The 144179-nt window shown below is 39.5% G+C and overlaps 3 protein-coding genes and 2 long non-coding RNA genes across 17 annotated transcripts in view; 3 read left to right on the top strand and 2 right to left on the bottom strand.

The window, feature by feature from the left end:
• heix (UbiA prenyltransferase domain-containing heix) overlaps nt 1-11415 on the bottom strand; it is a 16820-nt gene extending 5405 nt beyond the window's left edge. The window contains exons 1-3 of the mRNA XM_072306356.1: nt 11387-11415; nt 11002-11123; nt 8918-9070 (exon numbers count right to left, since the gene is read on the bottom strand). The gene's annotated coding sequence lies outside the window, so the exon portion shown is untranslated. The remainder of the gene's footprint in view (nt 1-8917; nt 9071-11001; nt 11124-11386) is intronic.
• Nucleotides 11416-37406: 25991 nt separating this feature from the next.
• Nucleotides 37407-112214, top strand: LOC109041386 (mitochondrial protein C2orf69 homolog). Of its 13 annotated transcripts, none has more exons than XM_072306348.1 (10): nt 37407-37468; nt 37921-38023; nt 41254-41337; nt 63424-63517; nt 70388-70568; nt 73686-73833; nt 74252-74379; nt 79661-79847; nt 94092-94338; nt 102570-112214. In XM_072306348.1, exons 6-10 carry the CDS (start codon nt 73687-73689, stop codon nt 102809-102811), a joined length of 951 nt encoding a protein of 316 aa, XP_072162449.1. In that variant the 5' UTR covers nt 37407-37468; nt 37921-38023; nt 41254-41337; nt 63424-63517; nt 70388-70568; nt 73686; the 3' UTR covers nt 102812-112214. The 13 variants fall into 13 exon arrangements, 12 of the variants coding, with proteins under 12 accessions (XP_072162449.1, XP_072162448.1, XP_072162447.1 ...); XM_072306347.1 differs by having other exon boundaries at nt 41254-41341; XM_072306346.1 differs by lacking the exon at nt 41254-41337.
• A 444-nt stretch (nt 112215-112658) lies between these two features.
• LOC140226052 (uncharacterized) lies at nt 112659-115724 on the bottom strand. The gene is made up of 2 exons (XR_011900872.1): nt 115586-115724; nt 112659-112755 (listed from the first exon to the last, which is right to left on the bottom strand). It is a non-coding gene; the product is annotated as an uncharacterized lncRNA (long non-coding RNA).
• A 5015-nt stretch (nt 115725-120739) lies between these two features.
• Nucleotides 120740-123548, top strand: LOC140226098 (uncharacterized). Its single transcript, XR_011900897.1, has 3 exons — nt 120740-121606; nt 122052-122963; nt 123406-123548. It is a non-coding gene; the product is annotated as an uncharacterized lncRNA (long non-coding RNA).
• Nucleotides 123549-139788: 16240 nt separating this feature from the next.
• The window catches only part of Nuak (Nuak family kinase 1), a 161196-nt gene continuing 156805 nt past the window's right edge, over nt 139789-144179 (top strand). Inside the window, 1 exon segment of the mRNA XM_019045871.2 lies at nt 139789-140072. The gene's annotated coding sequence lies outside the window, so the exon portion shown is untranslated.

Genomic DNA, 144179 nt, shown 5'->3' with positions numbered 1-144179 from the left:
TTGGAGTTGTTGGGTTGTTGGACTTGGAGTTGGAGTTTGATCCCTTGTAGATAGGCAAGATAGCAGCACCTTGGGGTTGGGGCCGACGGTTGGCGTTGGGCCCATGAGGACGTGCCCGAGCCCGAGGGTCGTCTCTATCGCGACGGGTAGTCCTGGACCCAATGGCACTGGCGCGCCCTGGACTATGTATGGAAAGAGGTCCGCGCCTTTGAGTATGTCGATGGGGCCGACGGCATCGAACGATGGATCCGCTAGAGTCCACCCATGAACTCGCTGCAGAACTGCTTGGGCGATGGCGGTTGATGGGGTGGGACTAGTGATGCGGTCGACCACGACTATGCGGTGATTCTTCGAGATGGTACACTGTCCTAGGCCAAGGACGGTGGCGTGACCGTACCCGTAGGTCTGTACGACCGCTCCGGAGATCCCCGTGACCTCTTCAGGGCCAGAAATCAGTTTTAGGCCGACTCTTTTCGCGCATTCGTGGGTGAGGAACGTGCCTTGGGCGGCACTGTCGAGGATGCCTCTTACGATGTGAGAACCGCCTTTGGTTTTTATCTTCACCTGCACGATTGCAAGTAGGACAGTTGAGCTGAGACCCTGACTGACCATGATCTTAGATGATGGCTCCAAGGATTTGTCTTCGGCGCCGTGGAGTAGGGTGTTATGTCTCTGCTGACATACCCAGCATGTATTGTCAGACGGACAACGTGGAGTGCCCGGGTCGTGTTTGGATAGGCAATTGTTGCAGAGTCCTTCTTCGCGGGCGAACTTATGTCTTTCGGCAGGAGATTTCCGCTTGAACGCCGGACACCAGGTCACTCGATGACTCTCCGAGCATTCAGGGCACTTTTGGAGTCTTGGCTCTTGAGAAGATTTCTTGCTGGGCTTACTCTGCTGCTTTGGAGGATCCTCAGCAGGTGGCCGGTGAGAGGTTTGCTCATATTTGGCGGGAGGCTTAGCCTTTTCTTCATGCGTCGTCGATGGGGCGCTGGAAGAGGGGACCGAGACCAGAGCCTTGGTCTCGACCTTGGTTTTCGTCTTTGAGGCTCGGGCGGAAGGCCGTTCTTCGAAGGGTACGGACTCTCTCTCGAGGAAGTCGAGGAGTTCCTGCACCTTGGGATATTCAGTATGGATGCTCGAAATAGTCACGTTAGGATCGCGTGTATCTCGGCGATAGTCTTCGAACCGGCTGGCTAAGTTGTCAGAGAGTTTTCTCATAACGGAAGCCACTAAAATTCCGTCGTAGGCGGAGGGAGGATGGCCTACTGCCTCTAGAGCTTGAGTGTGTTCTCGGATTTTGTGGAGTAGCACAGAGATGTGCTTTTCTTTCTTAGCTTCAGGTAAATCGAGCAGGCCGTTGTAATGCAGAAAGATGTGCCGGCGGTCGGATTGATATCTTTTCACTACGAGGCCCCAGGCGACAGTGTAGTTGCCTTCAGTAAGATCAAGTTCTTCGATCATGCTATGGGGCTCTCCCTTGGTGTATTGAGAAGATGGCTGAACTTTTCAACGGAGTTCAAATTTTCATTGCGGTGAACGGCTAAACGGAAGACGTTGTACCAAGAGCGCCATTCTTCCGCTTCGCCATTGAAGACCGGTAGTTCAAGCTTGGGGAGCCTGAGAGGGGCTCCTGAGTTGGAGGAACGGTTCATCGAAGCCGAGGTGCTTTTATCAGTTTTAGCGAGAAAATGCATCTGGGCTTCCCTTACGAGCCTGTCGCCTTCTTGCAGCAAGCCGTCAACGTTGATTAGGTGTTGCTGGATCTCTATGGTCGAGTTCAGCTCCACAGCTTGATTGCCGTATTCATCGAGCCGGTCTTGCAGAGTAGAGAGGCGATTGTAGGTAGGCCGCAAGGTTTCCGCGTTTTCCGGGGTTAAGGTGTCCCGGAAGCTGTCGCGAATTGTACTGAGACGTTTGATTAGAGAGCTCATTTTTCCCTCAAAAGAGGAGCAGGGAGGGGGAAGATCGTCTCCTGGCATGACGACGAGAGTGGATCTGCGGTCGTTAGAGCTGATTCTACCGGACTTTAAGAACTCTTAAAGATCCGGCCCGAGGGACCAATGTTTACGCCCGTGTGAGGGGAGGGGAGGGGCTAGTCTGCCCGAGAGCGCACTCAAAAGAGGAGAGCTGGTGGGGACGATTAGCGACCGCGAATGATCGCAACGTCCATAGCGATGGCCCTTTGAGGATGGAAAAGAGGAGGGAAGAGGAAGGTCCCACCGAGATGCTCAGAAGGGCTACCAGCCGAGATACTCGGCCGCGATGAGAGGGAAGGGAGAGGGAGAGAGCTCAGCCGAGATGAAAGAGAGAGAGAGAGAGCTCAGCCGAAATGAAAGGGGGAGAGAGGGAGAGAGAGAGAGCTCAGCCGAGATGAAGAGAGAGAATGAGAGGAATCTCAGCCGAGAGAAGAAAAGAGAGGAAGAGAGAAAATCCCACCGAGATACTCAGACGGGCTACCAGCCGAGATACTCAGCCGCGTTGAGAAGAAAAAGAGAAGAGAGAGAAATCTTCCCAACCGAGAAACTCAGTCGGGTCTAAAGAGAGAGAGAGAGAGGTCCCAGCCGAGATGCTCAGCCGGGTAAAAGAGAGAGAGAAGGTAAAAAGAAAGATTCTACGTATTACCCTGCAGCGTGGAGAGAAGACCAGGATCGAAAGCAGAGAGCCTTGATCAGGAGCGCAAGCAGAGGACTTGACTAATCGAAGAGCTATGATCGAATGATGACCGCTCGCCTGGCGGCTGCCTTTTTATAGACGACACGCATGGACGCGTCGGACGCGGCCGGGAGCCGCGCCGCGGGTCGGACGGACTTACGACCGGTTGGACCGGTCGCCGAGTCGCGGCGGCATGGCTGCCAGGTTGCGCAGGTTGCGTAACATAGCCGCCGGCTAGTTACGTTAATGCCGGAAATTCGTTGCGGCGTTAACAATCTATGTGTATTTCCCTTTGATTTAATGCGCTATCCAGGATACTGAATTAAATCACAAGTAACTAGAGGTGTCGTCAGCTAAGTTGACGGTTGTTTACTTTCGGTTTGCATGCGTTTTCGCATCACTACTATCCACATGAAAACATCTGACTCTCTTGGAAGCAAGAACACAAGCTTAAATAAGTTTTTTAATACTTTCAAACCTTGTAATACTTTAATTTTTAGCCACAAAGAAATCACAACCACAAAAAAGTCGCAAATCATAACTGATAAGTAGTTTTTTTACGATACGATCATGAGACTGATGTTTTCTGGATATTAGCGAACGCGGCTTTGTTCAGAGGCCCAAATTCGTCGTTGCTGCTTGCAAACCGAAAGTAAACAACCGTCAACTTAGATGGCCACACCTCTATAACCACTTAACCGACACGCGCGCAGCAAAGCGTTGAGGAAAGTTGAAAAACTAGGTATCAGGGGGATTTTTGGACGGGAAACTCGAATTTCTTGTCAAATTTTGAAAATTCGAAAAAATCCAAAATGGCGAACATGGCCTAATATTCTACTTCGGCTCCAGTCCAGTATTGAGTTTCTTTATGCTGAGAGTTAAGACAACCCCCCTCAAGTCACAAACGGGAATAAAGATTACACAAATTGATAGTTTTTCGTAATCTTTGATCGGCTCATTCTCAAATTCCTTTCTCCGTTCCGTCTCTCATTCCACTTGTTCCTTGCCGAACCCGTAATTCCCCATTCCATTCCCGATTATAATCTTTGTAATTTGTGAAAATGTAATCTTTATTCCTATTTGTGACGCTGTGGAGGCCTAAAATACGGGAACCAATCAGAAATGGATTCACACTACTGTCTTAACTCTCAGTATAAAGGGACTCCAGTCTAGTCCAGTAGATGTTGGTGAAACATGGTATCAGGGAGAAATTTTGGACCGGAAACTCGAATTTCTTGTCAAAATTCGAAAATTCGAAAATCCAAGATGACGGATATGGCCTAAAATGCTATCTCCTATATAAACCAACGAACTACACGTCTAGAATGGCCGAGAGATAGAGAACCTGTGGAACTTGCATGGGTAGGGTTTTAAAGGCCGGAGGAGGATGGGAGCCTAAGTATACATAACCTTAATCTCCATTCCCGCTGCATCTTGCCAATGAGGATTACATGTAAAAATTTCCGCCTTTGTAAACTTTAATTATTTTGACCGATCAAGAAACTTAGACTCTTTCGAATGGCTTCCTACATTCACAATACACTGCACAGTGCTGCGACCCATGGACAAAAGTAAAAAATTCAACATTTATTGTGGGTTTAGATATTTGATGGAATGATACAATGGACATTCGGATGACGTAGTCTAGGTGTTTGTCTATCAAAACATGTATCGCATGGAGCGGGGAAAGGGGAGAAGACAAGACACCTGCGCCGACGCTCTAACTGCAGGAGCGGAGCGCTACTACTCATCATCATGTTATGATAGTTTTATGTTAATGCAAATGCAATTTCAAAGAAGAGGAAAATAAATCTTGTAAAAGGATAAGTAATCCTTCATGAATATATTTTTATTTAATTTTTTGGGTCATTTTTAAGGCATTTTACCGTCGTATTTTGGAAGGTACTTAAAAACCTCCATTTTCGTCGGTTTCAAATGTCTGAATGGATATTACAAAAATATATACAAATATATGTCGCTGGAAAACGCATGGAAGGTCGCAAATTTTATGTAGTTTCAGAATCGGTCAAGAGTTGGGCCCGAAACCCCCCCAAACTCAAAATATCAACATTTTTTTGATGGCAGGTCGACTCATAATTTAACCAAATATCGACTCTCTAGATGTTGATTTATCAATCAATGTTTGGTATTGATGTGTTTTAAGCACAGAATGGGACCACATGGACTACAGAGCCTTGTAGATATTATATTAAACAGCATTTTGATCAAAGCTTAGTTTCCTCCCTCCCTCTCCTCCCTTCCTCTCATACTAAGGAAGAGAGTTAGGGTTGTTGGCTGTAGATGTTATTATTAAAACGTCACACCGGATCACAAATATTGAAAAGGTGTCGATTTATTATCATTTGAAGTATTTAGAGAGTCAAAATGTTCGTTTGGAACTAATTCGATACAATCGAACGTATCGAATCGTACCCAAACTTGGCCCATTTGAATTTTCCCGCGCGCTGTTTTAAGGAGCCGGAATATTCTAACCATCAGACTAGATTTTAAGCATATGAAACGATTGATGGAGTAATGTAACTACTAAATACATCCAATAAACTGAATATGCTTTGCTTGGATTTTAATTTTACTTGTTTGGTGAGGAATTTGTTGCACATGAACTTCAAAAGAAATTAGGAATAAATCCTGACATTTTTACTCCCAATGTTATTCCTACAGAGCTGTAGGTTCTAAATTAATGATTTTACGGCTCATAAAATTTTATTTTTACTACCTATTTAACTACTGGTTATCATTATGAAAGTTTTACATTTCCTTTATTTCTTCTATATTGTTCTTATAAATTTGTTTGAATTATTCGGATTTGTCTGAGACTGATATAGTTTCAGTTCCTGTCATGCATTACATTTAATTCTTGTTTTTCGAGTAAATTTCTATTCCTCAATTTATTCTCGTTACCGAACTATAACGTTATATCAATCATTTTTAGTTATTTATTGACTACTTTTGATCCGCATTTCTTCGTGTGTTCTGATGTCATTTATTCATTGTGCGGACATACTTTTAGGATTCTTTTAAGAAAATTGAACAAGTTAAAAAATAACCCTCTGAAATTATCTGTAGATGCGTCTTACACGTATGAGAAGGCTATAAATGTAGGTATCTTGGCGACTCTGGGCGCGCGCGCGGAGCTAAGGAAATCCCCCCTCCTTTCCCCTTCGCAAGTGCTCAACCAGAATTTTTGACCTAGGCAGTTGATAGTCCATACATTGGTTGTTGTGTATACCAATTTTCAGATTTCCAAGTGCTTTCAAACTCGAGTTATGACTTTTGTCCGCACTGCCCATAAGGTCGCTGCACTGTGTACCGCCTTGTCGAGACATGTGGTTGACCTTGCAGCGTTGGATCGTGAATTCCCTTCATGTCCTAATTGCATATATACTAAAATCTTCGTAAATTAAAACTAGTCAGGTTGATATGTACGAGTCAATGATGCGCCTCATCAACACATCGTGTTAGAGTTGGAGTTCACTGCTTGTTTTTTTCTTTTTTTTTCCTATACTAACTCTCACGGAAAGAGCAGTTATCTAACAGTTTCTGTTGTCATTTTTAGCTCCGAACACCGAACTCCACACAAACGATTCAGACATTGAGGTAATGTTTAAGGCCACATCAGCTACCTTGGATTTTAAAATTTTTAACAATGAGTTTATTCAGTAAGTTATAATTGTTGCATTTTTTGAAGCATTGAGTACGCATAGCTCACTGGAATTTTCTCCGATTTTTTTTTAACAATATTAACCCACGAAAAACAAGTTCAAAATTACGTATTCTAAGCTCCCATTTTAACTCGCATCTCCAAGGAAGTCAAGATGCGGCCTGAGAGATCCCCTGAGTGACGGTCACACTTTCGACCATGCGTTCCTCCTAGCGCGCTCTAAATATTCATGAGTCTCTAAATACTGTTCCGAAGTACCTGACACAGATTTTAATGAAAATGGAGCAATTCCGATGGGTTTATTTGCTCCTCTGTTTGCTTCCCGTTATCCATGCATAGACATCGATCGCGCTATGGAGAGTGCGCGGTTGATATGTGACGGTCACTCAGGGGATCTCTCAGACGACATAATTGATTTTTCGGCGATGCGCGTTTAAAAAGGAGACTGCACTTTAGGCCACATCCGCCATCTTAGATTTTAAAAATTAGAAATTCGAGTTTCTCGTCCAAAAGTAACGCCTGGTACCAAGATTCACTAGGATCGATCAAAAACGAGCCAAGATTGCATTTTAGGCAATGTCCACCATCTTGGATTTTAAAGTTTTCGAATTTTGACAAGACATTCGAGTTTCCCGTCCAAAAGTAACCTCTAGTCATGGACCAAGAGAATAAATAAGGATCCACAACTCCAGTTAGCGGCGACATCAGCGGAGCCTGGCAGAGGGTCTAGTGAACTGAATTGACGATTGGGTTCTCCTGTTTATGTTTCCATGCACCACCTACTTAGGCTTATCACTTAGGGCTCATATACCTAAAGATTCGGAACTCATCTGGGAGTGTGTTAGTGCATCAGGTTGTGAATTTTTACACAGGACCTTATGGAACGAGGTGAATAAGTGAAATTAAGTGTACCATCAGATGACTGGTGCCCTAAAGTGATCTTATCTTGGAAGTATAATATTTGTGGAACATAAGTACCGAAAATTTGCCACTGAATCATTTTCCTGGCGGAGAATTTGGAAAATTCAAGTAGATAACTACATCCTCCTCTCCTCCTCTCCATTCCCTTGACGGATACAGTCCCTATGTAGTATGTACTTCCAATATTAAAAAAAAAATTTTCCACCCAGAAACATATTCGGCCATGGAAATTTAATGCATTCAAGGCCTTTAGACTTGAAGTTTTAGGGAAAAACTTCTCCCTTCGTCAAAGTTTACTTTTAGGAGTCAAAAATAGCTTTTTACAGGTTTTCCCCATAAGAGCTGTTAAACGTTACAACCAGATGTATCTTAACCTCAAAACGAACCTTTGGGTATGGTCATCTAGGGGGTATTGGGCTCATGGAAGTTTCTGGATTCTCGTGGTTGATCTGAAGTTCTGAAGAGTTTAAAGTGAAAAGTTTTCCATTTTTATTTCATCTTAGCAAGTCTTTGGGTTTATAAACTGGTAATAATGTGAAGTGTCTTTTCTAACCCTTTTACTCAGCAGTAACTGCAATTGAGAAAACATGAGGAAGTGTGAATGTAGTGTGCAGGATTGTACTTTTAGCCGAAGGCATTTCTTTGTTAAAGTGAAATCTTTTTGGAGAGAAATAGTGTTGTACTGATAAAGATCAACTGAGTGTCACAAAATCAATGATACCTGACTTCAAGCATTATCTTTAATTTGATTTGTTTTGATTTGCTAATGCGTCTCTTTGATTTTGCGCCAGAAGTTGACTGAATCATCAAATTTGCTCGTATTTAGATAAGATACTTCAAATCAAAGTCTTCTGCATTGACCTCTGCAGAGGGTATGTATCTATACAATTTCATTAGTTTGCTAAAGTAAGTAAAATGTATTAAGAGTATCTAAATAAATAAATCATAAAATTTACACTGAACATTGCATGGAATATTACCTACTTTATAGGTACGATCATGGACCGCTGTGGCTGTGGTGTTAGTTCACCGCACCCTCTGCCAGGTTCGCTGGAGTCGCACGGTAACGGTTTTTCACAAAGGTTTAAATTGGAGTTGAGGGTCCTTATTTATTCTGCCTTGGTACCAAGATTCACTGGGATCGATCAAAGAGGAGCCAAGATAGTATTTTAGGCCATGTCCGATATCTTGGATTTTGGACTTTTCAAAATTTGACCAGAAATTCGAGTTTCCCTTCCATAAATACCCCTAGTTCCCAAGTTTCACCAAGTTCCCTCAAAGCTCCGCCGTGCGCGCATCGATTAATCGGATATAGTTCCTTTTGATTTAATTCCATATCCTAGATAGCGCATTAAATCAAAGGGAAATACACATAGTTACAGGCATACATAGTTAAACACACATAGGAAATACACACGATTTTTCAGGCGCTGTTCCCAGGGAATGAAATTAGTTTTTTGGGGGCATACTTACATGTCAGAGTAACTTATGTTATGGAGAATCCAGATCCGTTAAAAACTGAAAATCGGAAATTTAGAGCTTGGTTCCTTTTTGTATGAATACGTTCAATTAAGGACTTAGGGGGGGATACGGCTGTACCTGTAAATAGTAGGATCACTCCTTTGAGGGTACTTGAAGAAGAAGAAAAACCATACGAACCAGAGAAAGAAGAAAATACTTCTGGACTTCTCACATTTCTAACCACCGTTCCATGCTGGTCAATCATTTACTTGAATATAGACATTCCACACCCCTGATTATGAGCCTTCAATGAATGCGATGACAAGAGTAATGACAGAAATTTTAAAAAATCTGGAAAAAAGCAATAGTATTATTACAAATTTGTGCCTTACCATGTCATGTCCATCCTATTTAAGTTTGATTCCATCAGATATTTGGCCTGAGCATGATAAAGTGTGAGAAATATGAGGGTCATCCAAAAAGTAAGGTTCCCTACCTTGTATCTTCCAAACGAAAAAAGATAAATCAAATCGATAAAAAGACACTTATTAGGCATACTCTAAGCCTTAAAACAAGCTCAAGTTTTTGAAAATTGGTCAAGAGGTTCGCGAGAAAACTTAATTTTACTGCGACAACCTCCTATCGCCTCGTGCCCACCTCCGGAGTCAGGATGCGCTGAGAGTCGATTATTTCAGACTCGGGAAGTCGCCTCTAAACATCGCATCAAAAAGGAATTTAAAAGTTTTCATTGAGTAGGTCTTAACTTACTTCTTGACGTAGTCTCCACATCTATTTTGACATTTCTGGTATTATTGCAGCAGCTTCTTGATGCCGTTCACGTTAAACCTATCGCTTGGCTCTGTAACTAGTCATATTTACAGCGGTCTGTACCTCTGAATCGGTTAGCAATCGCTTTTCATCGTTGAAATTATCCGCTCGGGAACGGATGAAAGTCACATAAGTCTAAATTAAGAGAGTATGGAGGATTGGAGGAAAATTTCCCGACGCAAAGCACCGATTTGGAAGTGCAGATCGCTGTCAATGACTGGTTTCGGAGCCAAGGCGAGAGGTTTAACGCGGACGGCATCAAGAAGCTGCTGCAATGATACCAGAAATGTCAAAATAGATGTGGAGACTACGTCAAGAAGTAAGTTAAGAAACTACTCAATGAAAACGTTTAAAGAAAAATGTGAAATTTCAGTTTAATCTGTTTAAAAGAAATTGTTTTTCCTCAAAAACTGAAAAAAAGCACATACTTAAGATAATTTAAAAATTTAATTTTGGGATTTTGACCTTTAGAATCTTAAAGTATGCAATTTAAGACGATTTTTCGTCCAAACCGGGCCTCAATATCTTGTTTCATTCGAAAGATATCGAGGTTCACAGGTTTTGACTTCCACCCCCCCTAGCGCCCCCCCAAAATTTTTTGGGGTTCTGAAAATTTGGGGAAAGAAGCGCTCCAGTATTGGTAACTGATAGCCGAAGTTTGAATAAGTTTTAGTGGGGGGGCGAAAAATGTCGTTTTTGCATACGGCTCTTTAGTTCTCCAAGCATGGATTCACAGCAATGTTAGGTGAGATTCCGGTAAGATTCCTGCTAGTTACCAAGCCAAAATAGGTTTTTCATAAAAATTCACTGTGTTCATTTTAGGCATTTGAAATGAGATTCCAAGAAGAAATATGGAGAAATGAAGAGGACAAGTCCAAATCAAATCGTTTCCCGCACATGGATTCACAGCGCCAGAATGGCTTCACTTCTTCCCCTTGCCTTTAGATACGAGCACTCCATCTTTACGTCTTTGAGCTGATCAGAGATGGACTTTCGTCTAAACAGTCAATGAGCGAGCTTTAGTAGATGAATTTCAATGAAAAGTCGAAGACGCTCATTTCCAAAATGTGAACCACGAGAATTCACAGGGACCGGAAAATCTACCATAAATGACCAGATATCCCTTAAATGACATTAATGACATTTGAGGGGCTTGGAGGACAAAGCGCATAAGTCCAGCTTTTGAAGATATTGAGATATCGATGACTTCAAGTAAAACCAGTCTCAATTAATAGTCTATGAAAAATTCACTCCCAAATTCTAATTTGTATGTATCAAGCGGTCAGTTTGAACTTTCTTTCCGCCATGAGGATCCATGTAATTTCGAAACTTCACTCATATTTCTAGAAATAGCAAAAACTGAACTTATGCAACTTGTCCTCTAAGTTCCATATTTAAAGTTTTGCGACATTTACATTAGGAGTAAAGTTTTCATTTAAAGAGGTTAAACTTACCCAGTGATGGTAGAGCTGGCCCTAAAGCGAGTATGAACAAGAATATGGGCTGGTTTCACACAATCTGTTGATTTCCATTTTAATAGCAAATGAGTCCATCAATTGACTAGTGGATGAATTACCTGTTGGGAAAGGGAAAGTATGTATCAAAACGTTGGCCTCGGAAGATGTGAAGTGCAAAATAGTTAGGAGAATAACAAGAGCAGGTAGGTTCAACCGTTGCCTATGGTTCAAACTACATTATCATTAGACGATTAAGAGTTTCGTAGTTTCAACAAGTGAACACAGTGGCGAGGAGGATTTAACTGAACAGTTGAACTGCAGTTGATTGATGTTTATAAAATGAAGAACAGAGGTGCAGGCAATTTTATTATCACACAACTACCTTTCCTTTGTAGCATTAGACTTAAAGCACAAAACACAACAGGGCTGCCAGAAACAGGACTTGAGAAAGTGCACAGAATTTGAGTCCAAAGTACAAAATAATCCGAAATTTTGGGGGAAAGTACAAAATAATCCGCGAGAAAGAAAGTACACAAATAGTACACATTTTTTTCAAATATACACAAAAGCACGCCAAAAGTACTTGGAAGTCTACAATTTGATCCCACGATTGAGTAGAATTAGGTAGAATCAACCATTGAATAACAGAGAGGGATTTCTGCGGGAATTTTAGCCTAATAAATTATTTGCGCCACTAATTCGGCGGGAAATTTTAAAAATTCTTTGAAAACTCGAGATTATTTCCTAATTTTGAAAAAAATTGTACACAGAGTACACAAAATTCGGCGAAAGTACACAATTAATCCGAATTCTGAAAAGTACAAAATAATCCAAAACGAAAATCGATAGTACACGTGTGTACCGAAAGTACACGTTCTGGCAGCCCTGAGTGAAAGCTTGCAGCCAACTAAACGGCAAGGAACAAAAATCTATAACTTTGAGAGAAAAAAATTGAAAACTCGAGATTATTTCCTAATTTTGAAAAAAATTGTACACAGAGTACACAAAATTCGGCGAAAGTACACAATTAATCCGAATTCTGAAAAGTACAAAATAATCCAAAACGAAAATCGATAGTACACGTGTGTACCGAAAGTACACGTTCTGGCAGCCCTGAAACACAATCTAGATTAGAGTCCCTTTACACTGAGAGTCAAGACAATTTGAATCCATTTCTGATTGGTTCCCGTATTTTAGGCCTTCACAGTGTCACAAACGGGAATAAAGATTACATTTTCACCAATTGCAAAGATTATAATCTGGAATAGACCGAGGAATTTCGGGTTCGACAAGGAACAAACGGAATGAGAGAAGGAACAGAGAAAGGAATTTAAGGGAGCCGATCAAAGATTACGAAAAACGTTTAATTAGTGTAATATTACCTAAATGTGGTTTTTCAAGAGTAAATTGTTATTTCCATCGATCCAAAATGTATTATTGATTAAGAAATTATTCACAAACCAATCTCACTAGCTATGTTTATTATGGAACGCCGTTAGTGTCAAAACCCTTTTCTTGCGCGCGCGGAAAGAAAAAACCCGTTTTCGATGAAAATCTCTGAATTTCCAGGTCCATTTCACCAGCCCCCCCACTTCCACAAAATAATATGAAAAATATGCCATCGTTTTGTAAGTGTTTTGTAACGTTTTGTAAGTCTAAAAAAAAATTTTGTAAGTCACTCCAAATGCTTCAAATGGATAACTTCATTTTGGGGGGGCTGGAGAAATGGTATCCCCCCCACTTCGCGATCGATAAATTCTGACAACGCCAACGTTTTGTAAGTGTTTTGTAACGTTTTGTAAGTCCAAAAGAAAATTTTGTAACTCAATTTTTAGGGGGGATACGGCTACCCAAAATTTTGGGGCCAGCCCCCCCACTTCGCGATCGATAAATTCTGACAATGCCAACGTTTTGTAAGTGTTTTGTAACGTTTTGTAAGTCCAAAAGAAAATTTTGTAACTCAATTTTTAGGGGGGATACGGCTACCCAAAATTTTGGGGCCAGCCCCCCCACTTCGCGATCGATAAATTCTGACAATGCCAACGTTTTGTAAGTGTTTTGTAACGTTTTGTAAGTCCAAAAGAAAATTTTGTAACTAAATTTTTAGGGGGGATACGGCTACCCAAAATTTTGGGGCCAGCCCCCCCACTTCGCGATCGATAAATTCTGACAACGCCAACGTTTTGTAAGTGTTTTGTAACGCTTTGTAAGTCCAAAAGAAAATTTTGTAACTCAATTTTTAGGGGGGATACGGCTACCCAAAATTTTGGGGCCAGCCCCCCCACTTCGCGATCGATAAATTCTGACAACGCCAACGTTTTGTAAGTGTTTTGTAACGTTTTGTAAGTCCAAAAGAAAATTTTGTAACTCAATTTTTAGGGGGGATACGGCTACCCAAAATTTTGGGGCCAGCCCCCCCACTTCGCGATCGATAAATTCTGACAACGCCAACGTTTTGTAAGTGTTTTGTAACGCTTTGTAAGTCCAAAAGAAAATTTTGTAACTCAATTTTTAGGGGGGATACGGCTACCCAAAATTTTGGGGCCAGCCCCCCACTTCGCGATCGATAAATTCTGACAACGCCAACGTTTTGTAAGTGTTTTGTAACGTTTTGTAAGTCCAAAAGAAAATTTTGTAACTCAATTTTTAGGGGGGATACGGCTACCCAAAATTTTGGGGCCAGCCCCCCCACTTCGCGATCGATAAATTCTGACAACGCCAACGTTTTGTAAGTGTTTTGTAACGTTTTGTAAGTCCAAAAGAAAATTTTGTAACTCAATTTTTAGGGGGATACGGCTACCCAAAATTATCAGGGTCAATCGCACCGTTCAAATATCCCGCGCAAAGACCACCGGATCTCGCCCGGATCTTTCCCGCCTGCGTGCCATGTTGCCGCAGCCTTTCAACCTTTCCGACCGTTTCAGTGGGACAGAGATAAATCGTGTTCCTACGCTGCTTAGGGTTACATTAGGTCAGGTTATAGATTTTCCTCCCCGATTTTTGTTCTCGCTGTTTTAAGAGAAGCGTATATTATTCAGCTAAAATTAAGAGGGGTCAGGTTGTTTACATTTCATGGGCACTTGAAAATCCGGTTGTTTCGCTTTAGACAGGAGATGAACCAATGAACATGGTCTGCATTAAATAATTAACGGCACTTATTTTCCCTTCAAAATTTATTGTAAAAAATGATGCACACAACGAGAGGTTCGGAAAGCAACCGCTGAACGGGATACTCTTTAGTTTTTTAAGTCAAATCAGATGATGGTTCAACGGCACAAATGATGTCCTTTATATTTTTTCCCTGAAAATAATGTTAACTGTGAGCACTTATTTCTTCTTCAGTTGCTCATTTCTGGACTCCAAGTCGTGCGATTCGTTTTATACTTGAAATTTTGAAGTTGGAACGCGTTGCGTGGTGTTTCAATTTATACCGTGTATAGTGGTCTATTGTTTGACGGATCCGGGTCAGGGTTAGGTTTCCTTAAAATTTTTGAGGGTAGGTCGGTAGCTTCCTCCCAAGAGAAGAAAACCAATATTTAAAAAATCACTTTCGTCTAGAACCTTATTTTGTTACATTTTTAGTATTATGAACTAAAACCACTCAGAGAAAACATCACTGTCATTCATAGGCGGAACCGGACACTTCAAATCGGGGATGGAAGCGGGAGGTCAGCGGAGCTTCCTTCAGAAAATTGTCGAAATTTAAAAGAATCTAATATACAGGGTGATCCAAATGGCCCTTCCACTCCCTGTAACTTTTTACCTTATAGAAGTAATGATTTGAAACTTAAAGGATGTGCCTAGGTAAAAATGAGCTACTTATCGGTCCCTTCCCCCTAGGGTTTTCAGGGGGACCCCTTCGGAAGGTGGGAGGGAGAGGGAGGGAATGGACCCCAACTTTTCGTTCAAGAGAGAAGACCATATTCGCGATACCTAGTTCGAAAGAACATAATTAAAGAAAACTTTTTACACAAATCCGAAGTCATTTCCTCAGAATGTTTCAAAATGGCGGCCTGTTAAAGTTCAAAATGGCCGAAAATTGGCACCGGTTCTTCGTCCATGAATTTGCGCGAAAATCAGCGACGGAGAGTATTTTGCCACGAGAATAACGAATTTGACGTCAGATTTTTTTCTTTTTTTTTTTAAAAAAACCAAAATTTTCGAAATGGCAGCTGCATTAATTTCAAAACGGCCGTAAATTGCCAACTCGGTTTTTTGCTGATGGATTTGCTTGAAACTTGTAGCCCAGAGGTATATTGGCACGAGATTAACAAATTTGGAATTTGATTTCTTAGGGAAAACGATCAAAAAAACCATACAATATTTTCTCACGGTTAAAAGGTAACGCCTTTACATATTTATTGTATCACAAGAAGCATCTAAAAAGCACCCAATGCTTCTTATGATACGGTGAGGATGTAAAGGGGTTATCTTTTAGTTTTGAGAAATTATATCACGGTACTTTGACAGTATTCTCAGGCGGTATAATACCTCCATGACCGCTTCTCAGGTCAAACAACTACAGCCAAACCTCAGAGAAACCATTAAAAACTCGACAAGAAATTTTTTCCCACGTTTATCTTATAATTCACTTTAACAACCAAAATTTGCCTCAATACGGGCCTCGTAGGCCTCAATTAGTCATTCTAGGGGTAGACGCGAAACACAAATTGCAGTCTAAAAAAAAATTTCGAATATTTTTTCTTTCGAGAATTATGTTTTTAAGCGTTTCTGTAGAGCTATTTGTGAAGGACAGACTTTTCGGTCAATTACAGCCAATGTGGTTCGAAAAATAAAAAGCCGTCGGGCCCCGTAGACCCGGTTAGTCATCTAAGGGTTAAAGAACCGGAGTTCTCCATTCTGCGGTTTGCGAGTTTTCCAGAAATATTACTCAAGAATAAGACGACCTTCGTTCCTACATGCCTAATTTTATTTTTCACCAATGATAAACTTAAATTGGACTACATTTTGCAATTTGGAACTATAAATTCCAGCCCGGTTCAAAAACAACGATGTGCCATTAGTTTCCCTATGTATATGAGTGTTTTTTCAGATAAGACACAATTTATAATTCCAAATTGCAAAATGCAGTCTAATTACTCCTTGAAACAGTTCGTTGCTTCCCACCGCTTTTTCTCGTGAGCTACACATAGAAGAATATTGCTCGTCAATATTTATCAGTTTTAAAGTTGAGGAGAGGGTAGGTGTCCAAACTTTTGGGGGTCATATACCCAGCAATTTCTACCTTTCAATATTTGAGCGAATCGGGATCCGTCAAACAATAGACCTCTACACACGGTATAAATTGGTTATAATTAAATATTGGTTTTCTTCTCTTGGGAGGAAGCTACCGACCTACCCTCAAAAAATTTTAAGGAAACCTAACCCTGACCCGGATCCGTCAAACAATAGACCACTATACACGGTATAAATTGAAACACCACGCAACGCGTTCCAACTTCAAAATTTCAAGTATAAAACGAATCGCACGACTTGGAGTCCAGAAATGAGCAACTGAAGAAGAAATAAGTGCTCACAGTTAACATTATTTTCAGGGAAAAAATATAAAGGACATCATTTGTGCCGTTGAACCATCATCTGATTTGACTTAAAAAACTAAAGAGTATCCCGTTCAGCGGTTGCTTTCCGAACCTCTCGTTGTGTGCATCATTTTTTACAATAAATTTTGAAGGGAAAATAAGTGCCGTTAATTATTTAATGCAGACCATGTTCATTGGTTCATCTCCTGTCTAAAGCGAAACAACCGGATTTTCAAGTGCCCATGAAATGTAAACAACCTGACCCCTCTTAATTTTAGCTGAATAATATACGCTTCTCTTAAAACAGCGAGAACAAAAATCGGGGAGGAAAATCTATAACCTGACCTAATGTAACCCTAAGCAGCGTAGGAACACGATTTATCTCTGTCCCACTGAAACGGTCGGAAAGGTTGAAAGGCTGCGGCAACATGGCACGCAGGCGGGAAAGATCCGGGCGAGATCCGGTGGTCTTTGCGCGGGATATTTGAACGGTGCGATTGACCCTGATAATTTTGGGTAGCCGTATCCCCCTAAAAATTGAGTTACAAAATTTTCTTTTGGACTTACAAAACGTTACAAAACAATTACAAAACGTTGGCGTTGTCAGAATTTATCGATCGCGAAGTGGGGGGGCTGGCCCCAAAATTTTGGGTAGCCGTATCCCCCCTAAAAATTGAGTTACAAAATTTTCTTTTGGACTTACAAAACGTTACAAAACACTTACAAAACGTTGGCGTTGTCAGAATCTATCGATCGCGAAGTGGGGGGGCTGGCCCAAAATTTTGGGTAGCCGTATCCCCCCTAAAAATTGAGTTACAAAATTTTCTTTTGGACTTACAAAACGTTACAAAACACTTACAAAACGTTGGCGTTGTCAGAATTTATCGATCGCGAAGTGGGGGGGCTGGCCCAAAATTTTGGGTAGCCGTATCCCCCCTAAAAATTGAGTTACAAAATTTTCTTTTGGACTTACAAAACGTTACAAAACACTTACAAAACGTTGGCGTTGTCAGAATTTATCGATCGCGAAGTGGGGGGGCTGGCCCCAAAATTTTGGGTAGCCGTATCCCCCCTAAAAATTGAGTTACAAAATTTTCTTTTGGACTTACAAAACGTTACAAAACACTTACAAAACGTTGGCGTTGTCAGAATTTATCGATCGCGAAGTGGGGGGGCTGGCCCCAAAATTTTGGGTAGCCGTATCCCCCTAAAAATTGAGTTACAAAATTTTCTTTTGGACTTACAAAACGTTACAAAACACTTACAAAACGTTGGCATTGTCAGAATTTATCGATCGCGAAGTGGGGGGGCTGGCCCCAAAATTTTGGGTAGCCGTATCCCCCATAAAAATTGAGTTACAAAATTTTCTTTTGGACTTACAAAACGTTACAAAACACTTACAAAACGTTGGCGTTGTCAGAATTTATCGATCGCGAAGTGGGGGGGCTGGCCCCAAAATTTTGGGTAGCCGTATCCCCCCTAAAAATTGAGTTACAAAATTTTCTTTTGGACTTACAAAGCGTTACAAAACACTTACAAAACGTTGGCGTTGTCAGAATTTATCGATCGCGAAGTGGGGGGGCTGGCCCCAAAATTTTGGGTAGCCGTATCCCCCCTAAAAATTGAGTTACAAAATTTTCTTTTGGACTTACAAAACGTTACAAAACACTTACAAAACGTTGGCGTTGTCAGAATTTATCGATCGCGAAGTGGGGGGGATACCATTTCTCCAGCCCCCCAAAATGAAGTTATCCATTTGAAGCATTTGGAGTGACTTACAAAATTTTTTTTTAGACTTACAAAACGTTACAAAACACTTACAAAACGATGGCATATTTTTCATATTATTTTGTGGAAGTGGGGGGGCTGGTGAAATGGACCTTGAATTTCCGGATTCCGCGCCGGTTTTCGATATATTTGCGCCGTTTGTGTCAAAACTATTTTTGTCGGCGCGCCGCTTCAAATCTGTTCCGCGCGCAGAATTTTCGATATATCGATTCCTGCTCGCCGATCGTGTCAAACAACGAACTACACCTCTAGAATGGCCAGAGACAAGAGACCCTCCACTAGTAACTTGGCCATGGTGGAAGCTTTTACTTTCGGGACTTCAGCATTCTACTGTTGACTTACCTACATGGTTGATGTTCAGTTCAACAACGTGTTGGCAGTTTCGTCATGGACCAATAGAATAAATAAGGACTCCCAACTCCCTATGCTACCCTGTGTTAAAAACCGTTAACGCGCGCTCGCAGCGAACCTGGCAGAGGGTGCGGTGAACTAACGCCGCAGCGGTCCACGATCGTACCCCTATAGTATGTTATTCCATGCAATGTTCTTTGTTTATCTATGATTTATTTATTTGTGTAGATACTTTAATACATTTTACTTTCGCAAACTAATGAAATTGTATAGATACATACCTTCGGCAGAGGTCAATGCGAAAGACTTTGATTTGAAGTATCTTATCAAAACACGAGCAAAGATGATTCAGTCAACTTCTGACGCAGAATCAAAGAGACTTGCTAATAATCAAATTAAAGGTAATGCTTGAAGTCAAGTATCTTTGATTTTGTGACACTCAGTTGATTTTTATCAGTACAACACTATTTCTCACTAAAAAGATTTCACTTAACAGAGAGGCGCCTTCGGCTAAAAGTACAATCCTGATTCCTGCTGCACACTACATACACACTTCCTTTGGCTTTCTCAACAGCAGTTGCTGCTGAGTAAAACGGTTAGAAATAACACTTCACATTAATACCAGATTATGTACACGAAGACTGACGAAGATTGAAATGAAAATGGGAAACTTTTCACACTAAACTCTTCAAAACTGCAGGGCGACCACGAGGATACGAGGATCTAGAAACTTCTATGAGCACTACTGAGTGATAAGCCTAAATAGGTGGTGCATGGAAATATAAACAGGAAGACCCAATCATCGGTTTAGTTCACTACACCCTCTGCCAGGGAGCGCTGATGTCAGCGCTAACCGGAGTTGGGGGTCCTTATTTATTCTCTTGGTCCATGGTTTCGTTTTGCAAACAAGCCGAAAATGGCCGACGTTTGGGAAAGTTGTTTGGCTTATGACGTCATCCGAAGCTCATCATCGACCATGTAGGTAAGTCAACAGCCGAAAATAGGGTGATGACTAGAGTCCCTTTATACTGAGAGTCAAGACAATTCGGCTCATGGATGTCACAAACGGGAATAAAGATTACAGAAATTGAACGTTTTTCGTAATCTTTGATCGGCCCATTCTCAAATGCCTTTCTCCGTTCCTCCTCTCATTCCGTTTGTTCTTGCCGAACCCGTAATTCCCTGGTCCATTTCAGATTATAATCTTTGCAATTGATGAAAATGTAATCTTTATTCCCGTTTGTGACACTGTGGATGCCTAAAATACGGGAACCAATCAGAAATGGATTCAAATTGTCTTGACTCTCAGTATAAAGGGACTCTAGTGATGACTGTTGTTCGCTCATATTTGTCCATAAGGAATTGTTGAAACCCGAAAGTAAAAGCTTCCACCTGTCGCTAGGAGGCCAGTGGAGGGTCTCTTGTCTCTGAGAATAGCCGACCAGTGTTAGAGACCCGGAACGTTTTGAAGTTGATATAGGTTAAGTTTACTTGGGCTCACACAGCAGGCTGCCATCTAAACCCATGTCAGACGCTGCCCACATTTTGCCGAATATTGTTGAATAAAGTGATAGCAATGAAAAGATTGCATAATAATCGCACCTCCAAAGGTTTTCTTAACTCAAAAAATAGGAACTTTGAAAGCAAACCTCAAAAAAAATGAAAGTTTACATAGGTTGAAATTTTCACATGTAATCCTTATGGGCAAGACGCAGCAGAAATGGAGATTGAGGTTAGCTATACTTGGGCTCCCACCCCCCTCCTGCCTTCAAAAACCGGCCCATGCGCGTTACGCAGGTTTGCTATCTCGCGGCCATTCTAGAGGTGTAGTTCGTTGGTGTCAAAACTAATGGGGGCAGGACATTACCTACAACGGCATTACCTCCAAAAATCCAACATGGTGGAGCGAGAGATCGAAACTTTGGCAATGTGCCCAAATCGATCGGTCGAGGTTTCGAGATGTAAGGCTGTCTCGAATTTTACGATGTTGCCAAACCAAAAAGTAAGCATGAGATTTCTTTATAGGTGTTTCTCACTTTCTACCACTGTCGATGGTCTGTGTCTGTGAGATAGTGCGAGTTGTGAGATAATCTGATAATCGCATCGCTCTCGAAACATGAGCATGAGCGTGAATTAAGAGTTAGAGGTTAGAATCCATTAAGTGAAATTGGTAGAAATGTATGTATTAAAAGGCATTGAATCACAGGATCAATTAGTTTCTCGTAGACTTTTCCCCTAATACTCGTGGATCGGGAGACTTGTAATTTAAGGAGTATGGGTGATGTGATTAGATTCGTGAAAAAGTGTAACCGCATTGCTTGCTTTTAACTAGCGCTTATGGTTTTGATGCAATGATTGTCATCAGTTAGTTTCCTCTACTACACGACCGCACCCTTATGAAGGCAGATGATGAATAAAAGTGGTTACTTCAGTTGTTAAGTACTCTTTCTCTAAATTTTATGTTTTGGCATCTCCGCTCCGAAATCACAAGGCTGCCGTGTTCCCTAGCTATGCAGATCGCTTGCTAAGTCTGCCCCCTGTGGAAAGTCTAATCATACCTAAGTTCTCTCCGGTTGGAATTTCTCTACTTCAATGTACGCAAAATAATATTTTGCAGCTGAAGAACACAGCATCTCTCTTGCGGCTATGAAACAATCCAGTTTTCTCTCTGAGCTAATAGATTTCATGATGTGCTTGACTTGACTGTAGCTTGATCAGTTACCTAGTTCATCCAGGATGTCACCATGCTCTTCCACAACTCTTGTTGTTTAAACAATTATTGGGCTCCATTAATTAATGTTCGACAATGTTGTGGAAAAGCACGTCGATAGTCCGTCCAAGCATCGAAGGAGAAGTACATTTGTATGAATGTTTGTCAAGTCTGGCTTAAAGTAAGTCATGTACCAGCCTTCCACCTATCAGCACATCTTAGAGCGCCAGTTTTCTGACAAATAGACCAATTCTGCATTGTCAGACAATGATCTACCTTTTTTAGAATCCTTTCAGATGTTCCAGTAAACTGTAAACATCAAGTAAACATAACCTCACTTTCTTCTTTTACTTTTACACAGAGATAGAAGAGATAGCAGCATAGAGTAAGAGTAGTTAGAGGTAAACTCTCCCGTATAGAACCCCTAAGAACTATACCATCATTGCAGCCTGATTAGAGGTTTTTTTGAAAGTTGATTTCTTACATACGGAAAAAAATCAGCGATTCTCGTAAAATTTGGGGGAAAAAAATAGGAATAGTTGGTTAATAAATTAGGTATCGCTCGGCATATATAAGAGCTCCGCCGAGTGACGGAAAATTTCAAGGGGGATATTGTGGCAATTTCACGTAAAACTTATGAAACTTATGCGAATGAATGAGGCTGCTTATGAACCAACAAAAAACAAATGAAAATTCAATTTTGAATTTTTTATGAGATAAACTTCGTTGGAAAAAAAACATTGTTAGTTGAACTTGCAAATCGTCGGCGTGATTTGTTACAGGCTGCGGAACCAACCCGTAAAAAGTACCTAAGTTTAAATGCATGGGAATATCCACCGAAAAAATTAAATTGCTCATTTAACAGTTTTGTACTTACAAACTGTCCGACTTGTTCCAAATGAGGAGCTTGGAGGACAAGGCGCATAAATGCAGTTTTTGAAAAAATTAAGATATTAATGATATTAAGTAAAACTAGTCTTAAGGTGATTCGTCAAGCTCAAGTGACGTGGTCGAACTAGCATGCGATATATCGCACCTTTTAGGTAAAAAATCTCGGCAGATTTTGAATTTTCAGCAAAAAAAAGGACGATAGCCCCTGCGCATGAGCCTGAAGAATCATTCTAAACCCAAAATCGGCAAAATTCAGAGAAATGAAAACAGGATAGTGTTTGGAAAAAAACCTCGCATTCGATACCGAAATCGATAGCTGAATCGAATGCGAGGTTTTTTTCCAAACACTATCCTGTTTTCATTTCTCTGAATTTTGCCGATTTTTGGGTTTAGAATGATTCTTCAGGCTCATGCGCAGGGGCTATCGTCCTTTTTTTTGCTGAAAATTCAAAATCTGCCGAGATTTTTTACCTAAAAGGTGCGATATATCTCATGCCAGTTCGACCACGTCACTTGAGCTTGACGAATCACCTTAATGCATATTCTGTGGAAAATTCGTTCCAAATTTCCAATTTTAAAGCATCAAAGAGTCAGTTTGAGCTTACTCTCCGCCATGGATCCATGTAATTTCGAAACTTTAAACACGCATTTCTCGGAATAGCAAAAACTGCACTTATGTGCCCCTCAAATGTCCTTTTCAATAAGGGAAAGCTAATTGAGCTACCACAAAATTGTTGAATCAGCAATTTCATTTTCTTCCGTGCATTGCAAATTTGATACTTCATGTGAATCTTTAAGACGAACGCCGCTCGTTCGCCTCAAAAAAAGTGAGTGTGGGTGGGTGCTTAGGGGAGCTATAAAATACCTAATTTTGAAATTCAGATTTTTTTCACTCTTTCTCATCTTCATAACCCACCTGTAACATACGTCTGCACTACTCAAAAAAGAAGAAGAAAAAAAAACGTACCGTTTTGTATGATCCCCTTCCTCGAATTAGTATTCTGTACCTAAGTAAAGAATTTTGAATGAAATTTCGTAATAGTCGGCCTCCTAAGCTGCCGTGCTAAGGAAAAACGCCGTATGAACATTCAAGGGTTGCCAAATTTCCTTCGATACAATGTTAATTTTTGAGGAAATTCATGAATATTTTCCCTTGAAATTTTCAGGACTTGTCGGTGGAATTACGAGCAAAATTATCTGAAAAAGTGGAGGGAAAATATTCATGAGTTTACCAGGAAATTCGTGTTTTTCAAAGGAAAATGTGGCAACGCTTAAAGCTTCATACGGCGTTTTTCCTTAGCACGGCAGTATGGTGTAATGGTTGTAGCGCCAGCTCGATGATCGGGAGGTCCCGGGTACGATTCCCGGCCAGACGACCCGAGTTTGATAGTCTCAAACAATGGTTGCCTGTTACTGGATGAGGGGTTGGAGGGGGACGGGAATAAAGGGCAAGGATTGGCCCTTGTGCACTATTTGAAGTGGTAAAAAAAAAAAAAAAAAAAAAAATAGTGTATCTTTCCTTCGGAAAATACACTAAAAACTCATGAAATTTAACATCTCTGCGACCAACGCCCAAAACGCAGGGGGACGTAACGTCACCGTTTTTTACCGGCTGATGATGAGAGCAGAGACCAGGGGAATATATTTTGCTGTCGACGGACTGATCGACCAACAGCCACAATCTCGGCATTTCCATCCGATCATCCATGTTCCGTAGTATCATTGAACATCTATTAAGAGAGTCCAAATGTCGCTTAAGAGATACTTCATTTCATTGATATCCTTCATAAATGGGCTGGGCCGTTATCGGTCCGAGAAAATCAAACTAAGATCAACAAAGCAACACACACAAGAAAAGCAACACAGTTCAGGATCGTTTCGGCAGAGTTATGTGGACTAAAGGGGTTAGTCGAGAAAGCTATTTGTTTTGAACAATGTATCGCCTTCAATTTTCATTGCGATCAATCCACCGTACAACTGGCTTGTTGAGAAGAACGGGCATTTGCTGATAGGTATCGCGCCTTCATTTCGTTTAACAGGCAACACATCATACACTACAGACTGGCAACATTGTATGAGTTTCAGCGCTCTCTGTCGGCATCTGGCCGCAACCCCTCTTGGGTCACATTGCCACAATCGATTCGATATATCGCAGGGGAGTCTTGTGGAGGTAATGCCGTTGGAGGTAATGCAGTATTCCCAAAACTAATTCCGCGCGCCACTTTTTCGATATATCGATTTTTCTGCGCGCGGAGAATAGTATTAGGTATTAGCTATGTTTATGCGAGCCTCTTAACCTAACTTCAATCGAAACCTGAGTTTGAAACCAAGGTTCAAATCACGGCATAAACGATACGGAACTAACGAAATGTAGGTTTCCGAAATTTGTGTTTGAAACCTTATTTTACACTAAAGACTAGGTTTTCGCACTCCGCATAAACGAACTGGAGGTTGAAATTAGTTGAAATTCGACTTCAAATGCGATTTTCAGGTGCGCGATCGGCAATATGGCGGATTTATTATCATACCGTTCGTAAACAACTGGTGCTTATCCCACGATTTAGCTTTAATTTTGCCATTATTTAACATTTTTTACAATCATAATTTTACTATAATTGTTGCTTAAGCACTTTTACGTGATTCCTTCAGTTATATGTGGCTTACTTATCCTTATTTAGCTAAACGTAGGACGTTATTTTCTAGTGAAGGTGTTTAGTGTCAGATGGAATCCAGGCTTATTACTGCTTTTTCAGATTATTCTTGCAACTCTAATCAACATTTTATGACTACAGAAGCAAAGCAAGCAAAGAGCTTTACAGGCTACAATTGAGTAATAGCCTTACCCACCAGTTCATCATCTGCGGAGAACTTTTTTACTGCATCCGCACGATTTGCCTAGGATTTCAAGATAAGGCACCCTGCTTCCCTTTAAGTAGTGCACCGAATTTTTTCATTTCAATCTACCGATTAAATCTAAAATCTGATCCAATCAGAGCTGCATAGCTCTTGAATTTGTGTGTTATCCGTGTATCTATTTCCTGGTTGTCCTACTGGAAGTGTGACTCCAGCCACAACCGTGACCTGCTGACTTATTTCTTTGATCCAATCTCTAGTAAATGATGACTCAAATTCTGAAGCCATCATTTATTGAAACTAGTTCAAAGTTATTGCTCCAAAGTATCGTCACTCTTCTCATACTGATGCAGAAGGAAGGAGATTCTTCGGTGAGTGCTCTGTGATCCAAGATTTTCAATTTGAGATAAGAATAAGGTTTTTATTGAGGCGTGTAACAATTTTTGGTCGTTGAACCACTTGTCATAATTGAGCTTTGGCGTTAGAGATGCATCAACTGTGGAAAGTGGCTCTGCCTGTGCAAAAATATCTTGTGACAGCAGTGAATGTTAGTAAATGCGCTTTACAGATAGACAGAGAGCTCCAGATTCCAATCTACCTGAATAATTAAATTCAGAAGGATTTTTGAATTGAGTTCATATCGAATCTCAGTGGGAGAATAATATACAGTCTAAGCGAAAGAATATCAATGGTAAGGTTGGGTTTGTGTCTTAGATTAGTGAAATGCAATGGCAGGTTCTGAAATCTTGTTTGTCAGTTGCTCTTTACATGAGTCACCTTTGAAAATCAAGTTTAAGAAAAACACACATAGGTAGGCAAACAGTGGTAGGTAGCTTGCCTATTTTCTTCCTGTCTTGCTCATGGACTCGGAGAGCAGTCGGAAAGAGGGGTGAGAAACAGGATTTCAGCGCGTGTCTCTGGGAATGTGGAAATTCAAAATTTGTGAAGCGTCACCAGTTTGTTGAGATTGTCACCGTCCGTTGCCTCAAGAGGATTTAGACGCTTCTGCTTCAGCGATACATTGTTGACCTATCAATATCTGCTTATTTTGATCATATCTTGAAGGAGGAATTCCCATAAGTATATCCCGATTCTTTATTTGTTTCACTACAATAATGGCAGACACACAATCTTTACGACAGCATGGAGTGAAAGTGCGGTGCTTTACTGGATTAGCACTCCTACACTTTCAATGCCTATACAGGGTGTACCAAAAGTCCGTCCCACCCCTGCTAACTTTTGAACGAATTGAGCTAGGGTAATGAAACTTTGGGAATGTTCCTATCTCAAAGGAGACCATCTTTTGAGGGGGTCAAAATTTTGGGCCCCTTCAGGGGGGGCGCGGGGGGCCCCCAACTTTTTAATTTCAAATGGCACCCCTATCTTGTGATACATCATTCGAAAGAACATAAAAAACTAAGAATTTTGGCGCAAACCGCAGATGAATATCTTAATTTTTGACCGAGTTATGATAAGTCAAAGGTCAAATTTGACCTTTTTTCAAAAAATCATAACTCCGGTTCAAATTATCGTAAAGAAAAAAATAAAACGGGAAAATCTACCAAATTGTGTCCGCTTTTAAGTAAAAATTGCAGAAATCACATCGCTGTAATTTTAAGGGGGGGCTCGGACCCCCAAATACGTCAAATCAAAGGTCATTCAATTTTCCCGCGAAAAAAGGCAATTTCCCCTAGATTTGCCTCCACATTATCTCAGTAAGGTCAAAATTAGTTCAACATTACGTTGGCAAGTCCCCAAATTTCGGGAAAAGTTTAAAAAAACGAAATTTAAACGGTCAAATTTAATCACCTTAAATTTCGTTTTTTTTTAAATTTTTCCCGAAATTTGGGGACTTGCCAACGTAATGTTGAACTAATTTTGACCTTACTGAGATAATGTGGAGGCGAATCTAGGGGAAATTGCCTTTTTTCGCGGGAAAATTGAATGACCTTTGATTTGACGTATTTGGGGGTCCGAGCCCCCCCTTAAAATTACAGCGAAGTGATTTCTGCAATTTTTACTTAAAAGCGGACACAATTTGGTAGATTTTCCCGTTTTATTTTTTTCTTTACGATAATTTGAACCGGAGTTATGATTTTTTAAAAAAAGGTCAAATTTGACCTTTGACCTATCATAACTCGGTCAAAAAATTAAGATATTGATCTGCGGTTTGCGCCAAAATTCTTAGTTTTTTATGCCCTTTCGAATGATGTATCACAAGATAGGGGTTGCCATTTGAAATTAAAAGTTGAGGGCCCCCCGCGCCCCCCTGAGGGGGGCCCAAAATTTTGACCCCCTCAAAAGATGGTCTCCTTTGAGATAGGAACATTCCCAAAGTTTCATTACCCTAGCTCAATTCGTTCAAAAGTTAGCAGGGGTGGGACGGACTTTTGGTACACCCTGTATCTAAGTACCTATTGTAAGATCATTAGAAGCTCAATCAACAACATGATGAATTTCTGCGCCTGCCATAATTATTTTTAACATGACTAAAAATTACCTATGGCAACTTTTCTGAACTCAGAATATAAGCTCGAGCATGATTTGGAGGGTTGTTGAGATTAGGTATTCATTCAATTTTAAAGATGAACGTAAAATGATTAAACATCTACTGTCATTTTTCCAACTGTTGCTCAGAAAGTCAGTAAAGGCTTTTCTAGTGAAGATGAAGCCTCGCTTATATATTGTGGAAAAATTGAACATACACAGGATAAAAGAGTAATACCTAATAATTTATTGAATCAATTCATAGTGGAAAAATGAAGTATAGCTTGTGAAAATGGCGCCAACATGAAATTCAAGTTCAATCGAAAATATGCGCATAAACAGCGCCAAAATCGGAAAGTTTGATTTCCCGCGAAAGTCGGGTTACAGCGCCCGCATAAACCCGACGGAGAAAACTTGCATTACAAACTCGGGTTTCGTGAAACCCCGGTTTCGAGCCTCGCATAAACGTAGCTATTATAGATATCTCTCTTTTGAACGATTTCCATTATTCTCCGCGCGCAGAAAATTGATATATCGAAAAAGTGGCGCGCGGAATTATTTTCTGGTGCAGCGCCGGAAAAAACAGTTTTGACACGATCGGCGAGCAGGAATCGATATATCGAAAATTCTGCGCGCGGAACAGATTTGGAGCGCCGCCCGGAAAAAATACTAGTTTTGACACAAACGGCGAGTAGGAATCGATATATCGAAAATTCTGCGCGCGGAACAGATTTGAAGCGGCGCGCCGACAAAAATAGTTTTGACACAAACGGCGCAAATATATCGAAAACCGGCGCGAAATCCGGAAATTCAGAGATTCTCATCGAAAACGGGTTTTTTCTTTCCGCGCGCCGAAAAAAAATTCTGCGTGCCAGAAAAAATTCCGCGCGCGCAAGCAAAGGGTTTTGACACTAGAGTACCTGTATAGCGAGAGTATGGCCTTGTCTCCACGGCGCAACTGTTGAGCGGAGTTCAATCGTCGACATCGGCAGAAGTCGAATTCGAAAAAAGGGCAGTCGTCGACTCGAAGCGAACGGGTCGAATGCTCGAATGGTTCCGCGAACTGCCGCGAATGTCATGAACATTCGCCGGGGCGAGTTCGGACGAGTTTGTTATTGTTTCTCATTAAACTAACCCCTTTTGAGGACATTAGTAATAGTGATAGTACATCTACCTATTTAATAGTCAAGAATGTCTAATATTTTTCACTGAATAAATTTTCGCATGTCGTCGGATAAATTATTTTTTTGGCAGTGTGTCTGTTAGTAGTAATTTCTTGCCTAGCCACTGCTGTTCATTGTCGGAACGGTGGGAAGTTAATCGAAGCTGTTCAATCCGGAAGTGTTTTTGAGTCAGTTTAAATTGATTAATTAATTTATTTTTCAGTCTGAGCCCTAATTGAGTGGACATTCTACGACTTTCGTGAAGGTAGGTGGAAAAATCCACTTTTTGAGGAAAAAGTAGTCTTTCAGCAGTTCATAGATTATCTCCACTCGCTACCACGCCAAAGGAGCATATCATTGCGTCTGATCATTGAAGGTTTCTTGAGAACCAAGTTGATGAAAAATGCAGATGAAACTGTAGCTTTTCTTGTTCTTGAAAAACTTTAATGGCAGATTTTCTCATACAGCGAGGGAAACGCCTCTGCTCCATGGTCATAGTCGCCATGACTGAAGATTTCTTCGATGGTAAAGTTCCTTATGACCTTTAATACGCTATAATATCACAGGTCTTTACATCTACTTCATTGTAAGTTGCTTTCAAGCCTCTACTTTGACAACTTTATTCTTGATGTGGAAGCCAACGTTTTGTTACCCACAGGAGTTACTTGGAAATAAATACATTCATGTAGGATACCTAGAATTTACTACCGACACAGTTTCCTTTGCTTCAATCTGCTTTTGCGCAGTTCCTCATACTGTAACGTGACAAGACTGAGTCATAGAAGGGTGCCTCGGCTCCCTACTAAAGAGAGACAGGGTGCTGAAAAGACGAACACAAAAAGATAAGAGGATGAAACACTAAGTATACTAGTATACTTGACTGCAAAAGTGAAAGAGCCGGCTGAGGCCCAGCCTCAAAGAAGTACAACTGGAACTTCTCACACTAGTCCTAATCGGAACATTTTAATTCAAACATGGAAAAAGTTATGACATAGGTACCTATCGAGCATTCTTTTTGCACATCGCGGTAGGACATGATACTTTCAAAGACGAGAAAAATCAAGTTTATTTTCCATGAAATTAAAAAAAAAATTAGGCATTTTCACCGCGACTTGTTTCTGAAAACACAGAAATGAGACATTGATTTTTACACGCAACTTCATAAGAGTTTTTCACTTTCATTGAAGAAATTTGAAGTTCATTTTATAAATCCTTCCATTTTAAGGGGATGCATAATGAAGGTGACATCACTTAACCACAATCCTATCTGCAGTTGCATCATTTCAGATGTTCTTAAATTTTTTACAATTTTGAAGCATAACGGATCAGTACATGAAGAAAAATTGCATGTAATGCACCGATTCTGAGATGCTATCAATCCATATTCCTTGCACAATGGAAATTTTTCTAGGTTCACCATTGATGTGTATGTCTAATCACATTAAAAGATAAAAATAAATAAAAAAAGCCACTTAGCGCCCCAGCTGGGTCTTATTAGAAAAGATATTAAAAAAACTTAAATTCCCTCCAAGTATCAGAATGGAAAAATCCTGAAGACCTTTCTCTTCAAATCATGGTGCAAAATTAAGAGGAGAACGTTTCTCCAAAGTTCATTTTCAATTAAGTCTATTATTGGACATAGCCTTTCTCTGATGAAGAAAAGGAAGACAATGGTGACGCTAGGATTTTATTGCTCATCAGTCGAGGTCAAATTAAAAATCGAGACCTGTTTACTTAGGTATCTACTTTAAGGGTCAGAAACAAAGCATAAATTTAGTTTAATTTACAACCATTGATGGAATTTCCTGATCCATTATGGCTCTCGTTCTGCTAAGAGAGCTACTTAAACTTAGAGGTCTTTAGTGTCGTCCACGGCAAAGACAAGCAGCCTATACCAGGGACGAGTTCTATAGAACTGGTCCCTGCCTATACATAATGCTCCATTTGCAACAAACGATAAAATGAAAAGTAAAACAAGTCGGTCATTTTGAGTTCACGAATGACGTTTCCAATGCTCATGCTGGGCATTGGATGTTCTCCCAGTAAAGTGTAAAGTCTCCAAATACGTACTTCACTTCAAATTAATTTTTTAAATTATAAGGGTTCGAAAATATGAATGATCATTTAGGTATTCCTTTGAAACCACCACAGTCCTTTTCTTTGATTATTGTCCCAGTTTTTGATTTTTGTTGCCATCTTGAAGTTTTGTGACGTCAGGCGGGTACCAGGCGACTACCGAATCTGTAGCGCGCATTTCAAATCTTCGCCTGCTCTCAACAAGATTAGAACAAGATGAGGACGAGAAGCATTGTTTGATAAGTGAGATGACGATGTATAAATTAGATATAAATGATCCGTCACATTCCTTCCTAGAAATGTGCCTGTTCCAGCTGAATTTAGTTTTTTATTTCTGAATGATGAAAGAATCTCAAAGGATCGAAATATGACTAATTACTAGCTCTGTAGCTTGCAAGATAACGCCCTTACCTGAGTTATGAATTTTTCCAGTACCGTTGAAATATAAGTAGAGTACCTAGTAGCGGCACCCAGTGTCACAGTATGTCATACCTATTTGATGTACCTAGGTAATTCTCATCCAAACAAGAGAAGAATAAATATTTACCTTCATTAACACCAAGTAGACGAAAGTTCCACTGTGAACTTAGTTGGCCAATAAAAATGCAAACAATGAAGCAATTATTTTTATTTCCTGACTCCAAATGGTAAGAATTATGGTAAGAACTCTAAGGCATAGTAAAAACTGTATTTATCATTCCTCAATAAATACAAGGTTGACTGTTTGCATGGAAATGATAGTACATTAGTTGGCGGCTTATCTATTATTCTAAACTTTAGATTAAGTTGATGAAGGTAGCAGGTTGTTGTCAGCAAGAGCTGTTGATATGAGTATGTAGTTTAGAATGGTCTGCCAGAGGAGCATCATTAGTAGGGGTCTCTGGATACTATGCCACCTCTTATCAAGAATGTTTATGCTAATTTTGTTGCTATGTGGTGATGGGAGAGATAATTTCAAGATTATTTTGGTAAAAGTCGGACAAATATGAGGATGCCAAGTTTATAAGAAAATCTCACATACCAAAGTGAACATTGTTTCATGCCTCTGCAATTTTCAGCTTCGGGCTAGGTTCTCGCAAGAAGGTCAGCACAACGCGCTGATCAAACTTTTGTGGAATTTCTTGTTAATTTTAGAATGTGTGCCAAAGTCACAGTAAGTATTCCACAAAAATTGCAAATCTAAAAAATCTAGAAAAATAACAAGTACCTCTCAGCCTCCGCGCAATTCGCACCCCTGCTAATAAATGTTGGAGAATAGAGAACACTTTACCCTCAAAACATTACTCGCACTGATTTTAAACTAATATGTAATTATATGTGTACGATGGTGGATCTGAGCTGTACTTACTTACCAAACTTTGTTGAGCGAAGTTGTTACTTAGGGGAAATTCATTAACTGCTGCCAAGGATTCACAAACTCTGACCTTGATAAATATTTCCGACATATACTTGAGATACAGTCAGATGTTTGGAATTCTGGACATTCAGTTATTGTTCACATACAAAAGAAATTGACTAACAAATACAACCGTTTTATATTTACATAACTGCTCAACAGAACATACCGACAGTTGTGATTAGTTTCTCGACAGCACTCTGACAGCGGTAGGATAGCTAAAGGATCCCTACCCTGCGGCAAAAATGGAGTTGATTGAAATTTTGATTCACATGGTGCTAATGCTGTCAAGACTCAAGACAAAATTACACTCCACGCACAGTCAAAGAGTATTTTGATAAGTAAGATTATCCATTAAGGAAGTTGCACAAATCACAAATCAAACCGAAGGACACGGACAAACCAAGGAGCCAGCCATAGCCAGCACAGAAACTCGGCAATTCAGTTTCTCTCACTGCAAAAGGTGGAACCATCCAAAGTACCATCAATGTTAAGTTGAAGGGGTGAATTACTTATTTAAAGAGTGCTAAGTCATTTTGGGACTTTTTTGAAGAGATTTAAAGGAAAAAATTGGAAAATGCTCAACTATAAAATGAACGTAAACAATCCGCCATTGTATCAAAGCTGACGCACAAATGAAACAAGCGCTAAACACAAGGGTAAAAAGTACATACGTAAATTGATTTGTTTTATAAGGAAAATGGTGAAAAAGTTAGGAAATTCATATTGGAAATTGAAGCTTTAAGATATAAAGAACTTCAGATAATTAATACAGTTTATTTAGAAACGGAGTTAAAGAAGGCAAAGTTAAGGAAACTCAGAAGGAACAGGGTATTTTGTAGGAAAGGGTTGGTTCGTTGGTAGGTTTAGAATTGAATCGACGTACACATTATGAGTGGTTACGTGATAACGGCTGAGGTCAGGTCGCCACTCAATTTTTTACTTGTTTTTATGTGTTTTTGCAGCTGAAAATGAGCTGGAAGCAGCTCGAAACGTCTTACCTTTTAGTGTTTCAATAATTTTTAGCCTTGTTTACTCGTATTTTAATTAATTCTCCTTCTTTATTTATTTCCACCTTAATTATTTAATCTGGAAATATTGAACCACATAAATTCTACTGAGAAACTAATTCTTGAATTCTTCGGAACGTTTCATCCCACAAAAATCTGAAAAAGAAGTATTCTCCCGCCGAAAATCTGCTGAAAATAGCCAAAATTTCAGTTTTGGTTCCTAGTTTTAAATGCCCATGGATTTTCCCGCAATGGCGCTCACAAAGCTACTCACGCTCTTCCGCCGATGTTAGCGATCTGGACTAATCAATAATTCTGTGATTCGCAGAAGCATCGGTGAAGCCTGATGGATTCTCGGAGTTTCACATCTGTCCATAATGGCCTTGTCTCCACGGCATAAAGACAATTTTAGAGTCCCTTTATACCCAGAGTTAAGACAACTCGATTATCAGCTGACTGGCAGCCGGCCTTGGCTGGCCATGGAGGCCGAAACGAGTGCACCCAAACGAACGATATTGAAGGATAAGGATTAGGAATCCTGCGATGTCTGTCACACAAAAACAACAACATCATCAAATTGATCAATTAAAAAGAAAATGAGATTGGTTTGTGAATAATTTCTGAATCTATTTTCATTTTAGACCGATGGAAATAACAATTTACTCTTGATAAACCACAATTAGGTAATATTTTCATTATTCTTGTTCACATTCGAGGTACCGCCATCTTGGTGCACTCGTTTCGGCCTCCACGAGCGAGAACCAATCAGAATTGGATTTTTTTTTAGGCCACTTTCAGCCCAACCAAAAGTCAGTTGTCTTAACTCTGGGTATAAAGGGACTCTAGTCTCCACGGCGCAACTGTTGAAGGAAGTTAGCGCAACTGTTGCGTATTTGTTCCGCGTTTGTTGCACCAACCGAGGTTCCCTGTCTCGACACACGGCTAAGTGTTCCCGGAACATTTAAGCGGGAATATTTGAACGACTCAATTACTTTTGAGGTTAATCAGTATCAACTTTTGTAAACGAAGCACTTGTAGAATTGATTGTCCATGTCGAGTTTTCTTATATTGTCATAATGAGTGATGCTCGGTTGAGTGCGGCATATTTTGCCTTTTTGACGAGTGCTGCAGCTGCATCCCTTTATTTTTTAAAGTGTAAAAGGGTGCCACCAAGGTGGTGGGTAAGACCATGGGCAGATTCCCGTCGAGGTACACTGGCCATGGCTCACAACGAGATGCGAAATGAGGATGTAGAAAGCTTCACCCGAGCTTCTAATGATCTTACAATAGGTAGATATAAGCATTGAAAGTGTAGGAGTGCTAATCCAGTAAAGCACCGCACCTTCACTCCATGGTGTCGTAAAGATTGTATGTCTGCCATTATTGTAGTGAAACAAATAACTAATCGGGAATACTTATGGGAATCGCTCCTTCAAAATATGATCAAAATAAGCGGATATTGATAGGTCAACAATGTATCGCTGAAGCAGAAGCGTCTAAATCCTCTTGAGGCAACGGACGGTGACAATCTTAACAAACTGATGACGCTTCACAAATTTTAAATTTCCACATTCCCAGAGACACGCGCTGAAATCCTGTTTCTCACCCCTCTTTCCGACTGCTCTCCGAGTCCATGAGCAAGACAGGAAGAAAATAGGCAAGCGACCTACCACTGTTTGCCTACCTATGTGTGTTTTTCTTAAACTTGATTTTCAAAGGTGACTCATGTAAAGAGCAACTGAAAAATAAGATTTCAGAACCTGCCATTGCATTTCACTAACCTAAGACACCAACCCAACCTTACCATTGATATTCTTTCGCTTACACTGTATATTATTCTCCCATCGAGATTCGATATGAACTCAATTCAAAGATGCTTTTGAATTTAATTATTCGGGTAGATTGGAATAAAGAGCTTTCAGTCTACCTGTAAAGCGCATTTACTAACATTCACTGCTGTCACAAGATATTTTTGTACAGGCAGAGCCACTTTCCACAGTTGATGGATCTCTAACGCCAAGGCTCAACTATGACAAGTGATTCAACGACCAAAAATTGTTACACGCCTCAATAAAAACCGTATTCTTATCTCAAATTGCAAATCTTGGATAACAGAGCACTCACCAAAAAATCTCCTTCCTTCTACCTCAGTATGAGAAGAGTGACGATACTTTGGAGCAATAACTTTGAACTAGTTTCAATAAATGATGGCCTCAGAATTTGAGTCATCATTTACAAGAGATTGGATCAAAGAAATAAGTCAGCAGGTCACGGTTGTGGCTGGTCTCACACTTCCAGTAGGACAACCAGGAAATAGATACATGGATAACACACAAATTCAAGAGCTACACAGCTCTGATTGGATCAGATTCTAGATTTAATCGGTAGATTGAAATGAAAATATTCGGTGCACTACTTAAAGGGAAGCAGGGTGCCTTATCTTGAAATCTTAGGCAAATCGTGTGGATACAGTAAAAAAGTTCTCCGCAGATGATGAACTGGTAGTAAGGCTATTACTCAATTGTAGCCTGTAAAGCTCTTTGCTTGCTTTGCTTCTGTAGTCATAAAATGTTGATTAGAGTTGCAAGAATTATCTGAAAAAGCAGTAATAAGCCTGGATTCCATCTAGTTACTAGTATATCTAGTATATCCTGTAGTATGCTGTATATACTAGTATATCCCGATTCTTTATTAGTTTCACTACAATAATGGCAGACATTCAATCTTTACGACAGCAAGGAGTGAAGGTGCGGTGCTTTACTGGATTAGCACTCCTACACTTTCAATGCCTATATCTACCTATTGTAAGATCATTAGAAGCTCAATCAATAACATGATGAATTTCTGCGCCTGCCATAATTATTTTTAACATCACTAAAAAATACCTATGGCAACTTTTCTGAACTTAGAATATAAGCTCGAGCATGATTTGGAGGGTTGTTGTGATTAGGTATTCATTCAATTTTAAAGATGAACGTAAAATGATTAAACATCTACTGTCATTTTTCCAACTGTTGCTCAGAAAGTCAGTAAAGGCTTTTCTAGTGAAGATGAAGCCTCCGCTTACATATTGTGGAAAAATTGAACATACACAGGATAAAAGAGTAATACCTAATAATTTATTGGATCAATTCATAGTGGAAAAATGAAGTATAGCTTGTGAAAATGGCGCCAACATGAAATTCAAGTTCAATCGAAAATATGCGCATAAACAGCGCCAAATCGGAAAGTTTGATTTCCCGCGAAGGCGAAAGTCGGGTTACAGCGCCCGCATAAACCCGACGGAGGAAACTTGCATTACAAACTCGGTTTCGTGAAACCCCGGTTTCGAGCCTCGCATAAACGTAGCTATTATTGGCTAGATTGGATGTTAGCGATCTGGACCTGCGAATAAAGTTAGGGCCCAGAAATGTAGAGTACCTATATTGAGAGAGTATGGCCACTGGGTCCCATGGAGAGGCTTAGGACCCAAAAATGGCGGTGCTTTGTTTTGGTTTTTAAGGATGGGAGGGGGGTCATTGCCAACTTTTGACGGTTATCGCCAACCGCACTTGCTGCCAACCTTACTACATCCAAGATCATTTTTCTCAAAAATTGCACACGATTAGCCTTAAAAATATGTAAAAAAGTCGCAATAGTGCATGTGGGTAAAGTTCTCGTTACGATAAGCAAAGACAACTACATTTCGAATCATTTTGCATTACATTAACTTTATGGCGTCCGCCATTTTTGGGTCCTAAGGGCTCCATTCAGCCTAAGATGGCTGAGCCAATCAGAGGTGGTAACTCCAGTGGCCATACTCTCTCTTAATATAGGTACTCTACAGAAATGCAGCCAACCTATGAATTTCAATTATCCAGAACGATTTACTAATACTATTGTTACGAACCGTCGTTTATTAAGCACGTGTTTGACTCAGTTTTTGCATAAATTTACTCAATTTTGCGGAAGAACGCTCATTTATGTACATTCTTGGCCATCTTGGTTAGAATTGGAACCTGCAGACTGGCAGTGAAATTTTGTGCGTTAGAAGTTGGTTAGAAGGGTGGCTGCACTTTTGGGCCCTAAGCCCTCCATGAAGCGATCTGTCCATACTCTCGCTATACAGGTACTCTATTTGACGTTCTTCTTCTTCGTCACGAAACATGCGAGAGTGTCCTTTCTATAGGCGTAGCCTCACTATTCTATGGTGTGTGTTGGTGTTAGCAGGGACCAGTTCTATAGGACCCTGGACTCCCGTAAGAGTCAATGTAAAAATTCGTGAGCAGGTACTAGTGCTGCTATCGCGCGTAGGATCCTCGCAACTCACTGCTGTTATCAGTTGTTGGACTTCATTAAAATCCGTAGGATCGCGTATAACTGCGAAAAATCGAATTTTTCGACATACTATTACATGCGGCGGCCCCTTCCTTGTCGAAAGGGGTCGAAAAACGCCAAAAATATACTTATTTTTCAAGAATTCAGCCGCCTTATGTGTTATTTTTCAATCTCGGCTTAACCTCACTTTTGGAGCGGGCGATGGATGAGTCGAGGTTCGGGGGGAAGGATCCTCTGAGTTGACTAGGATCCTACGCGAGAATGCGCTGCAATCACCCGCTCTAAACCCGCTCACAACAGAACGGCGTCCTATAGAACTCGTCCCTGGTGTTAGGTGTTACTGGTGATTTTTATCTCTACGACTGAAACCAAGAACTTATAATTTTTATTGTGTATGATTAAGAAGTCAAAAAATTCCGGTTGTTAACCGCACAATCGTAAGTATCCATTCTTCTTCCCTAGCCTATTCTTTGCTCAGTGAAGAGGCAGCCGTCTCACCCGAGCTGTGCAACTTTGAAGCTGTGCGATGGGTTGGATGTTTATTACTAACATAATCGGCTCGTATTGACAAATCGTCTTTGAACGATTACATGAAAATCATTCCCCCTGCTACGTTTCTGTTCTCATCCACACTCTTCTTCATCACTGTTATTATCTGCATCGATGTATACCTTGGTTCCTCCTAATATCCGTCGTTTTGAAGCTCCTGACGAAGTAGGTTATGTCATCTTTGTTTTTCCCTTCTTTTGCCGTGTAATAGCTGCATGACCCACTTCCTTTCGACAAGAACTCCTGGCTTCTCCTTAAGTTCGTACAATTTCATTGCTTCGACGATTCGCATTCAAACTTTGAGCCCAGTCTTCTACTTCTCTTCCTACCGTACTTTTACTTCTCAATTTAGTATATCTTTCTTTTTTGGCTGTTAATGCAAGGTCCACAACCACCTATCTTATCAGTGGCCATCTCCATCATCCCAGTGTACAGTGATTAATGAAGATGAACTGCCCAATTATTTCCTCTATGCCAAAAGTATCTCTTCCACTGATGCTGGTTGATCATCAGAGGGTAATGGGTAAATTGTTGATAACTCCCCGCGCAACTGGAATTTCTAAGTAATGTCTGACTATCACTTGGATGAATTCACGATAACGGGAATAGTAGTGCCGCCAGTTTCATTTTCAAGTATTCTCAAGGCACAAATAGATTTTGGGATAAATTAATTGAAAAGAATATAATTACCCTTAGAGATTGTCTAATTGGTACACTTGCATAAGGTTTATGCCAAAAATTTTAAGATCTTATCATTACTAAGAATTTTAGATCAAGGTGTGTAACCGACAGAGAAAAAATTTCCTGATGGTTATGTACGTAATCCCAAGACATTTCACGATCCCTAAGTCTCCGTGAAGATGATTCCTCATATATTATTGCATGAATCAATGCAAGGTCACAACTTTAAAAGACTTTCAACAACAGTTGTTACATGTCTTCGAAAATGCTAACAACTAAACTGGTGACATTTCTATTCTTGTTATCGTGAAATCACCCTGATATAAGCTGGTTTTTTTGGATTAAGTAAAGCATCAATGTAGACCAATGGCGTCATATTTTCAGGAAGATTACTCCACCAAGGGAATCTGTCAGAGATAATTATCTAGTAATGAAATCTTACTTGGCGGCAGTTCTTTTCTCAGTATATATTTAAGTAATACGTCGGCAATAACGCCAAGTGTTACTGCGTGATAAGGATCTCAATTTTGGGATGTCATCAGGTGCAGGTGCTGGATTGGTGAATACTGAACTGCCAGGCGGTAATGAGCTTGTTCAGTAATTCGTAATTCTTGCATTTTTGGAAACTAGAGAGTGCACATAGTTCACAGGAATTTTCCCCCATTTTTTGAGCAATATTAACCCACGAAATACGAGTCCAAAAGTCTGTATTTTGGGCTCCCATTTAAACGCGCGCCGCTTGGGCCATCTCAAAATGGCGCCCATTCTATCCGTCCGGCGGTGGCCACACTTCTGACGTAGCGTGCCAGCGAGGTACCCCTGCGTGCCTCTGCTGCGTGTGCGTTGTATAAACAAACGAAGATTGATGACACGAAGGATCCAAACAACTCAAAATCTCTTAATTTTAATTAATTTAAATCCATTTTTGACTTCAACCAAGCATTTAGCAATAATATTCATCGTAATTTACAACCTGAAGCCACGGCGTATCGGCTCATTTTAAGGTGCATTCTGAAAATCAGTTTTACAAGTCCAATGTCCAAACCCAGACTTTCTTCTTTTACTATTTTTTGACCATTCTCTTTTCATTTTCGCCTCAAATCAAATGTTTTGCAGTTTCTTTGTCTTAAGTATGTGGTCCTGAATTCATTCAAGAGTTAGAGGTTCACCATTTATTTAGTATTATAGCCTTTTGACCTCTCAAGCTTCACCAATATGATCTCATGTAGTTTGAAGTTTCTTTGGCCGAAACCAAGTGATTACACATCTGATGTGTGTCTTATGGCTCCTCAAATTCGCAGTTTAGAACTAAATCAGAGACTGCAGTTACTTAATCCAGTTCTGCTCTCTTGTTCAATGTTTGTCATAAGTGTTTGTTTGTGTCTGTTCTTTGTAAGTGACCACTGTAGTGCATACACACAGTTATGCTATCGGTACAAGTATTATTTCTTGTTTTTTACAGTCAGGACTTTCTCTTAAGCGCAATAATTTACCAAAGAAATTCACCTAGTTGCGTAAATAATTTGGTGTGTAGATATTCTGTTAATATCTCCTTGCGGTGATGCAAAGTTTCTGAGATCTGTCAAAAGTGGGTTTTGCATTTAGACGGTCTCTCTTGTATGACAAAATTACTGCTCTGGCAGCTTCAAATTTATACTTTGATCTCTGATTCATCACTTAATGACACTCGTGCGGTGTCATTTATCTTTAATCAGTTCAAAGCTATTTCGACAATGAATCATCAAAGGTCCGATTTAAGAAGGAATTTTCTGGTGTGTGCTGCGGCTGAACCGACATCACAACTCTCGAAAGCGTCAACCAAGACATGACCATTCGTCTGGAAGTGGAAATATTTTCCAACTCATCAGCAGGCCAATTATTGAAGGCTTAGAGCAACCCGACAAGACATCAAATTCAGATATATTACGTGGATAAGATAGGGTTATGTCTTATCATGTCGGGCTGACATAGTTTCAATAATTGGGTCGCTGGTAGATTAACAGGTAAGATTTGTAAAGTCACTTAGGTATCACAAGTTACATTCGCATCTGTTGCGGAACAGTTTTTGTAAGTATGCTTTACCTTTGTGGAGATTAATTGATAACAAAGCGAGCATATCAATGTCATAGCCTAACTAGAGAACCTCTTACGTTGATTTACAAGGTTTCAGACTTTCTGTTTCTCTTCGATTATTAAATCATGCAACGAAATGTTACAAATGTCATCCCCAGATAACCTTAACCATGTTCCTGACTTATTCTTATGGGAGGATGTAATTCCATGTCTTTTCAAAATCCTTCCATCTGTCTGTACCTGAGAAATTCAATGAACCAGCCGACTTTGGGACTTTTAATAAGAATCGTCAGCAACTTTACCAGTGAAATTATCATTAGGTGTTTTTGAACAAAGGGATTTTATTAAAATTTTTGTTGGACAGGTTTGACTCACCCTGAATACTTAAAAAGAGAGAACAAAAATATTTTCTTCACTCTAGAAACACATGAAACTGACCAAGCCGTAGGTAGGTAGTAGTTTTGATCACTTCATTCCATGAAATATAATGAGCCTTGTTGCTGCAGGAAACACAGCATACTAGCAGGAATCCTCAAATAAAGGAGTGGGTGCAAAATCGTCAAAAATTCCCCCTCATGGATGTTGACCAATTTTCAGCATGTCATTCCTCACTATGGGATACGCCTTTTCCCAAAATTTCAAGGCCTGAAATGAATTTCTTTCCGCGTGGCAGCGTTGCCAAGTTGAAAACCGTCGAGTTCCATATCTTTTGAACGAAAAGAGATATTGAGGTGCGGTTTGCGTTAAAATTCTCCAAAAATTGCGTTCTTTTGAAATATGTACTCAGTTTGATCGTTTAGGTGATTTCAGATTGCAATGATGCTATTTTTCACACTTTCTTAAGGGTAAAGTTTTTTTCAACCCTAGTATATCGTCAAACGCCGGATTCTCGATTCGAAAAAAGAAATGTTCATTGTATTATTCGTACTTTTCCATTTCTTTTGATATATTATAGCTCCCAGGGAAACGATTGGTAAGGGAGATATGAGCAATTTAAGTTTACGCTTCGCGCGCGCCGACTGGAATCCGGGCGCCGCTCGCCGCTCTGAGTCGTCTGTACACTCCCTTCCTTGAGCTTCAAGAGGTCATTCCTATGTATTTTTTTGCGTACTTTCCATTTCTGGCCTTTGAAAAGGGCTCCGATAAATTTTTAGGGGCCTTGCGGATCATTGTTGCCATTTTTGGCTCGTATTTCGGGTTCTTCCCTATTTTACTCACAATTCTACTGAAAAACTTAATTTAAACGGAAAACTGTGTGCTTAGATCAGGGAAAGAACGTTAATAAAAAATAAATTTCATGTATAAATTTCTCCTTCGTTGCCAAATTTTCGCGAAAAATCGTACCAAAGAGCCAAATATTTGAAAAATTGGATAAATCCCCACGCCATGGTTTATGAAAGTGGGGCATGGCTTTCATATTGACGTACTACTTACGTAACAGATCTTACCTATTTATACAACATATTAAAAGAGCATAGTTGTATTTGGATTCCCACGATCTGAAAATTGTCCGGGATGTCACCTTTAGCGGCCTTTTCTTATGTGTAAGGTAGATCTTTTGAATGTTTTTCGACCTTTAGTCGTCCTCCATAGGAGTGTATCGTTTGTATTTTTGCTGTAATTTTCATTTTTGGCAGTATAAATTGCTTGTGATGAACTTTAAGGGACCTTACGATCCATTTTTGCCATTTCGGCCAATTTTTAGGGTTTTTTTTTTTCAATTTTACACGCGTCAGACCTTATTCAACCTGTAACCGTGTACAACCTACACTCAGATTTTTGGAAATAACGTAATAAAGTACATCATTGTAACGTTCTTTGTAACTTTTTCTTACGAGACCATACGTCATAGAACGTAGAAGGTTTTAGGTAATGAATAATGACTTTCATGCAGAATTGAAGAGCTTTCCGGAAAAAGGGCACATGCCGAAAAAACGCGTTCTGAGAAAAACGCATTTGAAGTTTTCACTCTTACATGACGTACGTCGGAACTGGGGCACTCATATCAACTTTCATACACCCTAGAATGAATAACGACCACTGGTAAAACTGACACTTCTTTCAGTGTTGTGGGAAGAATTTTTTAAAATTTTCCGTTATGTGCCCTTTTCCCGGTAATGGACCGGTGGTCATAGGTTTTGGCTTTTGAAGCTGAATTTTCGAGACTTTAAATAGTTTCTAAACAAGAGTAAATAATTCCGATTGATTAATAAATAATAATTTCAATCGAGAACGCGCGGGTGGATCATCTTCGATCATTATTGATGAAAAAGACTGCGAAACACGCGAAAAAATCGAAAAATTCAATCTCACACTGAGACCATTAAAAATTAAATCAATAATAATTACAAAAAATCACGTGTGACTGGTGCAACGCGTAGACAATCCCTACAATCCCTGCAACCCGATGCTATTGCATTGATTAGCAGAATCAGCGCGATGCATCTGTAGTGAGGGATCCTTATCAGTATCCATCACCTCCCTGCCTGCCTGCGCGCTATCTCCTCAACGTCGCGGCGACCGTACCCAGAAGCAAATAGATGAAATACGTTTGTGACCCTTGACGTATTGTTAGCCTTACAAAACGTGGTCTCGAAGCTCCAAAAATTGATAAATTAAGCTGAAACTCGGAACATTGGTTTATTCGGATGTGAGAAATCCATTTCAGAGACAATTTTCGGATCGTGGGAATCCAAATACAACTATGCTCTTTTAATATGTTGTATAAATAGGTAAGATCTGTTACGTAAGTACGTCAATATGAAAGCCATGCCCCACTTTCATAAACCATGGCGTGGGGATTTATCCAATTTTTCAAATATTTGGCTCTTTGGTACGATTTTTCGCGAAAATTTGGCAACGAAGGAGAAATTTATACATGAAATTTTATTTTTTATTAACGTTCTTTCCCTGATCTAAGCACACAGTTTTCCGTTTAAATTAAGTTTTTCAGTAGAATTGTAAGTAAAATAGGGAAGAACCCCGAAATACGAGCCAAAAATGGCAACAATGGTCCGCAAGGCCCCTAAAAATTTATCGGAGCCCTTTTCAAAGGCCAGAAATGGAAAGTACGCAAAAAAATACATAGGAATGACCTCTTGAAGCTCAAGGAAGGGAGTGTACAGACGACTCAGAGCGGCGAGCGGCGCCCGGATTCCAGTCGGCGCGCGCGAAGCGTAAACTTAAATTGCTCATATCTCCCTTACCAATCGTTTCCCTGGGAGCTATAATATATCAAAAGAAATGGAAAAGTACGAATAATACAATGAACATTTCTTTTTTCGAATCGAGAATCCGGCGTTTGACGATATACTAGGGTTGAAAACAACTTTACCCTTAAGAAAGTGTGAAAAATAGCATCATTGCAATCTGAAATCACCTAAACGATCAAACTGAGTACATATTTCAAAAGAACGCAATTTTTGGAGAATTTTAACGCAAACCGCACCTCAATATCTCTTTTCGTTCAAAAGATATGGAACTCGACGGTTTTCAACTTGGCAACGCTGCCACGCGGAAAGAAATTCATTTCAGGCCTTGAAATTTTGGGAAAAGGCGTATCCCATAGTGAGGAATGACATGCTGAAAATTGGTCAACATCCATGAGGGGGGAATTATTGTCGATTTTGCACCCACCCCTTTTCTATCTTGTACAATATCTGTTGATACTTAAGTATTTGATGATATATCTATGAAGTACAAAAATTCTGAAAAGACACTGGGAATACCAGCAGAGTCATCTCAAAATTTTGTCTCAGGAACAAAACTAAAAGTTGTGGAAGTTTCCTAAGAATGCTCTCAAGAAAAAGAGCTTGATGCAAAAACGGCTTTTTTCGCCCCCCCTCTGGAAGTTCTTCATACTTTGTCTATTGATTACTCATACTTGAGTGCTTCTTTTCCCAAATTTTCAGACCCCCAACAAATTTTGGGGGGGAGCTAAGGGGGCGGAAGTCAAAACCTGTGAACCTCGATATCTCTTGAAGAAAGAAAGATATCGAGGTCCGGTTTGGACGAAAAATCGTCTAAAATTGCATACTTTAAGATTCTAAAGGTCGAAATCCCGATATTACATTTTTAAGTCAACATATGTGCTTTTTCCAGTTTTTAGGTCTAGAAAATTTCTTTTAAACGAAAAATTTACAAAGATCTCAATTTTTTATTTGAACCAAAGCCAGTTTTTTTAAATTGTTCGTCTTTTTCCGCATCCAACGAGTGGTCCATTAAGCCGGAGAACCAAACGGTTCCGGAGTTATGATCGATTGAAGTTTCCGCTCAACGCGCGCCAACCGATTTTCGCGCGCAAAAAAGTCGGATTTGACTGTTATTAGATCAGATTGAATGTTCAAACTGAGCAAAATGCTTTATTAGGGACTCTTGAGGGTCGCTGAGTTCAGAAATTACAGATACTTCCAAATAATTTACGTTTTTAAATTACAGCTCCGCAGTGGTCCTGTCCGAAGCTGCAATTTTAAAAAACCGGCGCTCCGCTTCGCTCCGCGCCGGTTTTTGGGGGGGGGGCTTTGCCCCTCCAGGACGCGCGCGTTTTTTAGTTTGATTGTCCGACCTCAATTGTTCTGTCTTTTAAGTGACTCGCGCGTCCACCGCGGGAAGAGTGTATTTTCCGAAGGGAGGGGCGGGGGCGGGGAGCCATCAATCTTTGGAGGTTGGACTTACGTTTACACTGTTGGAGGCATTGATTATTCGAATAAGGACTTCACGTCGCCAGATTGCAACAACAATCCTCATGTAATGTCTGATATGAAAAAATGTCAACAAACGCTGTGGCAAGCTTGAATGACGATGGATGAATCTCCATAACCCACTGTGCGACAACATTGCCGTCTTGTCCACTAATTCTCAGTCTGTAACCCACTATGCGGCAATATAGCCATCATTTCATCAGTTCGTGACCCATTGTACGACAACATGCCGTCTTATCCACCACTTTTCAGTTCGTGACCCACTGTGCGACAACATTGCCGTCTTGTCCACCAATTTTCAGGTCGTGACCCACTCTGCGGCTTCCCTCCTTTTGCCGCACACCCCCGGCTAAAACTTTCAAAGCTCGCCATTTTCAAACGGCTCGACCGATTTGGCTCAAATTTAATACCAGCCCAGAACTAAGTCATGGACCAAGAGAATAAATAAGGACCCCCAACTCCGGTTAGCGCTGACATCAGCGCTCCCTGGCAGAGGGTGTAGTGAACTAAACCGATGATTGGGTCTTCCTGTTTATATTTCCATGCACCACCTATTTAGGCTTATCACTCAGTAGTGCTCATAGAAGTTTCTAGATCCTCGTATCCTCGTGGTCGCCCTGCAGTTTTGAAGAGTTTAGTGTGAAAAGTTTCCCATTTTCATTTCAATCTTCGTCAGTCTTCGTGTACATAATCTGGTATTAATGTGAAGTGTTATTTCTAACCGTTTTACTCAGCAGCAACTGCTGTTGAGAAAGCCAAAGGAAGTGTGTATGTAGTGTGCAGCAGGAATCAGGATTGTACTTTTAGCCGAAGGCGCCTCTCTGTTAAGTGAAATCTTTTTAGTGAGAAATAGTGTTGTACTGATAAAAATCAACTGAGTGTCACAAAATCAAAGATACTTGACTTCAAGCATTACCTTTAATTTGATTATTAGCAAGTCTCTTTGATTCTGCGTCAGAAGTTGACTGAATCATCTTTGCTCGTGTTTTGATAAGATACTTCAAATCAAAGTCTTTCGCATTGACCTCTGCCGAAGGTATGTATCTATACAATTTCATTAGTTTGCGAAAGTAAAATGTATTAAAGTATCTACACAAATAAATAAATCATAGATAAACAAAGAACATTGCATGGAATAACATACTATAGGGGTACGATCGTGGACCGCTGCGGCGTTAGTTCACCGCACCCTCTGCCAGGTTCGCTGCGAGCGCGCGTTAACGGTTTTTAACACAGGGTAGCATAGGGAGTTGGGAGTCCTTATTTATTCTATTGGTCCATGACTAAGTAAGATCTTCCTTCTGTAAAAATTTCGGGGAGAAACCTTTTAATTTGCGCGAGTTATCGCGCCCACAAAAGTGAACCTCCCCCCACTTCTCGCCCCCACCATTCGAAATGTAATACTTCGATCTCCATTTTTTTTTCGCAGAATGGTAGTCCTGTTCCTCTTCTTTACATCGCAAAAGTTTCACGCGGAAATTTTTTAAAATGAGGGAAATATAGCCAAGCAAAAATCGGAAAAACCACGATGAGTCGGAAATACATACATAAATAAACAGATATATAAATAAATATATTTATAAATATACATATAAACATGAATTCAAACGGCATTCATATTCGTAATCTACGATCCATGATCGATGCTCATTACATGGTCTTTGGTCCAGATCTGACATCAGGGGAGAACGCAATAGTGTATTACCTTCGGAAAATACACAAAAACGTGAATTTTTTGGAAGTATCGGTATTTTCTGAACTCATCGACCCTCAAGAGTCCCTAATAAAGCATGTTGCTCAGTTTGAACATTCAATCTGATCTAATAACAGTCAAATCCGACTTTTTTGCGCGCGAAAATCGGTCGGCGCGCGTTGAGCGGAAACTTCAATCGATCATAACTCCGGAACCGTTTGGTTCCCCAGCTTAATGGACCACTCGTTGGATGCGGAAAAAGACGAACAATTTAAAAAAACTGGTTTTGGTTCAAATAAAAAATTGAGATCTTTGTAAATTTTTCGTTTAAAAGAAATTTTCTAGACCTAAAAACTGGAAAAAAGCACATATGTTCACTTAAAAATGTGATATCGGGATTTCAACCTTTAGAATCTTAAAGAATGCAATTTTAGACGATTTTTCGTCCAAACCGGACCTCGATATCTTTCTTTGCTCAAGAGATATCGAGGTTCACAGGTTTTGACTTCAACCCCCCCCCCCCCCCCCCCCCAAAAGTTTTTGGGAGTCTGAAAATTTGGGAAAAGAAGCGCTCAAGTATGAGTAATCAATAGACAAAGTATGAAGAACTTCCAGAGGGGGGGCGAAAAAAGCCGTTTTTGCATCAAGCTCTTTATGTATTATTAATGGATGAAGTGTAGCCTGCTACATATCATGTCGTATTCCTCTTCAAATATGCATGCAGGTGAGTAGATTTTGAAATTTTAAGCGTACAATTTGCTTATGAAAGAAGCAAGCACTAACATGATTTCCACTTACCATTACCACTTCCTGATAAATTTTCAAAAGTTGATGCTTTCGAGAGTTGTGATGTCGGTTCAGCCGCAGCACACACCAGAAAATTCCTTCTTAAATCGGACCTTTGATGATTCATTGTCGAAATAGCTTTGAACTGATTAAAGATAAATGACACCGCACGAGTGTCATTAAGTGATGAATCAGAGATCAAAGTATAAAGAGGTTGTTCCAAAAACGCCGATTTTGGCCCCCCCTTGGATTTGGCCCAAACTTTGCTCAGATGTTGTACTAAGTGTCCCCGATGCTTCGGCAAAATTTCAGCCCCCTCGGATAATTAGGGGGGAGGGGGCAGGGGGGCAAAGTTGCAATTTTTTTAAAACTTTAAAAATCGATATCTCGCGAACGGTTTGAGTGTAAGTGTTGCGGTTTGCGCTAAAAAACGTTAAAAAATATTCTCTACAAAAATATTAATGCTGTTTGCACGGTTGCGTAATTTATCGCGGTCATAAATCGATTTTTTCGATTTTGACGTTTCGACTTTTTTTTAGTTTTTCGCCTCTCCTCTCTTTGGAATCGTTGCTACGTGAATGAAAACCTGTTGAGGTGATTCTCCATGAAATTCTGCATCTACTTCACTTTGTTTGACCTTGGGGAAACGATTCGTTCGTGAGTTACAGCGATTTTTCTGCGCGTTACCGGTTACGCGCGGGCGGCATATCGGCGGCGCTCCATCCCGCGCGGGCAAGGCAGAGGTTGTTTCACCGCTATAGAGCCTCATATTCATGCTGTAGGCTGTAATTATCGATATTTTCTCCTCCCACACCCTTCTCCTCCAATAAATAATTTTTTTATACTTCGTTATACAGGGTATGCCAGACCACCCGTAACAGGTCTTTTTCTCGGTTGGTTTAGGTAGTACGAAGTGGGGGACTGCGGGGTTGAACAGGGAATTGACCCCAAGGAATCAGAATTTCACGGCCTCGAAACCCCCCATGCCCCCCTTGGGAGGTAAAGATGGGTTCACGATCCCAAAAGTCGGGAGACATTGTGCCTCCCCCTTTTACCCCCCGAGGGTGGCTAGGGGGGTTTCGGGGCCGTGAAATTCTGATTCCTTGGGGTCAATTCCCTGTTCAACCCCGCAGTCCCCCACTTCGTACTACCTAAACCAACCGAGAAAAAGACCTGTTACGGGTGGTCTGGCATACCCTGTATAACGAAGTATAAAAAAATTATTTATTGGAGGGGAAGGGTGTGGGAGGAGAAAATATCGATAATTACAGCCTACAGCATGAATATGAGGCTCTATAGCGGTGAAACAACCTCTGCCTTGCCCGCGCGGGATGGAGCGCCGCCGATATGCCGCCCGCGCGTAACCGGTAACGCGCAGAAAAATCGCTGTAACTCACGAACGAATCGTTTCCCCAAGGTCAAACAAAGTGAAGTAGATGCAGAATTTCATGGAGAATCACCTCAACAGGTTTTCATTCACGTAGCAACGATTCCAAAGAGAGGAGAGGCGAAAAACTAAAAAAAAGTCGAAACGTCAAAATCGAAAAAATCGATTTATGACCGCGATAAATTACGCAACCGTGCAAACAGCATTAATATTTTTGTAGAGAATATTTTTTAACGTTTTTTAGCGCAAACCGCAACACTTACACTCAAACCGTTCGCGAGATATCGATTTTTAAAGTTTTAAAAAAATTGCAACTTTGCCCCCCTGCCCCCTCCCCCCTAATTATCCGAGGGGGCTGAAATTTTGCCGAAGCATCGGGGACACTTAGTACAACATCTGAGCAAAGTTTGAGCCAAATCCAGGGGGGGGCCAAAATCGGCGTTTTTGGAACAACCTCTTTGAAGCTGCCAGAGCAGTAATTTTGTCATACAAGAGAGACCGTCTAAATGCAAAACCCACTTTTGACAGATCTCAGAAACTTTGCATCACCGCAAGGAGATATTAACAGAATATCTACACACCAAATTATTTACGCAACTAGGTGAATTTCTTTGGTAAATTATTGCGCTTAAGAGAAAGTCCTGACTGTAAAAAACAAGAAATAATACTTGTACCGATAGCATAACTGTGTGTATGCACTACAGTGGTCACTTACAAAGAACAGACACAAACAAACACTTATGACAAACATTGAACAAGAGAGCAGAACTGGATTAAGTAACTGCAGTCTCTGATTTAGTTCTAAACTGCGAATTTGAGGAGCCATAAGACACACATCAGATGTGTAATCACTTGGTTTCGGCCAAAGAAACTTCAAACTACATGAGATCATATTGGTGAAGCTTGAGAGGTCAAAAGGCTATAATACTAAATAAATGGTGAACCTCTAACTCTTGAATGAATTCAGGACCACATACTTAAGACAAAGAAACTGCAAAACATTTGATTTGAGGCGAAAATGAAAAGAGAATGGTCAAAAAATAGTAAAAGAAGAAAGTCTGGGTTTGGACATTGGACTTGTAAAACTGATTTTCAGAATGCACCTTAAAATGAGCCGATACGCCGTGGCTTCAGGTTGTAAATTACGATGAATATTATTACCAAACTAGCTGCTCCGGGCGCCCTCCACAGCTAGCAATGGTGGTGCAGTAGCTTATTTGGAATCGGAGCAATTAGTTGAATCTATTTAATAATGATGATGATTCTGCGGCAGAAGATCAAGAAATTTAACTGCCTCTCTGCATTACAGGGTGGAGACTGCCATTCTACCGAAAAATGTTATAAAAAGCTCGCATTATTAGTTTTTCTTTTTTTTGTGTGTTATTTTTTAATTTTTTTTTATTCTTATTTTTTGATAATTTTCTAATGACTATGAGGCTTTTGGGATTTATAAAAGATCGAAGCACCTCTTTGTGCACGATGTTTTTTGTACGGTTGCCTTTGGGAAGAATTTGGACTTCAAAATTTTTGTACGATGTAGCTCGTGAGAGTGCAACGTACATGTTGACCATGGCCAAAAACTGTTTGGGGTAAATAAATGCCGACTCGCTTCAGTGTTTGACCCTTAGCTTTGATGATGGTCATGCAGAACACAATGCGAATTGGAAATTGTCGCCTCTTAAAAGTGAAAGGGAGAGAGGAGTCTGCAGGTGACAAATCAATTCTTGGCAGTGAAATTCTTTCACCGGCCTTCTCGCCGGAAATGACCTGCAAATCAAGACAATTTTCATAACGTTTCCAGACGATCAATCGGGTACCATTCGATAAACCTTTAGAAACGTTGAGGTTTCTTAAAAGCATGACAAAAACCCCCTCCAAAAGTGTGAGTTTAAGCGGTGGTAAGCCACTAAGATTAAGACTGTCCAAGAATTCGAGGGGAAAATTGAGAGCCTCTCCCTCTTCCTCTACAATGAGCCTGTTAACACTGAAGTACGTTTTAGAGACACCTAAAAGAACTTCAACAACCTTGTCGTTAATTTCATTGCAATGCTTATTTTTAGGGGCCAGAATTGCGCAGTTTGTGAAATCTACGTTCGAGCATGAGGAAGCTACCTTTTCCATAAAGGAGGGGTGGCGATTTGGGCCATTTCCGGCCCCACCTAATCCGGGACTTTTTTTGCTGTGATTCGTTACGTATAAGTGTCAAGAGAAAGCATGCCAAGTTTCAGGCCGATCGGCCCAATATTCGGGGGGCAGGGGCCCCCGAATTTTTAAGCGCAAAATCGGTTTTAATTTTGTAGCGCCGTCAATTTCGCTCGTATACAGATGAAAATTGGGTGTCAGGGGTAAAATTTTGCGTTCTTTCCATTTCCGCCGTCACAATTGACACTGGGGCAAAATTAAGGGGGATTTTGGGGGGTTTTTCGCGTTTTTTACCAATTTTCTGCGGTTTTCATGCTTTAAGTCAGAGATTTTGAGCCAAACGACCACAGATTTGATTTCTACGCAAAAAATTACATAGGAACATAATGACCAACTAACACTCAACAGCGGATTTCTCTAGGAAAAACTGACCCATAAGTATGTGTTCACTCAGAAATTTTGAAAATAGCCATGTTTCGGGTACAGCCCAAGCTTGTAGCACTACCATATTCACATATGATACGCTCTAGGTCGACCCTGTTGATATTATCGGGAACTTGAAATGCTACCCGCTTGGGCGGAGGGTCGAATTCTCCTCAGAAACGAATAAAAAAGGCGATAAAATTACGTTTCACGTGAATTGTTGCGAGCGGAATGTTATTATATCGGCAACTTTCACCTCCAACTTATGTAATTTTTTGCGTGCTTTCCATTTCTGCCATGAAAATTGGCATCAAAGCAATTTTAAACGGGTTTTTGGGGTTTTTTATCATTTTTTAATCATTTTTTTCCGGTCTTTTGCGGTTTTCATGTTTGAAACCTCACCAAATGAGCCAAACGACCACAAATTTTAATTTTCCTCAAAATACGTTTACTATCACATCCATAAAATACGTCACGGATGAATCGTATAGCAGAAGAAATGTTGTGTAAAATCCTTATCTCTCATTCTGAATCCTCGTCAGACCATAAGTAAGCAGCATCCTCTAGGCAGTCTCCATAAGAGGATGACAATCTTCGGGGCTCTTTTTCTTGATGTCGGTAAAAACCAAGAAACCACAGAACTGATATGCCACATGAGGTTTCAAACACGAAAACCGCAAAAGACCGGAAAAAAACTGGTAAAAAATGATTAAAAAATGATAAAAAAACCCCAAAAACCGTTTAAAATTGCTTTGATGCCAATTTTCATGGCAGAAATGGAAAGCACGCAAAAAATTACATAAGTTGGAGGTGAAAGTTGCCGATATAATAACATTCCGCTCGCAACAATTCACGTGAAACGTAATTTTATCGCCTTTTTTATTCGTTTCTGAGGAGAATTCGACCCTCCGCCCAAGCGGGTAGCATTTCAAGTTCTCGATAATATCAACAGGGTCGACCTAGAGCGTATCATATGTGAATATGGTAGTGCTACAAGCTTGGGCTGTACCCGAAACATGGCTATTTTCAAAATTTCTGAGTGAACACATACTTATGGGTCAGTTTTTCCTAGAGAAATCCGCTGTTGAGTGTTAGTTGGTCATTATGTTCCTATGTAATTTTTTGCGTAGAAATCAAATCTGTGGTCGTTTGGCTCAAAATCTCTGACTTAAAGCATGAAAACCGCAGAAAATTGGTAAAAAACGCGAAAAAACGCGAAAAACCCCCCAAAACCCCCTTAATTTTGCCCCAGTGTCAATTTTGACGGCGGAAATGGAAAGAACGCAAAATTTTACCCCTGACACCCAATTTTCATCTGTATACGAGCGAAATTGACGGCGCTACAAAATTAATACCGATTTTGCGCTTAAAAATTCGGGGGGCCCCTACCCCCCGAATATTGGGCCGATCGGCCTGAAACTTGGCATGCTTTCTCTTGACACTTATACGTAACGAATCACAGCAAAAAAAGTCCCGGATTAGGTGGGGCCGGAAATGGCCCAAATCGCCACCCCTCCTTTCAGTAATAATATCAGTTTCAGTAATACTGCTTGTCGGTCAATCAATGAATTCCGGCATGGCCTTTTTTAGCAGAAAGGTAAACACCATCACCTATTTCGAGTTAAAATTTTGCAAACTCCGCTTCGTCTTGCAAAGTTCTCATATTTTGAGTAAGTTTTCTGATTTTGAAAAGAGGTCAAAGTGGTGAGAATTTGATTGCGTTTTGCACCAATGTTTGGCGAGAAGCATGCGGAACAACGGGTAAAACCTGTCTAAAATCACCACCCTAGACGACAATTTTTCCTCGAAAAGGGATATCATTACCCATTCTCTAAGAAGTCGGTCGATGCATGCCAGAGCATGCGTGATAACCATGAGAGCTTCACCCCAAAAAATGATCGTTGTTTTCCGAATAGTCTCAGCCTCTCTTGAGCTAACCGTCAGACTTGACACAGAATTCTCATTCAGAACCGAAGGAATTTTGAATTTGCCATGAACCGGCCGACCGTTAGGGAGCAACGATGCGGCGATACCTGTCCAAGCAACGGAGATGACGTCTAAGTTTTCCTTTGTACAATACGCAGTAAGACATTCTTAAACGAAAGTTTTTCCCGATCCTCCTGGACCATCAATGAAAATCGCATTACACGTGTAAGATGGATTTTGGATGAGACTAATTATTTCAGAAATAATTTGATGTTGCTCTGGGTTAGCAGCAGAAATCATGGAATCATAGTTTTAGGGGGAGGAGAATCAGGCTCCGACCCTTGAAGATTCTGGTTAATTGGAAGCAATTCCGGAAGATCAAATGATGATATTGAAAATCCATGAAGTCTTAATGTGCTTTCAATAGCAAAAAGCCGATCAACGCAGTCGACCGACCAACAAAATAAAGAGAGAGGAAGAAACGAAGTATCAAGCAAATTTGAAACAAAGTTGGAAAGAGAAAAGAACAAATAAGAATGAAATGGGGGGAAACATTTTCAAAATATTTCGAAAACATTTCACGGAACACTTCGAAATTGAAAGTTTCTGAGAACGTGTTGGAGATGTGTTGAAAACATTTTTCTAAAACTTCAGCGACACTGGTTCGATTTATATTCAAAACGTTTTGAAATGAATTGAGGATGCTGATCGGAAAGAGAATTAAAACGTTTTGAAAATGAGTTGGAGATATACCACACCAATCAGTAATATTTATTAATAATTGAAAACATATCTAAAATGTGTCAGATAGGTTCCAGGAAGGTGTCGTTGAGCCGTGCAGGAAAAGTATCTGACAGTACTTTGAAAAGTTGCTTGAAACAATCTGTAGATTAATTTGAAACATTTTCAGAATATTTCCAAAACATTTCACCAAACACTTCGAAATTAGAAGTATCTGAGAACATGTTGGAGATGTGTTGAAAACGTTTTTAAAAAGTGATAGTAGAACAATTTGAAAACATTTTGAACACATTTTAAAAACATTGTTTCACGTTTCTGCAAGATGAAATGAAAATATTTTTAAACTGTGTTCAAAACATGTTGTCTCTGATGAAATATTTTACATGACTCGCAACTTTGTCTTCAAAATGTTTTTAAAACATTTCATTTCCCCTCCAAATTTTTCTTTTGTAAAATGTTTAGGATTGGTTTTCAAAACATTTCTGTTGTGTTAAATGTATCCAATTTGAAAACATTTTCAAAATGTTTTGGATATGTTTCAATGAAATTTTCAAAGTATTTGCGTCCTTGAAACATTTCTGAAATGTTTTTAATATGTTTCATCGAGATGAATCAGTTTCGACACAAGTGGAATGTTTCTAAAACCTTACCGATCCGAGCTGTGCTACCAGGGCGGACTTTAGTCTGAATAAATGGGAGAAAATTTGAGCCCAGCTAAACTTCACTCGTCGATAAAAGTAAGACAATTTGAGAAAATCGAAAAAACGATCACAGCCTGCAAATCTACAGATCACAGGCTTTAATTTAAAACAAAAATTATGCAAATAGGTCCGGTGGTTCTCTCAAAGTTAACGTCCACACATTCGGACCTCCGTTTTAATGCATCGAAGAAAATTTGAGAAAATTATGGTGAAAAATTTGAGAAAATCGAAAAAACGATCACAGCCTGCAAATCTACAGATCACAGGCTTTAATTTAAAACAAAAATTATGCAAATAGGTCCGGTGGTTCTCTCAAAGTTAACGTCCACACATTCGGACCTCCGTTTTAATGCATCGAAGAAAATTTGAGAAAATTATGGTGAAAAATTTGAGAAAATCGAAAAAACGATCACAGCCTGCAAATCTACAGCTCAGGGGCTTTCATTTAAAAAAAAGATCAGGCAAATCGGTCCGGTGGTTCTCTCAAATTTAATGCCCCAAGATTCGGAACGTTGCATTTTAATATATAGGATGCTTGGTTGAAGTCAAAAATGGATTTAAATTAATTAAAATTAAGAGATTTCGAGTTGTTTGGATCCTTCGTGTTATCAATCTTCGTTTGTTTATACGACGCACACGCAGCAGAGGCACGCAGGGGTACCTCGCTGGCACGCTACGTCAGAAATGTGGCCACCGCCGGACGGATAGAATGGGCGCCATTTTGAGATGGCCCAAGCGGCGCGCGTTTAAATGGGAGCCCAAAATACAGACTTTTGGACTCGTATTTCGTGTGTTAATATTGCTCAAAAAAATCGGGGAAAATTCCTGTGAACTATGTGCACTCTCTAGTTTCCAAAAATGCAAGAATTACGAATTACTGAACAAGCTCATTCTTTTCATCTTCTCATGTTCTCAACGCGCCCAGGACTGGGGGAAGAAAAGAAAAGACGTATATCACATTTAATTAGACTGAATTAAATTATGTAATTACTGACTCTTCCATACGAGTAAATTTCATGGATGAGCTCAGTTGTTTGTTAATTCATATTTTGTACTATAAACTGAGAAATAAATGGCCATTTCTGTTCCGGTTTTTCATTGGTCGCGAGTAGAGTCCCTTTATACTGAGAGACAAGACAACACCCCTCATGGAGTCACAAACGGGAATAAAGATTACACAAATTGAACGTTTTTCGTAATCTTTGATCGGCTCATTCTTAAATTCCTTTCACCGTTCCTTCTCTCATTCCGTTTGTTCCTTGTCGAACCCGAAATTCCTCGGTCCATTCCAGATTTTAATCTTTGCAATTGGTGAAAATGTAATCTTTATTCCCGTTTGTGACACTGTGAAGGCCTAAAATCCGGTTAACCAATCAGAAATGGATTCGCATTGTCTTGACTCTCAGTATAAAGGGACTATAGTCGCGAGCGATTAGGCTGACACGATGCTCTTAGGGCCGTAAATAAACAAACAAGATGGCCGTTATCAGCAAGCAAGATTGAGGTTATGCACATCTTACATCCTCCTGTGATAAAGGTGAAAGGCAATTTAACAATGTTTTCATGTGTTTTTCGTGTGCTATTCGTAGATATGCTCGTTAAAGGTTAATCTTCAGCTGTAGTTCCGAAAAAATCCACCACGTTGCGCTGCTAAAATCCGACTCCGAAATCAGTGATTATTTAAATATCACAATAGGTATCTTAAATTCTAAGACTCATAAGTTCTAGCAGCATACGTCTGGAATCCTTAGAATCAAACGCGAGCTTTGAAAGTCTTATAATTAAAGCTGTAAATTGATCCCAGTTTCTCTTACGGGATATCTGTAAGTGCGAGAGAGACATCTCACGGTGGGAGAGAGATATCTGCAACTGTTGAGAGCGATCAATCGCGATTGGTTGCATCAAGGTCATCATGCGTAACCCTACTTTTTTCTGGGATCAAATTGCAGAGCTTCATAAATGACTTTTCACGTGGTTTTTAGGGTCAATAGGAAGAAGAATGTTATGGCTAGAACTTATGACTCTTCGATTTAAACACAAATTCCTTCAACTTTAAATAAAAGCGCAAGGACTCATGTGAAGCTGTACAGACTCTAATAGCATGGACCAAAAAATCAAAACACAGGGGTGGCGCCCCTGCGGGGAGAAATTTCTTACTTCACGCAGCTGTAGATAAACCTTAAATTGTTACTGCCGCATAATTGAAATTTTTGTCAAATTTAGCTTCTCATCGATGTTACGGTGAGCCGCCATCTTGTTTGTTTATTTACGGCCCTAAGAGCATCATGAAGCCTAAAAACTCGTTGACCAATCAAAAAGCGGAACAGTTTTCCTGTAGTTAAAAGATACGAATGGCCATACTCTGTCTATAAAGGTACTCTAGAAATAAATAAAGAATCAGTGTCTCTGCGCCACAGATTATAAAAAACGCAAGATGGGACGCTGTGGAACGCACTTATCGGTTAAATAAGACGCACGATGGAACGCGTCTATCAACCAATCAGAAGCCAGCATTTGATGCGAGAAATCTGAATTCGCACGCTGCGCGGCAATTTCTACGATTTCTCAATGCGTTTATTTTACAAACAATGTTCTTATCAATATTTTTCGAACTATAAAAATAAATTTGAAGCCATTCTTTTTTTAAAAATGAAAAACAAGATTTTGACATGCTAAATTATTTTGGATGTGAATGTTTGAAGTTATCAAAAAGGTGATGTTTGGAAGCACATCTCACATGCATTAATGTTTGACAGTTTTAAGATGTGTTAGCTAATGGATTGCAAACGGGTTCATAAGTGCAATTCTTGGAAAATGTTAGTTATGAAGTTATTGGTTGTCAAATAAAACTAGCCCAGGAATAAACCCTGTCAAAATATTCAAATGTAAGCTCACGTTTTTTACGGCGAAATGTTAGTTTCTACTTTTTTAGGCGGAAGGCTTTATTTAAGTAATTTTAAAATTTAAAAGTAAAAGTACTAAAAACTTTTTTTGTATTTTAATTAGAATCGGCAATAACTAACACCAAAGATACATATATCTTGTTCTATGTTAGGTCACTACACAAGGGTTGCCTTTGCGTTGCTGTCAGCTGGCGGTCCCGGTGCAGTAATGTTAATGCGTGGTGAAGAAAAATTATTGTAAGGCAAAAGCGAATAGCCTTGGGAACTAAATACATACGAGGAGAATGTGATATTGGTATGATTGGAGGTGCATTTTAATCATCAAATTGTAAAAGTTTACAATTTTTGAAGAATTATACGCAGCTTTTGCTTAATAAGACGCAATTAGACGCAAGACGCACAATGGAACGCGAAGACGCACTTAAAGAATTGAATTGAATTGACATGGAATAAACTGCGTCCATCAACAGTTGTCCCATTAGTTACCACATTATTTTTATGTTGAATAGTGCTGTTCTCAGATGTGACACCGGTCTCTTCTTTTCTTTCCTCAGTTCTAAAACATTACCAGCTGATCCATAGAAATACATATTTGACCAGTAAAATGTGATGAAGTGTAAAAATAATCCTAACCATCTACATTCAAAGCACATCCAGGGGCCATAGAGAAAATACAGAAGGTGGTGGCAAGCGGAGAAATGTTCTTTTCTACATCACAGCTAAAAATGAAGCCGCCCTTCTGATTGGTCAATAGGATTGCAGAAAAACCGAGACCTCTTTAAAATTTAAAAAGGAGCGGGAAAGGTTGTGAGGTTCCCTCCATAGAGTAGAGTCCCTTTATACCCAGAGTTACGTCAACTCGATTATCAGCTGACTGACAGCCGGCCTTGGCTGGCCATGGAGGCCGAAACGAGTGCACCCAAACGAACGATATTGAGGGATAAGGATCAGGAATCCTGCGATGTCTGTCACACAAAAACAACAACATCAACAAACTGATCAATTAACAATAAAATGAGATTGGTTTGTGAATAATTTCTTGATCTATTTTCATTTTGGACCAATGGAAATAACAATTTACTCTTGATAAACCACAATTAGGTAATATTTTCATTATTCTTGTTCACATACGAGGTACCGCCATCTTGGTGCACTCGTTTCGGCCTCCATGAGCGAGAACCAATCAGAATTGGATTTTTTTTTAGGCCACTTTCAGCCCAACCCTGGCCCAACCAAAAGTGAGTTGTCGTAACTCTGGGTATAAAGGGACTCTACCATAGAGAAAATACAGAAGGTGGTGGCAAGGCAGCCATCTTGAAGATTTTCTGTGACGTAGAAAAATACACGGACTGGCGCGCTGTTAAGAAAAAGTACATTTCATGCATTTCATGATGGAAGATGGAACCTATGTATAAAGACCTACATCACCACTCAAACTAACATTGAAAGTCATATAATTTAACATGAGTTACCATCACTCTCCAATGTCTTCTTTTTTGACGCACAGAACATAATTTAACATGGTTATACCTTTAAAACGGGACGAGTCGAGATAAAAGTTGTTATTATATGAATTATTTATTTTTAACTTACAAATTATTTTCAGTTACGGTGGAACATTGATAAAAAAACATATTGAAACGTAAAAAGTCATACTTACGAGTTTTTAGAGCTAAAATAAGTGGGAACCTTACAACCTTTCCCGCTCCCTTTTAAATCTCAAAGAGGTCTCGATTTTCCCGCAATCCTCTGGACCAATCAGAAGGGCAGCTTCATTTTTAGCCGTGACGTAGAAGAGTACATTTCTCCGCTTGCCACCACCTTCTGTATTTTCTCTATGGGTTCCCTCTTATTTTGGCTCTAAAAACTCGTAACATGGCTTTTTTTGTTTAAATTTATTTTTCTACAAATGTTCGACTGTAACTGAAAATAATTCGTCAGTTAAAAATATATATTTCATAGAATAACAACTTCTATCTCGACTTGTCCCGTTTTGAAGGCATAATCATGTTAAATTACGTTCTGTGCGTCAAAAATACAGAAAGTGGAGAGTAATGGTAACTAATGTTCAAGTATATGACTCAATGCAGGGCTCGTGAGTTGAAATTGCTCAGTCAACAATGGTTTACCCGCTCACCTGCATATTGCCCAGGATACTACATAACAACTCTCTGTTGTTTTGCTGAATACACGACATCAATGAAAAGAAATTTCAAACAAAGGTGGGGGGAGGGGGCAGGGCAAGGCAAGGCAAGGCACAGACCAGCACACTGAGATATTGAGATACATCCAGTGGGCCGGTGACTGCCAAAGTGAGGAAAAGAGGGAGAGGAGGAAAGAGAAAAGCAAAAAAAGAGGAGGAACGAAAGTGAGGATAGAGAACAGGGATCATGCATTTCGATATATATATATATATATATATATCCCCGTCCATCCACATGTAGATCTAGAGAGAGGTACCAAGGTTTGAGTGGCCTGCTTATTTTCTAAGTGCGGAGAACTACCGTGGGCGCACAGGTGATCTTACTCTCTATGCTTTATATTTATGTACAGTCAGAAGCGGTCAAAGATTGGATCTCATCAAATTGATTTGCCTGAAATGTCTTAAAACTTTGGGAAATATATTCACGAGGCCGAGAATTGCTCAAAAACAGTGCAGCGATACCTCAATTTACAAATGCTCACCTTCCCTTGCTCCTCTCCCACTGTATTTTCCAGTCTATTATTTTTTTTACCGCCCTGCTCTTCGACATTTTAGTCATAGAATATACCACTGAGGTCCTTAGAAGAAACAAAACACTGAAAAGTAGCATGGTAACACAAGAATCACGACGAATTCGTTGTTTGTTTTCGTTTGGTTCCGTATTTGTTCGGAAGTTATGTTGGGGCTACATTTCTTTCTCCTCCCCCCCTTGTGCCCAGCGCCCCTCCTGCCACCCTGTGAACATATCCCCTTATTAGTGTACTTAGCATACAGCATACAGGGGCCCAAACCACCCGCACCTGGCTTTTTTCTCTATTATTTAATGTCGGACGAATTGTGGGATGGTTGGGATTAACGGGGAATTGATCTCAAGAAGTCAGAATTTCATAGTTCCGAAGGACCCTCGTTCCCGCGTGGTGGCTAAAGGGGGGGGGGGGGTCTTCGCTATGAAGATAAAGGTTTACTGCAAATTTTTTAAACTATTTCATCGACATCAGGAATTAGGAAAATCTCAACCGAAATCGATACCAAGAAATCAAGAATCGGCCCATCCGTGTCCGAAATACTGACCCTTGAAAGAGGGGGACGGAAGCCCTCCACCCTCCAAAAAATTCTAGTTCACTTAGTTGACGCAGATGCTCGAAAGGAAGACGTTTAACACGTGTGATCGACCCGAAGGAATCCTAATTTGATGGTCATGTAGCCCCCTGAGACTTTACCAATGGGGAACAAGGAGGACCCCTAGCTCGAAATATCAAATTTTTGGTATGTTGACACCGAAATCTTTGACAGCATGCAACGTTACCCGCTAAGAGCACTACTCCATTCTTATTGCACACCTACCTTGAGGCGGATGGCCAGAGATTATTTTCGGTTTACGGAAGATAGCGCCGCGCAAGTGATGGAGGGGTGCAGCAGTGGCGCTCCAGAAATAGCGCACGGTGGGCGGCAGTGACGGACGGATCGCGGTCGGGCATGCACGATATCACAATGCGCTCCTCGAATGGTGGCTCTCAGGGGTCGCGCAACTCCGTGTCCACGTCAGCTTCGGACCCCCGCGAGAAGGTGAAGGACTGCTGCCGAAAGTTGGTGGCTTTTATGTGCACGCAGGTGGGCGTCGGAGGGCTCATCGTGGGTTACGCCGTTGTCGGCATGTTTGGGTTTAAGTACATCGAGTCAGCCCGCGACCGTCCAGAGATACTCCGCGTAGAGCAGCTCACGAACGAGACAGCCTCCCTTCTATGGGACCTTATCTTGGTCGTCAACGTTATTGACCGCACCGCCTGGCGGGCTCGGGCCAACGAGACCCTCGTTCGCTTCCAGCACGGCATCGTCAATGCCTCCAAGGCTGGTTACGACGGACGCACCGACGAACTCTGGTCCTACTCTGCTGCTCTCATGTTCTCCTGCTCCATCTTTACCATGATCGGATACGGGAACATGGTCCCCCGCACGGCCGGAGGTAAAGCCGCCACCGTCGTCTACGCTGTTTTTGGCATACCCCTCTATGTCCTCTACTTCAGAAACATGGGCAAGGTCCTGGCCCAGACTTTCCGCTGGGGATATACTTGGATTTACCGCTGCAGCATGGAAGACCGCAAGGCCAAGCACGATCTGGGCGCTGCGTCCCGAGTTATTGTCCCCTCGACGGCGTGCCTCTGGGTGCTAGCTGCTTATGTTGCCGGCGGGACCATCATGTTCGCTGAGTGGGAGAACTGGTCCTACTTGGACAGCTCCTACTTTTGCGTCACAAGTCTCTGCAAGATCGGTATCGGAGATTTCGTGCCCGGGGCAAGCATTCTGGACGCCCGGAGTCAGACCAAGCTAGTCATCAATTTTGTTTACTTGCTCCTCGGGATGGGGCTCATTGCTATGTGCTACGATCTCATGAGAGAGGATGTGAACGTGCGAGTGCGCAAGTTGAAGTCGGACATCGGACTGTGCTTCGAGGACATCCGGCTGAGAGCCGTCGAGTGCTACCAACGGCGCAATTCCTTCGATTATTAATCTCGCCGGGGGTGATTTGCTCCCATATAGTAAATGCTTTTGGAGATGGTGTCTGTTTTACATAGGCAAGATTCGAGTCAAGTACACTATTCGGACGAGTGAGAACACCTCGTAAGAGGAAAATAGTAAAATGACAGTTTCTGAGAGACGAATTTGTGAACGCTGCTTGGATTTCTTTCGTTCTCTCAAGAGTTAGTATCCTATAAATTCGATGTGTTTTGTGATGAGTGTAAGTCAAAACTTTCGGATAACTGTCTCCGCAGATAGTTTTTTTAGCCCATCACCCGGTTCTTTGATAATCTGTTATGGATTTTCATTTTTAATCATTTATATCTATTTCTGTATTTGCGTAAATTACTATCAGTTTGTGTGCACCCTCCTTCAAACGCCGTTCATCATTTTAATTTAAATCTCTTTTCAGTGGGCTAACACGTCTAATCACAGGGCAAAATGTCAACGTGACAGCAGTCTTACAAAAACTCATCTAGTTGCAGAATTGTACTGCGAGGATTGAGGTTAGTATTTACTATAGATCGCAGTCGATGTTTAAAACCTCTTAAAATATATCCTCACCCTGCTGAAAGTGTTTTGCACAGATTCCATATCCTTTCACGGAAATCTGTGAATGCGTATAGATAGTTAGTTAGTTAGTTATTATAATTTTAAGACATTCAGCGACTCAGGCTATTAACGTCTTTACAGACAATTTTGAAAATAGGAGTATAAACTAAAATTTGGATTTTTAAATTAAGAGAGGTGAAGAGTTTCAGAATTTTGGTGGTAATATTAGGTTCATCGCATGTAAGAGGGTTTGTATTTCTGTTGATTGTAGGGGAGTAGATCTGTGATTGGAGATATCGGAGGGAAGAGCAGTCCATAAGTATGTGTTTGATGGTTAGAGGTGATGAATTGCAGAAGTGGCAGATGGGTTGGTTTTCTTTAGATATGATATGATTGTGAGTGAAAAAAGTGTGACCTATCCTGAGACGCGCAATTTGGACTTCACATGATCTTGATTTGTGGTTAGATGTTCTTGGATACGGCATGGGGGCTCTACGGAGACGATTCTGTTCACTTGTGCTCCATTCTTGTTCCCACGATTTTGTGATAAGTTCGCACATAGCTTTTTTAGCATCTTGCTGAGTGAATGGATGGTGAGTGATGTTCTGCATAGAGCGTATAGATATCCGTAGCTTTGTGTGGATATCCGTGAAAGTATACAATTTCTCCATGGACAACTGAGGATCTCCTTAGAAAAGGGCATGGACTTCAAAGAGATGCCACGGCTTCCATAATGGCGCATTCAAAGAACACGCGATAGAAGGTACATCCACGGATTCTACGCCGACTCCTACTTAAAATTAATTTGAACGATCACTCACGTCCGCATAACTTCTTCATCTGAATGCATATAATTTCTCAGAGCACGTAACATTGGTGGGTAAAGAAATAATATTATTTTTAATCTTTCCTTAAGTCTAATAATTCACTAATTAGACGGACGCACTACAGTCTAAATTTCGACTCTCTCCGACGTCAAGTAGTTTTTTTAGTGTGTTAAAAATATTGTATTGGTTTTTGGCTTTGGATAAATTTTTTGGATGAGTTCGGGAATCCGTAGAATTTTCACGGAATCCATAGCCCGAGATCGACGTCCCCCGTCCATGGAAAAGGAAATTGTCAACCGTCCGAGCGCCAACCGTTGACTTCCGCGGATATCCATGGAAATTACTATTCATGAAAGTTCATAGATTCTGCATGGAATACTTCGAAGGGTAGGTATGTACCTGTGCCTTGTAAGCCATTGATAAGTTTCCAATGCAGGAAGTACTTTTTATCCGCTCACTATCCACATTCATTATAGCAACGATGGTGTTCGAATTGTAAGGATTGACACAAACTTTGACCTCCGAAACCGTCTCAACTGTGAATTTTGATGCCTCTTCTCCTTGTAAGTACAGGGCTGACCTTGCAGTAACCAAGGGGAAACTGAGGCATTTTTAAAATGGGAAAATACTTTTAATTCTGTACTGAAACATCATTGCATTGTAATTCTTCTGGATACTTCTTTCATTCTTCTCTTCTTCCGCTCTACCTGATGCATTTTTAATTTAAACCTAACTCCCCATCATATTTCAACTGCGCTGGATGTAGCATTGTAGCGCCGGCGTGACGTGAGGTCAAAATATTGCTGAAAATGCGCGCTTTCAACTTATCACCGCGCGTCGTCTGCCATCCGCTAACCACAGCTCCATCCAGAAGTCGTAGTGATTAGTGAGGCTGTTTATTTTGAGTCGCGCGTCTGGCTTCGGGTCTGGTGCCGTGCCAACCACTGATATCATCATCATCATCATCATATATATAAGCTCCAAGACCTCCTAATTTTGCGTAACTGGTGACGCGTAGTTCCAGCGTTCTACCGGGCCGATTTTAATGATTTTTGCGGCTATCGACGGACAATTGTCTCTAGATAAGCCAACTCTTTTCAGATTTTCAAAATATGGCCCAGGTTTTGTTATATTACGTGGTAAAGTTGCGAATTCTCCAATTTAAACAATGTAAATTTATACTTTTTGTCATAGTTGGTTTGAGCGTTCTACCGGGCCGATTTCCATGATTTTTGCGTAAATCGACAGGTAATAGGCCCTAGATGAGCCCGCTCTAATCAGATTTTGGAAATAGGACCCAGGTTTTTTATCACCACGTTATAAAATTGAGTGAATTTACGGAATGCTCCGGGACTGCTACCGCTGTGCGCGGGAGGATGCGCAGTGGTCGAGAAGGTTGCGCAGTAGCTGGGTAGCCTGCGCATCAGCTCTATACTTATCTACACAAGATTCACGCCCAATCTATACTATGACCTCCAAGACCTCCTAATTTTGCGAAACTGGTAACGCTTAGTTCCAGCGTTCTACCGGGCCGATTTTAATGATTTTTGCTGTTATCGACGGGCAATTGTCTCTAGATAAGCCAACTCTTTTCAGATTTTCAAAATATGGCCCAGGTTTTTTTATATTACGTGGTAAAGTTGCGAATTCTCCCATTTAAACAATGTAAATTTATACTTTTTGTCATAGTTCGTTTGAGCGTTCTACCGGGCCGATTTCCATGATTTTTGCGTATTTTGTGGGTTTTGATTTTTGCGTATTTTTGGGCCCTAGATGAGCCCGCTGTAATCAGATTTTGGAAAAAGGACCCAGGTTTTTTTTAAAATCACGTTATAAAAGTGAGTGAGTTTATAGAATGCTCCGGTACTGCTACCGCTATGCGTGGGAGGATGCGCAGTGGTCGAGGAGGTTGCACAGTAGCTGTGTAGCCTGCGCATCAGCTCTACACTTATGTACACAAGATTCGCTCCAAAACCCTCACGTAGAGCGGTGACCAAGTCGTCTAAGGCGTCGAATGCGTCCACTTTGAACTCGGTGTGGGTTCGATCCCCGACTCATGAAATTCTTAATTATTACCTGACTATCATTGTTCATTGTTTTACTACAATATTTCATCAAGCAATCATTCCAAAACGCGTCCTTTTAATTTTAAAGTAATTTTAAGTAAAGTTTAAAATTAAAGTATACCTCATATCGTAATTGTTTAGGGGAAAAATAAAACTAACACTGATAGAAGGGTAAAAACAGGGCCGCGAAGCGGCCCATTGATGGCGCGGAGCGCCTTCAGGGGGTTGGGCCGCGTAGCGGCCAGGGGGCGTAGCCCCCTAGTATCTCCATAAGAGCGGTGGCCGAGTCGTCTAAGACGTCGGATGCGTCCGCTTGAATCACGGTGTGGGTTCGATCCCCATCTCCTGACTATTTTAAGTATTACCTGATTATCATTGTTCGTTTTTTTACTGCAATATTTCATCAAGCAGTTATTCCAAAACGCGTCCTATTGATTCAAAAAAAAAAAAAAAGAAATTCTTCATTCATCAAAGCCAAATATTATTTCATTCTGAAAGTAAAGTATACCTCATATCGTAATTTTTTAGGAGACAAATAAAATCAACATTGATAAGGGGTAAAAGGGTAAAAATAGGGCCGCGAGGCGGCCTATTGATGGCGCGGAGCGCCTTCAGGGGGTTGGGCCGCGTAGCGGCCAGGGGGCGTCCCCTGAGGATACAAGCCCCCTTGTATCCTCTTTGCTCCATTCAGTGGCTCCTCCCCCCCTCTTTTCTTTCCGGCCCTCTTTTGAGAGACGCACGAGCCTCTTCCTGTTTTCATGCGTTTGTAGCACGCAGAAGCATCGCACATTTTCTGTTTCCAAGGACGATGCGTGAAGGCGCGCTGAAGCCGAAAGCAGGATTTTCTGACTACGTCAAATTTCCTAATCCGCAGCATGTTGAAGCGTGAGTCGCCGTTCTTTCCAGCCAAGAGTTAATGGGAAGAAATACAAAACAATTAACAATACCGATGTATCACCTAATTATTCGGGGGGGGGGGGGGGGTGAATTCTAAAAAAGTCTCTTTTAAGATTGTCTCTTTTAAGATAAGTCCTAGATAGGTACGGAACATAGACTATGTTTCGGAAACTTTAAGGAAACTATTAAGGAAGAGCTTCTCCGCATCATGTCTGACTTCTGCCTTTGACTCGCTTCACTGTAGCAGGTCGCATGGTAAATACGTTTTTGCACCGTTGAACCGCTCTGGAACCGTTCAGTGGCCATTAAACTGATATTTTTGAGAAATAGGAGTACATAATGGGTTTATTCTTTGATTGCTTGGTTTCATCCACGTCTTTGCTTTTACTACCGCAACCGCACCTTGTGTTATTTTCGCTTAAAAAGGTGTTGGTTGGACTCTAAATAAGAATTGTTGCCTCCAAAAAGATGTAGAAGGCTTTGCTGTTTTTATTTGAATACTAAATTGTGGAAAAGCATACAAATGTTTCAGTGACGTACCTTTGCTATGAAAATGGCATAAGTTACTCACGATGTTTGTTGTGACAATTCCCAGATAACAATTTCAACGTTGACAACAACGTAGAATTCCACGTTTCTCGTGAAACCTTCCACGTGGAAAACAACGTGTACCGGAACGTGTAATTCTACGTGGATGTCCATGTATTACCGTTTCCGGAACGTTCCCGTGTAAACGTTGTCAGCGACAACGTTTACAGGAACGTTTCAGTGTCCACGTCGCAGGAACGTTGCAGTGTCTACATTGCAGGGACGTGGCAGTGACTACATTGCACGGACGTGCAGTAACATTAGAATCCATTTTATTCGCAAAACATAGTGTGGCATTCATTTTTGGGCTTTTCGTAGTTTGTGCGTCTCTTTCTCTCCTAACGTGTTTACGATTAGAAAATTTCGTTAATTATCTACTTATTTGCGATAAATGACGATTAATTAAAATACTATCATTCACTTCATAGGCACGACTTTCATTTATGTGTACGTACTAGAGGAGGAATAAGCACTTTCAGTTTTAGAGTAGAACATGAGGTCTACAGGTTAAAATTGTGGACATTGACTTGAGATACAGAATTAGAAACAGACAAGTAAGTGCAAACCAGATAATTAACGAGCTTTTATGTATGTTAAACACGGAGGTATAAGCATCACTTCAAGCACAACATTAAACTGCGAAAATCACTTGGTACGCCAATATCAAGATAACAAATGGTGGACTCTCTCGAACAGTTGCAACCTTTGCTGATCAGACTGATTCCAGGAACTTGGTTGGTGCCGACATGGGCTGCGCATGCGCTGTAGACTTTTTGAGTAATCTGCGCTAGAGTCCCTTTATACTGAGAGTCAAGACAACACTCCTCATGGAGTCACAAACGGGAATAAAGATTACACAAATTGAACATTTTTCGTAATCTTTGATCGGCTCATTCTTAAATCCCTTTCTCCGTTCCTTCTCTCATTCCGTTTGTTCCTTGTCGAACCCGAAATTCCTCGGTCCACTCCAGATTATAATCTTTGCAATTGGTGAAAATATAATCTTTATTCCCGTTTGTGACACTGTGAAGGCCTAAAATCCGGGTAACCAATCAGAAATGGATTCGCATTGTCTTGACTCTCAGTATATAGGGACTCTAATCTGCGCCGCGAAATGCAGCGCCACCTAGTGGGCGCTCCTGGCCTGTGTCCTGCCTGTGCCGCCTTTTCTAGTACAGCGTGTTTTGGACATAGAGTACAATAGAGTCGCAAAGTACTGGATCGCCGATGAAGTCACTTTTCGAGGCTGTTTTGTCCAGTTCTCCGGAGACTAGTGTGCGGCGACTAGCGATGACGCATACGCAGAGACTCGCGCTCAGCGCTCCCCACTCCCGACAGTCCCGACTCGGCTCCGTTCGTCGGCTAGACACACACTGAACCAGCTAAAATAAGTAGGCCGGTAATAAGTCTGAAATTGAGTCCATATATGAATATTATCTCGGAGTAACATACATTAATGGATTCATTATGGCTTTGAATATCTATTTCAAGCAAAATTTGCACAAATTAATACCGATGGAATTAAAAAAAGTCGAAAAAACACAAGCAGTCGTTGATTTCTCCATAAGCCACCGTGTAAAAAAATGCCGGTTGGTTCACACTTGGTATAAGTCAGAAATTAAATTCCTATATGAATTTTATCCAGGAGTAATATACATCAATGGATTCATTATGACTTTGACTATCTAATTATAGCAAAATTTGCACAAATTAATATCGATGAAATTAAAAAATGTCGAAAAAACACGGGCAGTCGTTGCTTTTCCCGTAAGCCGCCGTGATAAGAAATGCCGGTAGGTTCACACTTGGTATAAGTCAGAAATTAAATCCCAATATGAATATTATCCAGGAGTAATATACATCAATGGATTCATTATGGCTTTGACTACCTTTAAATAGCAAAATTTGCGAAAATTAATGCTGATTGAATTATAAAATACCTAAAAACCACAAGCAGTTCTTGATTTCTCCATAAGCCGCCGTGTTACAAAATGCCGTTGGGTTCACAAATGGTTCACTATTTTCGGAGCACACGCGGCTCGGAAACGCCTGTTCATGGATTGGCTTCATCGCCGCTCCAGTACTTTGCGACTCTATTGTACTCTATGGTTTCGGACTACTTTGAATTATACGTCCCGGAAACGTAGACAGCGAAACGGCGAAAGAGCAATTTTAACTTTTTAGGTTAGGTTTACAGAGCAACGTTCCTTTCCACGTTCCTGTTACGTCGCCAGTGAGACGTTTTTGGAGCACCCCTGTTCTTCCATGTTGATTACTACGTAGAAATTGTAAACGTTCCCGGAATGTAAGAAAAGAAAAGAAAGTATGAAGGATGGACACTTCAGAGACTTTGATCACAATCATAACAAAGAAATTAATTGAGGAAGAGATTCTGCCTCATATTTTAACTGATCGATAATATTTTGCCTTTTATTTTTTGTTGCAGCTTACACGTATGCAAGTTACAGAAGTCGTACCCATTGAAGGAGTGGTTTAACAAAAGCAACTTACCAATTTTATCAGCAATTTTCTTACTGATGGAAAGAACCTTTCAAATTCCTATGATTAACTGTTATCAAGTTTTACTTAACCTCTAATTTGCATCAGAAAGACATATCTCATTCCAAGTAAGCACATAATTTGTTTTCCAATTGAGACATAGAATATGTTCATAAATACAACACTCGTATTCAAATTTTTCAAAGCCCATTCTTTAATTCCTGAACAGACTAATCTATACTAATAAAGCATACTTCACGTTGATTGACTCACTCACTCACGCATCAGCGGATCTCGTGGACGGAAGGTCGTATGACTCTGAGATACCGCACTGGGATCCCTCTCTACCCCGAGGCGCCGGATAAGGGAGGATTTCGCGATCCGCCCGCCGCGCCGGTTCGCGGGATATCGCGGTCCGCGTGGGTCGATTCTTCCGCAAGCGCAATGAGTGCGAGAGAGAGTGCGAGTGAGATGGAAGGAGTTTCGCGTCTCGCATTGGAAGACAGCTGATTAGTTTTACGTGGGTTTTTCTAGTACGGGCAACGGGTGCGAGGAAGATGGAACGAGTTGAGCGTCCAACGAGTGCGAGGGAGGTGTAACGAGTTCGGCCTCGCGCTTTTGGAAACGCCGTGATTTTTGCGAGCTCCGACTCCTGCATCAGCTGCCGGGCTACCCTCTCAGGGCCGTGAAAATCTGTGTATTGGTCTCCTGCGAAAGTATGAGACATTTGCTCCACGGATCTTTTTGTTTTCTTTAGGTTTTTTTTTTCCTCGCTAAAGTTTACTAAAAATGTACTCTGCGGGACCTTTAGTTTTCTGTTTTTTTTTTTTTTTTTTTTTTTTTTTTTTTTTTTTTTTTTTGCAAAAGTTTAACAAAGTCCGAAAGTGAAAAAGTTGCTGTCTTTTAGGCTTCACGTCACTTTTTGATACTTTTATCTTCTGTTTGAAATGATTTAGGCAAATTCTCGGAAAATTCTGAGAGAAGCTGTTGTTTGACTTCAAAAATAAAATAAATAAACCAAAATGGAACAACGAGGTGGGCAACGGTGCAATCGGAGGAAAAACGGGGTTTTCGCGCGCACTTCATCAATATTTGATTCCGATCATGGAAGGCGTTCTTGATACAACTATTTCACCACGGGGGTTATCCATATTACCGCTAGCTAGTTTGAAGGCGTTCTATACTGTGATGATGGCTCGGTCACACTGTGCTTGCAGACGCGGCGCTGACAGCGGTGGAAAACTAGAACATCGCTTCGACATTCTGCACCTGCTTTCTGTTTCTATCATAGTTTAACGAAACATATGAGTCATACTTGCAAAATTTCGGATCATTGCTAATGCTTTTTTTTTTTTTTTTTTATTTAAAAAAAATTAAATCTTGCAAGGAAACCGACGGTTAAATCCTGTAGTTTTCGCAACGTCGAGATTGAATTCTTGCAATTTGTCATTTTTAACAAACAGAAATGAAGCTAGCAACTATTCGAACTCCGGAGTACGTATATGGTACCGCGCGCGAAATTGAAGGAAAATCAAACGTTTTCGCCCATCCCAAGTAACAGATGTTTATGAGTTGTATGCGCGCATCTATGCAGTCTTAATTGAGTCGGAAATTCGCGTGTATGCCACGATACTGATGTGAATAACGCGCAATTATAATGATCTTAGGAATGCGCTAGGAACACGAAGTATTTGCCGTGATATCGTGGTAATTGTCGCGTAATTCTTTTTACAAAATCCCTAGAAAAATCACACATTTTTCGCGAACATACAGGTGGAAAAATCTTGCTTTTTCCGCGGTGTAGACGAAAAACCCGCCATTGCTGAGGCTTGAACGAAACCGTTGATTAAATCTCGTAATTTTCTCGGCTGAAACTCACCAGCCGACTTCAATTAAAAATTGAACTGACAAAAATAACAAATCTTTATGAAAATAACCAACTTTTGTGCGGGTAATTTTGATTATTATAATTATCATATGAGCTTACTGCAGAACACACTAAGATTGCAGCTTTAATCAGCATACTACTAATCTCTGCCTTTTTATCAAACCAGCGCGTCTCGCTAATTTGGAAATAGTAAATAAATATTCAGAAACAAAATTTGTAACTGATCACTAATCACAGTGATTGCTGATGGTGGGGGTTTTCCTGTGCGTAGTACGGATTTCTTGCTAGTTCTCAATGTATTGAATCATTCGAATAGAACCTAGAATTGTACCAAAATTTAAACAGAGTCTCAGATGTGCGGGGAAAATCAGCAAAATCATGTATCATTTCACCTCTTAATCATGGAAAATAATTAATGAATGGGCTAAAGCAAAAACGAAGTCCGTTCATTTTTCTAAGTTAAGACTTTATTGACTCGGAGAACTTTATCAGGAAAGACCGTTTGTAGGTGGTTACCAACAGGACTTTTCTTATTACTTTGAAGCGTTTTCGGGGCTTTTAACACGTATGTTTAGTTGCCTACCCTGAATCGTTTGTAAACCCTTTTTTTAACTCTCTGAGCTTATTTACGCGGCAACGAAAGCATTTTTCATTCAGATGGTGCATTGCTGAAAATTTAGCTTTGAGGAAATCATATATGTATTTTGAAATTTTGGTGTTGCATATCTTCAAATTTTTTCAAGATTTAAAAAATATGAAAATACGTTCTCTTACATTGTCAATTTATCAATGTTGAAACTTCAAATATGGGTATCTTGGTTGCGATGCCTCAAAATCTCTGCTCTTATTTTATTTGTTAAAAGGAGACTGAAACAAGAACATGGCCTGAAATTTTCATAGAATATTTTTCACTTAGAGAAGAAAAATCACTGAAGTTTTCAAGGCATGACTATAAGTGGTTTTCCATGCAAAAATAAAGCATGACAAGAAGTCTGCAATGCTGCCAACCGATATATGCATTTCTGCTGTTTCACCATCGATTTGCATCACTGGTCCAAATTTCACGATGCAGCTCCATGAGTGCAACAATTTCCCAGTGACACAACTCCACCTGCATTTCCAATGGCGTAAGGCAAGGGGGAGGGGTGTCAAATAGTGGTGAAAAGCGTTTTTCATGAATTCAGCATATTTGCCCAGTGTAGGCCAACTACTAGTTTCTCTGGGACAGCCTTTGTAGAATTTGAAAATCTGAACGATGAAACTGAGTGTTCCTAGGGACAAGAGTATTTCTTCTTGGGACATCTTCAGTTGTCATGATATTAACACTCCAATGATAATTTTCCTTTCTTCTGAGCAGGATGCTTGATCCGCTCACATCCAGTTGCACCTTACGACTCTGTGGTGTTCCTGGGTTTGAAGGTCGCACAAATGACGTCATTTACTGTAAGCCCAGAGTAAAAAGCAATGAACTGAAAGCTGTTGTTTATTTCGGAGGAGATATTCAGGTAAACATTTTCTCATGGATTTTATGTTTTCTGAAAACTTTCTAGTTTACGGGTGAACTTTTGATACGTGCTCATTTGTCAAACAAGCTCTTGTTCATTTTTCTGCATTGATAAACTGCGCTCATGTCTCATACTTATTGGGTTAGAAATATTTTGCCTGAAAATGTCGAGTTTTCAGGACTCAAAGTATTTCGCATTCTTCAGCCCTGGTGCTTGTACTTGTGCACTATCTGTAAATTAAGGTTTCGCAGAGTCTTGAATTGTCTTTGTGACCACTAGACCTTGAAAAAACTCTAGCTGGCTGTAAATTATGTGTATTACAAAGTTATCCTAAGTAATTCAAGCCTACTTTAAAGGTTCTTTTTTTCATTTACATATTTTTTATTTCTAATTTCTTCATGAATTTTTCTCCTCTCAGGACTTTCCTGAAAGTATGGAAATGCATCAAGATCACAAAAAGTATAGTTCCTGGAATTTAGATAACACGGCTGCTCACCTATCCTCAAGGTTTGCTGACTCACACGTTTTGATTGTGAGGCCGTTCAGGTAAGCACTCCTAATTTTCAGTTTAAATGTAGGAACCATTAAGTCTTAATTCGTTCTCATGTAAAATTATGACGTTCATCAAGTATCTCCTTTGTCATGTAGAGTTAAAATTATGCTTTCTTCTCTCAGGGAACTTCAAAAGGAAAGTGTGAGGAGTGCAACTTTTGTCATAGCAGGCAAACTGAGCATCATTATGAGGTCTTCGTGGGCTTAAGTATCTGAAAGGTGACAGACCGATAAAAATCATTTTTTTTACAGGATGTAAAAATTCATCTTGGTTTTGACAGTACATGCCTCAGAATAAAGGAAATTCAAACACAAGTTGCGATATTTGGCTTTATTTCAAGGAAATTTTAGATAATACTAAGAAAATACGCAGATTTTGAGAAAAAACTTGGTTGCTGTCTTATGAAAAGGCTTTAAAATAAAGAAATTAACATTTCAAGAAGCTTACCCAGTTATCACCTATCCTCTTCAAAGTCCTCCCCCGCTTTGTCGATGCATTTTTGCCACCTTTCCTTCAAGTGGGAGAAACACTGTTGAAATTCTTCAGCACGGTTTGTTTTAAATTTTTTTTATTTTTCTGAGGATCACCCATGATTTTTTTTGATGAAAGATTCTAGATAGGTCTCTAGATTGAAAACTTGAAAACCGCGCAATCGTAAGTGGGACTGTTTTTTTTTATATTCGACTTTTTCTATTTTCAAGGGTAAAATGGCGGCAGAAACCAATGTTTGACCACCTTAACCGACCGCCCTCTGGTCAAATTAAAAGCGATTTCTCAATGTGAAGTTGCGAATTTTCCCATTCAAACAATGTAAATTTGTGTTTTTTGTCATAGTTTGTTTGAGCCAATGAATCATTGAAACCAATGTTTGACCACCTTAACCGACCGCCCTCTGGTCAAATTAAAAGCGATTTCTCAATGTAAAGTTGCGAATTTTCCCATTTAAACAATGTAAATTTGTGTTTTTTGTCATAGTTTGTTTGAGCGTTCTACCGGGCCGATTTCCATGATTTTTGCGGTTATTGACAGGTGATAGGCCCTAGATGAACTGTAATCAGATTTTAGAAATAGGACCCAGGTTTTTTTACAATCAAGTAATAAAAGTGAGCGAATTTACTGAATGCTCCGCAACCTGCTGCCGCTATGCGCAGAAGGTTAAGTAGGTTGGTAGTCGTCTAAGACGTCGGAAGCGCCCACATGTTTTAAGACGTGGGTTCGATTCCTGACTCCTCAGCTACTCAATAATTATGACCTGATTAGCATTATTCGTTGTTTTACTGCAATGTTTCATTAATCAGTCATTGCAAAACGCGTTCTTTTGACTTCAATAATTTTTTTTTTCTTTATTCATCAAAAACAAAAATCATTTTATTCTCAAAGTAAAGTATAGCTCATATCATAATTTTTTAGGGGAAAAATAAAACCAACGTCGATAGGAGGGTGAAAAAAGAGCCGCGAAGCGGCCCATTGATTGCGCGAAGCGTCCTCAGGGGGTTGGGCCGCGTAGCCCCCTAGTTGTCTCATAGCTTTACAGTCTACCTGTGCCATCCCCGCAACATCCCCGATGTCCCCTTCCAAGAATTTCCCACTGACGCGGAGCCAAATTTGGCGGCCAAATGGACCTTCCTAAGTCTCGTGTCGTTGAGACCGGACCTTCACTCTCTCCAGAGAGCCTGCAACCACTTTAAGTCTGCCAATGGATCCTCTGGAAAGGTAGACCCGATGGGCAGAGACCGATGTCGAAGTGTTGGATTCACGCAAAAGGTAGACTCAGACCATCAGCACAGAATATTGCCTCAGATATATTCTGCTAGCCAGGATTAGCTTGCTGTGGGAGCCTAGCCAGGGATTGCCCCTGGACCCCCTGTTCCTCGCTTCGCGATGAACTGGCGACTCGCTCCGCGAGCCGCCTCTCATAGCTTTTTACCTTATAAATAACAAGAATGAGAAGACAACATCTTCGCCACTTCGGCCACGGCCACCATCTCGGATTTTGTTGATCTGTTTACTAATTTCAAGAAACAGATTTCTTCATTCAAGTACACGATCACTTTTTTTAAAACGCCGTTGATTTTATTCAAGAAAATAGAATTTTCTTGTTGCAAGAGAATTCTGAGTGCTTACATTGAGAAACCCGGTGTTTTCTTCCAAAACGGACCCACCTTGGAATTAGTAGAAAATCCAAGTCCACGCTGTTCAGTCAGGGACTGATTTTTATTTTCATCCTTTTTCATTGCAACGCGTGCGAGCAGCCACCGTGACCGCCGCGTCGGCCAGCGCACTCCTTCCCTCCGCGCTCGACCGGCAAAAGGCTAGTACCGCGCCAATCCGCTAGATGGCGCGCGGGTCTTGTAAGCCATGCCGTCTTTTTTGATCCCGCCCTTCCAGGAAAAGGCTCGGGAAAGTTTTATTTTTACTTTTGTATCCTAAGGAGGATACCATACGGTTACCTTTAGTTCACTCAGATTTTCATTTTGTTTCGATAAGAAGTTCAGGTTTTAGTTTATTGTTTGGTCTCGCGAATATCGAGCCGAAACAGCTCCAAGTAGGGTCCCCCGTGTGGTCGACTAATTTTCGCCATCGTTTGCCGATCTTATCCCGCTGGTAAACCAGTGGTGTTTCGTGTTTTCTTCGCATATCTTTCGCCATCTCACTGGCATCCAGTGACGTTTTAGATTTCCTACTGGAGTCCAGTAGTGTTTCATATAGGCTTCCTTCTATCTTTTTTTATTTCGATAGTTAGGTTCCTGCTGGCATTCCAGCAGTGTGCCCTACTGGTAATCCAGTAGTGATTCAGATACGCGTCCTAGTATTAAGTTTCTTCAAAGCTCTTCTAGCTTATCGTAATTAAAAGGTAAATTATAACCTAGTAAAGCTCTTCAAGCTAGTTTTCTTTATTTCATCAGCGTTTTCCTCGGCAATTTGTATCTCTTGGTCTTTTTTTCTTTTCAACAACCTAAGTATCAATTTCTCCATGTTCATCTAAATTAGTTTAAACCTTCCTTTCATGAGTTTCTTTTTTTGTTTTCGTTTAAGATTCAAAATTCTCGCGTTCCTTTTTTTTCAAAACCCAGACTCGCTCTGAAGCCGGCTCCGCGCAGCCTGGTATTCCAAATCGTCTCGTCAAGACTCAATTAGGGAATCCAGACTTGTTCTGTAGCCGGCCCCGCGCGGCCTGGTAGCCTTTCATAAATTAAAAACATACAGTCCACTTTTCAAAATTGCTCATTTCTTTCCTTCATTTATTTTTCTAATTTTATTTTGGGCCTCTGCCCAAACACACGCTTTTACTTAAATTTAGGAAGCCTTTTTTTTCAGTGCGTCTTAGAATCAATTAAACCATTTAAAAGAAATTAGATCAAAGAAATAAAGCATTAGAACATACCTGGTCGGTCTACTTTCAGAATAGCATCATGTACCAAGAAAGTTAATACACTAACACATTTATTTAAATGCAACAGCTCAGATATATTTGAGAGTTGCTTCAGTGGAACATACTTCTTTAGCTTGTAAAATGTCGTGGGACACTTACTTTAAAAGGTCATAATTTTTTAACCAGACATTTCCCCAGGTACGTAGCAGTAAGTTCTAACGCTTAGAAGTAAGGCCCTCTCCTTTTTTTCCATTATTGAAAGTTATTCAAGTATTTGAAAACCTCACATAAAAATGAATTTTTCGGGCTCCAAAAATTACAAACCAATTTCTTCCTCTTTTTTTCTTTTTGTTGGGGGGGGGGGGGTCAAAAATTATTAGGGATTACTTTTATAGTGGGGAAAGACAGGGTAATAAGAGAGTGGGTCAATAAGCTAGATTGGATTTTGCCGCTCTCTGGTGAGTGATAACGGAATTACCGCCGTGGGGAACGAATCTTGGTCCATTGCCGCGTTTCGTATTTAATTCTGGGCCGAATCGGAGGAGTGGCTGGGACAGGACCAGCGTGTAAACATACCCTCTTTTTGAACTGGGTTTCGAAGTTCGTGTATCTCGGCACTTTAATCAACATAAACTTAAGTAAACATTTTCATAAAAAATCGAACTATTTATCATTTTGTAGCTCAGGATATGGGGCTTCTTCCTGATACTCAGTTTTTTAGATTAGTTTTTTTTTTTTACTGATTTATGATGTTCTACTCTTATTGGCCCCGAGCGGTGACCCCTGTGGCTAATAAGAGAGTGAAGTCTTGCCAGGGAGGGGTACAATAGTAGAATGAACACTAAAACTGTTGGTGATTTTTTTTTTTCCTCATCAAATGACTCGAAACAGAAAAATAACAAACAATACAATACAACAAACAACACACAACAATACAATACAACAAAAAAATACAATTCCAATAAATAAAATTTTAATAAAATTTCTAAAATTGCTTTTTGAATTCATTTCTTAAACTTTCCGATTTTCAAGTATCAAAAGTTCATAACTCAAGAACCATTTGTCCGATCTCATTCAAATTTTGCAGGGCTATTAAGGGTGATGTAATGCTTGATCTTATATACTTTTCCTTACTTACAATTAAAATTTTATACGAGATATAGACCTGCTCTACTACTAGTCCAGGGGGTACAATAAGAGAAAAACAAATTGGAAAATATTTACATCTTTTTTTTCACTTAACTAAAGCACAGAAAACATTGAAACTTTGAGGAAGTGTTACTTGTTGATAGGTGCATATGCCCTATTTTTTTTCAAATTTGTAACTCAATTACAACTCCTCAAATAAGGGTGTCACTCTCTTATTACCCCACCGTCTCTCTTATTACCCCGTCTTCCCCTAAATCAAATAAAGGTCCTTGAAAAGAGCTCCTATGTTAGAACCAGACCAAGTTACTTTATTTTATTGATTCATTCAGTCATTTATGCACTCAAGAGTGGTTTGAATGTTTACCCCTTCCTCCTCCTTGAGTGGCTAAAAGTAAAAAACCCCCGGTTTTAAGCCCTTCTAATGGTCCTCTATGACCGCATATTTTTTGGATAGAAATGCAGTGCAGTCATATCTTATGGATAATGGTAATCTTCTTTTATGTTAATACCTTCTTATTTTCCTCAAACTGTCTTCCCAAATAATTGCACAGGAAATCGCTCTTTTACTCTTATCAAATTATCTTTTCCAACGAGAAGTTTTCTTGATAAAACTGCTAGTTTGAAAACAATTCATAAAAACCTTCCATTTTTTATTTTTCATCTTTGCAGCCTTTTTTCATGTCTCCCCTGCCATTGGCCAATTTGAAGTAAAACCTGTTTCACTAATTCATCTGCTTCTTTTTTGATTTTAGGATAGGATTCAAAACATTCAGTTGTTACGATAATTTTGTTCCAAGTTCTGACTGTGGCGTTCCTGAGCATACACCAACCCATCATGCTTTGCAGCACCTTGAATGTCTCTTAAAAAGTATTTCCGCCAAACTAAAAATGCTCATGCCTAGCGAGCCTCCATTAAGTTGTAATAATGAATTGGTACAGGTCAGTGAAGTTTTACCATGTACTAGCTACCCATTCGTATTTCGCTTGTTCCAATCTGTAGATCCTGAACGGCAGTACCATCATTTGAAAAATCCTACGAAAACATGAGTACTAATTATTAATTAAATTTTAGTAGTAAAGGTTCCTGGCAAAATTTGAAAATCTATCAAATTAGAAAGTATAGAAAATTAACCTAAATCGAAACCAAAGAGTCCAAAACCGATCCATCTCTGCCCGAAACACTATCCCCTGAAAGTGGGGAACAGAGCTCTTCTCTACAAAATATCAGGTCGCTAAATTGACGTAGAGAGTTGGGAAGTCCATGTTTTCAAGTAATCTAGTGTGAAGAATCCAAATTTTGTTGAGAATTTCGTCCGAATTCCTAGGCAAGTTTTGAATTCAAAAAGTTTCAAAAGTTCCTTCCTCTACCCCATCAGTAAAGCCTTAGGAGTCTACAGAACAACATTCCTTCTAAATATTCTTAATGGTTCTCAACTGTTAAAATTCAAAGTTAGGCGCTAAAGATTTGGTAGAGTATAAAAGTTTGCTTTAAATTTGACTTTTTTTATATCATTTGATCCTAAAAAGAAGTTCCCTGGGAATTTGGTTCCAGACTGTCCCTCTATTTTTTCACAGTTCTTTCCGCCTCCTCAGCACAGTGTTTCATCCAGTCGCAGTTCCAATGAGCAGCACTAGTCGTAAGTTCCAGTCGCTGTTTTGGTGAGATGTTGTGAATCACAGCGAGGAAGACTGCCCTGGTAATGCACTAATGTCCACAAAAGGATTAATGAAAAGGGAAGCAAAAAACTGACCATCATGGCAATCCAAGTTGTTCCCATGCATACAATTTTTACAATGCGTTTTGCATGAAAAACGCTAGTCGCCTTCTCTGCAGCATGCTGTCCTAACTTAAAATTTACTGCGTCCAATATGAGGCAAAGCAACAGTTGCTTGCTGGAGACAGAAACCGACGAAACTTTCAAACCATCCCCCACCCCCACATTTCTACAATGGGCCTGTTGCAAACTTTTGCTAGAGCAAAACTAAGAGTTGTTTCCTGCAGATAATGCCCCCAAAATCACGATGAGCGCATCGGCAAAGTCTGAAATGCACTCATAACTTCACAATCTGCGTAAGATATTTGCGTTTTTTGAGCTTCCCGCTTCGGAAACGATACTACGGTACAGGTGAACATTTTGTTAGAGGAGTCGTTCCATTGGCGACAATACTCATCATGGCCGACGCCAGTCCGCCAAAACACGTGTGATGGGACGAGATAACACCTGAACAGGATTAAACCATAACAATCGGCGTGTTTACGTTCATATTTTCCTCGCCCGCCTTAATTGACCTTGAACTCTCCTCGAATTACGTGAGGAACTGCGCAAGCGTCGGCCATGATGAATATTGCCGACGATGGAGCGACTCCTCTAACAAAATGTTCACCTGTGCAGTAGTATCGTTTTTGAAGCGGGAAGCTCAAAATAACGCAAATTTCTTACGCAGATTGTGAATTTATGAGTGCATTTCAGACTTTGCCGATGCGCTCATCGTGATTTTTGAGGCATTATCTATAGGAAACACTTCTTCATTCTACGCTAGCAAAAGTTTGCAACAGGCCCATTTGTTTCAGACAGTCAGGACGTGATCGTCATTATCAGTATCAGTACAGTAAATATATATACATATATAGTCGCTCCTACTACGCACTCTGGCGTTCTGCGACACCCAAATGCCACATATGCCCATCCTCTCAGAGGTTATTGGGCAACTACCTTTGCAACATCTCTCCTTCAAAGCCCTACTGGGTCATTCCATTGTAACGGGTGTGACAACAATTTAACTTTAATCAAGAATTTAAACTCTTTCTTGGGGTTTAATTAAAAAATTATCTGCAGTAGCAGAAAGAACTTTTTTTATAGATCATTTTAGTTTATCAGAAATTGTTTTTACTTTGTTCCATTCCTCAGGAAAAAATTAAAAGGCTGCGCAACGGGCGTGACCGATTTTGGAAGTGAGTTTTTCCTCAGTGAGTGTAAAGTGGAAACTCAGCGAATTTTATCAATTTAAAAATCTGATTAAATTATATGATGAAGCCACGGGTTTTTGCTTCATCTGCCGATGATCCGTTTTCGATTATCTTTTTTTCTTTCCTTGAAAAATGGGAGAGTTTGCGTAACGGGTGTGACGTAACGGGTGTGACAGATTGTCTCTCTGAGGTCCATCATTTCTGAGAGAAATGAAAAGTTAAAAAACTTACTTTTCTTTTCATACTCTTATTGTAGGCAATCCTAAGCAGTAAATCAATCAGCAATTTGACGCATTTTAATGTAGAACATGCCAAAACTACATTTTTCTACAGGGTGGCCCAGACCTACCGTCCCAGGGCTTTTCTTCGGGTAGCTCAGGATTCCCCTTTCGTCCCCGCGGTCCTGGACCTTGCATGATCCAAATTAACCAAAAAAAAATCCTGGTACGATAGGTCTAGGCCTATAGTAAAGTGAAAATATTTCAATCCAATCGGAGAGAGTTCAACGAGTTCTATTTGAAGTCCTTTTGAGATAGGTGTATTCACTTTAAATACTGTAATATGGCAAAAAAGTTGGCTATCTCTCTCTTATTAGATGTATACATACCTCTAATTGTGCATATGAGTGTATTTCTTGTGATAACCATAGAAAAAATGGTGAGAAGTGAGGCAACATCTGCATAATTGAAGCCTCTTCTCATTAACGTGTCACACCCGTAACGTGTCACACCCGTAACGTGTCACACCCGTAACGTGTCACACCCGTTACGCAGTTTTGCCTATCAATTGTTGAAATAAAAATTTGGAAAAAATACTCCAAAGCTGTACTTGACTTGAAGACGTACGGAAAAAATTAGCATCTCAAAATAACATGAATTAAAATAGTTACATTAAAAAACCCATGTTTTGCGTAACGGGTGTGACAGTCAGTACACTTAGTTTTAAAAGTTACATATAATACACAGTAATTACTTTTAAAAATTGAAACTTTGCAGGAGCACATTGAATCAGTTTCTTGACAACTGCAAACATAAACTGAAACTTGGTTTTGGCGGGAACACCAGAAAATATTGCTACCAAACTGTCACTCTTTTCACAGTAGGATGAAGCTAACCAATGGGGTTACGAAACACGTGAAAATTGCGAGAAAAAAAACAAAACGGATGTAAACCCCATATATTTCCAAAAACTAGGAGTATTAAGGAGTCCAAAAATAAATATTGTTGGGTCATTTGGAGGGGGGGAAAAAAATTCCCTCCGGACTACCTAGGCGTGGAATGACCCTACTGCCATCCCTTTATGGAATAGTCATATTTTGTTCGACGAAACATGTTTTCTGACTTTTGTTATTTGCGCCACTTTTTTTAGCAGCCAATGAGAGTGGAGCTGCCAAAAGTGAGGTTAGAAATCCTGTTTCAACTGTTTCAACCTCGCCGAAACAAGCTTGGAGGACGTTCCGATAGTTTCGAAACAATGTTCCGAAAACGTTGCCAAATTGTGCAAAATAAAAAAATAGGCCACGCCCCTTAACATAAAAAACATTTGAACAAAATACGGTTGTTACGAGGTGTTACGAGGTGTTCCGAATTGTTTCGTCGAACAAAATACGACTAATGAGTGATGCAATATTGGAACTAATGAAGATATATTGGAAATTTTGAAATATATAAATGAAACTGTCAGAACTTATAAAAAAAAAACGTAATTATTTGATAATTTTGATATAATCTATTTTTAAACCGTGTATATATATGTAGGATCGACGTCGAAATAAATAGCAAAAATGGTACGATATACAGGGTGTCCCAAAAATCTGTACCCCCGTTCTAAAATTTTCCCTAATGGAGCAATTGAGAAGAAACTTAGGGAATGTTTCTAAGTCAAAGAGAACTACTTTTTGGCACATCCAAAATTTTGCGGAGCATCCTTCGGAAGGGGGGGGCTAAAACTTTTTTTCAGATGGAAACACCCCCTTACCCTGTGAAACCTCGTTTGAAGGAGGCTAAAAAAGGCCATTTTTTCGCGCAATCCGCAAGTCGACATGCTTACTTTATTTCAAGATGGCGGCCAAAAATGGCGGAAAATTGGCATTTTAGCTATTAGTCGATGTATTTATCTGAAACTCCGAATCGGGGATAACGAATGTGCTGGAGTCAGTATTTGTGATGTTTATCAATGAATTTGCATCAAATCGTGGTATCTGAGGGTATTTGAGAATAGAAAAATCAAATTTGGTTTTATTTTTTAAATTCATCGAAGCCCACTTATAATTGCAGCCAAAAATGGCGGGAAATAGTCATTTTAGCAAAAACTTGGTTGTCTTGAAAAAAGCCCCATCCTCCGTCCATCATCAAGCTCAATGCTTTGCCGTTGATGCACTGCTCCCACAACCAGCTTCTCTGTTTTGGACACACTAACATCCAAGCCCCATCCCCTATATTCTTCTACCAACTTCCGCTCTATATAATTCACATCCTTCTCATCTCGAGCCATTACGATATGGTCCTTAGCAAAGCATAGGGTATAAATGGTCTGCCCATCAAGGAGTGGAATGCTCATCCCCGCAACTTTCCTTTTCCACTCCTCCAACATGTGCTCTAGGTATACTTTAAATAATGTTGGTGACAAACAGCAGCCTTGTTTTACTTAGCCCTTTTGAGACGAAGAAACCTTTGGACAACTTCCTGTGAGATTTATAACTCTTGCTATCGTGCCGCTCAGTATCAGTAGAAGCAATTCAATTTTTATTGATTACAGCAGCACTCATAAATGATGTTTAAAACAGCCTTAGCATGGAAAAAATTAGTCTCATGCAAAATCTTCCTGAAAGTACTTAAGTCTATGTATTTGAGGTCAGAAACGCTATGGAAACGGGGTGCAGATCTCAATGGTGCTCCGCCCTCTTAACTTGAATCTTGCATTGGGATCTCTGTCCACTCTTGATTCAATCTAATTCTCCATAAGGACTATGAGAGTGGATAACCTCGTAAAGTGGAACACCTGCCTATGAGATCGTTCATGCAGCGAAAAATGGAGTGCTCCAATTCCTACTCGGGATAGGGCAATTTATATGTCTAAAACTCTTTCCCTTTATCTTAATTCTTGAATTTCATTCGTTTCAAAACGCATTCCTCATTACTGACTTTATTTTAACAGCATGTATACCAAACCCAGATAAATACTCGTGATCATGGGGTTGAGGTGAATTAATTTTTCATGATTGATAATTTTTTCCTTTTTGCTTCAGAACATATGAGCGGAAATGAACGACTTGCGAAGAAAGTTGAAGAAAGCTCAAACTGTATTTCTCTTACATTATTTCAGTAGGTCCAGACCGTCTCTTTTCTTTATTAGCAAACTTCTCGTTTATTTAAGTAATTGTATGCACTTTGGAATACTTTTTCTACTTGTTTTAGCAGACTTAATGTAATATATAGCCATAGAAACTCATCTAAATACATGGATTGGACAGAAACATGGTCTGATCGATGGATCAATTGGCCTGTTGTAAACTTTTGCTAATGCGTAAATTAGAGTTGTTTCTGATGGAAAGTGTGTCCAAAATCACAATGAATGCATTGGCAAAGTCTGAATTGCACTTCAAACTTTACAATCTACATAAAAATTTTGCGTTTTTTTAAGCCTCTCGCTTCAAAAACAATACTACAGCCTAGGTGAACACTTCATAAGAGGAGTCATTCTATTCAACCCAGAACAGCGCACTAGGATGATACACAATATTTAACATGACTGATGCTTCAACGTGCAAATCGTGAGGAAGCACCCCGGGAGGCCTTTATCAACGCAAGGAATATGTAAATATTAACGTGCCGGTTGATAAAATACCGTCTCATCACGTGTGTTTTGGCGGGCTGATGTCGGCTTTGTTGAACATTGCGCGGTGCCTTGGTGCGCAAGGGTTGGATGGAACGCCTCCTATCATGAAATGTTCACCAGTACCGTAGTATCGTTTTGAAAGCGGGAAGCTCAAGAAAACGCAAATTTCTAACGCAGTGCATATTATACTTTGCCAATGCGCTCTTCGTGATTTTGAGTAATTTACCATACGGAGCAACTCTTATTTTTGCTCTGGCAAAAGTTTGCAACGGGCCCATTTTGGACCTCTTGGGTTCGATTTAGGTTAATTTTCTGTTCTTTCTGATTTTGTTGGATTTCAAAATTTTGCCAGGAACCTACGCTACCAAAATTAGGGCCACCCTCTCTCCTCCCAAGGGAGTCCAGTAGGGTGTCCCACTTTGAGGGTCACCTCCGAATTTCGATGATGGTACCGAGTTTTGCGAAAATCAAGTTGCTCAACCTCTAAGAAGTTTCTATGTAGTCTCTAAATAAACCCCCTACAAGGAAAACAATTTTAAAAAATTTTAATCCGTGCCTTAAAGGGCCTAAATCCTCAATTCAAAAATTTTGGCAAGCGAAATATGAATCCAAAGGGAAAATCGCAGGTTACGTTCCTTTGGAGGGAAATTTCGTCGGTCTTGGCGTATCTTGAAGCGTAAGGTCACAAACGGCCCCATGACGACGTGAGGCTGTGGGCCGGCGGGGCGCTGAGCGCGCGCGAAGGGTTGCGAATCGCAGCATTGCACTGGCATAGAGGAACGGACGGCGGGGTGAGAGGGGGAAATCAGGTGGAGAAGCATCCACATTTTCTATCCATAATGAAAATGCAGTATACTTTTTCAATATAGATGTGGAAATATGAGGCGTACAAGGAAGTGATGAAAAGAGTGACAAATAGTTTGTACGATTAGGAGCGCAAGTGGGGAATATTTGCCTTAACTACAGAACAGCTCTGAAAATCACTGGTAGTAAAGGCTGCCATTGTCAACATACCTGTTGATCATCAAAACAGAAAATTCTTATCCACCGGAAATAACGGAAACCACTGGTATTTGATTAATTAAAAAGATATGTGCGATGTTGTTGGATAGTAAGCCCTTTACACGATCAAATGCGGCTAATGTTAATTTAATCGGAAAAGTTGAAGAGTAATAGGATGAAAGAAAATTGCCCCAAATTCGGGAAGTGCTCCAAGTGTTTTTCTATCATGTGAAGTGTTTACACATGAATGTCAATGACAGTGCGTGGAAAACCTCTGATCTGGTAATTCCAATATGGAATGAAAAATGTAGAATCCCTGTGATACATAGTGTCCATGTTTTTAAAAAAAAATTTATACTTCTATGAGGAGTGGAGGTGTGTATCAAAAAATGCCAGCCGTCGATCGCTGGTTCAAAAGAATTTGGAGACTGATTTTGCTTTAAGCAATAATGCTCTAGATCTCATGGAAAATGAAGAGGATAAAGCATTTTTAATTCTTTAGCGGAAACCTGAATGAGAAGGCATAATATCCACTGTGAAGGATACCATTCTTGCAGCAAAGAAGAGGAGAGCAGACAAGAAGAAAGCTCGCGCCCAGGAGAGAGTTTCCAGATAGGATAAATTCAAGCTCGCTTATGAGTCTTGCCGAGTGGAAGATAGTAAGTTTTTTCATTTCATGTGAAATCATTGAAGGTTGTATGTATCAATAAGACTCTTGTTTGCCCTCCTTTTCATTGGTACATTTGACGCAGCATCAAGTAGAAAGTTATATTCGAGAGGTTCAATCTGGCTCCGCCCACTTACAGCTGATGTTGATTACCTGGCCTCACCCACGGGTATATATGACACATTAGTCACTGATATACACAACCTTCCCAGTAGCCGAGTGGTCAAGTGCTTCACCTTTGGCGCCTGAGAGCAGGGTTCAAAACTCGACTAATCCCATAGTTTTTGTTGAGCTCAGAAAAAAGGTCAACAATATTAAAGATAAATCAAGCTCAATCAGCTTCAAAGTTTACGGTCGGTCTTTTTTGTTTTTCATTGAGGTGGTCACCTTTTTCAAAAACTCTGAATTATACATGTCCATGTTAATGGGAGAATGGTCAGAATCTAATTCTTTGGTAATTTCAGGTATCCCACAATCTACTGAGTTCAAGGCAGTATTCTTAACTATGAAATGTAACATTGTTACAGACCTTTTATTGATTCATACTCATATTAAATCTCAATTAAGCTTATTTCGTTTTTCAATTGATTGTTTTTTTTTTTTTTTTTTTTTTTTTTTTTTTTTTTTTATCTTTTATGGTTGTGTAATCCGTAAGCATATTTTCCTCGAAAAGACTTTAATTTGTTATTTAATTTTGAGTATATTGCATGTATGAGAATTTGTATATACGTTTTCCTGAAGAGATTTTATATTTGTTTTAAACTCATCTGTTTTTTATGTTGAATGTGTTCGTCAATACGTTTAGTGTCATAGTCAACAATAAAACTGATAATTTTTGTCTTTGTTCTCAACTCTGTCACCTCTTATACTTCACTTCCTGTTATCGCATTTAGACGCAGCGCGGTGCCCGGCGCGCCCCGCCGGCTCGTAGCCTCACGTTGTCATTGGGCCGTTTGTGACCTTACGCTTCAAAATACGCCAAAACCGACGAAATTTCTAACTATAGGGCCGTAACTTGCGATTTTCCCTTAGAATTGATGTGTCGCTCGCCAAAATTTTTGAATTTTGAATTTAGGCCCCATGAAGCACGGGTTAAATTTGTTTTTAAATTTTTTCATTTAAGGGGGTTCATTTAAAGACTACATAGAAACTTTTTAGAGGTTGAGCAACTTGATTTTCGCAAAACTCAAAAATAATGTACACCTTAAGGTACCCCCTAAATCGTTAACCCCACGTACAAAAATAAGAATTCAGTCAAGAAAGAAAATCCAAAACAATTTTTAAGGGTTGTGCAACGCCAGAAACTACCCCTCGGCATCGGGCAAAATCCTGCATGTTGCCCAATGTTCCAATTTGTTGTAATGTTAAAACTGAGCTAGAGCTTCAAAAATTTGACAGTAAGCACTTATGCTTCGGTACTCTGAAGGAAAATGATTGGTCATGTCATCGTGCATCCCAACTTTTATCTACAACCTCTCAAAATCGGCTAAAAACGCGCAAATTTTCAAATGTTGTATTTTTGTCTAAAGACGATTATCTCAGTTGCCAGAGTGGAATTAAACGTAAACTTACAATTAATTGCAGTTTAATACTAATTTTAACCAAAATTCATGTCTCACTTCATAACCCTCTCCCCCCCCCTGTATTTTTGACCGTACTTCAACGTTGCCAAAGTCGCTATAGGTGCGCAGGAACTTTTTTCTTTTTTCCATTAAATATTATATTTTTATTCATATTCTTACATTTTGAATGTCTATGTGATGTTTCACTAAAGTGGTACTTTCTCATAAAAAATAGGAAAGCATGATGTGGGCCACAGTACGTTTTAAACACTTTTCATGCGGTCAACATATCACCCGCGATTTTTTTGCAGAAATGTCAACTAGAAGACCTACTGATTGAGAAACAACAAACCGCGAAATCTGTAGTTTGGCCGTTTTTGAGAAAATGCGATTTTTCGCTTTTTTGGCGGGAATATCGGGTCAAGGCGCTGAAAAAGTCAAGTTAGGCTGTTTTTGTGGCTCGTAAATGCATATCCTATACATGTTTAGTCAATCAAGTGCCAGTAGATAGCTATTCGTGCATATTGCCCAAAATTCATATCCTTAAATCCACGACTTTCGGGTTTTTGGGGGGGGGGGGGGGGTTAGTCAAGGAGAAATCCGAAAAAAAAGGGTTAACCCGGAATAAATTGCTTAACAAACTTTTCTTATGTAAACGTCTTTAGGAGGTCCTATTGAACAACATACCAAAATTTTACCATGGTTCGATCCCGGAACACCCCCCAAAATTGCATAAATTTCAAAATGGCGGCCGTAATAAGGCCTCTGGGGGTTCGATTTTTTTTTAAAATACGCATACAGTGTCATGTGAGGTGTCAACTCCCATGTAATTTTGGTCGTAGATTTCAGATATGAAGTCAAAAAAGTCCCCCGGTCAAAACGGGGTCCCCCAAATCCAAGATGGCAGCCAATTTTGAAAGACAAGAGGGTGGATTTTTAAAAAGTTCGCGTGATAAGGCAAGTGAGGTATCATTTCTTATGTAATTTTGGTCGTAGATTTCATTTATGAAGTCATAATAGCCCTCAAGTCATAGGGATTGCTCCAAATGCCAAAATGACGGCCAGATTTGAAAGGCAGGAGGGTGAATTTTTGAAATGTTTATGCGACAGCCCTAGTAAAAGTGAATCAACCTGACGTCAGGCTGTGTTTCATAAACTGCCCTGAGTCAGACTGATATCAGCCTGAATAAGTCCGAAGTGCCGCGACAGTTAGGGAAATGCATAATTCCTTCATCTTTAAATACCAGGCAATGCTAGTTAAAAGTTTCAAATTAAGAAGAGTCAATAACTATGCATGTGATACAATTACTTTATTTATTTTGCTATGAAATCAGCCTTATGATAGGATGAAAATGCATGTAATTCAGTGTCATCTATACTATAAGCTCCAAGACCTCCTAATTTTGCGAAACTGGTAACGCTTAGTTCCAGCGTTCTACCGGGCCGATTTTCATGATTTTTGCGGCTATCGACGCGCAATTGTCTCTAGATAAGCCAACTCTTTTCAGATTTTCAAAATATGGCCCAGGTTTTTTTATATTACGTGGTAAAGTTGCGAATTCTCCCATTTAAACAATGTAAATTTATACTTTTTGTCATAGTTGGTTTGAGCGTTCTACCGGGCCGATTTCCATGATTTTTGCGTAAATCGACAGGTAATAGGCCCTAGATGAGCCCGCTGCAACCAGATTTTGGAAAAAGTACCCAGGTTTTTTTAAAATCACGTTATAAAAGTGAGTGAGTTTACAGAATGCTCCGGTACTGCTACCGCTATGCGCGGGAGGATGCGCAGTGGTCGAGGAGGTTGCGCAGTAGCTGGGTAGCCTGAGCATCAGCTCTACACTTATCTACACAAGATTCGCACCAGCGACCCCACGTCGAGCGGTGGCCGAGTCGTCTAAGACGTCGAATGCATTCACTTAGAATTCAGTGTGGGTTCGATTCCCGACTCATGAAATCTAAATAACTACCTGACTAACAATGTGTATTGTTTTACTGCAATATTTCATCAAGCAGTCATTCCAAAACGCGTCCTTTTAATTTTAAAGTAATTTTAAGCAAAGTTTAAAATTAAAGCATACCTCATATCGTAATTTTTTAGGGGAAAAATAAAACTAACACTGATAGGAGGGTAAAAACAGGGCCGCGAAGCGGCCCATTGATGGCGCGGAGCGCCTTTAGGGGGTTGGGCCGCGTAGCGGCCAGGGGGCGTAGCCCCCTAGTTTTTCACTAACCTTTAAAGATAATCATGATTGCTCTCTTTAGTTACTATAGCTTTTCCTATTTTTCTTTTCATACTTTTAGAAATGAGTTAATCAAAAACAGACAGAGGCACCAACTTGTCGCCTTGATACCATAAATGCCCTGAAAAAGTGGCAAATCCAACCTCTGATACTTTCTAATCAATACGCTTGTACTGAAGCAACTCTTTTGTAAAAGGCTAATCATCTGGAGGGGCTCTTGTTGGAAGCTGAGACGTGTACCAGCAAAAATATAAACTCTTTAAATGTACAAGCATAGTCTTTGAAGGCCTTTCAATTCACTTTCTGTTGGGTCAAATTGATGCCGAAAAATGGTCGCAGTTTCAAAATCAGAGGGATGACCTTTCCTGTTATTATCACTAAAGCATCACTGGTTAATTGTGCAAAGAGGAAGGAGTTATGCATCTCCTCAACTGTTCAGGCACATGGCCACCTATTTTTGGAAAACTATTCTTGTTGCTAAAGTATAGGCAACCAATTTTTTAATTAATGATAAATGACACCATGAGTGTCGTTTATTGATGAATCAGAGGTGAAAGTATTAATTTAAAGCTGCCAGAGCAGTAATTTTATCTGACAAGCGTGACCGTCTAAATGCAAAACCAACTTAAGACAGATCTCAGAAACTTAGCGTCACCGCATGGAGATGTTAACTGAATAACTACTTACCAATTTATTTACGCAACTAGGGGAATTTCTTTGGTAAATTATTTTGCTTAAGAGGAAGTCCTGACTGTAGAAAAAAAGCAATAATACCTGTACCAATAGCGTAACTGTGTATGCACCATAGTAGTCACTTACAAAGAACAGACACGAACAAACACTGATAACAAACATTGAACAAGAGAGCAGAACTGGATTAAGTTACTGTAGCCCCTAACTTATTTTTAAACCTTAATTTGAAGAGCCATAAGACACACCTCAGATGTGTAATCACTTGGTTCAGGGCTGAGGAACCTTGAACTACATGAGATCATATCAGTGAAGTTTGAGGGGTCATAAAGCTGTAATACTAGATAAAAGGTGAACTTCTAACTCTTGAATGAATTCAGGACCACATACTTAAGATAAAGAAATTGCTAAACATTTGATCTGAGGCGAAAATGAAAAGAGAATGGTCCAAAAAAAGAATGTCAGGGTTTGGACTTAAAAGAACTGACTTTCGGAATCAACATCTTGATGAGCCAATAGACTGTTGCTCCAGGTTGTAAAATACGATGAATATCATTGTCTAATGCTTGGTTGAAGTCGAAAATGGATTAAAATTAATGAAAATTAAGAGATTTTGAGTTGTTTGGATCCTTTGTGCTATCCATTTTCGTTTGTTTATGACCCCGACGTTTCCGATGGCTGATGCTTGGTCGATGGCACGGTGAATAAGCTGGGAGTGCGCCGCCAAAAATCTGCAGTAGGTATGGTGTCACAACGGCGGATGGGAACTTTGAAAATTCGCGAACTTTAACAACTTTTTCACTAAAAAGGAGTTTGTTTCGGACAAAACCAAGTGTTCCAATGAATTTCTTGTCCATTTTTACCCATACTTTGATAGTTTTGAGCTTAATGCCACCGGGTGTGGACTGGCCTAATAAATCCTGTAGATAGGTACAAGGAAATACTTGTAGTAGTTCTGTTATACTTAACTAAAAGTCTTTAAAAAAAAGTAGAAAAAAATCATGCTATCCCATTTTTCATGAGTAAAATGTAAGAATATGAATAAAAATATAATATTTAATGGAAAAAAGAAAAAAGTTCCTACACACCTATTGTGACTTTGGCAACGCTGGAGTACGGTCAAAAATAGAGGAGGGGGAGGGGGTAATGTAGTGAAACATGAATTTTGGTTAAAATTGGTTAAAATGCAATTAATTGTAAGTTTAACGTTTAATTCAACTCTGGCAACTGAGCAAATCGTCACAATACAAAAATACAGCATTTTGAAATTTGCGCGTTTTTAGCCGATTTTGAGGGCTTGTTAATAAAAATTGGGGTGCACATATGCACAATGACATAACCAATTATTTTCCTTCAAAGTACCCAAGCATTTGTTCTAAATTTTTGAAGCTTTAGCTTAGTTTTATCATTGCAAAGAAAATGGTAACTCGGGGGGGGGGGGGGGGGGTTGTTTCAGGCGTTGCGCAACCCTTATAATTTGTTTTGGCTTTTTTCCTTGGCTAAATACTTATTATTGTTATTGGGGTCAATGCTTTAGGGAGGTGACTCTCGAAGTGGGACACCGTTGAGGCCAAGGAGGCTTCAAGACGATGAATATCGGATTTCTTCCGGTTGATTCCCTTCCATTCCTGCAATCCCCGACCTTGCTCGATCTGAAATGAAGAGAAACGCGAGGTAACCAGTGGTACCATCGTGTTTCTCGCGAAATTTTACCGGAGAACACCAAATGAATCGCAAATCCTACAGGCATGCAAGAGCTCCACAGCCATATTGGAAAATGAGAGTGGACTTCCATCAAACTACTGGAATTATCTCTTTGGAGCTAGTAAAAAAAAAGGAAGGGGGAATCTCATTGTTCACACAATAAAAAAAGCCCACCAAATACAGTGAAAACATTCAAAACCGACTCACGATTCTAGCCAGTTTGTAATGTTTCAACTAATTTTTAATGCTTATTTTTATTTATTGTCAATTTTTGTAAGAAGCCTGATAATGGCTCCCATAACAGAAATGCATCCTTTAGTAGAGATCCAACCACCTAAACGAGCCAACTGGAGAAAATAAAATAACTACGTAACTTGATGACTTCTCACTCCAAAAGCCAGTATATTTCCTGTTTATATTTTTTCAAATTGTGGATCTGGAAAATTGAACTTTCACTGTATGATGTTTATGCTTTGCTCTCTTACTTTTATTTTATATTTTGTCTTGTAGAATTGGAAATCAGAGCCGCATTTAGATGAAGCAACAATCACTTTGGTAGGATTCAGCAAAGGCTGCGTAGTTCTCAACCAATTTCTATATGAGTTCCACTATATGAAGACACTAACACCAGATGACACAACCATGATGAGGCTTGTTTCCAACATAACAGACATGTACTGGTTAGAAGGTGGCCATGCTGGTGTCAAAAACACCTGGATCACTTCTCGGAGTTTACTAGAAACCTTAACAAGACTTAGTGAGTATTCCTTTTTGTGTTATAGCTTATTCATTTTATATTTGAGTACCTTGTAGGGAGGAAGGATGTGTGCTTCTTATTGTTTAAAAATTGCGATTCTATCAAACTTAGCATCTCCTTGGCGCTAGTTGGCCATTTTCTACGATAAACAATCTGTAAGGCCGTGCTTATACAGCATTGAACTCTTGATTGCGACGCGATTGCGACTAGACTGTGACTCGGCACAACACATGGAGTTGAATGAGCATGTTGATACATGTTGCGACTCGCACGCGATTGAGATTTGACGATCAAATCTCAGTCGCGTCGCGGTCTGTGACGAGACTCTGTGCTCTAGACTCCGACTCGACTCTTGATCAGTCTCGTCTTGCTTGGTGCAGTGAACGGACGAAAACTATTTCATCTTTTTTAAAAAAGGTGGTTTATTAATAAAATAAAAAAGATTTTTAGAGGTTGGCTAGTATAATGACCTCTGAAGAGGAAGCCCTGAAGCTTGTGGAACTGGTGGAGGCTCGGCCATGCCTCTGAAACCCACGGAATGCATTTTATGCTAACAAAAAACTTAAATACTGACTTTTTTTAATATTTTCTGTATTGAAAGGGTGTTCACTATAACAACGAAAACGACGATGCTTATTCACCGCCCATAGCAAAAGCACGTCTTCTTCGTCAGATGAAGACATAATGCACTGCCACCATGACCCAACAGTATTGTTGATAAATTAAAATTGAGTTGCGAGGGAGTTTAACCCTGTATAAACACAAGCATCAAATCCCAGTCTAGTCGCAGTCTTGGATCAAATGAGCGCAATCGCGTCGCGATCAAGAGTCAAATGCTGTATAAACACGGCCTAAGTCAGTCTTGTTAATCCACTGTCTCCTCCTTTTTAATCCCATTTTGCAGTATTGCATTAGACTTTTGAGGCTAACCAACATGGCTGAGAAAGTTTTTTTTTATCAAGAATTCACATTTCTCTGTGTACTTACGGTATCAGAAGGACTTTTCCTATGAAACAAAAATGGTGGCAGAATTATTGAAAATATGTCTTCATCACAAGAAAGAGTAAACATAGCCCTATACTGTACGCCCTATATAGCCCTATTCATCTACCAAACACTATCATAACAACAACAAAAATATCTGCAAATAAAAATAGACTGATAAAAGTGAAATTGAAATTATTAATCTAATCAAAAATTGTAAACCAAGATATCAAAAAAAATTAATTACTACTCATTTAATTGTGAATCCCAGAAAAAGAGGAAATCCAGCAATCCTTGAACCATATATGAACACCGTAGCTTTTTTAAATAAACTAATATGATTAAATCTAAATTTGTCTAATAGAAAATTCCATATTTAGATGATAGAAGAACTAGTCACCAGAATATACATATATAACTTATAAAATATAAACAAAACAGGTTTAACCTAATACAGGGCTCTATAAAGACCCACCTATGAAGCTATTAAGATATCTGTAACAAAGCATTTCGGCTCAATTATTTGACTCTATTACAACGACATACTCAACGCCAAAATAGAATCTGAATAGTAAAAAATAGAGCCTTACAGAATGAAAATATCTTATAAAAGTAATTAAAATAACACAAATAAGATATCATGATTTGGTGAGGATGGAAGAGTAAAACTGGAAGCATGACCAATTGATTTTTATGTTATTGTGAGCATTGGTTGAGAGTCCGAAAATGACCATAGTTCTTTTCCTTTACCCTTTGCCTTCAAAAAACAGCCTTTTCCAAGGAAAAGTAAATTAGCCAGGAAATCGGTACTTGTTAGGAAGAAATCAAGGTCTTTTTGCGAATCTGCAGACCAAAAATTCAAGGATAACTTTGCTCAACAAAATTTTCCTTTTTAAGTTTAAAATGTACAAACTGATTCCTAGCAAATATTCAGTGCTGATTCCAGATAAAAAGTGACCTTAGTTTTTGTGGGTCAGCTCGATTTTCCCTGATGAAGTCGGACTTTTCCCTAAAAATCGAGTTCTTTCAGAGAAAAGTCAATTTTCTGGAAAATCTATGCAAGATGGAGAAAAACTGAGGTCATATTCGGAATTAGCAGCCGAAATTACAGCGGAGTCTTTGTGTTGCATGCCTATTAAAGTTTTCTTTCTGTTCCTAATATCGGGGTTTTTCCAAACAAGGACAATTATTTCTAAACGTAACCCTCGAGGTTAAAAAATCAACTTTACTTGTGCATGGTAAACTTTTGTGATCAGGATAGAAAAAATATTCAATTTAATGAAATGAGCTCTCTTTTCATCTCAAGTTCATGGATTCGTAAGATTTTCTAGTTTTTCTGAAGGCATGTTTAGCCCAGTGATTTTCAGGATTATGTTTGGAGTGATTTTTTTTCTCTGCACATTGCATCTATAAGATTTACAACCAAATGGAGTTAGAGTTAAATTTCTCAACAATATCAAACAGCCTTTAAAAAGCAGAAAAGTTCAATTGTAAACAATATTTTTTCCTATTTTGTTAAGGCATGTGAAAATGTAACGTCTGCAGCAGAAAAGCTATTAAACTTGATACCATTTAACGCAGTAGCTAGTTTAGAGGTTTATAATGGGCTTGTTGCAAACTTTTGCTACAGCAAAAATAAGGGTCGTTTCTTATAGATTACGTCTCAAAAATCACAATGAGCGCATCGGCAAAGTCTGAAATGCACTCATAACTTCACAATCTGCGTAAGAAATTTGCGGTTTTTTGAGCTTCCTGCTTCAAAAACGATACTACGGCACAGGTGAACATTTTGCTATAGGAGTCGTTCCATCGTCGGCAATATTCATCGTGGCCGACGCCAATCCGCCAAAACAAGTGTGACGGGACGAGATAACACATGACCAGGATAAGACCAATAACTATTGGCGTGTTTACGTTCATATTTTCCTCGCCCGCCTTGATTGACCTTGATCTCTCCTCAAATTACGCACAGAACTGCGGAAGCGTCGGCTATGAAGAATATTGCTGACGATGGAACGACTCCTCCAGCTAAACGTTCACCTGTGCCGTGGTATCATTTTTTGAAGCAGGAAGCTCAAAAAAACGCAAATTTCAAATGCAGATTGTGAAGTTATGAGTGCATTTCACACTTTGCTGATGCGCTCATCGTGATTTTTGAGACATTTTCAATAAGAAGCAACTCTTATTTTTGCTCTAGCAAAAGTTTGCAACAGGCCCATTGGTGAACGGTAGGACACATTCTTTATTGATACTCCAGCAGTATCAGGACATATTTAGATACTTCAGTTATCATGTTATACAAAGGTGAAAAAGTATAACGTCTGTAACATAGAGGACGCTACAAGGCTCTAGCTAGAGGTAATCTCACATTTAACTTGTTGGATCGGCTCTTAATTTAAAAACAGGCACACTGCAGCAGCCCTATTATGTTTTACTTTATTTTCACATGTAAAGTGTGTTCAATTTTAAAGTTAATTCCGGTAACACTTTTCTTATTGTTTTCTTAAATGTTTGATAAAGTTGTCCGGATGATGTGCATTCAAGTGCAATTTACTTATTAATTGCACCTTTTTTTTAACATATTTTTGCGTTAAACTGCACAGTTGCTGTGTCTGTTCTGCGGCTCCTAATATAACAGCATTACTATAGTGAACGTGGGAGGGCCTACATCGGGAATGCCGCACATTGCTGCTTTCTATCGATACCTGTGAAAATAATTTTTTCGTGATTTCTTCAACTTATTATTAGGAAATGTTTTCGTATGTGGTGATAAACTCAGAGAAAATTTTCTGTTCAGCGTACTTGGCCAATTTTGGATTTTTGGTGTTGGTCTGGGTTAAAAATTTTTGCACTGTTTAATTTCGATGGAATTATTTCAAAATTATGGCAGACACCCTTTTTTAAAACTAAGGACCCTCATTTTATCATCCACCAAGGGTTGCAGGAGGGGCTTTGAGAGGGAAATTCAGATTCCTTGGGGTCAAATTCCCTTTCACCTCCACCATCCCCCACTTCGTCCGAACTAAAATAACTGAGGAAATAGCCTTATACAGGTAGTCTGGGACACCCTGTATTTTTCTAAAAAGGTGTACTTTTCTACTCATGACAAATGTAACACCTCTTACTTTTGCCGTTTTGTTCATTTTCCTAAATAATTTGTGCTGAAATTTATTTTTAAGTTGAATTTTAAAGGTGGAAACTCGGCCCTACTATCACCTCAGATATTTACTTCGGAAAAGATTTTGACAGCTATTCGTATCGAATTTAAGGTGAAATCCATGTATCGTTGTGACAATTGGCTTTCCTACTTCATGCTGTTACCTTTTGTTTCAATTTCTTTATAAACTGCAAGAGTTAAAGCCTATTTTAGGTCCAAAGAGCCTCCCAAAAAAGGACCTTTTATGGCCCCTTTTCTGAAACTTGGGGATTTCATTCAAATGTAGCCTAAACGAAACCTTATAATGACCTAAGACTCCAGTAAAAATTTTAGCTTGAGTATACGTCTGGTTTTCAAGATACAGCGTTGCAAAGTTTGCATATTTAAGCTTAAAAATCTTCATATTTTCAAATATTATCTTCCTAAAACCAACATCAGAGTGAACTTTACAATCAAAACAAAGTGTAAATGAAGCATAATGATAAAAAAAAGACTTCATAAAAAGTTTTAGCTCATGCATGACCCCTGTTTTGGTAATACAACGTTGCAAGTTTACCTTTCTGAGCTTTAAAAATGCTCATATTTTTAAGTTTCTTGTTTAAAATCCAATTTTAGTAAATATCAAACTGCATTTTGAGGGATAAAATTAACCCTTAGTGGTACTCGTGAATGCACGGTTTGCATTGATAAAAGGCTACAATAATTTCAAGTAACACAGCGTTGCGTAGTTTACCTCCTAAATCTCTGAAAATGTATTTTCTCTTATTCTCCTATTAAAGAAAACTTCGATCAACCATCTTTCGATATTGTATAGCAAAATACAAGGACTCTAGTTAGTTCTAAGTGACGGTCGGTGTAAAAAATGGCTTTGTTGCCAATTTTTCCTTTTTTTTCTCTCAACATTTAATCATCAAATAAAATAATAATAAAATTAGGATACTTCCAATAATTATCTAATTTCAAAATCAAATTCAAGAGACTTTGCCATGCTCAATGAAATACTCAGCGTCAGCGTTGCTTTCAAAATCCAACAAATTATGCCTCACGATAGTTGCCAGTTTGACCTTTTTTAAGTAAAATGAAAAAATAAACATAGAATACGGAATTTTTCGAGATTTTTAAGTATAAATAAATCTTGAGCTAGAGAATACATTCATTATGCCTTGCAAAATTGAGTACCTCCACTGTTTCTAAAAAAAGATTTAAAAAATTAAAAGTATTGAAATTTTTTTTTAAAAAAATCAATTAAAAATTAAAAAATACAATGAAAAAACCAAAATAAATTATCAATTATTGGAGGCATCTTTATTTTAAAATAATTTTATTATTTATTGTTGGAAAAAAGTATTAATAAACGTAACTATAGTATTTTTGCGAATACCAATCGTCACTTGGAACTGACATCAGCCCTCAACATTTTTCCTTAATATAGGGTATGACACCATTGACATTAACTAGCATAAATAATAATTTCGAGAGTTTAATGTTGTTAGCTTGGCAACGCTGTATCACCACCAATCAAAGTATCCCTGTTTGAATACAAACATAGAGCTACAAATGACACATTTGGTAGATTTCATGCTTCAAATTCTAAATAAGATCCACGAAAGTCGCTTTTTAAACTCAGAACTAAGAAATATAAACATTTTTAAAGCTCAAATGTATAAACCTAGCAACGCTGTATCATTAAATCTGTACTTACGCTCGCAATAAGGCCTATACAGAAGACTTATCATATTATAAAATTACATCTAAACACCATACACAGATCTTTTGGTGATCAACAAGTTCGTTTTTTCATTCAGAAACTTACAAAAATGAGCAATTTTTATGGGTCTTTTGTGCCAACTTTGCAACGTTGTATCAAGAGAATCAGCAGTATTACCGTATCAATAAGAATATTGATTTAAAGATAAGACTGACTGCAGGTAAAATGTCACAAAATAACACATTATATCCAATTAAGTTGTTTTTTAAAGCAAGATGTTTGAAAATATGCGAATTTTTAAAGCTTAAATATGCAAACTTTGCAACTCTGTATCTTGGAAACCAGACGTATACTCAAGCTAAAATTTTTATTGGAGGCTTGTCTCATCATAAGGTTTCATTTAAGCCGCATACGAATGAAATCCCCGAGTTTCAAAAAAGGGGCCACTTTTTGGGAGGCTCTTTCTATGGCTATACCGTCCACAACAAAACCTTGTATCATCCGCAACACCATAAAAATGGCAATGTCCCCACAAAATCATAGAAACTTTATTTGAGATGGACACTTGATTGAAAAGAAGACTCGATGAGACCAACTAGAATTTTGATGAAGTAAATAGTTTCTATAATAATTAAAGTCAAAGTAAGGTCCTCAAAAATGAGAGGTCTTTTTTGTAACTTCTACAACAGCCTTCATTGACCTGTATCTTGCTTTGTATACAATTTTTTTAAACGGAAATTTGCAACATGATAGGGAGTAAGGTACATTACTCAGTCATTGAAAAATGTTGTATTTTTCGCGATGAGCAGACCAACTTATGTACAGGTTGAGGTATAGAACGTAATGTCTGCAACAAAAATAATTGCCCTTAAGTGCTCCTTTCTGGCCATTTAGCACCATGTAAAGTTCATTCTATTGTTTTGCCTCGGCAAGGAGGGAGAAAACATTTTACTCAGGTATCAAGTCGAGTTATTCCCTCTCAATTTTTGCCACTGAAGTCGAAAATGACCTTCGTTTTCTTAAAAAATTTACCAAATTTTAGAAAAATTGATTTTTCCAATTATTGCGCCTTCCAGCTCTAAAAAGTCCCATCCATTCAAGAACTTGATTTTCCGAAGATTTTAGAAGAAAACAAAATTCATTTTCGGCTTCAGCGGGAAAAATTGTGTGGAAATTACCCACCTTGCTACCTGAGAAAAAGTGTTTTCCGTTCCTTTCCAACGCAAAACAATTGGATGAGCTTCACATGCTCTTCCATGGCCGGGAAGGACCACTTGCTTGGAAAAACCTCAATATTAGGAACAGAAAGGAAACTTCAATAGGCATGTAATTCTTGTTTCTTATGTAATTTTGGCCAATCTGTCCGAAAATGACCTAGGTTTTCTCCATCGTGCACAGATTTTCTGGAAAATTGACTTTTCTCTGGAAAAGCTCGATTTTTAGGGATAAGTCCGATTTTTTCGAGCAAAATCGAGTTGACCCACATAAATGGTGATTATTTTTGGAATCAGCGCTAAGAATCTACCAGGAATCAGTTGATACACTGCAGGTAAATTTATCTGTTTTGACCAGTGTAACCAATAATCATGTATCAAACGCTGTAAAAGGCCTATGGCTGTATTCTCATCTTAAACTGATGAAGTAATGAAATCATCGAGGTATCCAAATTTTTCCTACTGTGTATTTTGCCTGTTATTCTTTGACTGAGACATTTTTTCTCAAGACACCTTTTTTGGCAGTAGGTTGTTTCTCTAGCGATGGCCTCAGTAAAAATCTATTAAATTTTCATAATCAAAAATTTAAAAAATGGGCAATAAACGCTGAGTTCTCCAAATGTTCCCTGCCTTTGTAAACATTTTCCGTTTATGCTGCATTCCTAAATTTTTTGCATAAGATATAGAATTATAGCCATACAATTCCATGTTTGACGATGCATTATTCCATGTCAAAAATGATCAATTTTTTGGAATCATCAAATTCTTTGACAAGTTTATATTGCTTTTGCAGATATTCGAATTCATGTTCATGTAACTCCATATCAGATTTGTGACAAGAGACGCCCATGGATTCGAAAAGAAGAGAAAACATTCAGCAACATGCTCAAGAGGCTGGGTGCTCCCATTGAGCGAGTGTTTCATTTTGAGAATCACCCGACAGACTTGTCAATCCATTTTGAAGTACTGTCGGTTTTCAAAACGCCTCAACTATAAGCTGCTAGACCCGTTGGATTCCTGTCTAAGCTATTCTCAAAGTGCAATAATCAAGCTTTCCAATGGTTTCAAAGCTTTTATTTTTAAATGTTAATCTTATTTAACTTTACCCTTCTTAACTAGTCCTGTAATATTTAAATAGTAGCTAACTTCACCATTTTTTTTCATCTAGTAGTCAGAGAGCTGAGGAAAATTACCATGGAAATAAGGAGCTTCAATCACATCTCCGTTTTGCTATTCCTGGAAATTGGTGTAAAAGGGATGGTCCACCTTTTCCTCAAATACTTGGAACACATGATGAAATTGTATGAGTTTACCCTGGATTGCACAAATCACTTTGATGTTGCTATGATAGCAAGTGAATGCAACCTTTATGACAAAGAGTGTATGGGAAGATTTTTTGGAGAAAGGTGATAATTTATTCTGGAAACATGTACGTGGCTATCAAATACTTTCTAAGAACCTTGTTTGTAACCTTCCTTCAGAGCTCTCTGACTCCCATCATTAACAATTCTGCACCTTGTAAATTTTCCCTTTGTCTTGCTTCAAGGCCTCTCATCTTGGAGACTGCACAGTACTCAACTTTTTAGCAGAGTAGCCATGAAGAGCAGTTTATATAATATTCTCAAGCAGAAAAGGGGCATCTGAACCTGCGTTACAGGATGTAACATTGGAATGGGCGCTTAGTGCAGATTTATAAAAAATCAACACAAGGTGTCAATTTTTCATCCTAAATTCGCCACTTAACGGTAATTTCAGTGGGTGGGGATTAAATATAAGTTTCATAGTTTGTCAGTAAAGGCAGTCCGCTTTACAGGTGCTTTGAGAGGGGGAGAGGGGTTCAAAAAATCTGATTTTCAGCGTTCCGTATCTTATGAGCGGTCCCACAACATTGTTGGCCTCTTGAATTCTACACTGAAACCAAAGGCAGTTGCTGAGAAGAGGGCACGTTTTCACCTATCATGAGTGGCGGTAGCCACCACCGGGCAAGTAACCTATCCTCCAACAATTGGCAACACAGCACAGCACAGCACAGCCCGGTCGAGGCAACGACACCATAGTTACACGAACTTGGCTTATTTGGGTTTTTAGTTGCGGTTCAGTAAACTTTTCAAAGCAACGGAGCGACGGATTTCAGAAATTTTGGTGTCTAAAGATGCGTCTCGGTCCCGTCTAACGAACTGTTGAGTTTCAAGGAGGTTGATGATTTATTAAACGAGATAATTACGCATATGTGCCTAAAATAGCAAAAAGTATCCACTTTGACCATTTTCACGCTCTGTCAAAGCTATGGAGAATACGAGACATCGGAGCCCTATATAATGTTATATCAAAAGAATTGTCATGTTCCCGTGTAGTGCGCGTTTAAGTTTCATTAATAACCAAGGCATCCTAAGAAAAATATTGCGTCTAAACTGCTTTTCGGGTGCAATGGGCGACCCGACCTGCTGACGTTTATCATTGAATTTCTCGCTTACACTATTCTGGAATGAAATTATGGTTATTTCGAGGGAACATCCTGAAGTTATAAGGATTCTAAAAATTATATATGAGTAGGGGTTTACTTTTACCGTTTAGGCTGTAGCTTTGATTATGTCCCAAAAATCGTAAAACCCGAATTTACTAACACATACACACGGTAGAGTGATTATGTTAGTGCTCTCTGCAGTCAGCATCTCACCAGCGGAACAACAAAACAAACCACGAATGTTAGGTTAGTTCCTGTTTCACAGAGCAACAAAAACGATCGATACAATACGGAATCATTTGCTTTCAATCATTTCAATCCATTTACGACTTCAACAATGTTTGTGACAAGCATTATCATCGTATTTTACAACCTGGAGCAGAAGTTTATCGCCTCATCGTGAAGTGAATTCTGAATATCCAATCTTAGAACTCAAAACCTCACCATTCTACTCTCTCATTGTTCTCTTTTCATTTTGGTTCAAATCAAGTGATTTAAAGTCGCTTCACTAAAATTATGAGACCCTGAATCCATTTAAGAGCGTGAAGCTCACATTTTTCTGGCATTACAGCCTTTTTACTCCTCAAGTTCTACGGATATGAGTCCATTTCGCTCAAGGTTTTTCTGAGCTCTGCGCGATACCAAGTGTTTATACATTTAAGATAAGTGAGGTTTGTCTTTTGGTTCTTCTTTTAGCAGTTTTAAAGTAAATTAGGTATTACAGTACCTTCGTCCAGTTTTGTTTCCTTGTTTAATGTTTGTTGAGAGTCTTTCTACGTGAACACTCAAGGACATACATACTTACGCTCAGGTACCAATACCATTGTTTTTCTCCCACGTCAGGATGTACCTTTAAGCATGCTAATTTACCAAAGAAACTCCTCCAGTGATAAATAATTTTAAGCTTTATTACGAAGTGAAAACCTCTGTGTGGTGTCGCTAAATTTCTCAGATAAGTCTCAGTTTAGACACGTAGAACAGACGTTCACTTTTGTCCGTTACGATCCCTGCTCTTATAGCTTCACATCTTACTTTGATCTCTGATTCATCGATTAATGGCACTTTTAGTTCCATTCATCATCAATCAGTTCAAAGCTATCTCAACGATGAATCATCAAACGTTATATCAAGGAAGAAATTTTCTGCTGAAAGCTACGACGGAATTGACATTGCAACTCAACTTACGAAAGCATGAACCAGGACATAAGAATCTGTCTCTAAGTGAACATTTTTTTCAACTCATCAGGCAGTTTAGCAGGTAAGAAATCTACAGTTGATTAATTAAGGATTACCAGATTACATGCACACTGGTTTTCCAACATTTACGGTAGATAGGGATATTTTTATTGATAATGATTAATGACGAAACGAATATATCAATACCATGGCCAAACTGGGAAACTACTTACCGCAATCCACAAAGTTCATCCTCAAAGACTTTCAGTCTTTTCATTTCTCTGCTGATAAATAATTCAACATAATTTCTGAAAATTGTGTAATTAATGACTTCGATGCGCAGAAAATTCTTTTCTGGGATTTTAAGCGTAGTGGTCACTAACTTTTCCCTGATTTTGGAATGTCCTCTTTTGACATTAGGTGTCTCAGATAAAAATTCTTTTCACAAAAATTTCAAGTTTTTACTTGACTTAATTTTAAGTGTTTAGTCTCTTTAAACTGAAAAGTCCAATTTTTTTACTGGGAGAAGGAATTTCAATGCTCCGCAGCAAAACTACCTGACATATTTTCACAGTGAGGAGGGCTTAATTTCCTAACTTTTACAGAACCTGTCACCCTGTCTATCCCTCAGAAATTCAGTGAACCAGATGAGATTCAATGAGGGTCGTTGATAACTTTACCACTAAATTGATACCGCTTAAAGGATTTTGGAGGGAGCAATTTTACCCACTAACATTGTTGTCAAACAGGGTTTATTCATCAGAGCCCTGAATTGAGGAACCAAGAGAAAATAATTTGTTTTCATTTACTCCTCAAAGATGATACTATGACCATGATGCAGGTCAGTACCTATGAGAACTATATAGATCTCATAAAATTTCAGTAAACCTTGTCGCTGGGGGAAAGATCTAATACATACTGAAGATAATCATCGAATAATGTACTCTCCTAAATATAGACAAAAATTACAATGAAAATGTTCATTATTTGATGAAAAATAAAGTACAAAAATTTTCAGAGTCTCAGAGGACACCAAGAATGCCAAAAAATCTTAAAATAATTTCCTTTCACAAACAAAAATAAAAATGACACTGAACATTTTTAGCAGGGCTTCTTGATAATCAGAGAACAAAAATTTTGAGAGCTTGACACTTTTAATCCTTACAATTTTTAGATTGTAACACTAATGAGGTCTGGGAAGCTGTTGAATGCCCTGATTTCCAAACTTCTATTACTCAAGCAGCTGCACACATTTCTTTGAATTTCAATTCCATGGTAAAATTATTTCTATTGCATTGTAGTGTTGAGAATGTTGCCTATTTACTCATTGAAGGAACAATTTTTAGAGCAATTAATTTGAAATAAGTACCTACCGTTGTTGCAATTTATCATTGAATTTCTTCGTATTTCTTTTCTTTCTTCTTTTTCTTTTCTTGGGATTCTACAATTGTATTTCTTTTCAGGGATATCTACAGTTGTGTAGATTTTGATTTTTAAAACTCATCTCTTTTTAAAACTAAGAGAGCGTTGAAATAATTATCACTTACCATGTATAACTTTCTGCAAAATTTGCCTCAGTTGATGCTCTCACAAGTTCAGTTGTAAAGTCAATTCAGCCATAGCTTTCCGAAGAAAATTTCTTCTTCGATCTAACAATTAATGATTAATCGTCGAAATAGCTTTGAACTGATTAATTAAAAATGACAGTCAAGGGTATAAAAAAATAAGACGGATCCGAGGAACTTTGCTACACAGCAAGGAGATATCCACTTCATAGCTATAAGCATTAAATGGATTACATTTTGCAATTAGGAGCCACTATTTCTGGTCCATTTTAGAAACAGAATACATGCTATTGGTTTCCCTATGCAGATATGTGCTTCTATGGGAGAGCCAGAGGTAATGGTTCCTTATTGTAAAATGTAATCCAATTCCTTCACAAGTGCGGGACTTCATTTGGTAAAATAACAGTTTTCTTGCAAAAATGAGATGATATAAACTCCAAAAAACCCAAAAACTTGGGTAAAGAGACTCCGGGCAAGTCACCATCCTCTTGCCAAAAACCTCCAAAAGCTCTTCTTTGTTCCCCTCTTCAGTGGAAAAAGAAATTATCACACTACGACAGTTTCCATTTCTGTCATAGAGTACCCCAAGCGGACCAAAGAACGGAACTCTTAGTCGTTTACACATTTACCTATTTAACAAAATCTCCAGGAGGTCACAGACAGGCTGGCAGCCCCTCATCGGACCAAAACGCACACCGTACCATTTTTTTCCTTGTAGGTATGTGCCTCCAAAGTACATGAAATGACTCCTTGAGGGGCGGGCAAGTTTGATTGAAATTCACGTTGTCTTCTGAAAATGAGCTAAAATTTTTACCTTGAAGAAGAAGAAAATCGAGTTATCATTTTCTTCCATACATGGTAGGTATGCCTATGAGAGGCACCAGGAACGCCTTCCAAAATTATTGATGCAACCCGCACGACTCCGAAGTCAGCGGAAACTTTCTTGAAGCGTCTCCTAAGATTTTCCCTACACAATAATCCCCTTCAAAAATGAATGATGCAACAAGCGCGTCCTGTTTGACCACGAAAGCTCCTCAGATGAGAAGTCTTTTGGTCTGGTCAGAAAAATATTCGAACTTTATTTTTCATCTTCTCTTCTCATTTCCCGCATTGACGGAGGCGAAATTTTTTTGGAAAGCATGACGCGCCCGGCCCAATGCTCTCACTGAGGATCAACCTGTAGATAGACTGCTAAAAATATTTAGGAAACAGATGTTTGGGCTCACTGAGAATGAGGCCAATTTCCGAACTGATAGTACGGGATCAGAATGGAAAAAGTCAATTATGACTACGAGGAGGCTTTGTACATTTCCAAATAAACAGTACCGTCTTTGTTGTACAAGTATTCCTGAACGATCATTCATAATGGAAGGTCATATTCTATTCGCACTTTTTTTTACGCATTGGGCCGGGCGCGTCATGCTTTCTAAAAAATTTCGCCTCCGTCAATGCGGGAAATGAGAAGAGAAGATGAAAAATAAAGTTCGAATATTTTTCTGACCAGACCAAAAGACTTCTCATCTGAGGAGCTTTCGTGGTCAAACAGGACGCGCTTGTTGCATCATTCATTTTTGAAGGGGATTATTGTGTAGGGAAAATCTTAGGAGACGCTTCAAGAAAGTTTCCGCTGACTTCGGAGTCGTGCGGGTTGCATCAATAATTTTGGAAGGCGTTCCTGGTGCCTCTCATAGGCATACCTACCATGTATGGAAGAAAATGATAACTCGATTTTCTTCTTCTTCAAGGTAAAAATTTTAGCTCATTTTCAGAAGACAACGTGAATTTCAATCAAACTTGCCCGCCCCTCAAGGAGTCATTTCATGTACTTTGGAGGCACATACCTACAAGGAAAAAAATGGTACGGTGTGCGTTTTGGTCCGATGAGGGGCTGCCAGCCTGTCTGTGACCTCCTGGAGATTTTGTTAAATAGGTAAATGTGTAAACGACTAAGAGTTCCGTTCTTTGGTCCGCTTGGGGTACTCTATGACAGAAATGGAAACTGTCGTAGTGTGATAATTTCTTTTTCCACTGAAGAGGGGAACAAAGAAGAGCTTTTGGAGGTTTTTGGCAAGAGGATGGTGACTTGCCCGGAGTCTCTTTACCCAAGTTTTTGGGTTTTTTGGAGTTTTCTCTTAACAGGAGAAGTGCCCTCCTCACACCTGATGCCTTAATTATCTTCTTAATTAGCAATACTGGAATAGACGTGTGTATTTATCAATAGCTTTTATGTAGATTATTGTCACTTTTGTTTCAAATTTGAACAAATGGTTCTTAGATAATTTTGATCCTCTTTTTGCTTGGGGTTTTTTTAGAATGGATAATATGGAATGTCCTTCTTCCTTCGTTGTTTTTTATAAATGTACTCGTTTCTCCCCTCCCCCCTTCCAATCCACCGTAGTATTTTGTTTTGTGAAGTAACTTCAGACTCTTTATTTTGAACTTTTTACGGATCCAATTCCTTCCTCACCCCTCCCCCCCTTCAAATTTTTCCCTGTAATGTTTCGCAAGATAAAGCTAATATTAGGACAGTTCTTATCGGACTATTTACAAAAATTTTGCCTTAGTCTCTCTCTTTATTGGAATGCTGCTTAAATCATACCTGAATTATATGCTTGAAGTTGATGTTTGAATCATGAATCTTACACTCAAGTTTCACTAACTGATAAATGGAATTAGCTCATCAAAATTCTCACTTAATTTGGTGATTTCAACTGAAACACAGGTTCAGGATTAGAATTAATCAAATTTGTTTTAAGCTGTTGATTGATAACTCACTGCTCTCTCTGCAGAATAGAAATAAAAAAGGAAAGAGATGAACCCAAAATCGTCTTTTTTTAGTGTAGTTGTATGATAAGTCTTGAAAACTTTTCTAACATGACAAAAGTGCGGGGATGTTAACAGATACTAACACTTTGGAATGTTTCTGAAAATTGAAGCCATCAGGTACCAGAGCTCGTAATCCAAGGCTGCCTCTAATACGGTCAGTTTTGGATTGTTTCACTTTTTCAGGAAGGAGTGGACAGTGGAATAATCCATAGTGGTGGTGTTCTCTACCATGGCACGCTAGCCGTATGAAACTCGCCTGATCCAGTTGCAAGTGTCTATGAATGTGCCAAGGGATCATAAGGTCATTTATTGGTTTGTCAGTTTCCTAAGTGTGGGTACAGGCTTGTGGTGCTTGCGATGAATTAATTGACCTGCCATTTAAATCTGTGGAACAGGATCGATTACGAGGGTGTTCGCAATCAACACCTTAACAATCGATTTTTGACTATGGCTTCAAATAGGAAAACATGGATAGTCAATGATTTACAGCTGTTTTTTCAAAAGTCATCAGCTGCTGTAATACTGATCGCAGCAGGTGACTGCCAAAACAGCTGTCTTTAACTGTAAACTTAAAGTTTCTTTTTGCTTTGAAAGTGGGGGTGGGACCAAGTCATGGTAACTACTGTCCGCCTGTCGGAATGATGGCCCCAGGTCCCAAAGACCCCTGCCAGCCGCTAGCAACTGACCAGGGCGGGGTTCAGAGCCACCCGCACCCAGCACACAGGGAATGCGGCATGCTCCATGTTCACCAGTGCACAAGTGGGGTCGGACTTAAGACTTAAAACCTCTGCCCCTCCCCCAGCCATGAAGGCGTAACTATTGCGTGAATTCATTCAAAGTCATTGTTTCTGCTTTGTTCTATTCCGAGCGTATCAATTTATCCTCAACAATAAAGCATTTTTATTCTTGCGGGAGGCTCGATACAAAGATGTGCATCTCCATCTCCAATTTTTAAAGTTTCATTCAGTAAATTCGGGATGAGTAATTAACAATTTTCTTAAGATTTTTTACTTTTTGTGGCAGCGCTCATAGAAGGTGCAAATTTTTCCCACTGCAGGAAGGGACCCCAGCGAATATAAATTAACGCTAAGGTAGGGGAAAGGGACCTGGCGGGCATGGATGCAGATCCTTGCTATCCTTTGTTTCTATTTTCATTTAACAGTCTCTACTTCGATTTCTAACTGATCAAATATGAAAACATGTCACTAAAATAAAAAATGCATACCTGCCTAAAAATGGGCAAATTGGAATATGTTTACCTATACAAGATCAATGTAGGAACTCGAATTAGATCTTACAGATCCTTAAAACCAGCATGTAAAATATTGTTAATATTTTGCTCGGATTATTTGCTTGCGAAATGGCAGTAGGTTTTCTTACTGCTGTGGTTGCAGTTGCGACCTGTTTTCACAACCTCCCCAAGCTCGGAAGCAAAAAATCAGAAAACTGCGCTGTGCCAATGATAAACTAGCCCCGAAACGCGTCTACAGTTGCCTTCTTGATTGATCATAACTAGCTGGCACCAACCAGTATATCTTTTTGAGATAAAACTGTGCAGACAAGATTTTTACCCCTCTCATGAGAATTTCGGTTTTATACTGAAACGCTTGTTGGCCAAATTACCAATACTATCTACTCACAACAGTACAGTCTAATTGTTGACTCTAGAAAGACGACAAGCTGTAAGCCTATTTGTGATCGTTGATTAACATTCTACTGCCTGGCAGAATTTGGAGTAACACCAGTTTACAATTGGACTACATTTTGCAATTAGGAACTATAAATCCCGGCCCGGTTTTAAAACAACGTATGTGCCATTACTTTCCCTATGCACATAGGTGTTTTTTCAGATGAGCCAGAGTTTATAGGTCCAAATTGCAAAATGCAGTCCAATTGAACATGTACATTGAAGTTTCATATCCTTTTTGAAACCTTCTTTCCGGCCATAAGTTTCCATTAAATTGGTGCTCTGAATAAAGCAATTCATATAACATCTAATTTGACTTTCCACCTTGAATTTTTAAAGCAAACTCTGGCAGAATAAATCAAAAGGAAAATATCATTGCAGTTAAGAAAGTGTATACGTCGAGCGAAATTGGAAAATACATTGAATACTTTGATTTGATGTATAAAAATTGTGCTGATTCATCATCCTATTTAATCGTGGACCGACATATAGGTATGTCGGAGTATTTCAGTGTTCCTGCAATTGGGCTAAGTTGCTTTCATTTGCAGCAAACTGCTTTTAGGAAGAAAACTTAGGGTAAAATTTAACCATAGTGGAAGGACTTGGGAGAGGGGCTGAGAGACCCAGACAGGTCAGCTCAGAAACAGAGGTCCCTCTAAGCTTAGGGGATTGAACAATAGATGAGTTTTCTGATACATTTGAGTAACTTATCGCAACTGCCCCGTATTTATCCTATCTTCTCCTTTTCATGTTGTTTAGTAATTGTTTCTTCACAAAAAAAAACTTTAAGTTTGCCCTTTCCCATGAAAACTTTTTCAAGTCGGTCGATTTAATCAGAACGCTTACGGTAACTGATCAACCAATTTATTTTAAGTAAGACTGACTATTGAGTTCATTTGTATCTTGTTTTAACTGATACAGCAATCTAGATTAATATCACTTGATAATTATCTAGTGCTAGTCGTCACTATTGTATCTCTCTATTATTTTTATTACTCTCAAATGAATGATTCCATGTCATTGTGGAGTGAAGTGCCTCTCAGGGTTTGGGTCGAGCCCCCCTCCCCCTAATTGATACAATAAGCTTCTTACTTACGTATCTCTCTGATTGTGTAGCAAAATTTGACAAACCTAAGTGCTGTATGCTGAGTATAAATCAGATGAGTCAAGGCATTATGAACGCCTCTCTGAGGATTCGTCTCGCTGTTTTGAGACCATTATATTACCAATTTTTTCTGTTTAATTGCACTCCTCTAGTCATTTCTAAATATGATGAAAAATGTATATTAAATTAGTAGTAAATCCAGTCTGTCGTCAAATTTACTTTTATCTGACATCAATATTGTTGAATGAAACAAGATATGAGATTCCCAACATTTCTTGTGATTCAATTATTGACGGATCTTTCAGATAATTTTGATCATCACTAGCCATTGACAATAAAAATAGAAGAAAAAACTAGAAAAAAGTTATCTCGTGGCTAAGATTCCAGACTCACGCTATTGTAATAAAATTTTTAAAAGTTGTTTTTTTACAGCAAAAGCAATTTGTTTTTGTTCATTATATTCATGTTAAAGTAATTTTTATTTAATTAATTGGGAAGTTTTAGGGAGAAAAGTCTTATGTGCATAGACACCTGGGTGAATTCAAATAAGGGTCAAATTCCAGGTTCTATTTCCTCCCAAAATTTTTTTCTGAATTTTTGGGCAAACCAAACTTTATTTTGACTATCATTAGGTGTAGACTTAGGAAATATAGCTCGTCGAGCTTAATAGTTGGGCTTAAACCCGAATTTCCACCATCAAGTGTATCACTTCCCAAAATCTGCCGTAATTTTGCCTGATTTCCTAAATTTTCATCTCAGAGGTGACATATAATACTTTTAATTAAAAATTGAACACAATTGTCATAAAATCATCGTCGAGCACTAAATTAAAGCATAATTGAAAACATGTAACCCTTTCATATCTTGCAGAACCAAAAAAATTAAGAAAAAATTCATCCGTCATGAAAGATATCTGGAGCTTATTCTGCTCGTCTTTTAGACAGTTCCGTCTGTTTATCAAAATGCGCACTGTTTTCGTTTCACACGAGAAGAAGCTTTTATTTCTTGGAATATTGCAATACAAAATGGATCAAAAACCCCGAATTCTAAAACTTCGAGTGGGCGTGTACCCGCTGAAGTGGTGATAAAGCCAGGAAAAGGTTGAGGACTTACATTAACATAACAATTACACCGGTCAACTTTTTTTTTTTTTTTTTTTTTTTTTTTTTTTTTTTTTTTTTTTTTTTTTTTTTTTTTGATTTTCCGAAGATTTGCCAATGGTTTCGGAGTAGATTTTTGGCGCTGATTCTGAAGAACAACTCCATTTACCTGTATCAATGCGATTTATCCTGGGAAAGTTCGGAATTTTTCCGGAGAAATCGGAATTTTCCTTAAAAATCTAGCTTTTCCAGAAGAGTCAATTTTCCGGGAGAATCTGTGCACGATGGACAAAACACAGGAATTTTTCGATTTCGTAGCCTAAGATACATAAGAAACCCTATTGCTCCCCTATTAAAATTTCCTTTCTTTTCCTTATACCAAGGTTTTCCGGTCCAGTTTCATTAAAATCAATTAATTAGTCACCGACATAGTGTTTTAAGCCACGGCCACCATCTTAGATTTTCGAATCTCGGAAATTTGACTAAAATTCGAGTTTCCCATTCAAAAATACCCGCGGGTACCAAGTTTCGCGTACATCGATTGATTAGGCTCTGAGATAGCATTTTAGGCCATGTCCGCCATCTTGGATTTTTGAATTTTAAAAATTTGACTAAAAATTCAAGTTCCCCATTGAAAAGTACCCCCGGGTACCAAGTTTCACTTTAATCGACTGATTAGGTGCTGAGATAGCATTTTAGGCCACGTCCGCCATCTTGGATTTTCGAATTTTGAAAATTCGAGTTTCCCATTCAAAAATACCCCCGGGTACCAAGTTTTGCGTAAATCGATTGATTAGGCGCTGAGATAGTATTTAGGCCATGTCCGCCATCTTGGATTTTCGAATTTTAAAAATTTGACTAAAAATTCAAGTTCCCCATTGAAAAGTACCCCCGCGTACCAAGTTTCACTTTAATCGACTGATTAGGTGCTGAAATAGCATTTTAGGCCACGTCCGCCATCTTGGATTTTCGAATTTTCAAAATTCGACTGAAAATTCGAGTTTCCCATTCAAAAATACCCGCGGGTACCAAGTTTTGCGTAAATCGATTGATTAGGCGCTGAGATAGTATTTAGGCCATGTCCGCCATCTTGGATTTTCGAATTTTCAAAATTCGACTAAAAATTCGAGTTCCCCATTGAAAAGTACCCCCGGATACCAAGTTTCACTTAAATCGGTCGAAAAGAGCGCCTACAGGGCTTAAACAAACAAGTCCCAGTTGATTAGGCGCTGCGATAGCATTTAAGGTCATGTCCGCCATCTTGGATTTTCGAATTTTCAAAATTCGACTAAAAATTCGAGTTCCCCATTGAAAAGTACCCCCGGCTACCAACTTTCACTTAAATCGGTAGAAAAGAGCGCCTACAGGGCTTAAACAAGCAAGTCTCAGTTGTAACAGTTTTCCACTCTGTCCCACTACAGTGGGACATGGGACAGGATGGAAACATATGGGACAGGATGGAACGGGACAAGATGGAACGGGACAGGATGGAATAAGCTGTTTTTTAAGCTTATCTCTAACAGCAAAGACAATTTTGGTATTTTTTTTCACGGAATATTTAGTAGCACGTCCTAGAGGATCGGAATAAGAGAAAATTTTCCCTAACGCACACTTCGAGAGTATTTTACGAGCTGATATTAGTGTGTGTGTGTATGCTTGACGCCCTGTTAGTTATCATGTATAGCATTCTGTTTGGCATCATTAATGGCGTTAATCTTGCACAAAAATTTGCGAATTTCAGAATTTTTGCCATCTACGACGTGTGAACTATTCAATCAAAACAAAAAAAGTCGTTTTTGGAAAAACCTCAACGTTACGGCAATCATTTAGAGCTTATTACATCGTTGCCATGTCTCTCCTGACTGTTGCTGACTGTTGCTCGGGACAATGATTCTAGCGCGTGAAAAAGTTATTGATGGAGCAAAAAATAAATTGATATATTTTTTTTCTCAAATTCAAAAGCATTACCTATCATCTCCGATAAAGTTTTCTCAAATAATCACTCTAGTTATGCTGCAACATCGATTTAAAGTCAAGAACCAGGCACGGGGGACACGCAAATTTGGGACAAATGTAGGCAATTTGCACATTCGAAGTTCTCCTAAATTTTTATTTCAGTCCAAATAAAGTGGGAAATAGCATGTAATAGTCAACAATAGTGTGGAAAATGAGAAAAAAATTTGATCTGCCCATGTTTCTCAGATTATGACGATTAAAACAGCTCGGGACACCAAATTAGACGCTTATTTGAACTCACCCACCTATACTCTTAATTTGATTGATGATCAGCATCAAAATGCAGATAGACTTTCTTTACCTGAACTTCGGTGACTGTTTCAATTGTATTGAACAATACTAAGTGAAAGGAGGTGTTTTATATTCTCACATTTCGACTGAAGCTGTCAATTGTAAAAAAAACAATAACCAACCTCAAACTGAAGTATAAATACCCTCTGCTTTTCAGTGTTTAATACGGTTGAAAGGAAACTATCTCTAGAATGGAGGTTTTTTCTTTTAATGTGATGGTAACATTGACAGGCAATATTATGTTCTTAAACTGAGCATCTCCAGCAGTAATTATGAATAAGATCTCCAATTCTTTTCATTTTCTATTGTTTGAAATCCCACAAAATATCCTTAGTTTGTAACAATTCACTTTCCTCTTCTTTTTTTCACTAGTGTACATATAGGATAAATATTACAGCATTTAGTACTGTTAGTCTCATGACGTTCTATTTTTATCCCTTTATAAATTATCGTGGTCTAGCTCTTATTTTTTTTTGTTTCTTCACGTATTTTAATCTTCTGCTTTATACTGAACCATGTTTAATTACTTTTATTTTGTTGTTAAATTTTGTTTTCGAACAGAAGTAATTTTCTCAGTAAGCCCATCTGTAAGAAAAAGCATCTCATAACTCTGTTCGGTATAAGTGTGCTCACATCTTTTACTCTAGTTTCTCCACATTCAGGAATTGTATCCAGTTACATTCAATAAAGTCCGGGGATTCTTTTTGAACCAAATCCGAAAACATCAAATTATGTGCATTTACTTTCGTAGATAGGTTGCGTTTCTTTAACTTCAGTTAAATGACTGACATAATGTTCCATTGTATGTATTAATTCATCAATTAAAGCTGATGAATGCAAAAAGTAGCTGATCAATAAGCCTAGAGTGGTTTCAATCAAATATAAAAATTAACATTTTCTGAACAACTTTTGCAATTACCAATAACGAAAATAAGGCAACTCGTCAAGTTTGATTCAAAGTTATTCACACAGTGTAAAATGATACGTTTTTCATGATTTTTATTGACAGTCGCAACCCAAAATCTATATTGTCCCATCAGTCGCATCATTATAGGGTACGAAACTTGACAACACCTTACAAGAGGGTGCAATTCTTCAACGGAGAGTTTAAAACTTCGGAGGACGCTCTTTTACATATTAAAGGCTATCATACATAAAATTTGAACTTAATTTGACCAGAGGGTTGTGGGTTTTGGTGGACACACATTGGCCTCCACCGCCATTTTACCCTTAAAAGTCGAAAAATTCGGAAATAAGAAAAATGGCCCCACTTACGATTTCGCGGTTTCCGCTTTTTCAATCCAGAGGCCTTACCTGACACTTTCATCAAGAAAAATCGTGGGTGGTCTGCAGAAAACTTAAAATTTTTTGAAACGAACCGTGAGGCTTTCTGTTTTCCTGATATGAACCTCGTAAGTCTGCATCGCCAAGTGACTGAGGCTGCCTGATTTTAATAAACAAAAGTATGGCAGGAGCTTTGGTTGAATTTTATACATATGATTATACAAGGAACTATTTGTAAAACCATTCAGTCTCTTTTTTATTTTTATTTTTAAACGTCAATTGTAGTGTGTTCTCTTTATCCCCTTAACCCTTTGTCTTTTAAGCCCTGAAGATACAGCTTGAGCTCCACAAAGGCACATAATCAAAGGATGTCTAATTTCAATAAATTCAAATCCTGTTTGACCTTATTTATTGTAACTGTATGTAACTGTAAATTAGATAATATATTTTATAATGGTGTAATAAACCATTTTTAATTTTTTATATGCTTTTCATGAGTGTTGTTCTGTTATTCCGCCTAACTCATAACGCTGCTTGACAGCAAATAAAAATTGTGAAGCATGAATTATGAATAGGATTGAAGATTTTATTTTGAGCATACACTCGTAAGGAGTGAGCGAAATTCCCGACTTGAGCGCTGAACAATCCGAATAGGGGAAAGAAGCGGCCAAATCACATGTAGATTGCGAGAAAAATTGTCCGCAGCCGTAATTCCAGCGGGAACATGGCGCTCAAGCCCTTCGAATATTTGGGCCTGTTGCAAACTTTTGCTAGAGCAAAATTAAGAGTTGTTTCTTATAGATAATGCCTCAAAAATCACGATGAGCGCATCGGAAAAGTCTGAAATGCATTCATAATTTCACAATCTGCGTAAGAAATCTGCGTTTTTTTAAGCTTCCCGCTTCAAAAACGATACTACGGCACAGGTGAACATTTTGTTAGAGGAGTCGCTCCATCGTCGGCGATATTCATCATGGCCGACGCTTGCGCGCAGTTCCGTGCGTAATTTGAGGAGAGATCAAGGTCAATTAAGGCGGGCGTGGAAAACATGAACGATATTAAAACACGCCGATTGTTATCTGGTCTAATCCAGTTCAGGTATTATCTCGTCCCATCACACGTGTTTTGGCGGATTGGCGTCGGCCATGATGAGTATTGCCGACGATGGAACGACTCCTCTTACAAAATGTTCACCTGTGCCGTCAAGGTACACTCTACTACAGGTATGGACAAATGGAATTTTAGAAAGTCGTCAAAACGCGTAGATTTGACAGCATCGAGAGTACGACTGAGAAGACCTGCGCGGCAAATGGACGGTACGACTTCATACAGCGTCCAGCCCACATACAAACTAGAGGCTTCAAAGAGACTCATCGATTGCCCCGACTTAAACCGCTGGCCAATGAGAGGGCCAGGAAAGGCATCGATGAGTCTCTTTGAAGCCTCTAGTTTGTATGTGGGCTGGACGCTTGAGTCACTCGATCGCCGATTTTCTCAGCGCTGCCACTTCGGCACCCCGTTTGTCCATACCTGTAGTAGAGTGTACCTTGCTGTGCCGTAGTATCGCTTTTGAAGCGGGAAGCTCAAAAAACCGCAAATTTCTTACGCAGACTGTGAAGTTATGAGTGCATCTCAGACTTTGCCGATGCGCTCATCGTGATTTTTGAGGCATTATCTGTAAGAAACAACTCTTATTTTTGCTCCAGCAAAAGTTTCTAACAGGCCCATTGCGCACCGCCTGGAGATGTGAGAGAGTTCGAACAAATTTGACAAAAGCTATTGTCAGTCATGACACCTGGCGAAAGTCCGAGAAAATTCTGTAGTTTTGGAGAGGATTAATGAGAGTTATTGTTTTACTGACGGTGACCTGGATGATGAAAATTCGAGAAAGTTCCAGAAACAGTCACTTTACTCGTCGCCATGAGACATCCACCCTATTTCTAGGAAAATTCTAGAAAGTTGTGGTGAGCCGGAGGAGGACGGGCGTCGGGAGGGGGAGGGAGGCTACCCCTGCGGTGTTCGATAAGCACCTAAATCAAAAATTGATCAAAAATCAATAAGATGGGTGAGGTTGCAACTCAGAATAAAAGAACGAAAATGCTGCTTCTAGCTGCAGTAGCATAGAAGAGCGAAACTAATCAAAATTGTCAGAGCCGGATTTAGGGGGGGGGGGGGGGCAAAGTGCCATGGCACCAGGCGGCAAATTTCGGATTTTTTTTCGTAGAAAAAGAAAGAAGAGAGAAAAAACGAGGGAAAACTAAGTACTGGGCAGCGGCAGGGCACTGCATTACATTTTGAATTGATTCCATCTCCGGGTGAGTCATCTCAATCCTCTCTGAAAATCATGGGCAACTTCAAGGCGGCAAATTTGCCGCTTAAGGTGATTCAATGGACGCCATATTTTGTGTCAGAATGGCATGCGATGTATCGCGTCAATTGGTTCCATTTTTTCCGCTACTCGTAATTTTTCTCCAATTTTGAGATCGTAATTCTGTTGTCAGGAGACTAAAGCACTCACCAATTTTAACAAAGAAATTCAACGTAATAAAGGCGTGGTTTTTTTAGACAGAAAATATCGCATTTGAGTGCAGTTTCGATATCAGTATCGAATGCGATGTTTTCTCTCTAAAAAAACCACGTCTGTAATTACGTTGAATTCCTTTGTTAAAATAGGTAAGTGAGTGCTTTAGTCTCCTGATATCAAATTTGCGATCTCAAACTTGGAGAAAAATGACGAGGAGCTGAAAAAATGGAACCAATTGATGCGATATATCGCATGCCGTTCTGACACAAAATATGGCGTACATCGAATCACTTTAATAAGAAATAATTTCTTGACTTTCTCCGCGAAATTACACAGAATTTTATTTGTTCATGCTCTATGAACTATGAGGGGAGGACCACCCCGTGCGGCGACTTTACTGCCTCGTATGCAGAGACAAGAGACCCTCCACTGGCCTCCCAGCGACAGGTGGAAGCTTTTACTTTCGGGGTTTCAACAATTCCTTATATGGAAAATTACTAGGGAGTAACAGTCATCACCCTAGTTTCGGCTGTTGACTTACCTACATGGTCGATGATGAGCTTCGGATGACGTCATGAGCCTAACAAGTTTCCGAAACGTCGGCCATTTTCGGCTTGTTTGCAAAACGAAACTGCCAACACGTTGTTGAACATCATAGAGTACATAGAGTCGTAATGTAAATGGGAGAGCTGGCGCCATGTTCTGCTCGACGAATTCCGAGCCCGGTGTGCGCCGAGTTCGGGTCGCTTTTTCGATACATTTTCGATCCAAAATGGCGGTGTGGAATACATGGTAATTCCTATCTCCGTTGTTGTTGTTGTTGTTGTCATCGGATGACCGGGTACCTGTGTATCGCAAACAATCGATTATGTATCGAAAAAGTGACCCGGCGTCACACAGGAGTCTCGGAATTCGGGACATGGAAAATGCTTAAAAGTGGCGCCAGCTCTCCCAATTACATTACGACTCTATGTACTCTATGTTGAACATCAACCATGTAGGTAAGTCAACAGTGGAGTGCTGAAGTCCCGAAAGTAAAAGCTTCCACAATGGCCAAGATACTAGTGGAGGGTCTCTTGTCTCTGCTTGTATGGCTCGATTTTTAGCCTGACAGACCTTTCTTTGTCAAAACTCGATAGTGTGAAAGAATCGCATCCGTCCGCGGCGGATCGGAGGAGGGTCATTTTCCGAAAAATTTTCAATTTCCCGAATCAGACCCTACTCTCCAGTCTCCGATACCAGACCCATACTGTAAGATATGGTCTATCGGTAGGTATCACAGCACTGCCCCGCAGTTTATTGCCCCGTGAAACTCAGCCTGTTGCTGTTGCGCGGGGAAATGCAACTAAAAAATTAGTGCGGGGAAATGAAACCAAATTTTTGCAATCCCCCGCAGGAATGAAATAAAATTTTTTCACAGCCCCGCACCAAAAAATTTAGAGTTTCAGTCCCCCGCAAATTAAATTGCTGATTTTTGATAAAGTTAGATTCTTTCAAAGTCATCATAAAATTCTGAATGACATTTTCCATTCCTTGGAGTTTCAAGTCAGCAGCCTGGTCTATTTCTTCTAAAACTTCATGCAAGAAAAAAACAGTTCGCAGCAACTCACCATTCACTGTGTCTAGTTCTCCTTAAGAGGCAAGATATTTCAATTCAAATCGTCCTATATTTTAAAAACACTTTCAGAATCGCACTTCACAGGATTCCCAACACTTCCAATTTTCTCCCTTTCAATTCATAGTAAAGTAATAAGCTCATTCAAAGTTATTACTGGTCTTTGTACTTTTGGAAGAAAGTAATAATAATAAAAAAAATCCTACACACTAAATTTCTTTAAAACAAATGCCTTCCAGGAGAAGGAGATTGCACTTTTATGATGCAGTGCATTGTTTTTCTGTCAATCTTTCAATAAATTTTAAGGTAGATTTTCAAGAACTTGATGATGTGATTTTGCTGCTAAATCTCTGTTAATAACTGATCTAATGCGGAAAAATCAGTTGAATCACAGAGTGCTAGTAGCTTTCATTTTTCCACGAGGATCCCAGCAAATCCATAAAATAACATCCATAAAATTAAGAACTACAGATAGAGGGCATACATGAGGCAAAAATAAGTGACTGCTGGATTTTTAAGTCATGCTAAATAAAGAATAAATTTGTTGTTAAGGTGATTCGTCAAGCTCAAGTGACGTGGTCGAACTGGCATGCGATATATCGCATCTTTTAGGTCAAAAATCTCGGCAGATTTTGAATTTTCAGTAAAGAAAAGGACGATAGCCCCTGCGCACGAGCCTAAAGAATCATTCTAAACCTTAAAATCGGCAAAATTCAGAGAAATGAAAGCAGGATAGTGTTTGGAAAAAAACCTCGCATTCGATTCAGCTACGATTTCGGTATCGAATGCGAGGTTTTTTTCCAAACACTATCCTGTTTTCATTTCTCTGAATTTTGCCGATTTTTGGGTTTAGAATGATTCTTCAGGCTCATGCGCAGGGGCTATCGTCCTTTTTTTTGCTGAAAATTCAAAATCTGCCGAGATTTTTTACCTAAAACATGCGATGTATCGCATGCCAGTTCGACCACGTCACTTGAGCTTGACGAATCACCTTAAGTATGATAGGTAAATTTCTGTATTTAAATTTTTTCTTGCGTTTCTATTTTTAATATTCAATTCATTTTCCTAAATGAAAATCCTGTCACAGAGATTTCCTCCTTAAAATAATTGAGACCTAATGTTTTACAATTGACTAATAAGTACCACTGGTAAGCATAGTGAAAATTGAGAGCCCAACCTCAGCTTCTAGGAGCAATCCCTTCAGCTTTTTAGGTATGATCTTATCTGTGACTTAGTCAATATTTAAACCATGTAATTTATTGTCAGGAAAATCTCATTGTATCTACTACAATTGGATTCATGTAAACTTACATTTACTCGATCACACTCGAAGCATTTTGACAGTGTAAGTCGGCAATCACATAACTCGGTTTGCGACATCGCAGACTTCCTGTCATACTTTATTTTTTAAAAAGAACACTAGTCAAAGGCAATTCTTTAAAACTGCCGTGATTTTTCTTCACAGAGGGAAGAAAATTCAGCATAAACTTCAAGGAATGATGTCCATTTGTTCTCCTTTCAAAAAATATCATAGAGCCGGAGATTTTCAGACACCGCAAACAAGATATGTGATTGCGAACTTACACCGTCGATCAGCGCTACTGAGCACTTTCAGGTACTTAATGAGAGATTCATTGATTGGAGGAGGGGTAGGGCATGGGCGTAGCAGTAGAGGTGATAGAGTTAGGGAGTGAGGATTCAGGAAATTCACTCCAGATAATCTATAATTGAACCCAAAATTCGCAGATGGGCATTTTCCACACAATATTCATAATCATTTGAGGCTGAACGTTTGACAAAATTGGTAAATCACCAGGCTATGGTGCGATGTGCCACAGATCTGCACATCACGCTCAAGATCACCATGGTAATCTGGAAAATGCACTACAGTGTGTGCACCATGCACCAGGTATGATTAGAGTCCCTTTATACCCAGAGTTAAGACAACTCGATTATCAGCTGACTGGCAGCCGGCCTTGGCTGGCCATGGAGGCCGAAACGAGTGCACCAAACGAACGATATTGAGGGATAAGGATCAGGAATCCTGCGATGTCTGTCACACAAAAACAACAACATCAACAAATTGATCAATTAAAACGAAAATTAGATTGGTTTGTGAATAATTTCTTAATCTATTTTCATTTTAGACCGATGGAAATAACAATTTACTCTTGATAAACCACAATTAGGTAATATTTTCATTATTCTTGTTCACATTCGAGGTACCGCCATCTTGGTGCACTCGTTTCGGCCTCCATGAGCGAGAACCAATCAGAATTGGATTTTTTTTAGGCCACTTTCAGCTCAACCAAAAGTGAGTTGTCTTAACTCTGGGTATAAAGGGACTCTAGGTATGATCACAAATTTCAAGTCTCTTTCATCTGGGTGAAACCTGCCACAGGCTGGTTAAAGTACTACTTTATGTTTACTGCCAACAGATTTTTAACTGTTATAAAAAAACTACCATCTAAACTTAAAAATCAATGGATGGTCAACTTAAAGGCCTAGATACACACGGCGATTAATCGCCGCGATTGGGTTGGTTCGGGTCGCATCGCTCAACGCAATACAATCAACAGAGGCCATCAGTGCGATCACGTATACACCTAGCGATTAATCGCCGCGATCAGCGCTAATTGTTAATGTTATTATAACCTTAAAATGATCAGTATCTTATCTAGTTGATCATATTGATAACAGGATAGTCGTAAGTACTGTGCGTGTGCCCAAAAGACTAGTGCCTTTTTTTAATTGAATGAAGATGAAGATTTTCAACTGAATAATGTTTCCTATTTCTGAAGTTCTGGTGCCTCTCTTGAATAATAAGTGGCTAATGAACGGACACACTTCTGCTGCAATTTTAACAATTTTCGCATCAAATGTAAAAATAAACATACTATAAAACTAATTGACGAGCACCTCGAAGACAGAAGAACGTAAGCAAAAACACATGTAGACCACATGTACTGGTGGATTTCGCATCCATCAAGAATAAACAGGACTCAACAAATGCATCTACTCGCCCAAAAAGTAGGATTGAATCCTACTTTGGATTCAATCGCGGCGATTGGAGAAATTCCGAGAATTGTAAATGAGCGCGGGAATCCATGGCGGCAAACGGAAATTTGATTTGAACTTGTCCTCTTGATTTTTGCTCATTTCTTCTTCGAAACGTATTTTAAATTCCTAAAACGAATATACTAAGAAAGTTCGGTCTGCGTCCTAACATAATACACCTACTTTTGCTCGGTAACAGGCAGTAATCTCAGATGAAGTCAGTTTTTCTTCTGCTCATGGTGGTTCTGCAGGTTCAAACAGGCCGTTACTAGAGTCCCTTTATACCCAGAGTAACGACAACTCGATTATCAGCTGACTGGCAGCCGACCTTGGCTGGCCATGGAAGCCGAAACTAGTGCACTCAAACGAACGATATTGGGGGATAAGGATCAGGAATCCTGCGATGTCTGTTAGAGTACCTGTATAGGGAGAGTAGCGACAGATCGGTTCATGGAGGGCTTAGGGCCCAAAAGTGCAGCCACCCTTCTGAGCAACTTCTAACACACAAAATTTCACTGCCAGCCTACAGATTTCAATTCTAACCAAGATGGCTAAGAATGTATATAAATGAGCGTTCTTTCGCAAAAAAAAGTAAATTTATGCAAAAAGTAAACCAAATACATGCTTTCTAAACGACGGTTCGTAACAATTGTATTTGTAAATCGCTCTGGACATTCGAAATTCATAGGTTGGCTGCCCTTTTGGGCCCTAACTTTATTCGCGGAGGCATCGGTGAAGGCCTGATGGACTTTCGGAGTTTCAGATCTGTCGCTACTCTCCCTATACAGGTACTCTAATGTCTGTCACACAGAAACAACAACATCAACAAATTGATCAATTAAAAAGAAAATGAGATTGGTTTGTGAATAATTTCTTAATCTATTTTCATTTTGGACCGATGGCAATAACAATTTACTCTTGATAAACCACAATTAGGTAATATTTTCATTATTCTTGTTCACATACGAGGTACCGCCATCTTGGTGCACTAGTTTCGGCCTCCATGAGCGAGAACCAATCAGAATTGGATTTTTTTTTAGGCCACTTTCAGCCCAATCCTGGCCCAACCAAAAGTGAGTTGTCGTAACTCTGGGTATAAAGGGACTCTAGCCGTTACAGTTCTAGATCAACGTTACTCCCAAATGAAATTAATCGGTCGACGACGGACGGAAACTAACCTAGAGTTAAAAAAATATGAGTTTGTACCTGAATTTGGGCAAAAATCAACCTAAAATACTTTGTTTCCGCAATTTTATTTAGTTCCCGCCCTACATTTGAATTTCAAACTTGTCCCGATTTCGCCGCCAATCCTCTAGCCAATCGTAGAGGTGGTTGAAAAGAAGCTTCATTTTTTGCTTTTAGCCCTCCGTCTTTATGTCTTTGGCTAGAGCACTGCAGACGCAGGGCCATGTACGAAGGGCTTACAAACTAGAGTCCCTTTATACCCAGAGTTAAGACAACTCACTTTTGGTTGGGCTGGAAGTGGCCTACAAAAAAATCCAATTCTGGTTGGTTCTCGCTCATGGAGGCCGAAACGAGTGCACCAAGATGGCGGTACCTCGAATGTGAACAAGAATAATGAAAATATTACCTAATTGTGGTTTATCAAGAGTAAGTTGTTATTTCCATCGGTCCAAAATGAAAATAGATTAAGAAATTATTCACAAACCAAACTCATTCTCTTTTTAATTGATCGATTTGTTGATGTTGTTGTTTTTGTGTGACAGACATCGCAGGATTCCTGATCCTTATCCCTCAATATCGTTCGTTTGGGTGCACTCGTTTCGGCCTCCATGGCCAGCCAAGGCCGGCTGCCAGTCAGCTGATAATCGAGTTGTCTTAACTCTGGGTATAAAGGGACTCTATTACAAACGGCCCTTCGTAGCCATGGACCAAGAGAATAAATAAGGACCCCCAACTCCGGTTAGCGCTGACATCAGCGCTCCCTGGCAGAGGGTGTAGTGAACTAAACCGATGATTGGGTCTTCCTGTTTATATTTCCATGCACCACCTTTTTAGGCTTATCACTCAGCAGTGCTCATAGAAGTTTTTAGATCCTCGTATCCTCGTGGTCGCCCTGCAGTTTTGAAGAGTTTAGTGTGAAAAGTTTCCCATTTTCATTTCAATCTTCGTCAGTCTTCGGGTACATAAACTGGTATTAATGTGAAGTGTTATTTCTAACCGTTTTACTCAGCAGCAACTGCTGAGTAAGCCAAAGGAAGTAGTACTGTGTATGTAGTGTGCAGCAGGAATCAGGATTGTACTTTTAGCGAAGGCGCCTCTCTGTTAAGTGAAATCTTTTTAGTGAGAAATAGTGTTGTACTGAAAAAAATCAATGAGTGTCACAAAATCAAAGATACTTGACTTCAAGCATTACCTTTAATTTGATTATTAGCAAGTCTCTTTGATTCTGCGTCAGAAGTTGACTGAATCATCTTTGCTCGTGTTTTGATAAGATACTTCAAATCAAAGTCTTTCGCATTGACCTCTGCAGAAGGTATGTATCTATACAATTTCATTAGTTTGCGAAAGTAAAATGTATTAAAGTATCTACACAAATAAATAAATCATAGATATACAAAGAACATTGCATGGAATAACATACTATAGAGGTACGATCGTGGACCGCTGTGGCGTTAGTTCACCGCACCCTCTGCCAGGTTCGCTGCGAGCGCGCGTTAACGGTTTTTAACACAGGTTAGCATAGGGAGTTGGGAGTCGCAGGGCGTCGCAAGTGCAGAGCTGACACTCGTCGCAACGGCAGTGCAGACACAAACGGATAGACGGGAAGAAACGAAGACCAAAGAAGAACCAAACTGGTTGATGAGATATGATGTCTATTACTGACCGCTACAAAGGGCACACAATTCGTACAGGTTTTGACTTTGGGTTGATGGGATGAGGAGCGGACAAGTGCCGCTCGATCGCCAGTCTCTCCAAGAATAATCCCAGGGCCCAGCTCCGAGGAGCTCCCTAGGTCTCCGGCTCTGGCTACCCCCTCCACTTGACTCGGAACCGGTCAAGCCTCGCCCTGCGCATGCGCAGAAGGGATACTACCCCTCTGCCCTCTCGCTGGGGGGTGCTCCACCGCTGCCCAGTCCCGTGGGTTGTGTGGGATGATTGAATTTGAGTCATGAATCAGAGAAAGAACGAGAGAGAGAAGGCCAGGAATCAAAATTTTTGCTGCGCAAAAATTTTCAGTCAAGCGGGAGGAATGTGAGAGTGGCCCAGGGACCTGGCACCCAAGTCAAGGGTGCTGACAAAAACCCATACGTCACGGGACTGGGCAGCGGTGGAGCACCCCCCAGCGAGAGGGCAGAGGGGTAGTATCCCTTCTGCGCATGCGCAGGGCGAGGCTTGACCGGTTCCGAGTCAAGTGGAGGGGGTAGCCAGAGCCGGAGACCTAGGGAGCTCCTCGGAGCTGGGCCCTGGGATTGGGATTATTCTCTGGAGGACAGGCGATCGAGCTGGCCGTGGGCCGCTTCTCATCCCTGTGGCTCCAGGGTCTCACCTTGTATTTCTTGGAGAGACTGGCGATCGAGCGGCACTAGTCCGCTCCTCATCCCATCAACCCAGAGTCAAAACTGTATGAACTGTGTGTGCCCTTTGTAGCGGTCAGTAGTAGACATCATATCTCATCAACCAGTTTGGTTCTTCTTTGGTCTTCGTTTCTTCCCGTCTATCCCGTTTGTGTCTGCACTGCCGTTGCGACGAGTGTCAGCTCTGCACTTGCGACGCCTTGCGTCTGCACTTGCTCTTGCGACGCTCTACCCCCCCTGAGCTATGCAACCTCACTTTTGGAGCGGGCGATGGATGAGTCGAGGTTCGGGGGGAAGGATCCTCCGAGTTGACTAGGATCCTACGCGAGAATGCGCTGCAATCACCCGCTCACAACAGAACGGCGTCCTATAGAACTCGTCCCTGACTTAGCCATAGAGTACATAGAGTCGTAATGTAAATGGGAGAGCTGGCGCCATGTTCTGCTCGACGAATTCCGAGCCCGGTGTGCGCCGAGTTCGGGTCGCTTTTTCGATACATTTTCGATACATTTTCGATCCAAAATGGCGGTGTGGAATACATGGTAATTCCTATCTCCGTTGTTGTTGTTGTTGTTGTCATCGGATGGCCGGGTACCCGTGTATCGCAAACAATCGATTATGTATCGAAAAAGTGACCCGGCGTCACACAGGAGTCTCGGAATTCGGAACATGGAAAATGCTTAAAAGTGGCGCCAGCTCTCCCAATTACATTACGACTCTATGTACTCTATGGACTTAGCCAGGGACGAGTTCTCTAGGACGCCGTTCTGTTGTGAGCGGGTGATTGCAGCGCATTCTCGCGTAGGATCCTAGTCAACTCAGAGGATCCTTCCCCCCGAACCGCGACTCATCCATCGCCCGCTCCAAAAGTGAGGTTAGCCGGCCAGGTTGGCCCAGTGGTCAGCGCGCCTGACTCTAGGCCAATAGGTCCCGGGTTCGAATCCCGGTGGTGGCGACAAATTTTCATGGAACTGACGAGTGGATCTGCAGAAACAGATTCCACTCGGCCTTCATCCCTGAAAATTTGAAAGCCTGGAGCATGGATGTGCCTAAATCCCATGATGTCTAAGGACAATAAATACTATCTATCGATGGCTGTAGGTTCCAACGGAATATAAGCCACTAAACCAGCAAAAAAACAAAAAAAAAAAAAAAAAAAAGTGAGGTTAAGCCGGAGATTGAAAAATAACACATAAGGCGGCTGAATTCTTGAAAAATAAGTATATTTTTGGCGTTTTTCGACCCCTTTCGGCAAGGAAAGGCCCGCCGCATGTATCAATACGGAGAAAAATTCGATTTTTTGCAGTTTTACGCGATCCTACGGATTTTAATGAAGTCCAACAACTGATAACAGCAGTGAGTTGCGAGGATCCTACGCGAGAATGCAGCACTAGTACCTGCTCACGAATTTTTACATTGACTCTTACGGGAGTCCAGGGTCCTATAGAACTGGTCCCTGACTTAGCTTAGGCATGGACCAAGAGAATAAATAAGGACTCCCAACTCCCTATTGAAACCTGTGTTAAAAACCGTTACCGCGCGCTTGCAGCGAACCTGGCAGAGGGTGCGGTGAACTAACGCCACAATGGTCCACGATCGTACCTCTATAGTATGTTATTCCATGCAATGTTCTTTGTTTATCTATGATTTATTTATTTGTTTGGATACTTTAATACATTTTACTTTCGCAAACTAATGAAATAGTATAGATACATACCTTCTGCAGAGGTCAATGCGATTCAGTCAACTTCTGACGCAGAATCAAAGAGACTTGCTAATGATCAAATTAAAGGTAATGCTTGAAGTCAAGTATCTTTGATTTTGTGACACTCAGTTGATTTTTATCAGTACAAAACTATTTCTCACTAAAAAGATTTCACTTAACAGAGAGGCGCCTTCGGCTAAAAGTACAATCCTGATTCCTGCTGCTCACTACATACACACTTCCTTTGGCTTTCTCAACAGCAGTTGCTGCTGAGTAAAACGGTTAGAAATAACACTTCACATTAATACTAGAGTCCCTTTATACCCAAAGTTAAGACAACTCGATTATCAGCTGACTGGCAGCCGGCCTTGGCTGGCCATGGAGGCCGAAACGAGTGCACCTAAACGAACGATATTGAGGGATAAGGATCAGGAATCCTGCGATGTCTGTCACACAAAAACAACAACATCAACAAATTGATCAATTTAAACGAAAATTAGATTGGTTTGTGAATAATTTCTTAATCTATTTTCATTTTAGACCTATGGAAATAACAATTTACTCTTGATAAACCACAATTAGGTAATATTTTCATTATTCTTGTTCACATTGGAGGTACCGCCATCTTGGTGCACTCGTTTCGGCCTCCATGAGCGAGAACCAATCAGAATTGGATTTTTTTTTTAGGCCACTTTCAGCTCAACCAAAAGTGAGTTGTCTTAACTCTGGGTATAAAGGGACTCTAATTAATACCAGTTTATGTACCCGAAGACTGACGAAGATTGAAATGAAAATGGGAAACTTTTCACACTAAACTCTTCAAAACTGCAGGGCGACCACGAGGAAACGAGGATCTAGAAACTTCTATGAGCACTACTGAGTGATATGATAAGCCTAAATAGGTGGTGCATGGAAATATAAACAGGAAGACCCAATCATCGGTTTAGTTCACTACACCCTCTGCCAGGGAGCGCTGATGTCAGCGCTAACCGGAGTTGGGGGTCCTTATTTATTCTCTTGGTCCATGGCTTAGGACCCAAAAATGGCGGTGCTTTGTTTTGGTTTTTGTTGATGGGAGGGGGGTCATTGCCAACTTTTGACGGTTACCACCAACCGTACTTGCTGCCAACTTTACTACATTCAAGATAATTTTTCTCAAAAATTGCACACGATTAGTCTTAAAAATATGTAAAGAAGTCGCAATAGTGCATTTGAGTAAATTTCTCGTTACGATAAGCAAAAAAAAAACTACATTTTGAGTCATTTTGCATTACATTACTTTATGGCGTCCGCCATTTTTGGGTCCTAAGGGCTCCATTTAGCCTGATGGCTGAGCCAATCAGAGATGGTAACCCCAGTGGCCATACTCTCTCAATATAGGTACTCTAAAATTCAGCGTCTGATTGCGGCATGATAGTAATACTTTTCTGAACCCGCCAGCTCTTTGTAAGGTTGTCAAATGTAATAGTAGAGCCCAGCCAGAGACTAGAGTCCCTTTATACTTACACCGCAATCACACGCTGAATGTGGGAGCTGAATGTGGCTTGAATGTGGAAGTCATCGGCCCGATGCCTGAATTTTGCGCGTGACGCGCAAAATTCAGCAACGATTCCCAGCAACCATCGGACCAATTTTGAATTTGTTTGAACTATTCGAGTAGATTTGATACACATCTGAATGAAAATAACTCGAATTTGCTAAATTTCAGCCGTTGGGCGATGACTGTTGACTTCCACATTCAGGTGCTAAATTCAGCGTCTGATCGCGGCATGAGAGAGTCAAGACAACACCCCTCATGGAGTCACAAACGGGAATAAAGATTACACAATTTGAACGTTTTTCGTAATCTTTGATTGGCTCATTCAGCAAGGGACTGATGGGGAAAGGAATTCAAGCACGGATATTAGACCTTAACAGCAATTCTAGTTCCGTTTTCTTGTATTTATTTTTTGAAATGGTTCAAGTTTATCATTCCACCTAAAACATTTATAATAACATTTGTAACCATAAAAATCAGCGCAAAATGGTTGAACTGCTTCCAAAAAATATAAGAATGTCAAGGCTATTAATTTTTAGGTATTCTAAAATATGTCCCGAAACTTTTCGTAGCAGGGTCTGGCGATCAAAGAGTTAGGCAATTTAAAAAAAACCGCCAGAAATGAACATTTTTGGAAGAAAATTTTTGTTCAGGGAGGGGACACTCTATACCTAGGCTTCATACCCCCCCCCCCCCCATAATATATATATATCATGCTCTAGTCAGGACCAATAGACTAAAAAACATAATGCTAACTTTATTCAATTACGATAATGTCTTATCTTTTCCAGGGTAAAATACTCATTTTTAAGCCTTTTGCTCTGGTAAAACGCGTCATTTTTGCAAAACTGAGTTAGCAAAGTGTAGTCTGGCAACCTTCAAAACACTAAACTGTCATTTAAAATGGCATCCGAATCATAGTTTGAATTTTTTTCTAATTTTTTTAGTTTTTAGGGTCCGCCGCCATCTTGGATTTGAGAATTTTGTAAAACTAAGGTCAAATTTGAATTCAGCGACCCTAAAACCATTTTTTTTTTTTTTTTTTTTTTTTGTTTTTTTTTTTCAAAGTTTTATTAGGATAAATTTACAAAGTGATTTATACACAGTAGAAACTTATATAAATTCAGTAAATAATCCTAATTACTGTTTCTAGTCAATAGCTACGTTTATGCGAGGCTTGAAACCGGGGTTTCACGAAACCCGAGTTTGTAATGCAAGTTTCCTCCGTCGGGTTTATGCGAGCGCTGTAACCCGACTTTCGCGGGAAATCAAACTTTCCGATTTTGGCGCTGTTTATGCGCATATTTTCGATTGAACTTGAATTTCATGTGGCGCCATTTTCACAAGCTATACTTCATTTTTCCACTATGAATTGATTCAATAAATTATTAGGTATTACTCTTTTATCCTGTGTATGTTCAATTTTTCCACAATATATAAGCGGAGGCTTCATCTTCACTAGAAAAGCCTTTACTGACTTTCTGAGCAACAGTTGGAAAAATGACAGTAGATGTTTAATCATTTCACGTTCATCTTTAAAAATTGAATGAATACCTAATCTCAACAACCCTCCAAATCATGCTCGAGCTTATATTCTGAGTTCAGAAAAGTTGCCATCATATGTAATTTTAGTGATGTTAAAAATAATTGTGGCAGGCGCAGAAATTCATCATATTGTTTATTGAGCTTCTAATGATCTTACAGTAGGTAGATATAGGCATTGAAAGTGTAGGAGTGCTAATCCAGTAAAGCACCGCACCTTCACTCCATGGTGTCGTAAAGATTGTATGTCTGCCATTATTGTAGTGAAACAAATAACTAATCGGGATATACTTATGGGAATTCCTCCTTCAAGATATGATCAAAATAAGCAGATATTGATAGGTCAACAATGTATCGCTGAAGCAGAAGCGTCTAAATCCTCTTGAGGCAACGGACGGTGACAATCTCAACAAACTGGTGACGCTTCACAAATTTTGAATTTCCACATTCCCAGAGACACGCGCTGAAATCCTGTTTCTCACCCTCTTTCCGACTGCTCTCCGAGTCCATGAGCAAGACAGGAAGAAAATAGGCAAGCTACCTACCACTGTTTGCCTACCTAGGTATGTGTGTTTTTCTTAAACTTGATTTTCAAAGGTGACTCATGTAAAGAGCAACTGACAAACAAGATTTCAGAACCGGCCATTGCATTTCACTAACCTAAGACACAAACCCAACCTTACCATTGATATTCTTTCGCTTACACTGTATATTATTCTCCCACTGAGATTCGATATGAACTCAATTCAAAAATCCTTCTGAATTTAATTATTCAGGTAGATTGGAATCTGGAGCTCTCAGTCTATCTGTAAAGCGCATTTACTAACATTCACTGCTGTCACACGATATTTTTGCACAGGCAGAGCCACTTTCCACAGTTGATGCATCTCTAACGCCAAAGCTCAATTATGACAAGTGGTTCAACGACCAAAAATTGTTACACGCCTCAATAAAAACCTTATTCTTATCTCAAATTGAAAATCTTGGATCACAGAGCACTCACCGAAGAATCTCCTTCCTTCTGCATCAGTATGAGAAGAGTGACGATACTTTGGAGCAATAACTTTGAACTAGTTTCAATAAATGATGGCTTCAGAATTTGAGTCATCATTTACTAGAGATTGGATCAAAGAAATAAGTCAGCAGGTCACGGTTGTGGCTGGAGTCACACTTCCAGTAGGACAACAGGAAATAGATACACGGATAACACACAAATATAAGAGCTATGCAGCTCTGATTGGATCAGATTTTTAGATTTAATCGGTAGATTGAAATGAAAAAATTCGGTGCACTACTTAAAGGGAAGCAGGGTGCCTTATCTTGAAATCTTAGGCAAATCGTGCGGATGCAGTAAAAAAGTTCTCCGCAGATGATGAACTGGTGGGTAAGGCTATTACTCAATTGTAGCCTGTAAAGCTCTTTGCTTGCTTTGCTTCTGTAGTCATAAAATGTTGATTAGAGTTGCAAGAATAATCTGAAAAAGCAGTAATAAGCCTGGATTCCATCTGACACTAAACACCTTCACTAGAAAATAACGTCCTACGTTTAGCTAAATAAGGATAAGTAAGCCACATATAACTGAAGGAATCACGTGAAAGTGCTTAAGCAACAATTATAGTAAAATTATGATTGTAAAAAATGTTGAATAATGGCAAAATTAAAGCTAAATCGTGGGAGAAGGACCTGTTGTTTACGAACGGTATGATAATAAATCCGCCATATTGCCGATCGCGCACCTGAAAATCGCATTTGAAGTCGAATTTCAACTAATTTCAACCTCCGGTTCGTTTATGCGGAGTGCGAAAACCTAGTCTTTAGTGTAAAATAAGGTTTCAAACACAAATTTCGGAAACCTACATTTCGTTAGTTCCGTAACGTTTATGCCGTGATTTGAACCTTGGTTTCAAACTCAGGTTTCGATTGAAGTTAGGTTAAGAGGCTCGCATAAACATAGCTAATCTAGTGACTAATATACAGATAAAAATCTACGGAATTAAATTCGAGGTGTCAATAGACACGGAGTTAACTAATTGAGCAACTTATCAGATAAAAAGTAATTGAAAATTTCAATGCCGCTACGGATGTTGAACATTTGTGGGAAAAATTTTTAGCTGTTTGAGATGATCAAAATACCTCAAACCAAAAAACCATGAGGAGAAAAAGGATTTGAAGTATGGTCTACTTTATACTAAGGATCTTAGACCTTCTACTTAGTGATGGTGTAGATCCATGAATTCCTAAATGAATTAATGGAGATCCATTAATTCCTAAATGAATTAATGGGATAACAACTTTAATTAATGAGAATTTCCTCTGAAATTTTACTACATAGATTTAGTTTATAAATTTTAATTTTTAAGCATTAATTTTATTTCTACGATCTCATTTTTTAAAGAGGAGATGTCTTTTTTAAGTTGGGAAATTTCTTCAATTCTTCTCTTTTCTGATGTTTTTAATTCTGATTTAAGTCTTTTAATTTCGTCAATATAACTAAGATTTTTATTATTTGCTTTTAATTCCCCAACTTGTACATCTGTAAGGTCTTTCTCTTCCGTAGCCATTTTTTTACATTCTTCGTTGATTTTTTTATACTTATCTATTCTTTGTTGTCTTAATTTTTTGTACACCTTGCATCCCTTCCATGTAGTAAAATGTGCTTCTTTGCAATGAAGACAAGTAGGTTTCCAAACTTCGTTTTTATTAGTTGCTGTTTCTGGGATTGGACATGTTTTGCTATGGTGATTATCATTACAAATTAAACATACCAATTTAGCTTTACAATAATTTTTGATATGGCCATAGTTGAGGCAGACCTTACAGATAGGAATCTCTGGTTGTTTAATACCCAATCTGTCAAAATTAACTTCATAATTATTTAGGGTTTTTATGTTATCTAATTTTTCCCATAATTTTAAGTGACTTTTAAAATCTATTCTATAGAGTGGGATTGGGTGTTTAGTGACATTATGTCTTAACTGAGTTATGTTTTTAACTACTAGAAATTCAAATTTTTCGAGTTCCAATTTAAGGGTTCCTAAGTTGAAATCCACAGGTAGACCTCTGATGATTCTTCTCACAATTTTTCCTTGGAAAGGTTGGAACGAGTAATGTTCAACCCCTAGATCGACAAGTTTAGATGAGAAAAATTTGAATTCTTCCAGAGTTTTAGTTTTTACTTTGATCTGTTTGTTAGATACTACTTTTAAGGAGAAATTTTCAAGATTATAACCTTCCAATAATTTTTTAATTTCTTGGGGTTTTTCTTTAAGAATAAAAATTGGAGGGGGTTTACGAATTTTAGGGTCTGGGGTGTTACTTTCTGGTAGATTATTTACTTTTTCATTGGAATTGTTATCTTTAGGATCAGGGTTTTTATTTTTATTTTTATCTTGGGTGTTTATTGATTCTGAGTCAGTTTCCATTTCTTCTGTTAGGATTTTAAAATCTCTTTTAGTTTTAGCGTTATCTAATTCTGAATTAGTATCTTGAGTTAGTTTAGGTTTATCTTTACTGATTTGATTTTGATTAATGTTTGATTTCTCTTCTATCTTTGGTTTCTTATGCTGTATTGGTTTCTTATTATTTGGGTTTAGGTATAAAATCTCATATAGACTAAGGGCGATGTAATCTGCTTTAGTAATTGTTTTGAATGGGGCATATTCTTTTTCTTTTCTGAGAATTAGAATCAACTGTTTACAATGATTACAGTCAAAAATTGGAATTCTATGTAAACATTTAGCCTTGTCTTTTAAATCGGCTAATGATACAGGAGCACAAGAGAGATTACAAGATGATAAAAGTCTATTATGCTGGCATTTTAAGTTTCCTTCAAACTGGAAGAGATGATTTTTTCTTCTCATTGTAGGTTGATCAATTTCGGGTGTTTCCTCATCCTTTGGAGGACTTTCCTCTTTCCGTTCGCACTGCGATGTCGATGAGGATGAAGATGTGGAGCTTGGGACTTCAACATTTGTGGCCTGCTTTTTTTCTTTTTCTTTCTTCTGATGTAATTTCGGAAACTGGATTATCGGATATTCTTTGATAATAATATTATAAAGAGCCGATTGACGCTTTTTTAAAATTTTAAGAGATGGAAGATCATTAATACATTCCCAGACCACATAAGGGATTTTTTCTTCGTCGTCGGAGATAAGATACTTATAGCAGGTTTTGCAAAGGAATCCTATCTCTTGATGTTGGCAGGGTACATGAGTACCTTCGATTTTATTACATATTTCACAGTCATTAATTTTCCGCTTATGCTCGCAGAGATAGTCAGGGGTAAAGAGAAACGTATACATTGTTTTTTGTTTACCTACATAAATAGATCGGCTATGGGAACAGCTAACAGCAGAAAGGCACTCATGTTATAATCCGATAAGAGCCTGCGGCACGGTTGTCACAATCTACACTTGAATCACTGATAATGTGTTGATAACAATGCGAGAGACTTACAAAATGTTATATAATCACTAGATTAGGTTCATGATATCTTGTTCGCAGCACTTCGACCGGGAAAACAACGTATCTAAAACTATTCTATGAAAGAAGATCTTTCATTTGATATAACACAAACTACTAGATTCCACCTAGAAATAGGTGAAAAGAGGGTTATACAAAATCGGCGATTTTACCCCCCTCTTGGATTTTGCCCGGAGTTGGATATGTTGTTCCCTATCACAAGACACGCCTTTTTCCGGCGTTGGCAAGTTCACCCGAAATTTTTCCCGCGCGCTACAGCGTTGCCAAGTTGAAAACAGGCAAATTCCGTAAGTGGCGTTAAAATTGAGCTATGAAGTTGCGGTTTTAACGAAAATTCTCTAAAAATTGCGTACTTTTAGGAAATGACCATCAATTTAATGTTGCATTAATTTTACATGCATTGTTGCCAATTTTCGATTTTTTAATTCGACTAATTTTACAAACCCGCAAATATCCAAAAAAGCTATCTTCAAATTTGAATAAAAAGTTGTCTAATCGATAGTTCGTTTGATTCCGCATCCATCGATATATTATAGCTCGCTGGGAAACTTTTGGTTCGCGAGATATCATAGTTTTTGTAAATAGCTTTATGGAGCGACGACGCTTTTTGAGTCCGGGCGGATAGAAATTTTAGCCTCCAAAAACACAGGTCAGCATTAATTCCATGGTTTCCTATGTAATTTTTGGCGCTGAATCCGAATTTGACCATTTCATAACAAAATTGTCACCAAGAAGTTGCCAAATTGGGCAAAAATGGCTTAAAATCGGCCTTTTTGGCGGATTATGGCCAGTGACTTGCCAGGAGTTGATCAGACGACAAAATTGGTTACTTCCACAGTTAAAACTCGTTGAACTTTCCACAACCTGAGTCAAATTCTTCCTGCTCGCGGCAAAATTAAATGCGCGACAAGCAGCAAACTGAAAAAAAGACACCAAAATCGGCGCTTTTTGCGGTTTTTGTCCTAAGTTTCTGGTTTTCCGACTGAATGAACATTTCTTAGGAAAATCTGAATTACACAGAGTGTAACGACAAACTATTGTATTGTTACATACATAGATAGGAGCTGCTTTGACAGTAGTCCGCGCCCCGCAACGCCTAACTGCCATAGTTCCATGTCCTCCACAGGTCCTCAGTAATTTGGAGCGCCTTTGTTCCTTTAAGCCTCTTATTGCCCTTTCCTAGGCGGCTTCTTCACTTTGGTATTGATACTTTTTTCTATTAAACTCCATTTTCTCAGAATTATAAAATAAAACTGTATACTGAATATAGGGCGATGAATAATAACTGTCAAATACCGCCAAAATTCAACGATTCTACGTAATTTTGGCAATATTGCAATGCGTCTTGTCTTGTTTTAATGAAGTCAGTCGGAGGAGTACATTTTATTCATTAATTTTTAGCAGAAAGTTTTCGATTACTGTTTCAAAATGTGATTTATTGACACGATTCGACAAAACTCACTGCTTTATGAATTTTTCCTCTCTGGAATAAAAATCCTAGTAATTAGTTTATATCTAGGTTAAAAATTAAATTATTCTGCAAAAGTTTATTATTTTGCACGAGAGATACATTTAAATAATTTAAAAATAAGAAGTGAACAAAGAATATAGGACAAATATCGAAAAAACCGGCGAAAATTCAAGTATTTTGTTTAAGCTTGGCAACATCAGAATACGTTCGATTTTATTTTATTGTTCATTTTTGTTAAATTCTGCTCATGTTGTTCATTAGTTTAGTCTAGAAACATTCTCTTAATCGGAAAACCAGAAACTTAGGACAAAAACCGCAAAAAGCGCCGATTTTGGTGTCTTTTTTTCAGTTTGCTGCTTGTCGCGCATTTAATTTTGCCGCGAGCAGAAAGAATTTGACTCAGGTTGTGGAAAGTTCAACGAGTTTTAACTGTGGAAGTAACCAATTTTGTCGTCTGATCAACTCCTGGCAAGTCACTGGCCATAATCCGCCAAAAAGGCCGATTTTAAGCCATTTTTGCCCAATTTGGCAACTTCTTGGTGACAATTTTGTTATGAAATGGTCAAATTCGGATTCAGCGCTAAAAATTACGTAGGAAACCATGGAATTAATGCTGACCTGTGTTTTTGGAGGCTAAAATTTCTATCCGCCCGGACTCAAAAAGCGTCGTCGCTCCATAAAGCTATTTACAAAAACTATGATATCTCGCGAACCAAAAGTTTCCCAGCGAGCTATAATATATCGATGGATGCGGAATCAAACGAACTATCGATTAGACAACTTTTTATTCAAATTTGAAGATAGCTTTTTTGGATATTTGCGGGTTTGTAAAATTAGTCGAATTAAAAAATCGAAAAATTGGCAACAATGCATGTTAAAATTAATGCAACATTAAATTGATGGTCATTTCCTAAAAGTACGCAATTTTTAGAGAATTTTCGTTAAAACCGCAACTTCATAGCTCAATTTTAACGCCACTTACGGAATTTGCCTGTTTTCAACTTGGCAACGCTGTAGCGCGCGGGAAAAATTTCGGGTGAACTTGCCAACGCCGGAAAAAGGCGTGTCTTGTGATAGGGAACAACATATCCAACTCCGGGCAAAATCCAAGAGGGGGGTAAAATCGCCGATTTTGTATAACCCTCTTTTTTATTATCCGAGAGCGGACGACGACTGAACTTCACTCTACCACGTTTGAAATCGAAGTCCGACCCTAAAAACATGAGCACACCAAATTTCATGATAATCTGACCATTTCCTGATTGCCCATAGTGCTCTGAGTTGACTAGGGTCCTACGCGAGAATGCGCTGCAATCACCCGCTCACAACAGAACGGCGTCCTGTAGAACTCGTCCCTGTCACGGGCACGCATTTTACAAGAGTGACAAGAATTGCGAAGCATCATTACCAATTCATTACTCTATGCTTGAAGCTTGAGTCAGTCACGGTATTGCATCATCCCACCCACCGGGCGCCGGCGTCACCGAATTACCGATCTCGGCAATCGGGAATTCGGGATCATTTCATTATTTTTGTTCTCCAAGTGATCAACTGAACTTTCCTTTCATTCCGACGTTTGATTCTTTTAGGCCAAGTTTTTCTGTCTTATGTGTGCTGCATCTGTGCGCTTTGAGGTATAATGAACTAACTAAAGATGGGAAGGACCGGAAAGATCCTCCAACTTGGTAAGTCCCAGGCTTCTGATTTTTACCTTCACAGCGTTCACTTTGCATCACACAAACTGTTTCTAAGATACAATGATTTGATTATGGGGAATTATTATGGCCATTTGTAAGACCTCTGATAACCCCGACCAGTGATCAGAACTAGCAGTCCATTCTCTGGCGAAAAGCTTACTGCTGGTTTGTGGAAGAAATAGCTTGTTCAGCTCAGGTTGATCACTGGAATGTATGATCCAACATCTTACCAGTTGCCATTTAAATTCTACGTCAAGACCAATCCACACAGGTCAGTCATTGCGCAGCTTTTTTGAAATCCAGTCCCCCGCCTGGCCCTATCTCGCAGCACTCAATGCTACGTCACAATGGGTGCTCCCATAAGAAATACATTGCTTGCACTCAATACTACGTCACTGCGCAGTATAGTACCAAAACTCGTCCTCGGGAATGACTGACCTGTGTGGATTGGTCTTGTTGTACGTTGTGTGTAGCCTGGTTTTATTCAGGTCAATTCCTACAGCCAGATTGTTGAAATTTATGGTGGCATGTCAAGAATCAAAAATCGATATATTACCCAGCGCAGATATGGCCATGTCTTATCTTACCGTTCCGACGAAGCTAGTTAAAGTTTCAACAAGCAGGCTGCTGATTATTCCTTGCTTCCCTAATGGAACGTACTTGATTGTGGTTTGATGTATCGTAAGCAAAGACATAAAGACAGAGCGCGAAAAGCGAAAAATGAAGCTTCTTTTCAATCACCTCTACTATTGGCTAGAGGAATGGCGGCGAAATCGGGACAAGTTTGAAATTCTAATGTAGGGAGGGAACTAAATAAAATTGCGGAAACAAAGTATTTTAGGTTGATTTTTGCCCAAATTCACTTACACACTCATATTTTTTAACTTTAGGTTAGTTTTGGTCCGTCGTCGACCGATTAATTTCATTTGGGAGTAACGGTCATCTACGACTGTAACGGCCTGTTTGAACCGGCAGACCCACCATGAGCAGAAGAAAAACTAACTTTATCTGAGATTACTGCCTGTTACCGAGTAAAAGTAGGTGTATTATAATAGGACGCAGTCCCAACTTTCTTAATATATTCGTTTTAGGCATTTTAAATACGTTTCGAAGAAGAAATGTGGAAAAATCAAGAGGACAAGTTCAAATCAAATTTCCGTTTGCCGCCATGGATTCCCGCGCTCATTTACACACTCACACAAGCACCCACCGCCAAACCAGGCTTCACTTTTTCCCCGTGCTTTTAGATACGAGCACTCCGTCTTTATGTCTTTGATCGTAAGGTTCATAACAGTAGAAGTAGAAGATAACCTCTAACCTTCTTCTTCTCTTCTATTGGTTTATTGGCTTGGCTTATATTCCTAATTGTGGAACCTACAGCCATCTGTATACAAATTTCATACTTGATATTACAAGAAATGTAGGGGTAAGGAAATGTTTTAATAGAGAGGGTAATTTGTTTGTTCAAGCCGTCACCATTTTCACGCAGAGAGATCCTTCTAGGCGGCTTCCTTTATCAGAATATACTGGGTTGTGGGAAACATTCAAAGTGAACATACAGTAGATTTAGGATTTATGTTCTTTTTTTTTTTGGATTTTAAGATTTTGGACGATTAGGATATTGACTACTAGCCTTTGGAACCTCAAACCTAAATGCAGGATTTAAGTTAGAAAAGCTGCGGGCTGATTATTGAAATTTTGTGTCTGTCTGGCGGACATTGGTCATTTGGCGAAGCATGATTGGTCGGCTACGTCTTGTCGCTGCCTTATCAGGTGGAATAGACAACATACTGTCAGGAACTCAAGAGGTGCCTTTAGGGCTTTTTTTTTATCCGAACCGCAGAGGATCGCTACGGAATGCATCATTTTATTATCCTGTACCTCTGGTGCATTCCAGCCTGTTCCGTCTGGTCCAATGGAATGCTTGGAATGCTCTTCCGTGGTGGGTTGAGGCTGTGGTTAGGCTGGTTGAACCGGCCGAAACCGCAAAGATCTCTGTCTCTGATCTCTCTCTCATAGCGTTCCATGGATGAAGAAAAAGCCCTTTAAGCTTGGTGTGAATTCCACCTGACAAAGCAGCGATGGGACATACCCGATCAATCACGATCCGCCGTTTAACGTATGTCTGCCCAACAAACACAAAATTTAAATAATCGGCCTGCTGGAAAAGAGAAAATTCCCATCAATATCATTCCTAAGTAATTGCCATGTGGTACTCGGAGGAACCAAAAACCTATCACCCAAATACCCGTTCCCACACATTACTCAATTGACTTTTGAGGCTATGTTTACATGTTCAAGACATGTGGGTTACATAGAATTCTTTTGTTTATAGATACTGACGAATATCGATACCGGAAACCACCAATGTTCCTTGTGAAATCGGGAAAAATTGATTAAGCGAATCAATGGATCGATTCCTTGATGTGAAAATCTAATTCTTTGTTAAAAAATTGTATATTATCGACAGGCTGAACATGTGTGAACAACGACTAGAAGCAGAAGCCCGCGGCAACGTCAATTTAACAAGAAAACGGCGAATAATAGATCGGATTTGCTCAGCCTCCCCCCCCCCCCCCCCCCCCGACACTAGGAAACCGTTCCTACGCTCATATTGAATCTTTTCTGTGAGCTCCTGGTCATTATAAGCTTCCATTTCAAACTCGGTTCGATGGCCGAATCGACGGCCCAGAAAGCAGGCCGTTTTTGGAGAGCTTCATGGAGAATTTGAGAAATTTTCGGTTCCGATGGGTAATTCCAGGTCTCCAAAATTTAACATGTTCCTAATATCTATGGTTTTAGTGATCGAGTATTTAAAATAACCGTAAGTATTCAAAAAACCTAGGCATTATAACTATCGAGGCACTTTATTTTCAGTGACAAAACGGGACTTACCATTCGTAAGTTGCCCCTCTTAGCCCTAAAATAGGTACCTGTAAGTCGACTTTATTTTCCAGGAGGTCGACAGAATGTTTTTCTTTTTAAATTAATTAACTCGGCAGACACTCTACTTCATAAATCTGAAGTGTCATTGCTTTTGATTTGTCAAAAATTTTAAATTCGTTCAGGCAAACCGTGCGCGAAGAATGTTCGTAAAAATCGGCGAAATCGCACGATGTTGCTATTTTGAGGGGTTGAAAAGGGCATTTTAAAAATGATAAGGTTAAGTGCGTTATTTTTCTCGTTAAGTACTCTATAAATTGTGTTACCTCCAAAAGTTTTAAAGGCGTAGCTACATTTTAAAGGGGAGAAAAAAATTCGCGAAATGACGAAAAAACTTGTCCGGAATTTGAAGTTCCCGCTTGGAGACTTGTCGGCCCCGGCAGGGACCAGTTCTATAGGACCCCGGACTCCCGTAAGAGCCAATGTAAAAATTCGTGAGCAGGTGCTAGTGCTGCTATCTCGCGTAGGACCCTCGCGACTCACTGCTGTTATCAGTTGTTGTACTTCATTAAAATCCGTAGGATCGCGTATAACTGCAAAAAATCGAATTTTTCACTCTACGTTTGTGTGCGTCGTACCCTTCCTTGTTGAAAGGGGTCGAAAAACGCCAAAAATATACTAATTTTTCAAGAATTCAGCCGCCTTATGTGTTATTTTTCAATCTTCGGCTTAACCTCGCTTTTGGAGCGGGCGATGGATGAGTCGAGGTTCGGGGGGAAGGATCCTATGAGTTGACTAGGGTCCTACGCGAGAATGCGCTGCAATCACCCGCTCACAACAGAACGGCGTCCTGCAGATCTAGTCCCTGGCCTCGGCTAGAGGACCTGTGTAGGGAGAGTATGGACAGATCTGAAACTCCGAAAGTCCATCAGGCCTTCACCGATGCCTCCGCGAATAAAGTTAGGGCCCAAAAGGGCAGCCAACCTATGAATTTCGAATGTCCAGAGCGATTTACAAATACAATTGTTACGAACCGTCGTTTAGGAAGCATGTATTTGGCTTACTTTTTGCATAAATTTACTTATTTTTGCGAAAGAACGCTCATTTATGTACATTCTTAGCCATCTTGGTTAGAATTGAAATCTGTAGGCTGGCAGTGAAATTTTGTGTGTTAGAAGTTGCTCAGAAGGGTGGCTGCACTTTTGGGCCCTA

This window comes from Bemisia tabaci, chromosome 1 (assembly GCF_918797505.1).
Source record: "Bemisia tabaci chromosome 1, PGI_BMITA_v3".
Taxonomy (NCBI): Eukaryota; Metazoa; Arthropoda; class Insecta; order Hemiptera; family Aleyrodidae; genus Bemisia; species Bemisia tabaci.
The sequence above is the reverse complement of the archived record's forward strand: the minus strand, read 5'-3'. Positions and strand labels throughout refer to the sequence as shown.

Bases quoted from the DNA above. Each gene is read 5' to 3' on its own strand.
- LOC109041386 (XM_072306352.1), top strand. From the start codon at position 73,687: ATGCTTGATCCGCTCACATCCAGTTGCACCTTACGACTCTGTGGTGTT. The intron at 79,848-94,091 runs GTCAGTGAAGTT...TTTGTCTTGTAG, and splicing joins GTAATAATGAATTGGTACAG to AATTGGAAATCAGAGCCGCA. The intron at 94,339-102,569 runs GTGAGTATTCCT...TTTTTCATCTAG, and splicing joins AGAAACCTTAACAAGACTTA to TAGTCAGAGAGCTGAGGAAA.